The sequence below is a fragment of the Emys orbicularis genome, chromosome 2 (genome assembly GCF_028017835.1).
Source record: "Emys orbicularis isolate rEmyOrb1 chromosome 2, rEmyOrb1.hap1, whole genome shotgun sequence".
Taxonomy (NCBI): domain Eukaryota; kingdom Metazoa; phylum Chordata; order Testudines; family Emydidae; genus Emys; species Emys orbicularis.
The window spans coordinates 169,097,488-169,207,102 of record NC_088684.1 but is presented as its reverse complement, the minus strand read 5'-3'; the positions used below and the strand labels follow the sequence as shown (position 1 = coordinate 169,207,102).

At 43.8% G+C, this 109,615-nt stretch overlaps 1 protein-coding gene across 1 annotated transcript; it reads right to left on the bottom strand.

Annotated features, from left to right (window-relative positions):
• Positions 1-6,778: 6,778 nt before the first annotated feature.
• Positions 6,779-78,471, bottom strand: SLC6A19 (solute carrier family 6 member 19). Its single transcript, XM_065400050.1, has 13 exons — positions 78,270-78,471; positions 55,705-55,845; positions 46,346-46,483; positions 38,115-38,296; positions 36,967-37,077; positions 35,525-35,637; positions 31,075-31,203; positions 27,986-28,142; positions 26,087-26,291; positions 25,762-25,921; positions 14,635-14,797; positions 10,321-10,534; positions 6,779-6,846 (listed from the first exon to the last, which is right to left on the bottom strand). The coding sequence occupies exons 1-13, from the start codon at positions 78,469-78,471 to the stop codon at positions 6,779-6,781; spliced, it is 1,983 nt and encodes a 660-aa protein (XP_065256122.1).
• Between the last annotated feature and the right edge of the window lie 31,144 nt (positions 78,472-109,615).

Sequence of the window (109,615 nt, the reverse complement as noted above, 5' to 3'; positions counted from 1 at the left end):
GCCACCATGATGTCCTCGGCGCGGGGTCCCGTGCTTTGTGACAGGTCTGTGCCACTCTCAGACTTCAGGTCCTCACCGCGCTGCCGTAGCCTCCTCGCCCGATTTCTCAGCATCTGCCTCTGGGAAAGGTGGATGATAAGGTGCGAGGTGTTGACAACGGCCATAACTGCAGCGATGGTCGCAGCGGGCTCCATGCTCGCAGTGCTGTGGCGTCCGCGCTGTCACTGACCAGAAAAGTGCGCGAACTGATTTCCCGCCGGCGCTTTCAGGGAGGGAGGGCAGGAGTGACGGTTGGATGACGACAGTTACCTAAAAACACCCTCGACACATTTTTTTCCCCAGAAGGCATTGGGGGCTTGACCCAGAATTCCAATGGGCAGCGGGGACTGCGGGAACTGTGGTATAGCTGCCCACAGTGCACCGCTTCCAATGTCGACGCTTGCCCCATTAGTGTGGACTCACAAAGTCGAATTACTGTCCTTAGTGTGGACACACATGTTCGACTTTGTAATATCGATTCCACATATTCGATTTAAGTAAAATCGAACTACTCTCGTAGTGTAGACATACCCTTAAGAAGTAGGCTTTTTAAAGCTTTGGTCTTCCTGAGTAGCCTTGCCTCCTGGTTAAGAGCTGATGGGTGCTAAAGGGTTTAGGGATCAAAGCCTCATTAAGAAGCTCTCAGGACAACATTGCATATATAGGTTTATATATATATATATATATATATAATGCCTGTTGGTACTTGTGCACAACACCTTTTCTCATGAGCCCTTACTCTAACAAAATTGTCTTAGGTTCATGAAAACAAGATGTAAACAAATTAGAATACCTTAATTAAGTAAACTAATATGACGTTAATTATTTTCTAACTGCTATTTTTCTTTTTGCAAACTCTCCTGACACTTGCTTCTTTGCATGTGTAAATACAGTTTCTTTAATGATTTACATATTAGTAGCAATGTGCAGTAAATTAATATATTTTTAAGGCCAGACAGGATTATTATTATAACCAGCTCATCTTATAATGCATAATACAGGCCCAAAACACTCAGTATTTTCTGCATCAAGCACATACGTCTCTTTGAGCTTGGCATTTTTTTTTAAGCTATCTTGTCTTGATTTAAAGCCATTAACTGATGAGAATCTACCACATCCTTGGGTAAGTTGTTTCAATGGGCAATTCACTTGGGACCTGAAAAACCCCTCAGTGCCAATTGGTTAAGGGTTCAATGTTCTGTAACAGCAACTCCTATCTGGCCTTACAAACAAACACACTCTTTTCATAAAGGGTCCTGTGAGAATACTTATGAGGGCATTCTGCGCCAAAAAATTAATAATTCTGCACCAAAAAAATTAATAATTCCATGCACAGTATTTTAAAAATTTGCAAAATTCTGCAAATTTTATTTGTCAAATAAATGTGGAAGCTTTAGCATGATATTGGGGCGCACAGGCCTCTAGCTGCACAGAGGTGGGAGATCACTGTGCAGCTCTCCCTGGGACACGGACTCAGTGGTGAGGTTGCACCCAACCCTAATGCAGCGCAAGGACTGGGCCTGCCGCAGAAACACCCCATGTGCACCAGGTGTGGGCAGGCAGGCTCAGCAAGGCAGGCTCCAAGTTTGGAGGGGTTTAGTGTGGGGGGATCCAGGTGTAGATTGAGAGGGTTCTGTATGGGGCAATCTGGGTGCGGTGGGGATCTGGATGCACAGGGATTTATTGCGGGGGGGTCTCGGTGCAATGGTAATGGGAATCTGCAGGGGGGTCTAGGTGAAGGTGGTTGAGGCTCAGCGGGGGGGGCTAGGTGTGGGAGGGATAGAGCTCGGCGGAGGGGGGGTTCAGATGCTGGTGAGCTCAGTGGCGGGGTGTCCAGATGCTTGGGAGTGTGCTCAGTGGGGTGGGGATTCAGGTGCAGCTGGTTGGGTCTCGGTAGGGTGGGGATCTGGGTGCAGGTGGCTCATTGGGGTGGTTCAGGTGCAGGGGGAGTGGGGCTTATCGGGGGGGTTCTGGGTGTGTGGGGGGATGAGGCTCAGCAGGAGGGTCTGGGTATAAGAAGGTCTGGATGCATGGGTGTTGGGCGGATGGGGGAGCAGCTCTCTGTACAGTGATCCCTCCTTATGCAGCTGAGGAGTGATGGAGGAGGGGGCAGTTTTCAGAGCTTCCTACAACCAGGGAAGAAATCTGGAGGTGGGTCTGACACAGCCCCGGATGCTGTGCAGGGGAAGAGGAAGTCCTGTCCTCCCCAGCCTAGCTGGGACTAGCAGCTGAGCCTGGTGCAGGGTAGGATGCACCAGCCGGGTCTTTCCCAGTCCCGCCCTCCTTCCCCACAGTGATTTACCTCTCTACTGGCTGCCCTGGACACCTGAAACATACTGCTGGGGAGGGTCATATGACTGCTCTTGTGGCTTCCCTTTGCTTCCCCATCAGAAAGTCATTTTTCTGCAGGGAAGCAAAGAAATCTGTGGTGGACATAAATTCTGCGCATGCGCAGTGGTGCAGAATTCCCCCAGGAGTAAATGTCTAATGGAAGCTTATGTCATTTTGATTCATAATCGTTATGTGACGTATGTACAGGTGATATTTTAAAGGTTGTATATATGTATTGAAAATACATTTTAGGATCTGTGTCCCAGCCAGAGTTGACAAACAAGTTGTTCCTAGACAAAGGAATGTTGATTTACCTGTCTGCTTAGATTCATGTGTAAATTAAGCATTATAAGTCGATACAATGGAGGAAATCAACATTTGCAGAGGAAATCAACAGGGGGATGTGAATTCAACAGAGGAAAGCACACTGGAGTCTGAACCCCGGGGGGCGGGTCATCCTGACTCTGGAAACAAAGACAATGACCTCTAGGAAATATAAGGAGAAGCAAAAGGACATTTTCGTATCCGTTTTACTGAGGAACATCCTTGGCAAAGGAGAGTGATTCATGAACCTTTTTTGATCCTGGTTTGACTGAAAACCAGCAAGCTCTGCAGAAAAATTTAGGTGAGAGATTTTTTAGCCTGCTAAAGTTAAGTTTTAGTTTAGTAAAAGCATGTTATACTCTCGTTTTATTTGTAACCTGTTGTTCTTATTACCCGTGCTCACTTTCCCTTAAAATCTTTACCGTTGTTAACAGACTTACGTTGGTTTTCACCATAAATAGATTACAGCGCTGTGTTCTTATTGAAGCTGATACTCAGTTGAATCACACAAGTTGCTGTGCTACTATGCCTGTGGGAATAGCGAACCTGGTAACTATTGTGTGTGTCCAGCAACAGGGCTGGACACTTGGGGACTTGGGGGTGCGGGGGGAAACACTTCTGAGACATTCTGGACTGGGGTGCATTAAGTGTTTAACTGCAAGACAAAGTAGAAACTGGCAGAGCATAGAGGAGAGTGCTTTAATGGCTGAAGGGCTGGCAATATCAGGGAGCTGACATTCAGCCACCACAAGAAAGACTCCCTCTCACTGGAGGCAGGAAGGTAGCATGGTGACCCACGGTCCAGGACATCCTGAGAAAGTGTCACATCGCTGTAAAAACTTTGCACTTTATTTCTAGTCTGACTTTGTCTAGCTTCAGCTTCCATGCTCTGGATCTCATTTGTGCCCTTTCCTGCTATATTAAACAGCTGTGTACTATCAGAAATCTCTTCCTTATGTACAAGTATTGTAGTCTGTGATCAAGTCACCTGATGTTCTCCATGCTTATAGATTATAAAGCCAGAAGGGACTACTGTGATCTTCTCATCTGATGTCCTGTATAACACATACTTCCTTCAAATAATTCCTGTTTGAACTAAAAGCATATTTTTTAGAAAAACATTCATTCTTGATTTAAATTACCTTCACTATTAAAAAATTACACATTATTTCCAGTCTCAATTTGTCTAGGAGCTTAAATCACATTTTCAAAAGAAATTTATGTACTTTGTAGCCTAAGTCCAATTCATTTTCACTGAGACTTAGGTTCCTAAGTCACTTATGCCTTGCAATGCTGAGCTAAGCAACACTTAAATCCTTTAAAACTCTGGGCCATGGTGCAAGAACTCATCAAGTTTTATAGGCTCCAGAATTAATTCCCCCTGCTCATATTTTGTTTTAAAAGCTTTAGTCAAAACATTGCAGCAGCAGTAGCTTAAGATGAAGAGTCCTGGTCCACTACTGTAGACTAGTGTAGTGTTAATTAAACTACAACAACTCTTTTATTCCTCTACTGACTATGTAGGATACAGTCACTTCATCCTCTGACTGATCCAAAGAGTAGCTGCATTCACAGCCAACCACATTACAACTTCTGGGTCAGGAACTTTATCACTTTCTTTGGCATCTTCTATGTCATATCCTAATTTCTTCCAGTTTAGAGTGGGACATCTCTATCAGGTTAATTGGTTAAGATTCTCTTAACCAACATGTTCACAATGGCCTCTTCTGGCTGTGGACTATATGAAACTGAGGGGATCATTTCTATGCAGGAATGCCAACGGAAACAATCTGTTTTCCTTTAAACAAGAAAATTAACCCCCCTCATTTTAATGTCTATCTTACAAGTCCCTTTAGTGTCTATCTTACAAGTGAGGACTTGTGAGGATTTAGTAATTCAAGTAGTTACATTTCTCCACACACTAACTCACTTGGCTGCCTTAAAGCATAGCTATACTTTTTTGCAATGGGCTATCTTTGTTATGATGGAAAGTCAGGGGATGGGTCAGCTCAGACTTGATCTTTTCTTTAAAAAAATGTGCAAAGTGATACATGTGGAGAAAGGGGATAGCTGGATAAACAAGGCTTACAGTGTGAGCCCTGAGTGTTCTGGTGCTTAATACTTTAATGATTACTGTAGATGGCTGTAAAAGGGTTTGCGCCGGGGCTCGACCCTTCAGGACAGGAGGGGAGCCACACCGACTCCCTACTGCACGAATTAAACAGTCCGTTAGCTCAGGACTCAGCCCCTCTGGTCCAGGGGGCTGAGGAAACCACAGTCAAGAACCCAGGCCCTCTGGAACAGGGGCTGGGCAGGCAGGCAGTCACTAAGCTCAGGCCCCTGGATGCAGGGCTGAGCACAAACAGTCAATAAGCCCGGGCCCTTTGTAACTGGGGCTGGGCGAGCGAGTCTATAAGCTCAGGTCCTCGGGAGCAGGGGCTGAGCGCAAGTAGGCTATTAGCTCTGGCCTTGGGTCAGGGCTGAGCACAGACAGTCAATCTAGCTCAGGCCCTCGGTAGCAGGGGCGGAGCACACACAGTCTATAAGCTCTGGCCCTTGGAGGCAGGGCGGAGCACAAGCAGTCAATAAGCTCAGGCCCTTTTCAGCAGGGGCTGAGCACACACAGTCTATAAGCTCTGGCCCTTGGAGGCAGGGCGGAGCACAGATAGTCAATTTAGCTCAGGCCCTCTGGAGCAGGGGCTGAGCACAGATAGTCAATTTAGCTCAGGCCCTCTGGAGCAGGGGGCTGAGCACAAGCAGTCAATAAGCTCAGGCCCTTTCCAGCAGGGGCTGAGCACACACGCAGTTTAGGAGCTCTGGCCCTGGGTCAGGGCGGAGCACAATAGTTAATTTGGCTCAGGCCCTCTGCAGCAGGGGCTGAGCACAAGCAGTCAATAAGCTCAGGCCTCTGTAGCAGGGGCTGAGCACACAGGCAGTTTAGGAGCTCTGGCCCTGGGTCAGGGCGGAGCACAAGCAGGCAATTGGCCTAGGCAGGTAAGGGGCTCAGGTTCCTACCTGCGTTGGGTGAGGGGGAAGCCTGCCACCCGTGTGTAGGGGTGGCAGGGGGGGACACAGGCCCACCCACTCCACTGTGTCCCAGCCCGGGGCCCTAGCAGCGATTAGTGTCGCTGCCGGTCAGTGGGGTATCCTGACCGAAACACACTGCCATGGGCTCATAGGCCTCTGTAGCCTGACTGGGGTCGGCTACCCCCGGGCTACTTCCATTATCCCCCTCAGGGCCTACCTCGTCTGTGGCACCGGCTGCGGTCCAGTCCATCAGTGGGGCCTCCTCTCGGCCGGGGCTTGGCGGCAGGTCTGGTAGCTCTGTAGGGAAATCCGGCCACTGGTCCTCGGGCGGTTCCTCCGGATAACAACAGGGCGGGAAGGATTCTGGCGGAGCCTCTCCTTCAGGGTTGCTGTGGGGGAGTTCCACGGGCGCTTCCCAGCGACGGGAGCGGACGGGCTCTGGCGGCTCCTCCTCGTAATGAGCTCGGGGCAGCTCCGGCCAGCTACGGCATCCACCTCGGGCCTCCGAGGTATCCTGGCGGGGAGCTCCCGACCGCACGTCTGCTCCCTGCGGTGGCCGGCGCCTGACTGAGCTCTGGCTGCCGGCCTTTATACTTCCTGTCCCGCCCCTTGACTTCCGGGGGGCGGGGACAGGCGGCGGTGGCTCCGCCCACTTGGGTGTTTGCGCCGGGGCTCCCTCTTCAGGACAGGAGGGGAGCCACACCGACTCACTACATGGCACTTCCATCAATAAATGGTGCAGTATCTTTATCTTAGTGTTAAGTCTTGTATTGTTATGTTGTTGTATTTGACCTGGGGTGGTAGGGTAGGTAGCGGTTAGCAGGAAGCTGCGTCCTGACTCTGTGTGCTGGAATTGATGCTTGCTGTGTCCCAATACATCCCTGTGATTCTATAAGTGAGTATTACAACTAGTGGCAGCAACTTCAAAATGGCAAAAGGACTTTTGCCTGAGAAGTAGTTTATGGTCACGCTGATGAGATTGGAATCTGTGAGTAGCTGACAGACTGAGCTGTTGCTCTCTGTGAATGAGTTGGTAGATGAGAAAGTAGTACAATACCTAGTAGTGGTTTTGGATGGCGATTCCAAAGCCTTTTACTAGCAGCTTGCCAATGCGGATTGTGGTTCCTATAGAGAGTTATGCAAACATTTACACAATGAGGGGGGATTGGCCTTTTTGAAATAGGAGAAAGAGTGGCAAGTAGCCTGTCTTCTGAGAGTAGCCAATGTCAGGTGCTTCAGAGGGAATTAACAGAACAGGTAATCGTCTAGTGATCCATCCCCTGTTGCCCATTCCCAGAAGGACACCTGTAGAAATGGATTCACAAACTGTCGGCATGTACATTCACAATTCCCCATAAACCTAGAAAGCAAAATGTGTTGGGGATGCTCTCAGCTAAGTGAGGGGCTGTGAGACTAAATTCAGCCTGGTCTTGTGAGGACATCTGGCAAGAACAATCTAAGGACCCTAAGTTATGTTCGGTGCACCAACAGACCTATCAAAGGAGAGCAAGACTAGGGAAGTCCAACACAGTACCAGGAATGATTATCCTTTGATCTGGCTACCAAATTACTGGTGCATGAAGGTAAAAGAATTGTCTTGCCAGCCAGCTTACAGAGAACAGTACTAGAGTGCCTTCATGATCATGAAATGGAAGTCCACTTGGGGTATAACTGAGCAGGGTATTTTTGGCAGATTGTTTTGACTGGGCATGGCTGCAGATGTTAAGGACTTGGTACTTTCCTGTCTTGCCTGTCCAGAAAGGAAAGCTGCAGCAAGGAGAGGCAGGACTCCTTTAGGGGAAATGCCCGAAACTACGAAGCACTGGGAGTTCACACACACTGACCAATGCCAGAAACACCAGGTGGCGATCGATAGCTGTTGGTAATGTATGAGATGGTGCAGTCACTGAAAGATAGAAGGAATGATACAGTTACAAATGCATTAATGAACCATGTAGCTTAGCAGTTTGGCCCACCAACTTTTATCTACGGTGATCAGGGGAAGGAATTTGAATCACAGTTACTACATGAGGTTTACCAACAACTCCAGGTAACCATGTGAGGAACAGCGTTGCCCACCTGCAAGTAATGGGGAAGTGGAGAGAGTAAACTGCACCATTGGTTCCATTCTTTGAGTCCAACAAGACTGGGATACAGAGAAATGTTTTGTCGTCTTTGTATATAAAACTAGATAGCACTCAGCTAGTTATTACTCTCCCTATGAGATTATTCTTGGACTCTGCAAACCATGCTTCCCTGTGGCAATGTTCAGGCAACAGGGCCTTGCTTGTTCCTGCACCTAAACAGATGTGTGACATGGCAGATTCTTATATCAATGATCTAGGACAGCATTCCAGAAGGTAGCGGAACAAATGAGCCAGAGGTGAGCATGCCACACACAAGATGCCAGGAAAGAGGAACATTAAATTCCCATCCAGGAAGGCTCTGTGGTTATGCAACTGGAAAAGGCAGTCTGGAAAAAATCCCAGACTTACTCCTTTTTAGAGGAGTTACTTCTTTTTACAGTAATTAAGAAACTAAATAATGTATTCTTGCTGCTAGAAAAAGGAAGAGCTAGCCTTTCTGCAGAGGCAGATTAAGGGCCAGAGTAAGTGGAGGGACCCACCCCACCCCTTCTGCCTGTGGTTCTACCCCCGTTCCGCCCCTTCCACCTGTGGCCCAATCCACAACACCACCCCTTTCTGACCCTTCTCCCGTGGCCTCATCCTGTTCCACCCACAGTCCCGCCCCATTCTGCCCCCCCCCCCCACTGCAGCCCTGCAACCCGTTTGCTCCTTTCTGCCATCCCCCACTGCAGCCCCAAGACTGGAGCAGCTCTGTCCTCCTGCCATGGCCCTGGGGCCACAGCAGGGAGTGAGAGCTCCTGCAGTCCTGGGGCCAGAGCCGGGGTCAGGGCGCTGGGGCTTCCCCTGCCGCCTGGAACTTCTGAAGGGGACCAGGGTTGGGGTGCTGGCGGTTCTCCTGCTTCGCCCACCCGCGCAGCACTTGTGCCGGGGACCAGGGTCAGGGCACTGGAGCTTCCCCAGCCCCACCTGCCTGCCCGGAGCTTCTGCCAGAGACTGGGGTTGGGACACTGGGGCTTCCCCTGCCCTGCCCCACCCACAGCTTCTGCCAGGGCTCCAGGCTTCCACTGCCCCATGGCAGATTTCTTCTGGGGAGCCCATTTTTCTGGGGCCCTCCAATTGGCTGGGACCCCTGGGCATGGGCCCTATGGGCCCATTGGCAGATTTGCCACTGCCTTTCTGTAGTCCATTGAAACCTGATGAACAGATTTATTGAAAGAAAACGGAGAGTAAACACTGAGGATGCTCATCAACTGTCCCAGAGGGATGCAGAACAGGATTTGGAGGTACCCCAGCAGATTTCTGTTTCTTAGAGTGGGAGACAAGTTTGCAGGAAGAATTGCCAAAGTGTTTTTGGGACCTCAGCACACTGCAGTCTTCAATGCACAGTCTGTCCACAACAGCTATGCCTAACCTGGAGGATATAAACCCTCCAAATTGCTAACAATCTAGATCCAACTATGAGCAATAGCTCCATTGTTAAATATAAGACTCGAGCAGACTTACACTGAAGCTTGTGTGGATGGCAGACTACCTGGGTTCCTAGGAGTTACTGTTTTAAATCCTTATTTAACTGGAGGGGATAAGTTGTAATGATTAGTGCAGCCAGCACCTCCACCAATAGATGGTGCCATAACTTTAGCTTTAGTATTAAGTTGTGGTTTTGTTTATTGTAGCTGGCCTGGTAGGGGGTTAACAGGAAGTTCAGTGCTGGGAGCTGCGGAGTTGGGGGGGGGAGGGCAGGGGCAGCACACAGAACCCTCTATCTCCCCCCCGGGGCCATAGGGACATGCCAGCCGCTTTCGAGAGTGGTGTGGAGCCAGGACCTGCCTTAGCCCCACTGCGCCGCCGGACTTTTAGTGCCTATAATCTCCCAGTTTGGCTTTAGTAGCCTCTGGGAGCCTCCCGGCGAAACCGGGAGGGTTGGCAACCCTAACTTGTCCCCCGTCAGCTCCCCCTGCCACCAAGGAAGTCTTGGACAAGGGGTGTGTGTGAGACCACTTCTCCTTCCACTGTTTGTTAAACAGGAGCTAAAAAAGGTAGATTGTGTCATTCCCTGAGCTGCTGCTGCTACTCTCCTATGTTGTCAGCAGGGGAAAGAACTATCTGCTGGCAATTAGAAAATAAAGGGGAAGTTAGTGAAATATCCAGATGGTATAAATAAATCAAGAAATCTTTTTCATACTTAGAAATGTTTTAATAATTAAATATTTAAAACTTTCGCTTGAGGAAAAGTATTTGTGACTCTGTGCAACACAGTGATATATGTGCTTAAAAACAATTGAGTGTGCAAGACACAAGTCAGCATAAAATTAGTGTTCACATTATTTCTCCTGCCTGAACAGTCAGACACTGAAATCAGTTACTATAGGATTCACTTAGTTTCATTGTTCCCCTGGGAACTCACATCATTGCCCCTTTATGACAATGGAACTAACTATGGATTTCATTTAAATTTTTCGTTTGTTTTTCCTTCCATCACTAACAAGGTCTTTTTTCCATCTCTTTGAAATACGTTTTAATGCATGATTCTTCAGGTCTCCATTCACAGAGGGCTCAGAAACTGAGATGACAAGGCCCTGATGTCCATCTTGTTCTTGACAGCAATTTCTGATGACTTTGTAGATGGCAAAGACAGGGATGACCAAACAAGGCACTCCAGCCAAGATCACAATGATGGCATACACCCAGTCAGGATATCCAACTCTCTCTGATTTGGGGAACTGATCCTGTGAGAATAAACAATCAAGTTTCAAGGACTGGTGGTCAAAATATATAAGAACATTCAACACAGGAATATAGTCCTGGAAGGGACTCTCCTTGGTTACTGAGTCCAGTCCCCAGATAATGCAAACAACCCTGTTATATAATCCTGTTCATAAATGTATCAAGATCCATCCTAAAACTAGTTAGGTTGTTTGCCCCCATTATTAGATATATTAAACCCAGAGAAATCCCAGAACCATAACATTAATTCCTCCATAACAGTATTTTATCTCTGAAAGGATAAGGGAATATTTGTAGTTGATGCATTAAAAGATATAAAACAAGATTTTTAAAAAATAGTTTTTATAATTTAACTGAGTGCCACAATAATACTATTTAGCATTTAACGTCTTAAAAGCACTGAACACACATTGACTAAGTAATCCTCACAACATCACTGTAAAATAATGAAAATGAGAGATTGAGTGATTTGTCCAAATTCACAGATTAAGTCATTGTGGCATAGCTGGGGCTAGACCATAGGAGTTCACTGGTGGTGTCACCTGATCTTTGCACTAGACTACAGTGACTTCTTTGTTACTACAAATTCTATTTTGTACTGCAGTTTTCTGAGCCTAGAGGGTTTTGTGTATGTTCTGAGTTTAGCATTGTCAGGTTTCAAAAGTTTCATTGCCAAGGGTGGCAGCTCTGAATGGTGGCTCAGTTGGGTAGGAAGAAGCAAGGTGCTCAGGGGTGGAGTTTTATATTTGTTGGAGACCTGCCAACTCTAAAGGATTTCCCCAACAAGAGGCTTTTGTGCAAGGCTTCCCTCTTTCAGCTCCCTGACACTCCCAAATGTCTTCTGTAGCACTGCAAGCTCATGAGTCCCATGATATTAGGTATTTGTCTTAAAGCTTCAATTCCTGGATTCATGTGATTATGGAATATATGGAATTTTTTTCTTCTTTTCTTTTTTAAAAGTAACTTTCTAGCTAGAGAAAAGCTTGAAAATGTGTACCAAATGCATCCTGAAGGCTTAAAAATCAAAAGATAAATAAAAAGAACCCCAAACTTTAAAAAAAAAAACGTTTTTGGGACTAACACATGAATTTTGAATGCTGGAGAGTTTGTAATAAAATTTTTGCCCAGACTTTCCTCTGACATCCCCTCCCAAAGTGGCTTCTCCCCTAGGAGCTCACAAATAAGAGACTCTTTGGATAGGGCTCAAGGTAGACAAATTCCACCTGTGGCAGTGGAACTACTGGCTGCAATGCCATTCAGTCTTCCTGTAGGGCCAGGAGGCTGTGTCCTGTCCCTGAATATTTTGGTGCTCTTTGCACATGCAAGGAGGAGGAGGCTGTGGCCCCCTTTGGCAGACCCCTTGAAGACAAGATGGAGGGTAGCATTTCCCTAAGGAAAGCAAGAAGAGAGGTGATGGAGCTCCCCCAGAAGTCTGCTGAGGTAAAAGATGAGACCTGTGTCCCAGGGGCTAACTGTAGGGAGCTGGCATACACTGTGAAAGAGGGTAAAAGAAATGGAAAGACCCTGGGGATGATTCACTTAGGGGTGGGGGGTAGAGTTTCAGGGCATTATCAAGTTGTGCAAGACTCTTAAGTGGGGAGTTGGACCAGTATCTTCATCCTCTTCTTGGCCTGAGGGTGGTGAGGCAAGAAGAGCCAGAAACAGATGGGACTCTGCTGAGAAGGCAGGGAACAGCTGCTTATGTTGGCTCTGCAGCTCCTGCTCTTGCTTTTACCACTGGCCTCCTGAACTGGGAGGACACTAAGAAGAGACTCACATTGCTACCCCCTCTGAGGTTTCTAAAAGTAAAGTGGGAGGGAGAACAAAAAGCAATGCTTTGAGGGGATCTTAAAGTGAAATGCCCTCACATGAGAGAGTGTGTATTGGGGGGTAAGGTAAAATGCCCAGCGGTGGGAATGAGTGAAGGGGCAATTAAATGCCTGGGTGGGGGAGAAGGAAATGTAGTGGGAGGATGTTAAAATACCTTGGGAGGCACAGTTACAATTATTTTTAATTAATTGTCTCTCTTGGTCTTTCCTGTCATGTTGGTTGCACATGTACCTCAGCCAGTTCAACCAAAACTTGCATAACAAGTTGAAACTGCATTGCAAGACATTCGCTGAATCTGAGCTGAGGTTTTTTATATAAAATATAGTACAAAAATAGCACACATGTGGCATAAGGTGACTAGATTCCATATATTCTAAGCCTGATGAAGCTCAGGTAAAATTCATTTGTCCATATGCAGTATCTTGTAAACCTCTTCCTGGGAGAAAATATTTATGTATAATAAACACAAGACTGACCCAGAGACTACAGAGGTAGATTCTGATTCTAGTTACACAAGTGAAAATCCTAATAACCACTGTGGCACACTGTGCCTCAAAGCAGCACCCTGGGACCCTCATATTCACCCCTATCATATAGTTATGATATGTTTTGTACAAAGTATGCCTTATGAAGTATCATTTTAAAAGTCTTAATCTGTTGAACATTAAAATCCTGCTGTATGTGCTATCATTGTATGTGAAGTTGTAAAGGGGAGGGATAGCTCAGTGGTTTGAGCATTAGTCTGCTAAACCTGGGGTTGTGAGTTCAATCCTTGAGGGAGCCATTTAGGGATCTGGGGTAAAAACCTGTCTGGGGATTGATCCTGCTTTGAGCAGGGGATTAGACTAGATGACATCCTGAGGTCCCTTCCAAGCCTGATATTCTATGATAAAGTTCTACTCTGTGTGTGTGTGTTACTGAAATGTGTTGTGAGGTTGGGAACACCCACAACCAGCCTTTCAGGTACAATAATGGAGCAGCCAGATGCTCCTGATGGCCCATTAAAGCGAGTACACACTCACAACAACTATCCTAGGAACTGTATACAACGGAGACTTCTCAGAGAGAGCATGTAGACAATGGAGACTGCTTGACCCATGTCATAGCAAAGGCTCTTTCCAGCAAGCTGGAAGAAGCTATAAAAGAGAAGTGACATCATCACTGGGCCTCATTCCCCCCACAACTCCACATCTGGAGGACAAAAACTCTTGAACTGGGGAGGTGGTCCCAGGCTGAAGGAGAATTCTATCCTGTGTACTGAAGATCTGTAACCTGCTTGTATTATCTATCAGGGTGACATATTGCTTGATTCACATTCTCTTTAGTATAGAGAACTTAGATTGTGCGCTTATTTTTATTTTCTTTGGTAATCATCTCTGTCCTTTATGCCTACCACTTATCATCCCTTAAAACCTATCTTTCTCTAATTAATGAATCCGTTTTATATTTTACCTAAACAGTATGTTTTGGTTGAGGTGCTTGGGAAATATGCTCAGGAACAAAAGCTGGTGCATGTCCTCTCTACTTTGAGGGAGGGGCGGACTGAGTTATAAATTTACACTGGCCAGGCTTCTGACCAGGGCCAGACAGTACAGCTCAGCGGTGCAAGGCTGGGGAGCTGTGAGGAATTGGCTGGGGCCTCCCTATTGTTAGTTCATGAGTGGGTGGAAGAAGCATTCATGTAACTCAGCTGGGTGTGTCCCTACCCTTGGCTATCTGTATAAGTGCTGTACCTGGAGAGGTTTGCAGCTTGTCACAATATCACAGTGGGAGAGGGAGCCCAGGTTAGTAAGCCAGTTAGTAAGCTCAGCGGTACCCCAGTTCCAGGTTGCACCCTGGGAAAACCCGTCACAACCACATTGCAGCTCTTGTGGATTTTCATGGATATAAATGGGTTCAGAATCTGACCCACTAGTCTTTTGTTAACAGTGACAGCTCTCTACATTTCAAACTGTTATGCAATCCCTACTCTATAAAAGACTAAGTTCACAGCCTTCATCCTGTGATCCTGTCTCTCAGTAGGATCCTTACTAAGACATCATCATCTAGCAATTCCTATTCATTTGTGGCTGAATTTAGAATAGCAAGTTCATTTATCTAAGATCTAACATTTAATTTTTTATATTCCATTTTATGCATTGTAGTAGAATATTCATGAGAACACTGTTGAACAGGCAACGTGGGGAAGATGGATGTAATTAGTACAGGCACAGAAAAAAGGAGGAATACATAAAAAAAATTCAAGATATGTGTTTTGACATTATGTACTTACATAATTAGGATCCCAAATGATATAGAGCAGTTCTTCATTGACTTTCACCACAAAGTAAAAGAAGAAGATAACTAACATAATGAGAGGACTGACGACTCTCCATGTGGCCTGCCAGAAAATGTTGGGTTTGTGTCCAATCATGAACTCAATATCCTTGTTAAACCTAAAAGCAAAGGTAGCAAGTTCAGGAAATTCACTCCACTGCAGTGGTTTACAAAGCACTTTCAGAGACTGTCCAATCACACGCACAAATGACAAAGTAAAATGCCCTAATTGTACTTCTCAGAACTTTCCAATGCCACAGTAAAATATAAATTGGTAAAAACAAGATTTAGAAATATTTTTCTAATTCAGGCAAATATCAACATAATTATCCTATAAGTTTGAATCAAATTTCCCAAAAGCATGCCAGGAAAAATACTCTTAAAAACATGCATTGTTTCAATAATTGTGTGACTGCTTCTGATTTCACACTGCTTGTAATTATCAAGAAAAGCAAAAAAGATCAAAAAGATCAAGTTATGGCATGGTGCCTTCAAAAAGTAAGAACAGGTGTGAATTGATTTCATCCATAGATGACTGAGTGTAAGTTGAGTTTCCCTCTGATGTATTGTAAAACTTCTCAAGGTTTTTCTGTTTGCACCTCAGAACTGTTTCTTTTAAAGTGTAATATCATTTATTACTGAAAGGAGAGAAGGCAAATTGAAGGCATTTTTAAATGTGGCTTTTATGTATAAGGTTCACTTAGATAGTCATAGCAATTGTATTTCAGAGTGTTAAGTAGAGTACTTTGACTTGTCTTAACCACACACATGCTACTTAATTATAGCCATTTTTGAAAGTGTCCTTCAGTCCTCTTTTGTGACTGTCCAGTAGATCGCTTGGGGGTGGATCTGATTGAGCTATTGAGTTGCCTTAACAGCTGTGAATGGTGCACAGAATCAGGATTACAGGTGCCCACTTTCAGCTTTCCCAAGAGATGTTCCACCCCCACTCCACCCCTTCCCCCAAGGCCCCATTCTTGCTCTGCCTCTTCCCGCCCCCACTCTGTCCCCTCCTCAAAGCTCCGCCCCTGTCCCACCTCTTCCTGCCCCACTCCACCCCCTCCCCAAATGCACCCTGCCCTCACTCTTCTTCTTCCTGCCCCTGCTCCTCCGCCACCCCCCAGCGCCTCCTGCCCACTGCCCAGCAGCTGATCAGCAGCAGGCGGGAGGCACTAGGGGAAGGGGAGGAGCTGATCATCAAGGCCCACTAAACAGCTGATCGGCGGGGGGCTGGTGGGTGCTGAGCACCCACTATTTTTTCTGTGGATGCTCCAGCCTCAGAGTCAGCGCCTTTGATCAGGATGAAGATAAACTATCACATATATTTTATTTTCTCCTTTTATGTGAGTGGGACAGAGCCCCAGCTGCCATTGTAAAGCTGCTAAGGCTTAAAAACATGGTATCAAGGCAGGGGATGTGCCTAAATGGAAGTAAGGGTTTCTATTTGCAAACACTTTCAGTTTTGATGGGATATATTATTTTTTCTCTTAAAATCCATAATAATATTTGAGGCATTCTGGGACTCCTTAGGCCTGTTTTTTTTAGAGTGCTGAATACTTACAGCACACATTGAGTTCAACTGGATTTGTGTGGGTGATTAGCACTTCTGAAAATCCAGCCCAAAATCAGAAGCCACTTTTGAAAATGTTGGCCTTTACCTCTCTATGACCCAGTTTCCAAATCTGAAAAATGGGGATAATGATGTTTATCTTCCATTGTAAAGTGTTTTGAGATCTAAAAAGAAAAATTACTCAAAGTAGAGCTTCCTATTTCCAGGGAAAGGAAAAAAGAAGGCGATTCCATGAAGTTCACTAGGAACCACTGTATGCTATATTATGATAATTTACCTGGGGTAATTTACCTTAGATACTATTGTGAAACAACCCCCTAAGAAAAAGAGTATCTCCTCCGTCCCTTACTCCCCACTAGCACTAGAAGTGCATGGCAGTTGACCCAAATAAGTTAATACGAAGAATGCAGCTCACCCTTACAGGCTGGTGGATTATATTTTGGAAAGCAGTGATTCTGAAAGGGACTTAGGGTCCTGGTGGATAACCAACTGAACATGAGCTCCCACTGCTATGTGGTGGCAAAGATCAAATGCAATCCTTGGATGTATAAGTAGGACAATATCAAGTGGAAGTAGGGAATTGTTATTGCTACTTTATACAGCATTACTGACACCATTGCTGGAATACCATGACCAATTCTGATGTCAAAAGCAGTTGACAAATTGGAAAGTGTGCAGAAGAGTTACAGAAATGTTTTGAGGTTGGAAAACTTGCCTCACAGTGAGACATTAAAGAAACTAAGCTATTTAGTGTATCCAAGAGGCGGTTAAGAGATGACTTGATCACAGTCTAGACAAATTCAGCTAGACAAATTCAGATTGCAAATAAGGCATACATTTTTAATAGTGCGGATAATTAGTCATTGGAACAATTTACCAAGGTTCATGGTAGATTCACGATCACTGGCAGTTTTTAAATCAAGGGTGAATTTTTTTAAAAAGATATGCTCTGGTTCAAAAAGGAATAATTTGGGGAAGTTCTATGGTCTGTATTATACATGATTACAGTGGTCTCTTCTGGCCTTGGAAGTTATGCATCTATGAAAATCTTCTGACTGCTGACAGACAAAAGCACAAGATCCTATGGCTGGAAGTCAAAGCTAGATGAATTCAGATTAGAAATAAGGTACATATTTTTAAAAATGATGGCAATTAACAATTGGAACAACTTGTATTGGTATGTGGTGGATTCTTAGTTACTTGAAGTCTTTAAATCAAGACTGGATGTCTTCCTAAAAAACATGCTGTAGCTCAACCAGAAGTTATGGATTTGATGCAGAAATCACTTGGTGAAATTCCACTGCCTGTGTTATGTAGGAAGTCTGATTAGATGATCATAATAGTCCTTTGTGGCCTTAATCTAGTTACCTATCAAATGGGCTATTGAGGGGTTATATTACTGCCTTTTAGGATGAGAATTTTTATTATTGATTGACCATTTGGTAATCTGGATGGTCAACATGAAAGATAAAATGCCCAAATTACTAGATGGTGTTTAACACTCCACCCTTATGGGTACAAATTAATACACCAGCAACAGAAGTGAACATTAAAATGTGGACTTAATGTCTCTGTGTGGGATGGAAAAGGAACCTAAAACTTAGGCAACAGGTTCCTTCTTGATTGGGGAAGTATGTGAAGTGTGCCCTCTTTTCAGGCGTTAGAAAGAAAAAACTGGGGGAAAACACATCATAAACAGAAGCTATTAATGCTTATAGGATGGGAGAAGGGGAGATGCACCAAGCAGCAGCTAGTAGGAAAATGGCCACTTTTAGGCTCCATTTGCTTGGCTCTATCAAATTTAAAGGGCCAGCTCCAGAAAGACATTCTGGGGGAAATGTTCTGAAGAGAGTTAGTATTGAACAGGCAGTCAGCAAGGAAGGGATTCATAAAGAAAAGACTTGTGTAATGCAACTGTCTCACTAAGGCTGTGCATTGGAGAGTAGTCCAGCAGGGAGGTAGCTGTGCAGCCACATTATGGTGCTGGGAGATGCCGGGGAGCCACTGAGAATTAAGTGGTGTCACCAGCAGAATTAGTGGTGAGATATAGTGGCCTCCACAGTGGTCCAGGAAGCTGGGCCAGCAGTAGCTGAGAAAAAACAGGGAATAAGGGATGAAAGGACCCTGACACAAAGTTACTGGAAGGATTGCACAGTCTGTTGCCCACAAGAGTAGAAGCTTCCATATCACATTAAGCTTGTGCAGTTTGTTTTCAATATTTAGAACTGCCCAAATCAGTACAATGTCACTTAAGCACTGCACAGCAGGCACTGGCAGATTCTGCAAAACATGCAGGAATAAACTGTACACTGTTCAGGAATGGCTACTGTGTAGAAATCTTTTTTTAAAACCTAAAGATTCTACTACTGTCTTTCACAGTTAGGAACATAGAATTGCCACACTGGGTCAGACCTGAGGTCCATCTAGTCCAGTATCTTGTCTCCAGCCGTAGCCAGCACTTGATGCCTCAGAGGATGGTGTAAGAACCCTATAGTAGGTGGATGTGGGATAATCTACCCCAATATTAGGCCTCATCCTGGTCTTTAGTATTTAGAGAATGGCTTATGCCCTAAAGCATGACATTTTATATCCTTTCCAAAAATTTTATCATTAACTATAATTTTGCTTATTCTTGTTACTCATGTAAATGTCCAATCCCTTTTTGAATATTGCTAAATTCTTAGCCTGAATAACTTCCTGTGGCAATGAAGTCCACAGTCTAATTACACATCATGTGAAAAGTATTTCTTTAATCAGTTTTGAATTTGTCACCTTTAACTGTATCAAATGTTCCTTTGTCATGTGTTGTGAGAAAGGGAGAATAGAAGCTCTTGATCTCACTTCTCTATAACATTCATTATTTCATATACTTTTATCATGTCCCCACATCCTAATCCTAAATCCTTTATCTTTTTTAATAGCTCTTCACATGAGAATTTTTCTATGCTCCTGAATCATCCTTTTCACTCTTGCTTGAACTCTCTCTAATATCCTTTTTGAGGTGGTGTGACCAGTAGTTCCACACAATATTACAGATGAGGTAATACAATTCTTTCTGAGGAACTGTCCCTGATTGAGGTGTCATTGGAGGAGGTTTGGGAACAAATTGATAAACTAAACAGTAATATGTCACCAGGATCAGAGGGTATTTACCTAAGAGTTCTGAAGGAACTCAAATGTGAAATTGCAGAACTACTAACTGTAGTCTTTAACCTATCATTTAAATCAGCTTCTGTACCAAATGACTGGAGGATAGCTAATGTGAAGCCAATTTTTAAAAAGGGGCTCCAGAGGTGATCCTGGCAATTACAGGCCGGTAAGCCTGACTTCAGTACTGGACAAAGTGGTTGAAACTATAGTAAAGAACAAAATTGTCAGACATATAGATGAACATCATTTGTTGGGGAACAGTCAACGTGGTTTTTGGTGAGGCATGATTTCCCTTTACAATCTGCTAGAATTCTTTGAAGGGGTCAACAAGCATGTGGACAAGGGGGATCCAGTGGATATAGGGTGCTTAGATTTTCAGAAAGCCTTTGACAAGGTCCCTCACCAAAGACTCTTTAGCAAAGTAAGCTGTCATGGGATATGAGGGAAGGTCCTCTCCTGGATTGGTTAAAAGATAGGAAACAAAGGGTAGGAATAAATGGTCAGTTTTCAGAATGGCGAGAAGTAAATAGTGGTGTCCTCCAGGAATCTGTACTGGGGGGCCAGTCCTATTTAACATATTCATAAATGATCTGGAAAAAAAGGGTAAATAGTGAGGTGGCAAAATTTGCAGATGATACAAAACTACTCAAGATAGTTAAATCCCAGGCAGACTGCAAAGAGCTACAAAAGGTTTTCACAAAACTGGGTGACTGGGCAACAATATGGCAAATGAAATTCAATGTTGATAAATGCAAAGTAATGCTCATTGGAAAACATAATCTGAGCTATACCTATAAAATGATGGGGTCTAAATAAGCTGTTACCATTCAAGAAAGATATCTTGGAGTCATTGTGGATAGTTCTCTGAAAACATCCACTCAATGCGCAGCAGCAGTCAAAAAAGTGAACAGAATGTTGGGTATCATTAAGAAAGGGATAGATAATAAGACAAAATATCATATTGCCTCTATATAAATCCATGGTACGCCCACATCTTCAATACTCCGTGCAGATGTGGTCGCCCCATCTCAAAAAAGATATATTGGAATTGGAAAAGGTTCAGAAAAGGGCAACAAAAATGATTAGGGGTATGGAATGGCTTCCATATGAGGAGAGATTAATAAGACTGGGACTTTTCAGCTTGTAAAAGAGACGACTAAGGGGGATGTAATAGAGGTCTATAAAATCGTGACTGGTGTGGAGAAAGTAAATAAGGAAATGTTATTTACTCCTTCTCATAACACAAGAACTAGGGGTCACCAAATGAAATGAATAGGCAGCAGGTTTAAAACAAAAAAAGGAAGTATTTCTTCACACAACGCATAGTCAACCTGTGGAACTCTTTGCCAGAGGATGTTGTGAAGCCAAGACTATAACCGGGTTCAAAAAAGAATCAGATAAATTCATGGAGAATAGGTCCATCAATGGCTATTAGCCAGGATGGGCAGGGATGGTGTCCCTAGCCTCTGTTGCCAGAAGCTGGGAATGAGCAACAGGGAATGGATCACTTGATGATTACCTGTTTATTCCCTCTGGAGCATCTGGCATTGAAGACAGGATACTGGGCTAGATGGACCTTTGGTCTGACCCAGTATGGCCGTTCTTATGTTAAACAAACTAGGTGAATGATCAACATGATGGCAAATTAAATTCAGTGTCAACAAATGCAGATTGAGTTGTTTACATTTTCCCCTCCATACACCTTACAGGGTTCTAAACTAACTGTATGTACTCAGGAAAGGTACCCTGGCTACCCTGGCATTACTGTGGACAGCTCTGCTCATCAATGTGCAGCTGCAATCGAAAAAGCAAATAAGATTTTAAGATACATAAGGAGTGGGATGGGATAGACAATAAGACGGAGAATATTGTAATTAGGATGACCAGACAGCAAGTGTGAAAAATCGGGACAGGAGGTGGGGGGTAATAGGTGCCTATATAAGAAAAAGCCCCAAAATTCGGGACTGTTCCTATAAAATTGGGACATCTGGTCACCCTAATTGTACCGTCCCGATATTTAAGTGTTTGTCCCGATATTTCGCTCCGCCAGCAGCACTGGTGTTTGTTTTTGTTTTGTTTTTTTTGCTCCGCCGCCGGACCCCTCCTCCCACCAAGAATTCATTTACTTTCTTTGCAATGGCCTTATCTTCCTTGAGTGCTCCTTTAGCATCTTAATTATCCAGTGATTACCCTTAGTCTTTATGTGTTCATAGAGACTCTAACTCTGAAGCAAGTAGCAGAGGTGACTTTCACTCTGTTAAGCTTGAAACTGTATCTGCCAGAGCTGAACCCATGGTGGTGTAATACCACATTACAAAGTTCACTTTAAATAAAATAAAAGGCTACCTTTCCATGAACAAAAGATTTTAGGAGACTTCCTAAAGTCCTTAGTCCTGTCCAAGTAGAATGCTAGCATTTTTCTAACATCTAGCATATGCAGAATCGCTTCCCTGTTATCATGATGAGGTTTTGGGAAAAAACAGGAAGATGGATTTTTGATTCATATGAAAAACAGAAGCTACTTTTTAGGGAGAAACTTGTGATGCGGCGTAAATGTTACTTTTTCTTTAAAAAAGACTGTGAGTGGCCGGTGTGCCATCAGGGCTGCTATTTCTTCTATGCGCCTAGCTGAGGTGATGGCAACCAGAAATGCTGTCTTCATTCACAGGTGTGAAAGAGAGTAAGTCATCATGGGGTCAAAGGGAGGCTAGTCAAGGCTCTGAGAACTAGATTAAGATCCAAGGTTGGAGTCTCACCTGCAGGAACAGGTTTCCAATGCCCTTATGTGTCAGTGGGTGAGCGAACACTGAGTATCCATCTACTTGATAGTGGAAGGCCATTATGAGTGCTAGATGTACTTTAAGGGAGCTGAGAGAGAGTTCTGATTTTTTGAGGTCTAAAATGTAGTCTAAAATCAGAGGGAGGGAGGATGATGTCAGGTCTATGTACTTAGAATGACACCAAATTTGGAATTGTTTCCATTTTTGCAGGTAAGTATGCTGAGTGGTCGATTTTGGCTGTGTAGAAACACCTTGTCAGAGCATACTACCTCTAAGTATTGGAACCAAGAAGGATTCAATATTGGAACCAAGAAGGATTCAAGAGACGGAAGATCCACAAGTTGGGGTAAAGGATCAGTCTGTAGTTTTGAGAAAGTCATTTTGAAAATGGGCCAAAGACAGACCAGAGGACATACTGCCATCTATGCCAGGTAAGGGAACCAACCTTACCTTGGCCAGGAGGGGGCAATCAAAATAACTCTTGCTTTGTCTCATTGTATTGTCAACAGGACCTTGGATAGTAAAGAAAATGGGGGAAAGGTGTATAAAAGGTGGGGAATGGGAGAATGAGGGCATCACCCAGAGACTGTTTCCACAGGCCTGTCTTGGAGTTGTAGCGAGGACATTTCTTGTTCCAGTAAGTAGTGAAGAGCTCTATAGTCAGGGTTCCCCAAAAGGCAAATATGTCGTGAAGCACCTCTGAATTTAGTTCCCATTCGTGGTCATGTGAAAAGTTCTGACTGAGACTGTTGGCTGTCATGTTCTGTATGCCTGGTAGGTAGACGGCTTAGATGAGCATGTTGTGATGGTTGCACCAATTCCAAAGTTTGAGTGCTTCTGTACAGAGGGAGTGAGATCCGAAGCCTCCCTGGCAATTTATGTAAAACATACAGGTCATATTGTCTATCATGACCTTTGTATGGATGTTCTTGATGAATGGGAGAAAGTGTGCACAGGCATTCCTGACAACCCTTAATGCTCCCAGCCTATTAGGGAGGCATCCTTCATCAGAGTCGGTGATGGTTGTACGAACGGAACACCTGATCGGACATTGGATGGGTCTTTCCACTAGTCCAGGGAGTGCTTTACAGTGCAATGATAGTGGTTTGCTTAGTCTGTCCTTGTTTGGGGAATAGAGAGATCTGAGCCACATCTGCAGACACCTCATGAACAACCAAGCGTGTGGCGTGATGAAGGTGCATGCTGCCATATGACCAAGCAGCTGTAGACAATTCCTGGCCGATGTTTGTGGACTGGCCTGGACTGTCTCGATGAGACTTGTGAGGGTGGTGAACCTGTACAGCAGGAAGAATGCTCTCACTTGTACTGTGTCAAGTTCAGCACCAATAAACTCCAGTCGCTGTACTTGGGTGAGTGCTGATTTCTGGGTGTTGAGCTGTAGGCCCAGTTGCGAAAATGTGCGCATGGTCGTCTGAGTGGCTTGTATGGCATCCTTAAATGAGGGAGCCCTGAGGAGGCAGTCGTCAAGGTATGGGTATATAACAATGCCTAATGTTTGCAGGTGTGCTGCTATGACAGAGAGAACCTTGGGGAATACCCTGGGTGCAGATGAGAAGCCGAATGGGAGCACCCTGTATTAATAATGGTTCTGGCCAAAGGTGAACCGTAGGAACTTCCTGTGTGACAGTTGTATCGAGATGTGGAAGTAGGCATCTTATAGGTCCAAGGCTAGAAACCAATCTCTTTGCTCTATAGCTGTGCACATATCTGTTTAATGCCCTTAGATCTAGAATGGGCCTCCAACCTCTTCATCTTGGGGATCAGGAAATAATGTGAGTAAAACCCCTTGCCTCTGAGTTGCATCAGGACTGATTCTCTGGTCCCTAAACATAACATATGATCTGTTTTCTGGAAAAATAGGTTCTCATGAGAAGAGTCCCTAAAAAGGGACAGGGAAGGAGGGTGGCTATGGGGGAGGGATGCGAATTGAATGGCATAACAATTCAAAATAATCTTCAAGATCCATCTGTCGGAGGTGATATTCTGCCAACCGCTGAGAAAGATGGTCAGGTGACTTCCGAAGAGCCGTGACAGGTGCATAGATGGCAGTTGATGTTCCAAGGAACAGCTGTTTGAGACCGTGACAAACCCATCAAAGGTGCTTAGGGAAGGAGGGCTGGGAGGTCATGGACTGGGGGGCTAATTGCTTCCATTTTTGTACCCTAGATCTTTTACATTGTGGCTCGTAAGAGCGCTGTGATGGTGGGTACTGAGGTGGTCGTGAACTGTGCTGTGGTTGAGAGCCATATTTTCTCTTTTGTCCAGCAGTATAGATTCCCAGAGATCATAGCGTGGCCTGGGAATCCTTCAGAGTATGAAGAGAGGTGTCAGTCTTATCAGTGAAGAGCTTGGGGCCTTTGAACGGGAGGTTCTCAACCATTGGCTGTACTTTTTTGGGCAACTTGGAAAGCTGTAATCAGGATGCCCATCTCATTACCACTGCTGACTGAGTGGGCTGTTGTATCTGCTGCGTCCAATGCCATCTGTAGCGCAGTTCTGGCTACTAACTGGTCCTCTTTGGAAATGGCCTGAAACTCTTCTTTTTGCATCTCTGGTAGATGTTTATTTTTTGTAACTGAGAAAAACAGAAAGTCTAGACTACTATATGCCCCTGTGGGGGCAATCCCACCAGAAAGGGGAGGGGGACCTTTAAAAAAGTTCTTTTTAAAAAATCCCAACAGGGTAAACAGAAACGATTAAAGACAACAAAAAGACTAAAAATAACTACTACTTAAACTAATGATGCAGAGAAGGAAGAGTCAACTTCTCGCTCCGTTTGAGGCCAAAGGCGGTTGAGAAGGAACTGGGGACAATTCACATGCGCAGCACTAGATAGACTCAAGGCAAACAACGGGTGAGGGAGAGCGCATGTGCGGGCCGAATGGACACTGCTACCTAAAATCTCTGATTAGAGGCTCGGGGCACAGATACACCTACAGTGGAGCACCCATAGGGACACTACTCAAAGAAGAAGTCTTGAATATGCAGCTAGGCCTGGTGACTTACTGCTTTATAAATTATCAATTTGCTCCAGGACCATCATCTTCTGACACCTCAATCGCTGCTATCATCTCATCATTATTACCAGAAATAATTAACTAAATCAGAAAGTTAAGAAGTAAAGAAGTCTAAGTGTATTTACAATGAATCAATACTATAAAATACAGGTATATTTCCACTGACGGTTTAGCGGTTTACTCTGCTCTTGAACACTTGCTAAGTATATTATTCTCTTGCAACCCTTCTGAAAATTATTTAGTTTTTGTTTTAGGTGTGTAGTCAGTTATCAATTACGGATTACTATTACCTGTTGGCAGAAAAGCTGAGTACCTTTAATCTACAGTATAAATCAAGAACACTAAATCTTAACAGATATTTTTCTCTGTTCATTGAGAGAGTTTTTTTAAAAACATTATATTACAAAGGCTAAATTATGTTTGTGTAATTCCTGTGAATTCCATTAGAGAGCAGACATGCACTGGGGTATAGTAAGATGGCAGCTATGGTCTTCATTCATTCCTGCATAGTTTCTACAACACTTAAGCCTATGTTTATTTCATACCTGTCTATCCCATAAATGTAGACGACTGAAAACATCTCGCAAAAAGCAATTATCAGCAAGGGAATGGATCCGGCAAAACTGTCAAATAGTGCCAGCCAGTAGTTACCAGAATTCAGCACAAAAATAAAGGCAAGCAAATAAGACCCTGCACAAATCAAACCTGTAAATAAAGAGCAAAGTCAAATATTTTAGGCATAGAGTAAAGCATAAAAACTAGTAAGAAATGTCAGATACTTAACTGTTCACTTCTAACTAATTTTAAGACTGAAGACAATTCCAAATTTCTTTAAAGATAAGAGATACTGAAGAGCCATACAATACCTACCTGTAAGAAGTTCCTTAGGCCATTTTTTGGGTACGATATTAAGATCTTGCAAAGGTACAAGAACACCTTCCATGTTTCCAAACATAGATGACAAGCCTAAGCAGAACAGCATGATAAAGAAGAGAATGGACCACAAAGGTGAGACAGGCATTTTGGTGATGGCTTCAGTGAAGACTATAAAAGCCAAGCCAGTTCCTTCAACTCCCTGTAGAGAAATGACAGCAGACTCAAAACTTAGGAGCACTGACACTATTTAGCATTTAAAAATACTTCCATGTATACCGTAGATGGTAATGAATTATACTGTACTATAGTTATACTTTTCTATTTATTTTCATAAATCAACCCTAATTCTGCATTATATTTACTGTAACATATATAAAGTATATTACTGAGATAATGTTTCCAGAATGGACAATAACATAAAATATAATCAAACTATGTAACCAATTTTTTCCCTATAGTTTCCTCCTTATCACTGTCCCACAATTGTGCCATGAATAGAATGCTCACTGAAATCACTGGGAGTTGTGGTCGAAAAGGACTTCGGTAATAAGCCACTGTGCAGATGGAGGCATTATATCAGATTATAACAAGCCCAACAAGCTAATTTAGATGGAGGCAGTCTTTAGAGGTACTCTTTTTGTGAACTCACATTTTCATAGAACAACATCAATCCTAAACAGAGCATCACTATAACTAGAAGTGCAGTTTACACATTGCAATTCAGTAAGACAGTTTGAGTTATGCTCTGAAACCACTCCTATTTCATGGGCAATAAACCCAAATACAACCTTTTAAAAATATCCACAGTTTTTTAATATATGTTAAATGTTATTTAGTTTGCAAAGTCAAGCACTCAAAAGCTTGAAAATACCAGATTTACAAATGCAAGAGCAATCTTGATTTCCCCAATTTGTGCATCCATCCTGTGCACTGAATAAGGAAAATATAGTATGTGAAAATCCTGTCGAAAATATAGTATGTGATCATGTAATTAAAGACAGTATCCTAATGCATATACACAAAGGGTCTAAATTAGATGTCCAGGGAACTGTAAATCTGACATTCCCTAACTTTTGAGTGCTTGTCTTTTACAACCTAAATAGTTACCTCAAAGTAGTTTTTTTCATATGTATTTTCCTAACTTTTCTAAAAGAGAAAGGTAAAAATAAAATTCTGTTATATACAACTGTAACAACCCCTTCCCACCAACCAATCATCAGCAGGGTTTGAAACCTAAACCTTTAGCATGGCAGCACTGGCTGCAACTAACTGAATTACAGGGTTAGCTGGCAGCAAGAGAAGGTTGTTGTCCCGGAGAGGGGCTGGATGGGTCCAGGGTTGGCTGGGGTTGGTTAGAGTGGGGAACTTGGCCCAATTCTCTCTCCTCACCTGAGGGAAATCCTGCCCCACATTGTTCCCCAGAGGGAGACATGGGCCATGTTTTGGGTCCAGGCTGGGAATCCAGCCTTTCTTTCTTTTCTCCCACTATTGCTGCTCTGGCAGCTCCTAGGCTTTTCCAGTGTGGTGTTGTCTGCCACCACTTTGACAGTACAGTGAACCTGGGCTTAGAATATTTGTGGGTTTAGTTATTATTCTGGCTGGCTGCCAAAAGTTTCCTGAGGAATGAAAGTGAGAGGAGGGAAATGTCAATGTTTAACAGTTTATAGCTCAGCAAAAGCTGAATGGATTTTCATGGGCCAAAGGGCCCTAGTCCAAGGGCATTCCTTCTACCAAATATCAAAAGCATGCTGTAAATGGAGTAGATGTAAAAGCATCTCATAGAAAAGGTTGCAAGAATCCTTTATAATGGAAAGCGTTAAGAAACTTAAATAAGGGTTGTTACCAGCTCACCCTGTAGTAATTCTACAGATTCCATCTATAGTGTCAACTTACATCAGTTAAGAAACTTTCGAGGTTACAGGTCTCAAACTTAAGGCCTACAAAAGTCACTGGATCAGTCATGTTACACCACTTCTGCATCTGTTCAAAGTTTTCCTGGGTTACATTACCTTCTGGCAAATCGAAAGCATTTGTCAGGGTAAGAATATTTCTGTAGAAGTGAAATATAAATAATTGGAAATTAATGTTTGTATATAACCAACCTAAGATTTCATATTCATCATCAAATAAATTATCATTAATTCCATGTCTCATTGTCATAAAGAAGACACAATAAAGAAAGGTGTTGTATTTGTCTAGTTGTCTGCGTACAGGACTGAGAGCCAGGAAGCTCACTGAGTTTTGCAGGTACAAATTCCAGCTGACAGTGCTTCAAGGACATCACTGTCAGATCAGGATGAAACCAGGGGTAGAAAACGAACCCAGGAAGCTGGCAAGTGCACAGCTGCAGTCAGGCTGGAAGAGTAGTCCAGATTCAGTGAAGAAGCCCTGACCAGCACGATGACCATGTGAACAGACATACTGATCACCATCCTCTTTGTAAGATCCCTTAACATGTTGAAGACAGTTTTCAGGTATCCTCTCACTCTGCTTTTCTCAAGCCTAAACATGCTCAGTATTTTTGACTTTTCCTCATAGTTCAGGTTTTCTAAACCTTTATCATTTTTGTTGCTCTCCTCCAATTTGTCCACATCTTTCCTAAACTGTGGTGCTCAGAACTGGATGCAGTGCTCCAGCTGAGGCCTTACCAGTATTGAGTAGAGTGAGACAATTACCTCCAATGTCTTACACACAACATTCCTGTTAATATACTTCAAAATGATACTTCACAATTGCATCACACTATTGACTCTCATTCAGTCTGTGATCCACTATAACCCCCAGATTCTTTTCATATGTATGACTTCTCATAGGACAGAGGTGGGCAAACTACGGCCTGCAGGCCACATCCAGCCTGCGGGACCGTCCTGCCCAGCCCCCAAGCTCCTGGTCCGGGAGGCTCGCCCCTGGCCCCTCCCATGCTGTCCCCTCTCCCCCGCAGCCTCAGCTCGCTCACTCCGCCCCCAGCGCAATGCTCTGGGCGGCGGGGCTGTGAGCTCCTGGGGCAGCGCAGCTGCAGAGCCCAGCCTGACCCAGAGCTCTGAGCTGCGTGGTGGTGGCGGCGGCTCCAGGCAGCGTGGTAAGGGGGCAGGGAGCAGGGGGGATTGGATAGAGGGCAGGGGAGTTCGGGGCGGTGGTCAGGGGGCAGAGGTGTGGATAGGGGTCGGGCGGTCGGGGCAAGACAGGGGGTTGAATGGGGGCAGGGGTCCCGGTGGGGCAGTCAGGAAGGAGAGGGGGTTGGATGGGGCAGTGGGGGGCAGTCAGGGGCAGGCGTTCCGGGGGCAGCCAGGGGACAGGGAGAGGGGAGATGATTCTCACCATTTTCTACACACATCGCATCATTGCCCAGCTCAACTACTCAGTCTGGCTACTTGGCTGAGGATGTGCCCCAAAGTGCACATACAATTGTTTGCTCCTGCAAAGAACTCGTACTGGTATGTGCATACTCAAATCTGCACACAGACATCTGGAGACCTGGGGCTGAAAATCTGCCCCTAAATTATGATAAAGAAAAATTCTCTAAATCCTGCTCAAATAAACCAAACAAAAATTACTCACTTGTTCCCACTTGGGTCATGTAGAAGTGTATAATAGGGTATACCAGCTATTCTTGCATTTATTATGCAGACATTTTGGGTCAAATAAGAATTTTAATTACTCTTTTTAAATACTTACTGGTAATAGTGAATATAAAGATATTCAAAATTATGTTAACTTTTACAATTAAAGAAATTACTTTCATAAATAGATATCAGCAGAACTGGTTCCACAAAATAGTTGGGACATATTCATTGCTGGTGTGAGCTTTAGAGATAGTTGGATGTGGACTTAAAAAAAAAATTGTCTAAATCTTCCATGGAAAAGTTCAAATTTTCTTTCAAAAAATCAAAAACTGAAATTCTACAATTCAGAAATTATGCCAGGGCCTCATGAGAGTTGTAGTTATGGTTTCTCATGCTACCATTCGCCTTTATAGCCTGGGTTCTATGGATGGATTATATCTCCTGTGATGCACCATGGTCTCACCTCACAGTGAAGAGAAATGGTTGCATCATGGGAGTCCCCAGCTTTGGTGCATCATGGAAGATATAGTCCAGCTGAGGAGCCTAGTTTATACAGGAGAATGGGGACACGAGGAAACCAAACTACAACTCTCATGACAAACCATAGCAGGATATCTGAATCAAAATATCTTGGGTTTTGGCTAACTTATTTTTGGTTTTCAGGCATTTAGTTTTTTGACAAAAAACATAAATAAAAATTCAGTGGAAAATTCAGTGGAAAACAATTCCTTTTCACATACACACACACAAAAAAGGTTTGGTGGAAAACCCAATTTTCTGCAAAAATATTTTCACTGAAATATTTGATCAGCCCTAGTAAGCATACACAGTTCTGCTGAATTCAGTGGTTTATGCCTGATTATGCTAGTGGTAAATTGTCTCATTACATGTAAAACTATAGTTATTTCAGTATTCATGGGTAGTGGTGGATATTTTGCCAATTTGATCTACCTCTGTGCCAATGGAAATTGCCTCCTTAATAGCTATTTCTGAAAGAACTATATTGACAAAATGGAATATCAATGACTGAACGGTTTTAACTCTCTAAAACATCACTGTTCAGAACCTTCCAAGGATAGGGTGCCTATAGGTGGAAAAGGAGGACAGGTCAAACAACTGCCACTCATTATGGTACCATCATTTTGGTTTATTTACTTTTCATTTACAATTAAATAAACACATCTTAGAAAATCAGATGATCAAAAGTTATTGATCTTGCACATGATCATGATTTTTTTTTTAAGTTACAGTCAGCAATATGGGACCAGATCCTGTAACTGGTCCATAGGGCTCCTTGTGCAAGCAAGTGAATAACATGAATAACAGAATAATTCTAACTGAACTAATGGTGTGGAAAGTCAGGCTGCTTCCACTCATGCTAAACAAAAGTCTGTGTAATTAGGTTTTATTACAATTTACCTGCCGAAACAGTCATCATATCTCTCTGTTGCCCTGAACCCAATGATGGAGTATATGACAGTTGCTGCATAAATGGATGTGAAACCATTGATTATAGAGATAATCACAGCATCTTTCTCACAGTTGTTGCTGTAAAGCAAAAGACCGAAACATCAATGAATTTTCGCCAGTGTATATATATAATATTAAAAATTGGTTATTGGGATTATCATAGGATCAGGACACTAATTTATATGTATATAAAAAGTTTTCTGAGAGTTTAGAAACAAATCTGTTAACTAAGTTGAGATAAACTTAATTAAAAACTGTATCATTAAAAACTTTAACATTGCTCAGTCATTTTTGTCTTTAATTAGATTGAAGGAATAACACAGCTACATCAAATTTTCAATAGTTATAATTAATCAATCACGTGCAAAAGTTATACTTGAAGAAATAAAGTTGTAATTAAGCTAAATTATTAATGTGTTAGAGGATGAATTAGAATAAGAATATAAGAACGGCCATACTGGGTCAGACCAAAGCTCCACCTAGCCCAGTGTCCTGTCTTCCGATAGCGGCCAATGCCAGTTGCCCCAGAGGGAAAGAACAGAACAGATAATCATCAAGTGTCACCCGTTCCCAGCTTCTGGCAAACAGAGGCTAGGGACACCATCCTGGCAAATAGCCATCAATGGACCTATCCAACATGAACTTATCTAGTTCTTTTTTGAACCCTGTTACAGTCTTGGACTTCATAACATCCTCTGGCAAAGAGTTCCACAGGTTGCCTGTGCATTGTGTGAAGAAATACTTCCTTTTGTTTGTTTTAAACCTGTTTCCCATTAATTTCATTTGGTGACCCCTAGTTCTTGTGTTATGTTAATATAAGAATATAGAATGTAAGAGTATCACTTGCAAGATGGTTTTGTTGGGGGAAGGATAGGAATAATGTGACTTTTCCTAATCACTGTGACAGAGTGTCAGCCCTAGTGACCAGTTTATATTTTACCCCTTACAAATCATGAACTCTTGCATGGCTTATATTTGTTTTAAGGTTTTCTATACAATAAAAAAGGCTAGAAACTTTTTTAAAAAAAATTATCCTTGACTTGTATCTATCCCCCAAATTCATGGGGGCTCTGCACCTAGAGGCCCTGAGGGCCCCAAATGCCAGTTATCTGCGTGTGTAAATTAAAGCTATCTCTGGCACAAAGAGCACACCTACATTTTTGAGGTGTATTTCACCTGTATTTGAAAACTTCATCTTGGATGAGAGATACTCACAACGATCATGAAACAATGAGAAGTTCTGTGCATTCACATCCAGAATAGTGTGCTCAAATAAGGCAAGATGCATCATATACACTGTGACAGATATTGCAACCCTATGCAATATCTTTGGGGACCATATTGTATTAAGTTTACGTATCACGGTGGGCCATAAATTATATGCAACTCCAAGGAAGAGGGGTATCACAGCTCCTCCATGAACCAAAACAGTGGGGAGTGATTAAAGTGAATCACTTCGTAAACACCTCCAGAGAGGTATCAGTCCCTGGGAGGCTTGCATATTCTGGTTCAAACTCGGTTTCCCAGAGACCAAGAGACAAAGAAAGGGATTTTTAATATAAAAAGACTGTGTTTAAACTGACTCAGGAACTACTTTCTCATCCAGAAAACATAATAAGTTTAGTGTGTTTAAATCTGTTTATTGTTGTTGTTATATTTTCTCTGTATGCTTTTACTTTAAGAATAAATGTTCTTGCTGAGAAAAAGCTGTGAGGTAACCTGTAACTGCTGGCAGTACACAGTTCATAGCCCTTGGAGAGAAAGCAACATACAGGCACTGGTCGTTAGGAAGACTGGCTTGCTGGGGATATCATAGGGAGCTGAGCCACCTTAAAATGTCCTGATCAGAAGGGAGTGGGACAAGAATCCCTGACTAGAGACAGGTAACTGCTAGAGACCTGAGAACCTGACTAGGCACTCCTGGTGTGGACCATGGAGGGGTGGATACAGATGCAGTACCCTGAAACTGTGACACACACATTACATACATTCATAGAGTTTAAGGCCAGAAGAGACTATTAAGTTATCTAGTGTGAACTTCTATGTCTCACCTGCCACTAAATTTCATCCAGTTACCCCTATATTAAACACATTACATTTTGTATAATGAGAATCCCATAGCAAATGGGCACATCTGATATTTGGTTACAAAGTGCCTGTAACTTTCTGGTTAGCATAACTCAGACCCCAACTCCATCCATTTATGATAATTTCTATTGACTTCATAATATATTTTATCTCTCAGGGGATGTAATGTATTTCTTGAGACCAAATCCTGCAATCTTTAATTTGTCTATTCAGACAAAAAGCTTGGTGAAGTTAAAGGGAGTTTTGCTTGAATGAAGTGAAGGAAGAAATGCATTATCTGGACTCTGAAAAATCAAAGGACTACATTGTCCACTATGTATCAGAGGGGTAGCCGTGTTAGTCTGTATCCACAAAAACAATGAGGAGTCTGGTGGCACTTTAAAGACTAACAGATATTATTTGGGCATAAGCTTTTGTGGGTAAAAAACCCACTTCTTCAGTTGCATGGAGTGAAAAGTGCAGATACAGGCATAAATATATATTGGCACATGAAGAGAAGGGAGTTACCTTACAAGTGGAGAACCAGTGTTGAAGGCCAATTCAGTCAGGGTGGATGTGGTCCACTCCCAATAATTGATGAGGAGGTGTTGATCATTGATGATGCGCTGGAGAGGTTTTAGCCAGGAGCTGTACGTGATGGCCAGTGGGGTTCTGTTATTTTCCTTGTTCGGCCTGTTCTGTAGTAGGTGACTTCTGGGTACCCGTCTAACTCTGTCAAACTGTTTCCTCACTTCCCCAGGTGGGTATTGTAGTCACCTACTACAGGACAGGCCCAACAAGGAAAATACACCACTGGCCATCACGTACAGCCCTCGGCTAAAATCTCTCCAGCACATCATCAGTGATCTACAACCTATCATGGAAAACGATCCCCCACTCTCACAGGCCTTGGGAGGCAGGCCAATCCTTGCTTACAGACAGCCCCCGAACCTGAAGCAAATACTCACCAGCAACTACACACCACACCACAGAAACACTAACCCAGGAACCAATCCCTGTAACAAATCCCTGTAACAAACCCCATCTACTCTAGCGACACCATCATAGGACCCAACCACACCATCCACACCATCAGGGGCTCATTCACCTGTACATCTACTAATGTGAAAGATGCCATCATGTGCCAGCAATGTCCCTCTGCCATGTACATTTGGCCAAACCAGACAGTCTCTACGTAAAAGGATAAATGGACACAAATCGGACATCAAGAATGGTAACATACAAAAGCCAGTAGGAGAACACTTCAATCTCCCTGGACATTCAATAACAGATTTAAAAGTAGCCATTCTTCAACAAAAAAACAAACTTCAAAGAGAAACTGCAGAGCTACAATTCATTTGCAAACTTAACACCATTAATTTGGGCTTGAATAGGGACTGGGAGTGGCTGGCTCACTACAAAAGCAATTTTCCCTCTCTTGGTATTGACACCTCCTCATCAATTATTGGGAGTGGACCACATCCACCCTGACTGAATTGGCCTTCAACACTGGTTCTCCACTTGTAAGGTAACTCCTTTCTCTTCATGTGCCAATATATATTTATGCTTGTATCTGCAATTTTCACTCCATGCATCTGAAGAAGTATGTTTTTTACCCACAAAAGCTTATGCCCAAATATATCTGTTAGTCTTTAAGGTGCCACCGGACTCCTCGTTGTTATTGTCCACTATGTGTGGAGAAAACTCAGGCATAGTATGTGAAATGCCATGAACTGCCCAAAGATGGAATTTCTTTGGAATTATCCTATTTAGGGAGCAGGGATTACCCAGCTGCAGACTTGACTTGGATTCTGCTCCTTAAATTTACAGAGTTGTTGAGCCCTACAGAGGCTCTGGCTATCTATGCAGGAGCCTTGTGACTCTACACTGCTTCTGGACCCCATGGCATGATGAGTTCTGAAAAAACCAAGTTCCCACAGACTGGCCTATTTTGCCATTTCCTCCCCTGCTTTACAGCTTTGCTCCAAAGGGTGAGGGAGGGAAAAGGGGAGGAGACATTCAGTATGTAGTGACTCACATCATACAGCTTTATTATGCTGAATTCATTAGTATTATAGTGCATTGGTGTGCTCTGCTAGGATACGAGAAAAGAACAAGGACTTCCAAAGGATGCAGAGAAAAGGGGGTTGACGTTGTACTCTTTTATCCCTCCAAAGAAGATGTGCTGGGTCTGAGTCTTCTGAACTTTTTTAGCTGAGAACTATCCAGCCCTAAATAATTATGCAATTAAAGGGCAGAATCTAACTGCAACACTTTATCTCAAATAATGAAATACTGATATCAAATTGTATTTTTTGTGCTTGCTACTTACTGAATGGAATTGTAACTAGAGAAGGAGATGAGGCCTCCAAAGGCAAGGGAGAAAGAGTAGAACACCTGGGCTCCAGCATCCAGCCATGTGACTGGGTTAGCCAATTCAGTAACCTGAAGTATCAGACAAAAAGCTTCATGAATGTATAATATGACATCTTATGTTGTATAATATTACAGCTTATGCTGAATATCAGAAAGTCATACTAGTGACTGGAACAAGATCATTGGAGATGATGGTACATAGTTAATTCTCACTCTTAAAACATGGACAGCAAACAAAATGAGTGCTTTTATAAACTTCTTTTCTTTGTGTTTCTTATGTGTTAAAATTAAATATAAGTAGTTTTTTAAACAAATATATAAAAAGACAAGATTATGCAAATAATCGTCTTCCTGTAGGTGACAGTAGGTTCCTTATCTCTTTCCTCCAAAAAGTGTTTAAGTTGTACCACTTAATACTGATTGATCAACAGATAAACCCTGATATCTTGGCTTCCCATGGCAGCTGAACACTTCTTTTAGTGAGAAACTGCTCTGAAAATAAACTATTTTAATACAGATATCTGGACAGAAAATTCCAAGATAGGACTATAATCCCATCCTACGTCCACCATTTATGTTTCAAACTCAGGCTGAGTGCTTTCTACTGGTAGAGTATGGAAGCATTCTAGAAGCAGAATGTAGTCGGAGGTGAGAAAACAGTTCACATTGTTCTGGAATTATCCCTCTGGCCCATAAGAACATAAGAAAGGCCGTACCGGGTCAGACCAAAGGTCCATCTAGCCCAGTATCCTGTCTACCGACAGTGGCCAATGCCAGGTGCCCCAGAGGGAGTGAACCTAACAGGCAATGATCAAGTGATCTCTCTCCTGCCATCCATCTCCACCCTCTGACAGACAGAGGCTAGGCCCATTCAGGAGTTCAACAACATAATTTGAGGGGAGCATATATTCTTTCATGTCTGAAAGAATAATCAGCATGATATGGTGATAGGTTTGAGACCGTAATTACCACTACAACAGAAGACCCAAATGGCTAGCATGCAATTATTAAAAATTTCCTAATGTGTTCCACTGGAAGCTGCGGGAAATGGTGGCCTGGCCTGCGCCGCTTCCCGCAGCTCCCATTGGCCGGGAACGGTGAACTGCAGCCACTGGGAGCTGCAAGCAGCTGTACCTGCGGACGCTCAGATAAACAAAGGGTCTCGCAGCCTGCCAGGGGCTTATCTTGAACAAGCCGTGAACCAAGTTTGGGAACCATTGCTCTAATGCAAAGAAGGGCTCTACCATCCAACTCAAGCCTTAAGGAAATGGCTTTTAGGATGCCTGAAGGATAGTCAGAATACATACTGATGGAAGGGGTTTATTTTCTACTTGTCATTAATGATACAGATATCTACTTAATGGCCTCATTCACAGACAAAAGAATCCAATCACTTACATTGGGAGTGAAGAGATATACAATTCCATTGACTGACCCTTTCAATGTCAAGCCACGGATCAGGAAAATGGTAAGCACAACATAAGGAAGAGTTGATGTTACATACACTGCCTGGAGAAGGAACATATAAATATTTAAAAGTATGAGATAAATACTGTTTCATGAAAAATAAAGAAATGAGAGAAGAAAACAATGAAATGTGAAACAACAGATAAACAATAGAAAAGAGTGTCAAATTGGTCATGATTAACATACTGTTGGAACTCTTATGTTTGAGAAATGCAGTACACATATATATTTTGAGTTATTAATATATATATTTTGAGTCAGTGCTCAACTTAAGACAAGTTGTAACTCTTTAGCATTCAAGTCAGGTCATTCTGTCATGACCGCTAACTATGAAAAAAAAATCTACAACCTGATGTCTGATTATTTCTGTTGCTATTACAAAAATTTGGGAGCGGCTGAATGCTCAACATTTTTAAAAATCAGGGTACTTATTTAAGTGCTTAACTATGCACTTAGGAGCCTAACTTTATGTACCGGTACTCATTTTTGAAAACCTTGGATTTGGTATTTAGATAGTAAGTATTGAGGGATGAGCACAAACCCAAATAAGGATAGACACACATGATTTGAGAATGGTCATACCAAAAAGATCAGTCTATTGGATCTTTCATTAAGACATCTTAAAGGTAAATAAGATACAGAATGAGAGAAAGGTTTGTTGAGATCATGGAGCTGGATCCAACTGAATCCACACATAAATTGAATCCCCATTCATCCTGCTTCCCTGTTCAAAAGGATTGCTGAGATTGCTGGGGGGAGGGATAGCTCAGTGGTTTGAGCATTGGCCTGCTAAACCCAGCGTTGTGAGTTGTGAGGCGGGATCTGGGGCAAAAATCTGTCTGGGGATTGGTCCTGCTTTGAGCAGAGGGTTGGACCAGATGACCTCCTGAGGTCCCTTCCAACCCTGACATTCTATGATTCTATGATTTTTTAAAAAATTGATATTAGCAATAGGATTACTTTTGCTTATGAAATATGTAGCTTTTATAATATGACTAGTTTCACATGTCCTCCTGTATAAATAGGGAATCACAATAGAATTTGTATATCTCACGCTCATATAAAACAAAATGTAGTACCTTTCCTGTTGTTTCAATGCCTCTGATTGTGCACACATACAGTACTCCCCAGGCACATGTTAAACACAGTAAAAGCCACCACTGTATGGTGCCTGAATCATCAATGGAAGTGGAAATATTTAAAGTTTCTCTATACCAGAAATAATCTACGGGAGAACTCTTGGCACACTCTTCTACGTAACCTGTAACCATAAAAAGATGGTCATTCAGTAAATTTATTATAGATATGTAAAATAATTATACACCAATGGTCTAATTCTATCCTAAATTACAGAACTGTAATCCCACTGAAATTTGATTGATAAGTCTCAGAACCTCTTAGAACCTGGTTTCATGGGAAACTGATAGATTCTTACAGAAGGAGGCCAGCCTAATGGCAATTCTCATGGAAAATTTGTTGTTTTATTAAACCCACCCTATATATGAAATCTGGGAAGCTGAACAGGAGGAAGACTCTTGTATATGAGTTTCCTTTCCCACCTTTTATTGACTAGCTATGAGGGGGTTATGGTGGCTTGGGGAGAAAAAAGTGGGGAGGGAAGTTATGAAAACAGGTAAAATTTCTACAGTATGTATTTTGGCTTCTTTTTTTCCCAAATAAAAGAGATGTATGCGTGGGTGTTCTTCAGGGAGAGCTTCCTTCTCCAAACTCAATTAAAAAAAAAAATCTTTGGGCCTTCCATTGTTTTTATCTTGCAAGAGAGCTTGTCTGAGAATTCCCTTCTGGAATGTCCTTGAAGCAAGAGTCCCTATTGCCATTAATTGTCCTCTTTCTTATCAATATAAAGGGTACAATTCTAGAGTTGGAGCAATGTACAGGTGGATCTACTGATTGTTGATCTCTGCATGAACAGGTAAGTTTGGCTAAATGTTAATGTATATATTTAGGAACAAAGAAAATAATGATATGATAGGGGACTCTATCCTGGGAAGTAGTGACTCTGATAAAGATTTGGGGGTCATGGTGGATAATCAGCTGAACGTGAGCTCCCAGTGCAACACTGTGGCCAGAAAGATGAATTCAATCCTTGGATGCATACACAGGGGAATCTTGCGGAGGAGTAGAGAGGTTTGTATTTGTATTTGGCACTGGTGCATCAGCTGCTGGAATATTGTGTCCAGTTTTGGGGTCCACAGTTCAAGAAGGATGTTGAGAAAGGTTCAGGGAAGAGCCACAAGAATGATTAAAGGATTAGAAAATATGCTTTATAGTGATAGACTGAAGGAGCTCAAGATTTAGCTTAATAAAGAGAATAAAGGGTGACTTGATTACAGTCTATAAGTATCTACTTGGGGAAAAATATTTAATAATGGGCTCTTCCGTCTAGCAGAGAAAGGTATAATACGATCCAATAGCTGGAAATTGAAGCTAGACAAATTCAGACTGGAAATAAGGCATACATTTTTAATGGTTAGAGTAATTAATCATTGGAACAATTTAGCAATGGTTGTGGTGGATTCTCTCTCACAGAACATTTTAAAATCAAGATTAAATGTTTTTCTAAAACAGACGCTCTAGGAATTATTTTGGGGAATTTCTGGGACCTGTGTTATACAGAGTGCTTCCTGTCACAGGGCAGCTGGCACCAGTACTCAAGGTCAGGAAGACCTGACTCTAGAGGAGAAGCAATGCATTGGACTCACAGTCCAAGATATGCCAGGCTGATGGCCACCAGGCCACAATGGTGGAAAATGAACTAGGCAACAGGACAAGTTCCCAGGAGCTGAAACAGAGGGTGAACAAGTCCTGCGGTTCCTGACAGAGCACTCTGGAAAGCGCAGCCAGACATGATTAATGTAACAGACAATCAGGAAGTTACAGGAGGTGAAAGTCACTGTGGATGGACAACACATACTGGAGCAGAAAGGCAGCACTTTGCTTCCACTTCAGATTCAGCTGCCACTTCAAATCCTTCAGCAAACAGAAAAGCTGCAGGAGCAACTGCAGGAGATCTGGGCCAATAGCAACATCCCCACCAAGTCCAGCAACTGCTGTTGGAGGTTGAGTTAAAATGGGAGATGAAGAAAGAGGCTGCTTAAGAAGCAACTTGGGAGTCTGAAGACGGCGAAGCAACACAAGACCTCCCAGCTTCAGGAAGAGCTGAATAAGCTCACCAATAAACTGAAGCATAAGCATAAGCAGCTACAGTTGGAGAAGGAAGCTTTTTACAATGATAGCAGGACCAAAATCAATGAGCTTCAACAAAGGACAGATGATGAGCTGAAACCTCTGCAACTCCACAATCAGAAACTGCAACAGCTATACCATCTCTCTCTGGTGTGTGCAAAGCCAGCAGAAGCAGCATGAAGTGGCTCTGCAAGCCCTCCAGGACCAGATCTGGACATTGAAGATGCAGGAGATGAAGCTGCTAAGGGACCAGAACACAGTGCAAAGCCTAGAACTGCAATAGCGGCAGAATGAGGAGGCGATTGTGAGACAACACCTAACTGCAGGAATCCTCCTAAGTCAAGGGCCCCCTCCTGTAGCAAGTTAAGGAACTGAAAGGACTAAAATGGTGGTCCAGGAGAGAGAAGAGCTGTGTGAAGTGGGCATGAACATGGACATTGAGATGGAAAACATGGTAACTGTTTACTAAGGGGCTTGCATCCCCACATAGTGCAGGAACATGGATTCACCACTCAGCGAAGGACTTATAATCAATACCAGCCAATACAGAATTGACTATAGAAGCTGCAGTATTGGTGGTAGCCTCTACAGCTACCCAAGCAAACCCAACTCCTCATGAACAAGGTTAGAAGACAACCTTAGAAAACATGGTTGCTACAGCCCACTGGGCAAAGTAGAAATCATAGAAGAATCATAGAAGATTAGGGTTCGAAGAGACCTCAGGTGGTCATCTAGTCCAACCCCCTGCTCAAAGCAGGACTAACTCCAATTAAATCATCCCAGCCAGGGCTTTGTCAAGCCAGGCCTGAAAAACCTCTAAGGATGGAGATTCCACTACCTCCCAAGGTAACACATTCCAGTGCTTCACCACCCTCCTAGTGAAATAGTTTTTCCTAATATCCAACCTAGACCTCCCCCACTGCAACTTGAGACCATTGCTCCTTGTTCTGTCATCTGCCACCACTGAGAACATCTTAGCTCCATCCTTTTTGGAACCCCCCCTTCAGGTAGTTGAAGGCTGCTATCAAATCCCCCCTCACTCTTCTCTTCTGCAGACTAATAAGCCCAGTTCCCTCGGCCTCTCCTCATAAATCATGTGCCCCAGCCCCCTAATAATTTTTGTTGCCCTCCGCTGGACTCTCTCCAATTTGTCCACATCCTTTCTGTAGCGGGGGGCCCAAAACTGGACGCAATACTCCAGGTGTGGCCTCACCAGTGCTGAATAGAGGGGAATAATCACTTCCTTCAATCTGCTGGCAATGCTCCTACTAATGCAGCCCAATATGCCATCAGCCTTCTTGGCAACAAGGGCACACCCTTGACTCATATCTAGCTTCTCATCCACTGTAATCCCAAGGTCCTTTTCTGCAGAACGGAGGCTTAGCCAGTCGGTCCCCAGCCAGTAACAGTGAATGGGATTCTTCCGTCCTAAGTGCAGGACTCTGCACTTGTCCTTGTTGAGCCTCCTCATATTTCTTTTGGCCCAATCCTCCAATTTGTTTAGGTCACTCTGGACCCTATCCCTACCCTCCAGCGTATCTACCTCTCCCCCCATCTTAGTGTCATCCGCAAACTTACTGAGGGTGCAATCCATCCCGTCATCCAGATCATTACTGAAGATGTTGAACAAAACTGTTCCCAGGACCGACCCCTGGGGCATTCCACTTGATCCTGGCTGCCAACTAGACATCGAGCTGCTGATCACTACCCATTGAGCCCGACGATCTAGCCAGCTTTCTATCCACCTTATAATCCATTCATCCAATCCATAATTCTTTAACTTGCTGGCAAGACTACTATGGGAGACCGTTATCAAAAGCTTTGCAAAAGTCAAGGTATATAACATCCACCGCTTTTCCCATATCCACAAAGCCAGTTATCTCATCATAGAAGGCAATCAAGGTGGTCAGGCATGACTTGCCCTTGGTGAATCCATGTTGACTGTTCCTGATCATCTTCCTCTCCTCCAAGTGCTTCAAAATGGATTCCTCAAGGACCTGCTCCATGATTTTTCCAGGGACTGAGGTGAGGCTGACCAGATTCTCCTTCTTCCCTTTTTAAAAGATGGGCACTATATTTGACTTTTTCCAATCGTCCGGGACCTCCCCCGATTGCCATGAGTTTTCAAAGATAATGGCCAATGGCTCTGCAATCACATCAGCGAACTCCCTCGGCACCCTCAGATGCATTGCATCCAGCCCCATGGACTTGGGCATGTGCAGCTTTTCTAAATAGTCCTTAACCTGTTCTTTCACCACTGTTGGCTACTTACCTTCTCCCCATACTGTGCTGCCCAGTGCAGCAGTTTGGGAGCTGACCTTGTCTGTGAAGACTGAGGCAAAAAAAGCATTGAGTACTTCAGCTTTTTCCACATCATCTGTCACTAGGTTGCCTGCCCCATTCAATAAAGGTCCCACACTTTCCCTGAACTTCTTCTTGTTGCTACCATACCTATAGAAACCCTTCTTGTTACCCTTCACATGCCTTGCTAGCTGCAACTTAAATTGTGATTTGGCCTTCCTGATTACACCCCTGCATGCTCGAGCAATATTTTTATACTCATCCCTAGTCATCTGTCCAAGTTTCTACTTCTTGTAAGCTTCCTTTTTGTGTCTAAGCTCACCAAAGATTTCTCTGTTAAGCCAAGCTGGTCGCCTGTCATATTTGCTGTTCTTTCTGCACATTGGGATGGTTTGTTCCTGCGCCCTCAATAAGGCTTCTTTAAAATACAGCCAGCTCTCCTGAACTCCTTTCCCCCTCATATTAGCCTCCCAGGGGATCCTGCTTATCAGTTCCCTGAGGGAGTCAAAGTCTGCTTTTCTGAAGACCAAGGTCCGTATTCTGCTGCTCTCCTTTCTTCCTTGTGTCAGGATCCTGAATTCGACCATCTCATGATCACTGCTGCCCAGGTTGCCACCCACTTCTACTTCCCCTACCAATTCTTCCCGGTTTGTGAGCAGCAGGTCAAGAGGCGCACGGCCCCTAGTTGGTTCCTCCAGCACTTGTACCAGGAAGTTGTCCCCAACACTCTCCAAAAACTTCCTGCATTGTCTGTGCACTGCTGTATTACTCTTCCAGCAGATGTCAGTGTGATTGAAGTCCCCCATTAGAACCAGGGCCTGTGATCTGGAAACTTCAGTTAGTTGTCCGAAGAAAGCCTCGTCTACCTCATCCTTCTGATCTGGTGGTCTATAGCACACACCCACCACAACATCACCCTTGTTGCTCTTGTCGCTAAACTTAACCCAAAGACTCTCAACAGGCTTTTCTCCAGTTTTATACTGAAGCTCTGAGCAATCATACCACTCTCTTGCATACAGTGCAACTCCTCCACCTTTTCTCCCCTGCCTGTCCTTCCTGAACAGTTTATATCCATCCATGACAGTGCTCCAGTCATGTTAGTTACCCCACCAAGTCTCTGTTATTCCAATCACATCATAGTTCCTTGACTGTGCCAGGACTTCCAATTCTCTCTGTTTGATTCCCAGGCTTCTTGCGCTCATGTACAGGCACCTAAGATAACTAGCTGACTGCCCTACTTTCTCATTATGAATCAGGAGGCCTCCACTTCTGCACCCTCCACCTTGTGTTTCCTCCCAGTATCCCACTTCCTCACTTACCTCAGGTCTTAGCTCTCCATCCCCCAGTGAACCTAGTTTAAAGCCCTCCTCACTAGGTTAGCAAGCATGCCTGCAAAGATGCTCTTCCCTCTCTTTGTTTGGTGGATCCCATCTCTTCCTAGCAATCCTTCTTCCTGGAACAACATCCTATGGTCGAAGAATCCAAAGCCCTCTCTCCAACACCACCTGCATAACCACACATTTACTTCCACAATTCAGTGGTCCTACCTGAGCCTTTCCCTTCAACAGGGAGGATGGACGCGAACACGACTTGTGCCTCAAACTCCTTTATCCTTCTTCCTAGAACCACATAGTTTGCAGTGACCCGTTCAAGGTAATTCTTGGCAGTATCATTGGTGCTCACGTGGAGAAGTAGGAAGGGGTAGTTGGCCAAGGGATTGATAAGTATCGGCAGACACTCCGTCACATCCTGAATTCTAGCTCCAGGGAAGCAGCACACGTCTCAAGTCTGGATGGCAGATGGATGAGTCTAAGGGAGTCCCCGACCACTAGACTCATCCATCTCCTCCTCTTGGGAGTGGTGGTCGTGGAACCCTTCATCCCTAGGACAATGTATCACATGCCTTTCGGTCAGTGGGGTCTCCTTCTGATCATGGCACAATTCAGAGCACTACAGGACCAAAATGTGGGTAGCCTTGAAGGAACTAAAGAAAATACACTCCTCAAGAGACTGTACCCTGGCTCAAGCCATGAAACAAAAGCAAGAGTTAGCCAGCCTGATGATAAAAGCAAATGACAGTTGCTGTTATTGAAGAATCTGAGGGAGCCCCATGAAAAATCCTTCAACAGTCCCATGGTATCAAGACCCAAGGTAAGAGAATTGAACTCCTAGAGGGTGAGAAGGCAGCCCTCAAGAGGGGATTGAGTCCCAGGAAATGTCAGACAACACAGGACAGATGGGGTGAGGCAGTGCCTCAAACCCCTGAAAGGGAAAGCTGCCAGGCTGGTGAGGAAGAAAGTCATCCCCAGAAAGGAGCTGAAGTAAAAAAGGAAGGACTGAGACAGAGATTTTGGAAACAGCAGAGGTGGAGAGTTCCCAGTGGAGCAGCTGACTGAAGCTTTCATTTATGTTTTCCTTTTTCTGTTACAATAAATGAGACCATCAGAAGAGGTTTCTCCTTAATACTAGAAAGGCCTGCTTGGTCTTATACCCAGATGTGGAGAAACTGAGGCAGAGTCTCACCTGCGACACCATGCCTGACTGCAAAGGGGAGTGCTTCCACCTCTGTACTACTTCATACATTCATGGTCAGTGTTCATCAGCCATTAGTCTTTCCATGTAGTGGGGCAATATTTCAGCATTTGTTGTTGATTCAAGGCAATCTGTTCTGAGATCAACACCCAGAATTCGATCTTTCATAATTGTCTAACCTAAATATCATTCTGGTCTGAACTACCAGAATATGCAGCTCTTTTATATTTGTGCCACATAAATTTGTCATTAGTGGTTACTATTTTCTGAAATAGTGCAGTTGAAAAGTTATATCTAACATGTCTCACCTCACTGAGATGTATTTATATGTCACAAAATGTTACAGCCTCCTCTCATATTTTAGATAAATAATTTCCAACCTGTTCTCTTCTCTGACACAGCTGCCTAAAGGTTTTAGATGGTCATTTCCCATTTGAAAGCTCCTAGATACTTTTGAAAATCTCAGACATGGTGTTAAAAGTTGTTAAAAGAAAACTATCAATTTCACTTGTGATAGAAATCTTCAGTTTCAAAGATGATGCTTAATTAATTTTCATCTGTTTCTGAGTCTGTTTATACTGAGTGGGGCTCTTTATAACTTTAAAATTTGATTGTGCTAGTGTGAGGAAAATGGGTACACTCTATCTTTACAGACCATGAAACATACAGAAGCATTATTGAACTGTATCTTTTTTAACTTACCAAGATTTTTTTTATGGTGCCAATAATCTACAAAGTGCTCCTGAATGCTAATGTTTGCACTGGATCTTGTACTTTTACAAATATGTGTATTTTCCTATATATACGGTATCAACTCTCTCTTAGTGGCTCCAGTTCTAAAGAGGTTACAATGTGTCAGTTATTTCATCTAAAGGCTGGAATAATAACTCCAGAACACAGATTTCACATAAGATGTCAAAGTGTATAGTGAATACTCTTCTGCAAAACTGAAATATTAAAATATCAAAATGTTCCCTGATAAAGTTAGAGAGACAAGGTGGGTGAGTTAGTATCTTTTATTGGAGCAACTTCTGTTGGTGAGAGAGACAAGCTTGTCCCTCTCACCAACAGAAGTTGGTCCAATAAAAGACATTACCTCACACCCACCTTGTCTCTCTAACATCCTGGGACTGACATGGCTGCAACTACACTGCATACAACCCTGATAAAGCTGGTATGATAGGTTATTTTTATACAAAAAAGTTCTTATTGAATTAATTGCTAATGACAAAGTGTTTTGCAAATTAAAATACTATTTCATAATCCGTACCAGTTCTGTTAGCATTGAGTGGGCAGTCACTCCAAGGCAACGGCTCCTGGAAGGAGTTGAAGAAATACCACATCACCCAGGCAATGATAGTGTTATAGTATAAACCCACCAGGAAGGATACAAGCATTGCTGCTATACCTGAAGAAAAAGGAAAAAGATTATAATATGCAGCTTTTAGTTGTTTTTAAAGGAATGTTAAAATATATCAACAAAAATATAAGACGTTATAAAGCTAAGCCACCAGACTGATCTCAGTCAACTATATGAATGCTGTGGAAATTTGTATCTTAACAATGTAAATTAATAGGTTTTTTAATGGCTATAGATGAGCACAACAATTCTTGTATTCTAGACACAAAGTAACACATATTATACAAACAACCTCTCCATATAAACAACATTAGGGTTACAAAGGCAACTGTAAATTTGGCATTCCCTAACTTTTGTATGCTTGACTTTATAACCTTAACATTCTTTTAACATAAATTTAGGGTTTTCTAAATGTAATTTTCTAACAAGCAAACAAAAACCAAATTCCATTATTTTTTTAATCATATTGATCCCACATGGGTAATCAGCAGGTTTGGGACATTTAGATGGACAGCACAGTCTTCTACCACTCAACCTAATGAAGAACTTTTAGCAGAAGTAGGCCATTATCCTCTATGTGGCCAGCTAGTAGGGGAGAGGTGAGATACTCATTTAGGTTTATAGGTATTTGCTAGACAGCAGAAGAATGTTGAGACTTGGGTATCCTGGGTTTAATTACATGTTCTGGAGGAGCATGTGCTCCAATGGTTATAAATCTTCTGTCCCTATCCCCAAGATCCTTCCTACCTCCCTCTGCTGTTATACCATTCCCAACCTAGTCTATTTGCTTATGTCCCTATCTTCCCCTCTGCTCCTCATCCCCTCTTTGAGTCCAAGAACATACTTCTCCTCCTTCATGGTGCCTGGCATCAGCAGGGAGAGCACTGAGATCAAAGGAAGAGTGAACGTAAGAATGGTCATACTGGGTCAGACCAAAGGTCCATCAAGCCCAGTATCCTGTCCTCTGACAGTGGCCAATGGCAGGTGCCCCAAAGGGAATAAACAGACAGGTTATCATCAAGTGATCCATGCCCTGTCACCCAATCCCAGCTTCTGGCAAACAGAGGCTAGGGATACCATTCCTGCCCATCCTGGCTAATAGGTCCATCAATGGCTATCTTCCATGAATCTATCTAGCTCCCTTTTGAACCCAGTTATAGTATTGGCCTTCACAACACCCTCTGGCAAGGAGTTCCAGAGGTTGACAGTGCGTTGCGTGAAAAAATACTTTCTTGTGTTTGTTTTAAATCTGCTACCTATTAATTTCATTTGGTGGCCCCTTGTTCTTGTATTATGAGAAGGAGTAAATAACACTTCCTTATTTACTTTCTCTATACCACTCATGATTTTATAGACCTCCCTTAGTCGCCTCTTTTCCAAGCTGAAAAGTCCCAGTCTTATTAATCTCTCCTCATACAGAAGCCGTTCTATACCCCTAATCATTTTTGTTGCCCTTTTCTGAACCTTTTCCAATTCCAATATATCTTTTTTGAGATGGGGCGACTGCACGCAGTATTCAAGGTGTGGGCATACCATGGATTTATATAGAGGCAATATGATATTTTCTGTCTTATTATCTATCCCTTTCTTGATGATTCCCAACATTCTGTTCGCTTTTTTGACTGCTGCACCTGCATCATTGAGTGGATGATTTCGCAGAACTATCCACAATGACTCCAAGATCTCTTTCTTGAGTGGTAACAGCTAATTTAGACCCCCATCATTGTATATGTATAGTTAGAATTATGTTTTCCAATGTGCATTACTTTGCATTTATCAACATTAAATTTCATCTGCCATTTTGTTGCCAAGTCACCCAGTTTTGTGAGATCCTTCTGTAGCTCTTCGCAGTCTGCCTGGGATTTAACTATCTTGAGTAGTTTTGTATAATCTGCAAATTTTGCCACCTCCCTGTTTACCCCTTTTCCAGATGGTTTATGAGTATGTTAAATGTGAGTCTCCCTGATCTCAGTTCTGGTTGTTGATGCCACATTGGCTCTGGGCAGCTGAGAGGAGCATTTCCAGGTAAAATCACGGGGATAGTAGGGCTTCTTAAAATCATTTCATTTTGATTTCTGAGATCAAAATTACATCTTTTCCCCTACACTCATTCTGTGAGAGAGCTGAAACTTTCAAAAAAAATTCAGTCTGAGGCAGACACCTGGCATGAAAGCTACCAACTCTGCATGTAACAACAAACACTAGAAAATGGCTGCATTGTATGTTGCATTTTCACCAAACACTTGTTTAACCCTCTTTATCACCCAAAGATAATTGAGTAGATTGTGATTCAGACTATATACCCATTCAGGGGAGTAACCCCCAGCTCACACTCGGGCCATCTGGACCTTGGGTATAGGTGAGTAGTAGTAGCAAAGTTATTTCCTTGTTTATTCTCTGCCGTAGAGTAGGTGAGCAGTGGCTGGGTGGGAAATGGACAGAGTGGTTGGAGCCTGGGATCTGACCCCCCACCTTGCTGGTAAGAGTAGCTGAGCCAATGCAGATGTGGTTAGATGTTGATAGATGTTTGGCTGCGTGTATGTGTTCCCTCTGTGTGCTGCCCCAACCCTGCGCAGACAGCTAGCACAGCAGACCTCGAGCGAACCACCCAATGACTACAAAATATGGTAAGGGACGAAGGCAGCCAGCCAGGTTTATTGTCAACGAAGCATGGTACTAGTATCCTTCAGACTCTACTGGACCACTAATAAATTTATGCCTGTAACAATGGACCAGTTCAGTGAATGGCGGGACTTTCCATTCCTCCCTAGGCCAGACAAAGATACTCCCTGTGAAATACATGTTTATACCCTGATACAAACAAGTTATGTACTGCCTCTGACATAGTTAGTTATTGCTCCATGATGTGGCTAGTTATCACAATTACCTTGTACATGTTGGTTCGATCAAAACATCTCTATTACGTATTGTCATCCTGACTTTATCTTTTAGGAGGGTTCAGTGTGTCCCTGTTATCCTTGGGAATGTGTATTTCTGCAATATTAGCCCTGTTCTTGCCAGATTCTGTGAGCAGGTCCTGCCTCATACCAGGCCTCTAATACAAGGGTTTATGTCTCAGACTCTCTTCCTACTACAGCAGAATGGGGTAGAAATTTAATGATGGTATGCAGGCTAGCAATATTTTTTCTACACCCCCCTGGGAGCAAGAAGGAAGCAGGAGAGAAAAATTCCAAGGTATGTCTCTGAGTCACAATACTTCCTGAAGGCAGTTTATGCACCACCACTGGTTTAGAACTAAAGATTTTGCCTGAAGACAAAAATCTAGCTCTAAACGTTGAAAACATAGGGCCAGATTCTGATAATCTTATTCATATTGACTAATACCTTACTCCACAAGTGGGCTCACTGACTTCAAACTAAAGTAAGAGAACCATTTGGCATTAAGGAAATTATACAAATTTTTAAAATAAAATCATAACTTTTAATAGGATTTGAACTCAGTACTTTGTATATAAAACAAATATTTTAAGTAACTAAACTGAACTGATTTTTGTTAATATGCATTAGAATGTCAAGATCCAGTGTTTAACGCATGCTGGGCATATGCAGCTTTAGAATACATTCTTCCCTTGGTGAGCATGCAACTCCCATTAGCAGAGATGTATCTTGCAATAGTTTAGAAGGAAAATTTTGTACTCCATTGAGCTGTACTGACAGCAGGAAGAAATGAGTTTTTACAAAAATTAAAGATATGATATTGTAGTGACTTTAGCTGTGTCCCATGCTGATAGCCCTGAGAACTAAAAGCCTCTTCCTGGAGAACAGGTACAGCATGGATAACAGCAGTAGTACAAGCTTCCTCACCAATGTGCCTTATCAACATTTTTGACAGTTTCTGGGCTGAACAAATAATTCTAACTCCATGAATTCAATCTTTGGCTTCTGGTGAGACTACCAGCATGGGTGCAGAATAGTCCAACTATGAGAGTATTTTTTGTGGGTCCACTAGTATCCACATTGACACCACAGAATTACTAGGTCATCAGATAGCTGCCAAATAGTAATTAGTGACTCTGGATCACTACTGACCTGGGCTAGATTCAAACCAGTTACCTACAGATAAAAGGCTTCTCTGTATTTATTACCCAGCCTTGAAGCTGGGAATATCATTACAAAGTTATTCATTATGTAAAAAGTCACCATCTATAAAGTGTGAAGATTTACCTGTGGATTGTATCTCACTGTAAACACACACTACTAGTGAGAAATTAGCATACTAATGCATTCATAAAAAGTAACATATGTCGCTAAATCTTCAAATTGTTGTAGAAGGTTTGCATTTGCAGTCATTTTGTCCATGGCAGGTTTTGAGCGAGACTATTTAGCCACAGTCCTGAGCAATGGGTGGTGCATAAGCTACACCATCCAAGGAGTCACTGTGCATAACAGATACCTTTCTGGGACGTAGAAATTTGCTGACAGTATAGGCTAACAGCAAATTATGATAGCCCTGCACTGGCTCAGATGAGAAGCAGGAGGGCAAAACTCTTGTACACCCAGACCCAACTGCCCGGTAGCATGCACAGAGATCTTACCATCCCTGTGCATGGTCCAAGTCACAATGTAGCCTTTTATTTAAAGAAGTCGGGAACTCTCTGAAGACATCCAGAATATTTCTCAATGAGAATTAGGCCCTATATTTTTAATGCTCTTTGACTGCACTGTTTAGAGGATATCTCTTGCAGGAAGTTTACCAAGATATATCTGTTGAAAGCAGATTGCTTTCCTTTTCATTAGTTCCAATGAACAAGAAAATGTTGAAATCGTAGACCCAGCACCTAACATGACTTCTTGTTTTAAATTTGTGACCAGCTAGGGAGTTTGTCCTGCTAGGGTGTTAGCTTGGCTTTCAATGAAAGTTTTCTGGGTCATTAGGGCAAGTGTGGGATGGCTGTAGGATTGAGATTCCTGGGACTGACATTTGTGTTGTTGTGACTGCTGGAGGATGTTGACATTCTCACTGATTATGAAATGGGAAATGTACAGAATAATAAAAATATGCACTTCTAGGAAGATTTGGAAAATATTAATTGCAGCTCTTTACCACCTCTGCAGTTCTGCCTGTTTACCACCAATAGGGACTGCTATTGGGGGGCTTTGACTTTAAACAGGGAGTCTCCTCAGCCACTTTGCCCCTGCAACTGGACCTGAAGCTGGCACCACTACTTACAATCATACTCATGGAAACTCTGCCTTTAACCAGGGTCAGCTGGGCCTCAGCACCTGGGCTGAGATCATACCTTCACACTTCTGAGTTCGTTTGCTCAATATTGTCATGTTTGTGTTTTAATGGGATGAGTGTAAAGTGGTGCTGATAGTGGATTAATGGTGTTGAGAGATTTAGACAGGGAGAAGGAGTAAGTTATGGTTAAAATGGTTTCTCTTTTTGTGGTGAGAGGCCAGCAAAGGAAAAATCATTTAAAGAATCCCCTGGTGAGTGTGTGCCTATGGGCTAGTCTCTGTGGCAGGCAGACTGATTATAGATAACAGTAGGATTAGAAATGTGAGCAGTTTGTGGGTGAGAGTCTGACAGTTGATAGATGGTGGATTGAACGGGTTTGTACCATTGTGTGACCACCCCTTGGGGTTAGAGGACAGTCTTGAATTCTTCTCTCTGCCACTTCCAGGACAGTGGAACTGATAAGGATGCAGAGACTATGGGAGTTGGTGGAACTTTGATTTCCTTCTTCATCTAGCCACAGTAGAAGGGTGGCTAATGAGAGAAGAAAGACATAATTGGTACAGAAAAGTGGGGAATCTTGTTTTGAGAGGAACAGAACCCTAGGGTGTGGGAGGCCCTGAGGTGTGAGACAGCTAGTTGGTGTGAATCAGTGGGTGAGTGTTTTAGAAAGAGTTTGATTATGGCTTTGCAGCTAGCTTTAGGGATCACTTTTTGGGAACTCAGCTACATCCTTTCAATGGTCACTATTAAGTTGCCAAGAGTTATTAAGTTGCTATTAGTGTTGCCATATGCAGGGAATATGGAGTCCCAAGGAGGTGGGAAAAAGAGGAGAAGGTGTTATGGCTGTGAGGGCTTCGGCTCTTTGATCCCTGAGGTGACTGACAAGGCTTTAAAAATAAGACATTTGCAAGAAGGAGGGGTAAACCAGGAATGAGATGTTTAATCTTAGCAGTGGGTGAAACCAACAGAACTATTTATCAGGCAATTGAGTTTTCATGAGACAAGGATCATAATTATTAACACAGAGACTTGAGGGAACAAGGGCCTCATCACCTTTACTAAAGTTTTAGCCATTAGTATTTATTGAGGTACTGGAAGCGGTGAGAAAACTTTGTGCCACCACCTGTGCTTTGGACTTTTGCCCTTCCGAGATGTTGAAGGTCAGGGGGAAGTACTGGGTCATTTTCTGGTGGAGACTAAAGACAGTAGCCTGCCTATTGCTTTGAAGGAGGTCAGCACTTGTTCATGACAATCAGTCCACTTCTTCCATTTCTCAGTAAGATTCTGCATAAGGCTATAGTAAGATCGCTCCTCACAGTATCTGGGTGTACTGGATCTCCTTACTCCTTGTCAATCAGGGTATAGACCAGGTTTTGACACAGACTATATGGGTCATGCTGGTCAGTGAGCTTTTCCTGGTGATGGATGATGGATGAAGCTCAGATGACCATGCTGGTATTATTAGATCTCTTCAGTGTCTTCAATACCATTGATCACAAGGTATTGTTCACTTGTCTACAGACCTTTTCAAAAGTGAACAGGACTGCTCTTCAGGGGGTTCATTCTTTTCTCAGACATCTCACTGGGTAGTTGTGGGCAATTGCTCTTCTTCCTGAAGAGCTCTCAAATATGGGGTGCCACAGGAAGCCCCTCTGCCTCCCCTCCTGTTCAATGTGTATACAAGGCTGCATGGAGGGGTAATAAGGAGGCATAAGGTCCAGTGATTTCATTATGCTGACCACATCCAATTGTATGTCTCTATCTCATCCAACACACAAGAAGCCATTCAGTGTCTCAGACAGTATTTAGCTGAGACTGGGGTATGGATGAGATCGAGCTGTCTGAAACTCAACACAGATAAGACTGAGGTAAGGAGGGGATTTGGGAGAAGCAGTTAGAAGAGATGGGAGAGGTAATATCAGACCCTCTGACAGAGAGCGTGTGTCCACCTTTAGTTATCATAGGTCACAGCTGAAAGGTAATTTTGGACACCCCCCCCCCAGCTGCTGTTAGGGGATTACCCTGGGTCTGTGTTGGAGCAGACAGGCGTGTCTGGCTCAGCAAGACAGGGTGCTGGGGTCCCGAGCTGGCAGGGAAAGCAGGGGTAGAAGTAGTCTTGGCACATCAGGTGGCAGCTCCCAAGAGGGTTTCTGTGATCCAACCCGTCACAAGGTCAATAGGGATTTTTTTCCCTTTGTGATTAAAGAGAGGAGGCTGCCAGCAGGACATTAATTGTGAGTGGCTTTGGGACACTAGAATTTACCCCTCCCCCTTTTTTTGTTGGTCCAACATAACCCAAATTTGGTGGGGGGGGGTTCCTGGGCACAAAGCAAAAGCCATTTATTTCCTAGGGTTTTGAAGAAGGTTAAGCGGTCGTTTCCAGAGACAATGGAGGGAACTTTTTTATAGCTTATAATTGGCTGGGTGAGCTGAATTAATTTGTTCCTTTTTTAATTGAAATGGGAGGTTGTTTGTTTTTTAATGCTCCTGGGTGTATTATATTGTTGTGTAAAAAGATTATCAGGGAACCTAGAGCTCTTGTGCAGGCATTTTTTAATTTGGACTTCAGTCTCCCTGGCTGTTAATCTAGTGCTTTTCACAAGTAATAAGAGAGAGAAAAAATGTGTATACTTATTAATTAGGGCTGTCAAGCGATTAAACAAATTAATCAATTATACAATAATAGAATACCATTTATTTAAATATTTTTGGATGTTTTCTATATTTTCAAATATTTATTTCAATTACAACACAGAATACAAAGTATACAGTGCTCACTTTATTTTTGATTACAAGTATTTGCACTGTTAAAAAACAAAAGAAATAGTATTTTTCAATTCACCTAATACAAGTGCAATATCTTTATCATGAAAGTTGAACTTACAAATGTAGAATTAGGTACAAAAAAAACTGCATTCAAAAATAACACAATGCAAAATTTTAGAGCCTGCAAGTCCACTCAGTCCCACTTCAGCCAATCGCTCAGACAAACAAGTTTGGTTACAATTTGCAGGAGATAATGTTGCCCACTTCTTGTTTACAGTGTCACCTGAAAGTGAGAACAGGCGTTCACAGGGCACTGTTGTAGCCGGCATTGCAAAGTATTTACCTGACAGATATGCTAAACATTCATATGCCGCTTAATGCTTCAACCACCATTCCAGAGGACACGTATATATACTTTGTATTCTGTGTTGTAATTGAAATCAATATATTTGAAAATGTAGAAAACATACACAAATATTTAATACATTTCAATTGATATTCTATTGTTTAACAGTGCGATTAATCATGATTAATTTTTTTAATTGTGATTAATTTTTTTGAGTTAATCGTGTGAGTTAACTGCGACTAATTGACAGCCCTATTATTAATGTATACAATGTTGTATACCAATCACTACTTATGACTGACAGATATGGAGACTGAACTCCTCCATCTATACCAGGGGTTCTAAAATGGGGGTTGGCACCCCTTAGGGGGTCGTGAGGTTATTACATGGGGGGTCACGAGCTGTAAGCCTCCACCCCAAACCCCGCTTTGCCTCCAGTATTTATAATGGTGTTAAATATATAAAAAAGTGTTTTTAATTTATAAGGGGGGGGGTCACACTCAGAGGCTTGCTATTTGAAAGGGGTCACCAGTACAAAAGTTTAAGAACCACTGATCTATACTCAAAATAACTACAACACAGGTTGTTGGCACACTAAAAAAGTTAATTCCAATTCTAGAGAGCAATTGTTCTAGCCATATTCCTCATTTTCAGAGATATTCCCTGTCACCTGTAATCTCTCTAAAACCAGGGTGCAGTTTTTAAGTGTGCCCACTGTTCCTGTGCACTGGGAATGGGACATCAAATAGTTATCAGATGGTAATAGCTTTTGATCACTACTAACCTGGGCTGCATTCAGGTGGACAATGTAGAAGTTAGTCTCTGAACTCATAATTCATCCCCTGAGACATTCATTCTGCTCCAAAGTAAAACAATAAAACCTAAATGGCAAAATTAATAATGTGGGCTTTTGTGCATTCTGTCTGGTTTAGTTGTAAGCTTCCTGAGACTTACCTACTCCCTTCAGGGTAGGATGGATAGAACTCCAGACTCCCACACTACCTTTTCTCAGTCTTTGACCAATGGCAAACTCAAGATGAAGCAGTGGGATACCTTCCAGGACAAGCAAAATGAGAAAAGGGATCATAAAGGCTCCTGAAATAAAAATAAAAATATTTCATACATGTGAAATATGAAGAAGCAGGAATTTCAGTTTTACACAGGAATGATGAAGCTATATGGAAATTATACAGAAGGAAAATAAGATGTAAAAGTCTTTGTAGAGAACATTTTTCTCTGAACAGTGTTTTTGACTAATCTTATTTTTGATAACTGATACCATGAGACCAACCAATTTGGCCTGGCTGCCAGTCCTGTCCAACATCACACCCCTTTTGACATCAGGCAATAGGTCACTTTGTCGAATCTGCTCCTTGATGTGCAAAACATGCCACATCTACCCCATTTAAAGATGTGCTTAATCCACTCATCCACTGTTTTAGCTCCAGGAATCCCTGTAAGACATTTCTTCTAAAAAATCTGTCTGAGGATTGGTCCTGCTTTGAGCAGGGGGTTGGACTAGATGACCTCCTGAGGTCCCTTCTAACCCTGATATTCTATTCTATGAAGCTTTCAAGCCACAGAGAGCTCTTCTTCAGGTCTGGGAAAGGTACTCCCAGCATCAGCAAAATGCACTAAAGAAGAGCACTCTGTGGCTTGGAAGCTTGTCTCTCTCATCAACAGAAGTTGGTCCAATAAAATATATTACCTCAGCCACCTTGTCTATCCTGGAACCGAAACAGGTACAACTACACTGCATGATTTAAGCATAATCACTATCCTGATATTTATTATATAGATTCTGGATTGGAAATAAGAGACGCATGGTAGATAAAAATGTGTAAATACAAACTGATATGTGCTCAGAGCTATGGGTGAAACTCTGACCATATTACTCAAAAAACACTGATATGTGAACTCCATTATAAATCCCTGACTATCAAAGGGCAGATTACAGTATAAATTCTTGTGCCCATGTGTCACCTACATTCTTTCATTTTAGACAGTTTTTTCTTCAAAAGTGAAGAATTTCACTGTAGCACCTTCTCTGTCTGGAAAGAAATGTTAGAGACAAATGTTAGAGACAACAAGAAGGGGTTTTATAAATATGTCAGACAAAAAAATCAGGGATGGTGTGGGGAAGGTGAGCTGACAATAGAAGATAAGAAGGCGGAGTTGTTCAAGGCCTACTTTGCTTCAGTCTTCATACAGAAAATAACATGTGACTGGACGACTAGTAAAATTATCATAGACAATAAAGGGGAAGGAATGCAGATCAGGATAAGTAAAGAACATGTCAGAGATCTTCTGGCTAATCTGAATGAATTCAAATCAGCAGGGCCTGAGGCTATTCACCCCCAGGGTGCTGAACGAATTAGCTGAAGAAATCTCTGAGCCACTGACAATATTTGTATACTCGTGGAGGACAGGTGAGGTCCTGGAAGACTGGGGAAGGGCTAATGTAGTGCCCATCTTTAAAAGGGGGAAAAGGAGGAATTAGGGAACTATAGAACAATCAGCTTGTCCTTGATACCCAGGAAACTACTCGAGCAATGTATGAAAGTAACATTCAGTTTGCAAATACGTGGAGGATGAAGGGGTGATCACTAGCAGCCAGCATGGATTTACCAAGAAAAAATCATGACAAACCAGCTTGATTTCCTTCTTTGACAAGGTAACTGGTTTGGTGGATAGGGGGAATGTGGACATAATATACTTGAACTTTAGCAAGGCTTTTGACAGTCTCCACATGAAATTCTCATAAGTAAGCTGGAGAAATGTGGGCTCAGTAGAATAATAGAATCATAGACTTTAAGGTCAGAAGGGACCATTATGATCGTTATGGCACAACGCAGGCCACAGAATCTCACCCATCCACTCCTGTAACAAACCCCTAACCTATATCTGAGCTATTGAAGTCCTCAAATCATGGTTTAAAGACTTCAGGGTGCAGAGAATCCTCCAGCAAGTGACCCGTTCCCCACACTGCAGAGGAAGGTGTAAACCCCCCAGGGTCTCTGCCAATCTGTCCTGGAGGAAAATTCCTTCCTGACCCCAAATATGGCACTCAGCTAAACCCTGAGCATGTGGGCAAAACTCACCAGCCAGACACAGGAAAGAATTCTCTGTAGTAACTCAGATCCCACCCCATCTAACATTCCATCACAGGCCATTGGGCATATTTACCACTAATAGTCAAAGAGCCTAATTTTGGCAATTAATTGATATCCCATTATACCATCCCCTCCATAAACTTATCAAGCTTAGTCTTGAAGCCAGATATGTCTTTTGTCCCAACTGCTCCCCTTGGAAGGCTGTTCCAGGACTTCACTCCTCTGATGGTTAGAAACCTTCATCTAATTTCAAGTCTAAACTTCCTGATGGCCAGTTTATATCCATTTGTTCTTGTGTCCACATTGGTACTGAGCTTAAATAATTCCTCTCCCTCCCTGGTATAAATATATCAGAGGGATAAATACAGAGCTATCATATCTCCCCTCAGCCTTCTTTTGGTTAGGCTAAACAAGCCAAACTCTTTGAGTCTCCTTTCATAAGACAGGTTTTCCATTCCTCGGATCATCCTAGTAGCCCTTCTCTGTACCTGTTCCAGTTTAAATTCATCCTTCTTAAACATGGGAGACCAGAACTGCACACAATATTCCACAGGAGGTCTCACCAGTGCCTTGTATTACAGTACTAACACCTTCTTATCTCTACTGGAAATACCTCACCTGATTAATCCCAAGACCGCATTATATACCAGCTCAGAATTGCCTGCTGATTGGCAATCCTGAGCTGTAGCCCCCCCCCCCCCCCGTACACCTTACGTCCAAACAAGTCCAGTTTTTTGGCGTCCTTGGACTTAGGCACTGGGGCTTGTTGCCCCTGGCTCTCCTCATTTACTGCTACAACCACCAATGAACAAGGTTGCAGGTGCGTAAGAGGTATTCATACCCCTTTCATGGAACAAAGTATTTCCTCTCAACTCCCTTGGCAGTGGGAGGGATGGAGGTCGGGGTCTGCCAGATGGTCTTAGCATTGGCCTATATGGTTTTGATGAAGGGCAGAGCCACCCTCGAAGGACCTTCTGGGGCCAAAATGTCAACCACCGGGTCCTCTGACTCCACCACCTCCTTGGCCTGCAGACCCATGTTGCGCGCCACCCTGCAAAGGAGGTCCTGGTGGGCATGGCTGTCTATGGGGGGCGGTCCAGAGATAGAAGTGCCCGCAACAGCATCATCTGGGGGGGAGGATGAGGAAGCTAAAGGGGGAACAGGGTCCTCCTGTCCCTCCTGCTCATCAGGAACCTCTCATCCTGTCTCGCTGGCTGGACCAGGTAGACAAGGGTCCTGCTCAGGAACCGGAGTTGGAGTTGGTTCCATGGGGGGGCAGGGGCACAGCGCCTCCTTGGCATCCCTAGGGGTGGGGCGACTGGCGGAGGCCTCCAGCACCCACGGTTCAGAGGTGGCCAATCGGGAGCCTTTAGACTGGGCGCCCTGCTCCTGGTGGTATGCCAACAGGGTCCAAAATGGCCACTGTGCTGGTCCCTGCCACTGCGCAGGCCACGGCCCTGCCCCCACCTCAGAGCGTCCATGGCTTGACTCCATGGTCAGCCCCACTCTGAGTATCTAGATCCCGCCTCCGAGTCCGAAGACCGGGATCGGGACTGCGAAGGCCAGGGTGGTGCTGAGCGGAGCTGATCCAGAGAGCGGTGCTGCGCTGGGGAGCAATGTCTTGACGCCGGAGAGTGGTGCCATGAGGCTGGAGCGGTACCATGATCTGGAGCTGCGTGGGGTCACTGAGCAGCATCGGGACCAGTGCCAGAACCAAGACCTGCTGCGCGATGGAGATCAACGCGTGGATCAGCGTTGCGAGCGGAAGCACTGGCATGACCTGGAGCAGCGCCACGAGTCTGAGCGGCGCCGCAATTCTATCAGCGATGCCACGATTCTATCAGTGGTGCCGAGGGATGGAGCATTTCTGGTTTGCCTTGAGATGGTGCCATACGATGTGGTATTGGAGGCTTGGCGCAAAGAGTGGGTGACCTCAGCGCTGTCATGGCGATGAGGTCACTCGCAGTCTCAAAGGTATCTGGGGTGGATGGCAGCTCCACCTCCTCGATGACCTGGGCTGGGGAGTTTCTGCCAGAGTCCGTCCGCAGTGCTGCTTCCACCACTGTTGCCAGGGAGCTATGCACTGATGAACTCGGCGCCAGGTCTTGCCACGCTGGCAGAGGCTGAGGTCTAAGTGCCACCTCCATAAGGAGCTGCTTGAGGCAAAAGTCTCACTCCTTTTTGGTTCTGGGGCGAAACCCCTTACAAATCCTGCACCGATCAGCTTGGTGAGCCTCCCCCAGACACTTTAGACAAGCATTGTGGGGGGTCATCCGTTGGCATAGGCTTGCTGCAGGACTTGCAGGGCTTGAACCCCTGGGACTTGGGCATGAAAGGCCTCCCAAGAAAAAGCAGTCAGGACAGAGGGTAAACCCCCCAGCCCAACTGCTAACTACTAATACTAACTAACAATTAAACTAACTAATACGTATAGAGAACAACAAACAAACGAAGATAGGGAAACATGGTAGAACTTGCTGAGCAGGACGCCACAGTTCCAACCACCATCACTGGCGGTAAGAAGGAACTGAGGAGGCGCCAGGTCAGCAGGGTCATATATTGAGCGCCATGAAGGCGTCACTCCAGGGGGCTCCACAGCTGACCCAACGGGTGCTGCTAGGGGAAAAACTTTCCGATGATTGTATAAGTGGTGCGCGCACACCTAATTGGAATCGATATGAGCAATCACTAGAAGAAGAACCAAAATTATGTGAGCTAATTGGGTGCAATGAGAATGACTTGTGTTTTGTCATGACAAATCTTTTGTAGAATCTCTGGTAGCAGTGGGATGGGAGTAAAGGTGTTCCTCAGGTGGTCTGTCCAGAATAGAATCATAGATTATCAGGGTTGGAAGGGACCTCAGGAGGTCATCTAGTCCAACCCCCTGCTCAAAGCAGGCCCTAATCCCCAACTAAATCAGCAGAAGGGCATCATCCATGGAGTCCCAACCTAGTGCTGCTCTGTTGCAGTATAGATCGAACTTCTTGTTCGTCTGTCTGAAGAGCAGGGCCCAGGAAGGCATTCCTCACTGAATAAAGTGTATCTGCCACTTGTGGTATGTGGAGAAGTGCCTGCTGAGATTGTCTGCAGAGAGTTTTGCACACTTGGGAAGTACATTGCTGGGAGTGTGATGTAGTTCTGTGTTTACCAGTTCCATAAATTGACCACTTCTATTCAGAGAATTGCTCCTTCTTGTTTGTTTATATAGAACATAGTGATCATGTTCTCGAGTGTTATCTGGATATGTTGGGATTGTATGAGTGGGAGGAATGCCTTGCAGGCCAGTCGGACTGCCCTTAATTCCAGGAAACTGATGTGCATCCTGGCCTCCCAAGGAGACTACACGCCATGTTCCATGTGATTGCCCCATGGGCTCCTAAGCCTATGAGAGATACATCTGTGATTATGGTCACATTGGGTGTGAGTGTAGTGAAAGGGATTCCAGCTCTTAGGACATAAATAGGGACCAACACTCTAAGAGGAAACCCACATATTGTATCCCAATTTTATAGATATTACATTATTTACATTAGAAAGATAATAGGATTACAAATGGAATTCTCTTGTGTAATAGTTCTTAAATGCAAAATTGTAAATCTTCCAAACTAAATGTATAGACACTGGTTTAAAAAAATGGAGTATAAAGTTTGCTGTATCAGTCTTTGAGAATAAATAACTCTAAATATATTTAGCTATATGAATATTAATGTAATTATATTTTAAAAGCAACGTAGTAATTGGCCATTTCCAGTCCTGGCAATAATTGCTTTTTTTTTGTTGAACTAGGATTCAGTCTTGAAGTTCAAATTCAGGCAAAACCCTATTCCTGTTTCTCTCCTTTCCTCTCTCTGCAACCGTTCTGGGAAATTTTGTAGTTGGGAGTATGGGGACTATGCTGCGCATAGCTTCTGTGTGGGAGGTAAAACGGGAATAATTTAAATCCTCTCCCTTTTACAGATGTGCACAGGAGCCAAATAACCTGGTTATTTATTTATTTATATAAGTGTGTGCATATATATATCCATGATAAGTAGATTGGATTTGCACTTTGAAATCTTTACAACATAAAGTCCTTTTATGGTTCCAGCGGAGGAACTGCAGTGTATTGACTGTTGACATGGTATCATCTCTGACAAAACCACAGTCAATCTGATAACAGTGGCACAACAATCAACAAGTTCTGTACCACAGAGTAGCAAGGTTTGCTGTAGATTTATGGTAATTGTGTATTTAGGACATTTTACTAGGGTTGTCAGCTTAAACATTACATCCTGTTTTTCACAGTGCTCTGTCATGGATGAAACACAAATGTTTAACACAGTCAATTAAATGGCATATTTCCCAATAAAGATTAACCTTAAACAAGGTCTAATGTCAGAAATATCTACCAAATGAAAGTAAATATCATTCTAATTATGCTAGCTGAACTGCCAGTGTAAATTTCCTAACCATTACATTGTGCTCATATTGACATTGTGTATATTTGGTAGTCACGTTAGAATTTTTAATATTTTTTTAAAAGGATACAACATGTTAAACAATATCATTCCACTGTGCCACAGTAAATATTCCACTTTCAAAAAAGAAACTACAAACAAGGCCAATGAAAAAGAAAAAGTTACCACTAATTTCTATTTTAGGTTTGGCCCTTAAAAAGGGTCAGACATGGCATTGTGTGTAGGAAACAGAAACCCTCAAACAAGTCTAAATTTAAGTTTTATCCTAGTCAAATATCTGGAAGATAAAAGTTCTCCGTCAGCTTCAAATATTGATTCTTATTTCAAGTTAATATAATGAATTTAGATTTTAAGAGTCCCTGTTTCATCACAATCCAAAAATCATACTCTACTCCAGTCCCTTTATATTGCTCAGGTAGCACAAAACAAACAGGGTCTGTCAAAACTCCTAGCTAGGCATAGCCCTAGTTTGAGAGAATCCCTTGCCAGAATGAAGCAGGTACAGCTGCCATCTACACTTCCCTCCCCATATTCTCTAATGCAGGTGACATGTTGAGGATGAAGAGGGGTGAGCAGAGGCAGCATCCAGAGAGCAGTATGTTCTGGCAATACCCAGCTGCTATATGGTCCCATAGGAACTACAGATAGCAGGTGCATATTAGAACAGCCTAGGTTCTGCTCTGTCTGGGACAGAGAACCATAATTGGTCCTAGCAGAGCTGGATGCCGCAAAAACGTGATCCCACATTTTTTGATCCATGTATAACAGAGTTGAATGGAATAAACATAATTTATTGATAGGATTTTTAAAAGTGCTCAGCATTGGCCTAGCTCTGGTCACATTGAAATCAATGGTAAATCTTGACTTATGAAAATCCCACTTTATATGTATAATTATATATAAAAAAGTTAAGACATTAAAGTTGCAAAGTCAAGCACTCAAAAGTTAGGAAATGTTAAACAAATAATTAAGATTACCCATGTAACCTTGATTCTGCCTCTTTGTGTATATGAATTATGATACAATTTTTAATAATGTGATTTTTCATGGGATTCCTGTCTCATTCAGTGCATTGAGTGGACTGCATGGTTAGCTATACAATTTTTTTTAACCTCATTGTTCAATGTGTGACCCTTATTTATCACACCCCAACCAAACCCTGCACTGAATACAGAATTATTCATTTTTCTCATGTCTTTATGGTACCTTACTGCTTTACAAACATAAAAACAAAAGAATTGTCATACTGGGACAGACCAATATTCCATCTAGCCATGTATCCTGTCTTCTGACTTTGGCCAATGTTAGATACATCAGAGGGAATAAACAGAACAGGGCAATTTTGAGTGATCCATCCCCTGTCATCCGGTCCCTGCTTCTGTCAGTTACACGTTTAGGGACGCTCTAAATGGGTTTGTGTTCCTGACCCTCTTAGCTAAGAGCCATTGTAGCGGGGTGGTCACCCGCTCCTGCTCTGAGGGGTTTAAAAACAGCCCTTGGAAAGGATGGGGGGGTGAGAGAGAACACCCTGGGCTGATTGGGGGAAGTAGATGCAGCTGGGCCACGCCCCAATCAGAGCCCAGCAGAGTACCTGGGTGGAGCAGGGCTGGGGAAAGGCTGAGGAGCTGGGGAGCTCCAGCCTGGAAAGCCCCAGGCTGCGGCCTAGTGTTAGGCCAGGAGGTACTAGGGGTTGCAGAGGGCAGCCTGAAGATAGGCCAAGGCAGCAGGCCCAAACCCAGCCTTGCCTGTGATGAGTGGCTGATACTGCAGTCTGCCCCTGGGTGTGGGGCTAGATGGTGACTGACAGTAGCTGGATACTGAGGTGAGGTAGGGTTAGTGGGTGGGGGTTCCCCTGGGAGGGGAGACCTAGCGTGTGGGTACTGCCAGGGTGCAGCACCCTGAGCAAGGGGCACTGGGGTCCTGGGAGGGACACGGGGTCCAGAAGTAGAGAGCAAGGCAGATCACCGGCCTGCAGAGGGCGCTCCAGAGGCTGGGTCGAGCTAATTCCCTGAGAGACCAGCAGGAGGCGCTGCAGGGGTGAGTCTGCGCCTGTTACAGCCATTGATGGACCTATCCTCCATTAACTTATCTAGTTCTTTTTTGAACCCAGTTATACTTTTGGCCTGGCAATGAGTTCCACAGATTGACTGTGTGTTGGGTGAAGTAGTACTTTCTTTTGTTTTAAACCTGCTGCCTTTTATCAGGTGACCCCTAGTGTTAGGTGAAGGGGTAAATAACACTTCCTTATTCACTTTCTCCACACCATGTGTCATGTATAGACCTCTATCTATCACCCCTTAGTTTTATCTTTTCTAAGCTGAACAGTCTCAGTTTTCTTAATCTTGCCTTGTATGGAAGTTGTTCCATACCCATAATAATTTTTGTTGCCCTTCTCTGTACTTTTTCAAATTCTAAAATATCTTTTTTGAGATGAGGTGACCAGCACTGCACACAGTATTCAAGGTGAGGGTGTGCATGGATTTATACAGTGGCATTATGATATTTTCTGTCTTATTATCTAACATTCTGTTTGCTTTTTTGACTGCTGCTCCACATTGAGTGGATGTTTTCAGAGGACTATGCAGGTTGACTCCTTTCTTGAGTGGTAACAGCTAGCTAACAGACAAACTCACCCCAAGGATCACATACTCTCCTCCTTCACCAAGAGAACTGCTTTGCATAACTCCCGTTTGCCACTCCTGTTTGCTAGCTCCTCTGGTCACTTAGGAACTAACTGGCTTTCTAAATCCATGTTTTCCCTGAGTTAGCCTCTCTTCCTTGTCAAGGGATCCTAAAGTGGTTAAGGATTAAGAGAGAGCTTACTAACAAGGCTGTAGTCTGCTCTCAGCCTTGCCTAGCAGGCTGCTTGGCTCAGCACACAGCCCCCAAAACAGACCACACTATAATCTTCAATCAAACAAGCACATAGTAAGCAAACAAACTCAGACAAGGATCACATAGTCTCTCCTCCTTCACCTGGAGAACTCCCTCACAAAACTACTGTTTGCTGGTCCTGTTAATGAATTTATCTTCACAACACCCCATTGGGGCAGAACGTTGGTATTATCTCCATTTTACAGATAAGAAAAAGAGGCACAGAGATTAAGATCAAAATTGCCATGTGCCCACAAATTTTGGATGCCCAAATTGAGATGCCTCGAGCATATTTTAACAGCATTTATGTAGCTTGATTTCAATTAGTTAGGCACATTGGGATTTTCAAAAGTGCTTATCTTTATCTTCAGATGCCTAAATACCTTTAAAAAATCTGGACCCTAAAAAATCTGCAGATTTTTCAGCATACTTAGCATTTTTATGATATTTTATATGTTCAAAGCACAGTTCCAGTTGACTTAGTTGCAATTGAGAATGCTCAGCCGCTCTGCAAATCAGGTGCCAGGCGCCTCATGTCATACACTCAGAAAGTGAGTCAATGGCCATCTGTGAAAATCTTGTTTCATGTGACTTGACCAGTATCACGTTGGAACTCTGTGGCAGAGGCAGGGCTAGAATCTAGTTCTTCAAGACAGCAGTCAAATGCCTTAACCATGACCCCATCCTTTCTCTTCCTGCAATCTCCAGCCTCATTTACTACACACCTTCCAACATCTGCAATAACCGCCTTGTTCACTACACAACCCTGATTCATTCTGAGAACACAGTATATCCTGTGCACTGAAGGAGTTAGGAGTCCTGTGGGAAAAATATGTGATCATGTAACTGAAGATGATATACACCCCTCTGCTGACTTAAAGCAGCAAAGTATTTCCTAATTCTTGACCTTGTAACCTTAACTTCTTTTAATGCATTTTCTTTTTAATTTAATTTCCTATGATTTTTGAAAAGCCTACTGAAAAAATATATTCCATCACACTGAACCATATTGTCCCCATAGGTTATAAAGAGATTAGGCACCTTTAGAGCTACAGATTTCTATTACTTGAGCTAATGGAGCAACTGATTGCAATAATAAGCTGTTATCTTTTATGTGGATCAGCCACTAGAGGGAGAGGAAAGACCCATTTTACCAGTGGGTGTCACAGCTATTTGCTGACAGCAGAGAAATATTGAAGCTTGGGAATTCTAGGTTATGGAGAGGAGTCTGCTCCAATGGACACAGATCCTTCTTTCCCTATTCCTCATTCCCCTTCTGTCCCTGTCTCCTAGCATGTACTTGACACTGCCTGTGTCCCTACCTCTCCACCCTCATAGCTCATCTGCAGGGGTGGCTCTATGTATTTTGCCGCCCCGAGCACGACAGTCAGGCGGCTTTCGGCGGCATGCCTGCGCGAGGTCCGCTGGTCCCGTGCCTTCAGCGTACCCGCCGCTGAATTGCCGCCGAAACCGCGGGACCGGTGGACCTCCCGCAGGCGTGCCGCTGAAGGCAGCCTGACTGCCGCCCTCACGGCGACCGGTAGGCCGCCCCAGGCACGCGTTTGGTGCACTGGTGCCTGGAGCCGCCCCTGCTCATCTGCCCCATTTCTCCCTTGAAGCCTGTTTCTGCTTCTCTCTTCCCCTCTTGAGTCAGGTGCTTCCCTCTTCTTTCTTGTCTGGACACCAGTGGAGGAAGCATTGAGACCACAGGAGAGACAATCTCCATTCTCTAAGTTCTGGTGCCAAGAGGAGCAATTGCAGGCAAATTCCTGCACAGCCTCTGCAGTCCTGGGCTGCAACATGCTCAATTGCTCTGTGGGAATGGTTTATGCTCAATCTGATGACAGGTAGGAGCTATGTGGGGATGGAGAATGCTCAGTGGAGCTGGAATCTTTGGAGAATAATGTTTCCAGCCTCTAACAAACTTCTTTTGAGCCTGTCAGCAGTGAGATTTTTTTAAAAAAACTCATAACTCAGTCAAATTTAGGTGGATTTTCCCAGGGACAGCATTCCTGAATTCCTGATTTTAAACATACATGCACATAAAAATGGCATTCAGGGATGTATTAATAGTAACTTAACAGGAAAGACAAGGGATGTAACTGTCCCACTCTATTCAGCACTGGTGAAGCCTCAACTGGAGTACTAAGAAAGATGTGGACAAATTGGAGAGACTCCAGAGGAGAGCAACAAAAATTATAAAACATTTAGAAAACCTCCCTATGAAGAGAAGTTGAAAAAATTGGGCATGTTTAGTCTAGGGCAGTAGTTCTCAACCAGAGGTCCAGGGCCCCCTGGAGGGCCATGAGCAGGTTTCAGGGGATCCTCCAAGCAGGGCCAGTGTTAGACTCACTGGAGCCCAAGGCAGAAAGCCAAAGCCCCGCTGTGCAGAGCTGAAGCCTGGGGCGCTGAGCCCTGCCACTTGGGGCTGAAGTTGAAGCCTGAGCAACTTAGCTTTGCAGGGCCCACTGTGGAGTGGGGCCCCAGGCAATTGGCCTGCTTGCTACCCCCTAATTCCGGACCTGGCTTTTATATGCAGAAAACCAGTTGTGGTGGCACAGTTGGTCCATGGAGTTTTCATAGCATATTAGGAGGGCCTCAGAAAGAAAAAGGTTGAGGACCCCTGGTCTAGGACATTGGTTTTCAAACTGTGGGCAGGACCCCGGGAAGGGAGTGCAATGACATCAGAGGGTTAGTGAGCAGCATGGAGTAAGCTGCATCCTGTGGGCCCTGCCTGGTGATGCTGTTAGGAAGCTGCTGCTTTTGCCTGACTGGAAATTTTGCCCTGGCTTGTGTCTGGGGGGCGGGGGGTGGTGGTGCTTAAATTCAGATTAGGCAGGCAGCATGCACACTGCACAGGTATCACATTTGGTGGGAGGGATAGGGGTCGCTGTAGCCTCAGGCTATCAGAAAGCAGCAGTATAGAGGAAGTGGAGCGTCCCATCCAGCTGCAAGTGGTTTTGCTCCACTTAGCAGCAGGTGGAGGCAGCTGAGCAGCTGGTACCTGCTCCAGAGGGGTGTGCACAGGGAGGCAGTCCGTGAATCAGAGATGCCCCTGTCTCCCCACCTTTCACAGGCACCCAGCATCAACCCCGTACCTTCCTCAGGCACCCACTACTCCCTGCATCCTCCCAGGCACCCACAAACCACTATCCCCTGTCTCCTGTTCTCCCAGGTATTGCCATTTTAGCTGGCTGGGCTATGTCTCTTCAGTTTCCCATATTGGTGGGACAGGAGGGGTGCACGTGGAATATAAATCTCCTCCAGGGGTGGGGAGGCACACAGCAAAAAAAAGTTTTGGAATCTCTGGTTTAGAGGGGAGCCATGATAAATCTTCAAATATGTACAAAGTTGTTATAAAGAGGCTGGTCATCAGTTGTTCACCAAACGTATAGAACAAAGGTAATTTGCTTAGTTTGCAGCAAAGATTATTTAGATTATATTAGGAAAATCTTTCCATCTGTAAGGACAGTTAAGCACTAGAACAGATTACCTGGAGAGGTTGTGGAATCCCCATCACTGGAGGTTTTTAAGAACAGGTTAGACAAACTCCTCTCAGGGATGGTCTAATATTTCTGCCTTCACAGACTAGATGACCTCTTGAGGTCCATTCCAGTATCCTATTTCTATGATTCTAGGCTTGCAGGATCAGGGTTGAAATAAGACCCCAGACATGTCTCTTTCTGCATGGAAGAGCATTGCAAGTATGAAACTGCTTAGTAGGAAAAAAAAATCTTTCTCAGACAAAAGCATAAAAGGATCTAATAGTTGAAAATTGAAGGCTGACAAATTCTAGTCGAATATGGGGTGCAAATTTTAACAGGGTAATTTGTTTACCAAGGTACGTGCTGGATTCTCAATCATATGTACTCTAAATCAAGATTTGATGTTTTTCTACAAGATGTAGGCTCTAGCTCAACCGGAAATTATGGACTCATTGCATGAATTACTGGGTAAAATTTTATGACCTAGTTTTTGCTGTGGCTGCTCTTTCAATTTCTTAATTAAAGAGTGGTGATCATAGTTTCTAGTAACCAAATACATGTCTTAAAACTAGCATAAAATATAATCAAAAATAGGATCTGCTCTTACTATCCAACTGTTTGGCTGATTATATTTAGATTTTTTTCCTAATCTTCTTTTTACCTGCTCTCCAACTTCTGCTATATAAACATTAGGCTTCTATAAAACATTAGATTTTGTGCAAGAATCTGAAAACAAAAAAAATCAGAACTCTTCTGCTCTCCTCTGGCCTGTTGTTCCACAGCCCAAGATTCTGTATCCAACATTCCTTGCCTCTGGATCCTGAACTTTCCACCCTTGGCACAGATAGTTTCTGTGCTCAGTTCTTGGCTTCTGATCCAGCTGCTTTGTGCTGTTTAGACACCACAGAGCAACTAGAAATCTGTTTTAAAGGAACAGAGAGAAACTGGATGAGGTAATATCTTTTACTTAACAAATTACTGTTGGTGAGAGAAACAAGCTTTCAAGCGACACACAGCTCTTCTTCAGGGGCAGCTCAGAAATTTCTTTGACAGAGCGGAATACTCGGCTGGCATAAAACTAGCATAGATTGTTCTATGCCATGCACTCTCCCCACCCATAGTGGGTGAGGAGGGTCAGGCCCAAACAGAGAGTGAGGCAGAGCACATAATTCTCCTCCCGATCCTCAGCAGCACAGGATTCCTAGAGCAGCTGTTAGACTGGCCTAAATTATACTGGGCTCATGCTTTCCTCTCCACTCCTCTCAGCAATACTGAATGTACACTTGGTTAAATCAAGGATTGAGCACTCTGAGTTTTCTGTGAGGTTCATGAAGGGAGAGGCAGTCTTTCAGGTAGCCTGTTCACTGGCTGCTACAGACCTTAAAGATCAGGACCTTGAATTGGATCCAGTACTGAATACACTCCAATCTGAGCATGGTGTGCTTTGCACATGCACCAAGTGTGCCTGTTCTCATCCCGGTATCATCATTGGTTGCTTGATACATAGACTAAATATGCCTGTTCTGGGCTCTCCACCCTGGTCTTGGCACTGTGTGCCTATGCCAAGCCCTGCCCATGCCTGATCCAGACCCAGTCTGTGAGGCCTATTGTCTATCCCAGCAAATAACTAATTTGGCCTGACTGGGACTCTTGAGCTGGCCTCTCTGGTACCATTTTTAATGTGACAAATAGCCCCTCCATGTCATTCCAGTCTAACACAGTTATACGTGGCTTCATATCCCAGACACACTGCAGCCCATCCAAATTGTCATAGGGTGGGACTTGAATAGATATATAGACGGCTTTGGAGATACATCCATGGGTTGCTGAACTTCCTCAAAATTGCACACACTACTCACACTGCCACACTGTGGCCCCAGATGCCAAGCAAAAGTTGGGTTAAAAGTACTAATGTACACAGGATGGAAAACTCCAGAGAAAAGGATTTGAACTCTGTCTTAGCATACAATAAGCCTCTAATCCACTGCATTGTTCAGAGAGTAGTGCTCACTAAGGAGTTTCTGAGGAAGCAATAACTCTCACAGATGTAAACTGTATGTAAGCAAAGGTTCTAAAGCTTTTAGTGTGCAATAATTTTTGAAATAGTTCTAGATTGGTTCTTGGTAGCATTCAATAGCTAATGTCAGGGGTAGTCCATTCTATAAATGGGTCAGACCCTTAGATTTTCTATAGCTTTGCATCTAAAATGTTATAAGCATCTCATTTTAGGGAGGGCTGTGTCTCAGGAATCCCCTAACCAAATGATCCCACATTTGCACCACAAACTCTATTCCAGTCCCTGTTGTGGCATACCAAATTGCAAGACAACCTGCATATGCATATACATTTTAGAATAATTTGAATATTCAAAGCAGCTCTTGATGCGGGGGCATTACCTGAAGAATTCCTGGATCAAAGGACTACAAACTTGAACCATACTCTGACCTGGCCTAACAATTTTCAAAACATATCAGTATGTATAATTATATTAGACTGCTTTGAAATACTGACACTTTTATCCAGAAACTTTGGTTTTGGAGCAACAGTTTTAAAGGGAGCCTATTTACACAGCCCCTACCTCTCTGGAGCAGAACACAGGAAGAGTAGTAGTTAACATACATTCTCAGAAAGCTACTGAGGGCAGGACTTAGGCCTGGTCTACACTACGAGTTTAGGTCAACTTTAACCGCGTTAAATCGAATTAAGCCTGGACACGTTCACACGACGAAGCCCTTTCTTTCGACTTAATGGGCCCTTTAAACCGGTTTCTGTACTCCACCTCCGACGAGGGGATTAGCGATAAAATCGGCCTTAGGGGGTCGGAATTGGGGTAGTGTGGACGGAATTCGACGTTATTGGCCTCCGGGAGCTATCCCACAGTGCTTCATTGTGACCTCTCTGGACAGCACTCTCAACTCAGATGCACTGGCCAGGTAGACAGGAAAAGCCCCGCGAACGTTTGAATTTCATTTCCTGTTTGCTCAGCGTGGAGAGCACAGGTGACCACGCAGAGCTCATCAGCACAGGTAACCGTGATGGAGTCCCAGGATCGCAAAAGAGCTCCAGCATGGACAGAACGGGAGGTACGGGATCTGCTCGCCATATGGGGAGATGAATCAGTGCTGGCCGAACTCCCAAGCAGTAAACGAAATGGCAAAATATTAGAAAAGGTCTCCAAGGCCATGAAGGAAAGAGGCCATAACAGGGACGCACAGCAGTGCCGCGTGAAAATTAAGGAGCTAAGGCAAGCCTACCACAAAGCCAGAGAAGCAAACGGAAGGTCCGGGGCTGAGCCGCAAACATGCCGCTTCTACGCGGAGCTGCATGCCATTCTAGGGGGTGCAGCCACCACTACCCCAACCGTGTGCTATGACTCCCTCACTGGAGAAACACACAGGGAAGAGGGTTCGGAAGAGGAGGACGGAGGAGATAGCTCACAGCCGCAAGGAAGCGGAGAAACCTGTTTCCCCAACAGCCAGGATATGTTTGTCACCCTGGACCTGGAACCAGTAACCCCCGAACTCACCGAAGACCCTGAGGGCACACAGGGGACCTCTGGTGAGTGTACCTTTGTAAATATTACACATGGTTTAAAAGCAAGCGTGTTTAATGATTAATGATTAATTTGCCCTGGCAATCGCGGCCAGTACAGCTACTGGAAAAGTCTGTTAACGGGTATGGGGATGGAGCGGAAATCCTCCAGGGACATCTCCAGAAAGCTCTCCTTCATGTACTCCCAAAGCCTTTGCAAAAGGTTTCTAGGGAGGGCTGCCTTATCCCGTCCGCCATGGTAGGACACTTTACCACGCCAGGCCAGTAGCACGTAGTCTGGAATCATTGCATAACAAAGCATGGCAGCGTATGGTCCTGGTGTTTGCTGGCATGCAGACAACATCCATTCCTGATCGCTCTTTGTTATCCTCAGGAGAGTGATATCCTTCACGTTCACCTGGTTGAAATGGGGCAATTTTATTAAGGGGACATTCAGAGGTGCCCGTTCCTGCTCTGCTGAACAGAAATATTCCCCGCTGTTAGCCACGCGGTGGGGGGAGGGGTGAAGTGATCATCCCAGAGAATTGGGTGTAGGGGAGGGGAATTAGTTGGGTTTGTGCTGCATGTTAACCCTGAAACCGCAGCCCCTCCTTTTACATTGCAAACCCATTTTAAATGGCCAACCGAACGGGTGCTTGGTATGGGAAATGAGAGCACTACTGTTTGAAACCATTCCCACATGTTAAGAAGGTTAAAAAAGCCAAAAGACTGTGTCTTACCATGGCTGCCTGCAAGCTGAAATCTGTGGCCTGGCACTGCGTGAGTGATCTCTCACACCAAACCGGCAGGCCCTCAATATAAGAGGAAAAATGCGACCTTGTAACAAAAGCACATGTGCTGTGTAATGTGAACAGCAAAATTTAACGTGAAAGAGTGTACCTATTCTCGAAAATGTGTTTTTTTTTTAACCACCTCTCCCTTCTCCTCCACCAGCTGCAAATGTTTCTCCTTCACAGAGGCTAGTGAAGATTAGAAGGAGAAAGCGAAGGACACGTGATGACATGTTTACAGAACTACAGATGTCCTCCCACGCTGACAGAGCACAGCAGAATGCGTGGAGGCAGTCAATGACTGATTATAGAAAAGCCCAATATGAACGAGAGGAGAGGTGGCGTGCTGAATCGCGGGATGAACAGAGCAAGTTGCGGGCTGAAGATGATAGGTGGCGTCAGCTTGCAGACAGAAGGCAAGAGTCGATGCTCCGGCTGCTGGAGCATCAAACTGATATGCTCCAGCGTATGGTTGAGCTGCAGGAAAGGCAGCAGGAGCAGAGACCGCTGCTACAGCCCCTGTGTAACCAACAGCCCTCCACCCCAAGTTCCATAGCCTCCTCACCCAGACGCCCAAGAACACGGTGGGGGGGCCTCTGGCCACCCAGTCACTCCACCCCAGATGATTGCCCTAGCATCAGAAGGCTTGCCTTCAATAAGAGTTAAAGTTTTAAACTGCAGTGTGTCCTTTTCCTTCCCTCCTCCCCCACCCATCCCGGGCTACCTTTGCAATTATCCCCCTAGTTGTGTGATGAATTAATAAAGAATGCATGAATGTGAAGTAACAATGACTTTATTGCCTCTGCAAGTGGTGCTCGAAGGGGGGAGGGTAGGGGAGGGTGGGGTGGTTGGTTTACAGGGAAGTAGATTTAACCGGGTGGGGGGGAGGGGCGGAGGGTTCTTCAAGGAGAAACAAACAGAAGTTTCACACCGTAGCCTGGCCAGTCACAAAACTCGTTTTCAAAGCTTCTCTGATGCGCACCGCGCCATGCTGTGCTCCTCTAACCACCCTGGTGTCTGGCTGCGCGTAATCAGCGGCCAGGCAATTTGCCTCAACCTCCCACCCCGCCATAAATGTCTCCCCCTTACTCTCACAGATATTGTGGAGCGCACAGCAAGCAGCAATAACAATGGGGATATTCTTTTCGCTAAGGTCTGAGCGAGTCAGTAAGCTGCGCCAGCGCGCTTTTAAACGCCCAAATGCACATTCCACCACCATTCGGCACTTGCTCAGCCTGTAGTTGAACAGGTCCTGACTACTGTCCAGGCTGCCTGTGTACGGCTTCATGAGCCATGGCATTAAGGGGTAGGCTGGGTCCCCAAGGATCACGATAGGCATTTCAACATCCCCAACGGTTATTTTCTGGTCCGAGAAGAAAGTCCCTTCCTCCAGCTTTCGAAACAGAGCAGAGTGCCTGAAGACGCGAGCATCATGTACCCTTCCCGGCCAGCCCACGTTGATGTTGGTGAAACGTCCCTTGTGATCCACCAGGGCTTGCAGCAGCATTGAAAAGTACCCCTTGCAGTTTATGTACTCGGTGGCTTGGTGCTCCGGATATGGGTTCCGTCTATGGCCCCACCACAGTTTGGGAATCCCATTGCAGCAAAGCCATCCACTATGGCCTGCACATTTCCCAGAGTCACTACCCTTGATATCACCAGGTCTCTCATTGCCCTGGCAACTTGGATCACAGCAGCCCCCACAGTAGATTTGCCCACTCCAAATTGATTCCCGACTGACCGGTAGCTGTCTGGCGTTGCAAGCTTCCACAGGGCTATCGCCACTCGCTTCTCAACTGTGAGGGCTGCAGCACGATGCGGTCCCACCAGTCTGTGCTTGTTTCCCGGGCCCAGAATCGGCGTTCCACGGCATCAACCTGCCCCAGGAACACCATGATTTCCAAATTGCTGGGGCCTGTGCCTTGTGAGAGGTCTATGTCCATGTCCATTTCCTCATCACTCTCGTGGCCGCGCTGCAATCGCCTCCTCGGCTGGTCCTGGTTTTGCTTTGGCATGTCCTGGCTCTGCATATACTCCAGGACAATGCGCGTGGTGTTCATAGTGCTCATAATTGCCGCGGTGATCTGAGCGGGCTCCATGATCCCAGTGCTAGCTGTGGCGTCTGGTCTGAAAAAAGGCGCGAAACTAGTATCTGACGGACCAGGGGAAGGAGGGAGGGAGGGAGGGGCGAGTGACGACATGGCGTACAGGTACAGGGAATTAAAATCAACAAAGGTGGCTGTGCATCAGGGAGAAACACAAACAACTGTCACACAGAATGCCCCCCCCCCCCAAGATTGAACTCAAAAGCCTGGGTTTAGCAGGCCGTTGATTTCACGGAGGGAGGGGGGAAGCAAATGAATACAGAACAAATCTATTTTTTACATCTTAAGACGACGGTGCAGCATGACTGATAGCCCTCGGCATCTTCTGGGTGCTTGGCAGCAAATACTGGGCGCTTGGCAGTTATGATGACGATGGCCTTCAGGCCTATTGCATGATCTGCTGCTCAGGGAAGACTCTGCTAATGTGCAATGATCCAACAGGGCGCTTGGCAGAAAATGGCATACTACGACTGATAGCCATCATCGTCATTGTGAAGGCAGCAGAATATGACTGGGGGGATGGGGGACTGGGAGACATACGGAGTTCCAGCCACTGCTGTACGACGAGGACGGTTACCAGTCGTAATAAACCATCTACTGCCAAAAGGCAAAAGGCAAGGGCTGGTGCAATGCAGCCCTACGGCTGCCAGCCCCACAGCTGCCAGCACCCAGATCGCCGATGAAGGCTACCAGTCATGCTGCACCGTCTACCGCCAAAAGGCAGTTAGCTGCTGCTGCTGTGTAGCAATGCAGTCCCACGTCTGCCGGCACCCAGATGACATATGGTGACGGTGAGCTGAGCGGGTTCCATGCTTGCCGTGGTATGTTGTCTGCACAGGTAACCCAGGTAAAAAGGCACGAATCTATTGTCTGCCGTTGCTCTGACGGAGGGGGAGGGGCCTGACGACATGTACCCAGAACCCCCCGCGACACTATTTTGCATCATTCCGGCATTGGGATCTCAACCCAGAATTCCAATGGGCGGCGGAGACTGCGGGAACTGTGGGATAGCTACCCATAGTGCAATGCTCTGGAAGTCGACGCTAGCCTCGGTACTGTGGACGCGGTCCGCCGACTAGAGCACTTAGAGCATTTTATGTGGACACACACACAATCGGCTGTATACAACCGATTTCTATAAAACCGGCTTCTATTAATTCGACCTAATTTCGTAGTGTAGACATACCCTTAATCTTCCAGTACATGGGTGTGGCTCAAGTTCAATGGCCACAGTAGGTCACCTTGAACCAACCAGTAACTCTGATAGCATGCTGTCTGCAAGCACTCTGGCTTGCTACAGGGTCTCAGTCCAGACGCTCTGGCACAGTGTCAAAGCGTGATCCACACTGTAGGTCCAATCTTTTCCCTGTAAAACTTTTAAAATATTTTTTCCTTAAAAGGGCTGTGGGTGCCAGCTACTAACTGAAATCAAATCCAACTAGATATTATTGGTGTGAGGAAAAATCAGAGCCATGGTTAGAGCTCCAGATTTGTGCAAAAAAGTGATAATTGTAAAAAATTGATGTTAATGATGGTGATATAGCATTCAGGCCTGTATATTTGCCTGAGATGGAATTTGGGGTTTTGTTTACCCATTTGACTTTTGATATTCTTATATCCTTACTGATGTGTGAACAAAGAACAAAGACCGGGTGTGTTGCTTCTGCCTAGCCAAATGTGGTTTTTAGGATAATGAGAAAAAATGAGGACTAGAGTCAAAGTGTTGCTGGATATGGTGGGACTTTGATATATGAATGTACAACTCCTTTCCCGAGATAAGGTCAAGCAACCAGTTGGGAAGGGTGAGGGGGATGGGGGTGGGAGGAGAAACACTAAAAAACAAGAAAAAGGTGGCCTTGGCCAGGACACAACCTCGCTCCCTAATCCTCCCATGGGGTACAAAAGAGGTGGTACCAAAGCCCCCAGACTCACGACCACCCAAAACAGAACATGACTATAAATTTTAAGGGGTGGTGCCAAGGACATGCACTCAAGGTATAATTGAGCCTGCTAAGAAAGAGGAGGGGAAATGGGAGACAGCTCTGCTGGTGTACAGAACAGTGGATATGCTTACTTGGTAACCCAATAAACATCATATTGCCTTCGGACTCTGGTCTTTTGCTTTCTGTCTGCATAACAAGAACCAAGGGAGGGCTAGTGGGAGTCCTAACAATTGATATCATATTTTCTGGGGGCTGTATCTCAGGAACCTCTTGTTCAAATGACCTCACATTTGGACCACTATCCTGAAATCAAGGAGATATAGTAAATTACAAGGCAATCTGAGTATGCATGTGGATTTTGGAGCACTTAGAAAAATTGGCTGTTAAACAGTAAACTATTCTCAACTTTAACTCTAGAGGTGCTACATACACCCCACTATCATAATTTGTATTTATTCTGACATCATAGATATACCGCAAACCAGTCCAAAGCTAATGAAGACCTCTAAGCTGTAAACCCCTGAAGATGTGTTATATATTGGCAACAGTAGTTTTCCCTCTGCCACTCTCAGAATCATGCCCTTGAAGTGCAGTTTGTTGGATCACTTTGTGTTCAAAAATAAATATATTTTCATATGTAGTATGTAACAATTAATGTGAAATTAAACTATGTTTATAGTATTTTAGTAACAATGAAATCTGTCTGTCCCCTTACTAGATAACTTATTATCTTAAGAGACTGCCTCAAAATATCTGAGTACATATTGGCATCACTTTTATTTGAAAACCACCTCCATCAAGCAAGTGATTTTTATCAGTCTCTTGAGTGTTTGCTTAATACAGGTTACTGTGTATATGTTACTGCAAGATGTGTGTTAAGTAAGAAATTGCATTTATATTATTTCTAATATACCATGTATTTTAATATGAAAAACAGAAAATTTTTGTACTGTTATCTATAAGCAATATATCTGATCAAGCATGGGTTCCAAAAGACAAAATATTTGTCTTGATATTACCAATATACCCAAAATAGATATACTTAGAAAGCTAAATGAAATGGTCATTTCACAAGCTATGAACATGGAAATGAACACAGAATTTGTGTAGAAATTGACAATATTACTGCAATATGGACTGTAATATTCAGTATACACAAGCTTCACCAGATGATAACAGAGGCTGACTTCTGTTCCCCAAATAAATAATTAAAAACATACCTCCTCCATGGCTCTGGCAGAGATAAGGAAATCGCCATACATTTCCTAATCCCACACAAAACCCTATACAGGTTAGCATGTACTGAGCCTTGTTATCCCATTTTGGTCTCGTATCAGCCTCTTCTTTCTCAATGGTTTCAAGTTCTGAGTGGGAAGGTATCCTATTGTCCAGGCCTGGGTTGGGCAGCTGAAGCTTCACCATTTTGGCTGAAATTACTGCCCTAGAAAAGATTTAAGGGAACAAGTAGCTGGTTATAGGGTTTGGACAAAATGGGAGTGTTTAATGATAGCTTCGGCTATATATAGTGAACCTTTGGCACTAAACTTGAAAGTGCAGACGAGTGACAAAAAGAAGCGTCAGCAAATCATTTCATTAACCAAGTCAGCTCTGGTACTTATTAATGCCTTATCTGCCAAGGCTCCATTGAACACTTTGTTCTGTTAGTACAAAACATCATTACCAGTTACTGCCATTCAAGGGGTAATTTGCCCTAAAAATTCTAATCACCTAACAGATTGTGAAATACTCCTTGCCACTCCTCCTATGTAAACTCAGTTGTAATATAAATTTAGCACTATCAGTTATAGAGTAAAATGATTCCAGCAGATTCAGAGCTAATAAGCGGGTTCCAGACTTCTTCCAGAAGAATAAATTTTATGGAAGTCTGTGTCATGCATAAGTTCCTATAGAACATTTATAAAACCTTATTTTTACCTCTAAATCCCAGTAAGGGGGATTTTTACTGATACATTTACCTCTTATTTGGCTGGATAATATCACTGAACAATGTGACCAGAAAGGAAGGAGCTGCACAGTGATTTTAAAACCCATAGCCTTCAGGTTCATAAGTGTTTACATCTAATCATCACAAGATAAAGTCTCAAGAAAGGAGATGCCTTTTTATTAATAGGCTTAAAGTCAATAATGATTCCTTAGCCTTATTTATGATTCTATAGTAGACTGTTCAACATTAAAAAAGAAAGACTTGCCAACAAGTATGGCAGTTGCCACTGTTTTTTCTTATTCTCTTTATGAGTGAAACTGTGGTATCCCAGTTACTATTGTGGGTAACTGTTTTCAAATGCTGTTTCTAATGACAAACACTATTGTATACTAATATAAAGTTAACACACTGTACATATATGTTAAGTAAATTTTGCATTTTATCTTGTACTAAGGTCCACAGATTCGTTATGATAGCTTTTCAGGCTATCAGTCAATTGCGAGAAGGAAGTGATATGCCCCAGCCCTTAAGAACCCAGCTAGTTTTCATTCAGCTCCCCCCTTCCTGCTGGTCCTTGGAGGGGCGATGTTACTTGTTCTCCCCTAATGCCTGGGCTTCGGGAGCTGCCAATCTAGCCCTACTCTTCTCACTGCCTTGGCTCACCTCTCAGTGCCAGCCTCTCACATTCTCCCTCTTTACTCCACCAGAAGTTCCTGTCTCCCACCTACCCTCTGCACTCACCCATGCTCCCTTCCCCTGGACAGTCCTATTCCTTCTCCCTTGCCTCTCTCAGCTCCCCTTCTGCACCCACATTCTCTTTCATTCTCCTCTGTCTCATCCCACACCCAAGTTCCCCAATCTCCCCTTTATTTATCAGCTTTCCTCCACATTCCTCAGCACACCCCTCAGTCTTCCTCCTGCCCTGCAGAACCCCTATGACTGTGCTACTTCTTCATATTCTCCAATTCCCTCTTTGATAACCTTTTCCTGCCTGGCCCCTCCATCCACTGCACATCCTCCTTTCTCCCTTCTGAACCCTCATATGATATCATGTTTTATACGTCTGTATTTTTGGTTACATAATGTGATATTATTAAAATGTAAGTAACAAGAGACATTTGCAGTATATTAAGTGTAGCACATTTTTTCCATTGCTATGTACAGGAATGATAAGCAAAGTCTGGCTGTAATTAGTTTCCTAAGCTGCTACTCGGTTCAATAGATGGTGGTGAAAAGGACTTTTGATGGGATACAAGTAACAGAATCAAAATAATAATAACATGTAATCTCTTTAAAAGGAATGTGAAACTTTAAGGGCATGCGTGGAGTCTTTGTATTAATGCATTTTGATACATCTGTGTTTTTAATGAGGCATGGGGGGCCCAAATGTTCTTGGTGTCCAGGTTCCCAATAAATCTTAATCTGCCTCTGGACAGAGGTCTACCCCAACTCCTCTCCATTCCTCAAAGTATATGGACAAAGATTTTTGTATCTGTGGATCTTTTAAGACAAGGTTTGTCCATAGGTGGATGGGGAGGTGGTATGGGAGGGCATTGCCCCCCAAACTGCAAGCATTACGCAGTCAGCCCGAGCATGCAATGTAATGAGTTCTGCAGAGGAGACAGGAGACTGCTGCTCCCAGCTTGCGCCCCTGAGGCAGGGAGTCAGAATTTTGTTTATAAACAGATGATTAGCAGGTGATTAAGATAAGAAAGGGCTGTTGGGATGTTTCCTAAAGTTAAATGATCTGTTCCAAACATGGTGAACTGCAAAAAGTAAGTAGCCTAAATGGTAGAAAGTAATTGTAGATTACTTAACATTTTATTACTGACCTTGGCATAAAAAGTGGGAGTGTGCTAATAAAATTTGCAGATGACACAAAGTTGGGAGGTATTGCCAATATGGAGGAGGACCAGAATATCATACAAGATGATCTGGATGACCTTGTAAACTGGAGTAATAGAAATGGGATGAAATTTAATAGGGCAAAGTGCAAGGTTTATGTCAAAAGTGTTAGGGATTAACAACAAGAATTTTTGCTATAAATTGGGGACTTATCAGTTGGAAATGACAGAGGAGGAGAAAGACATGGGTGTATTGGTTGATCACAGGATGACTATGATGCGACCATGAAAAAGGCTAACACAGTCCTGGGGTGCATTAGGTGAGGTATTTCCAGTAGAGACAAGGAAGTGTTAGTACAAGGCACTGGTGAGACCTCATTTGGAGTACTGAGTGCAATTCTGTTGTCCCATGTTTTGAAAGATGAATTCAAACTGGAACAGATGCACAGAAAGGCTACTAGGATGATCTGAGGCATGGAAAACCTACCTTATGAGAGGATACTCAAAGAGCTTGGCTTGTTTAGCCTAACCAAAAGAAGGCTGAGGAGAGAATCATAGAAGATTAGGGTTGGAAGAGACCTCAGGTGGTCATCTAGTTAACCCCTGCTCAAAGCAGGACCAACCCCAATTAAATCATCCCAGCCAGGGCTTTGTCAAGCCAGGCCTTAAAAATCTCTAAGGATGGAGATTCCACCATCTCCCTAGATAACCCCTTCCAGTGCTTCACCACCCTCCTAGTGAAATAGTGTTTCCTAATATCCTCCTCCACTGCAACTTGAGACATTGCCCCTTGTTCTGTCATCTGCCACCACTGAGAACAGCCTAGCTCCATCCTCTTTGGAACCCCCCTTCAGGTAGTTGAAGGCTGCTATCAAATCCCCCCTCACTCTTCTCTTTTGCCCAGTTCCCCCAGCCTCTCCTCATAAGTCATGTGCCCCAGCCCCCTTATCATTTTCGTTGCCCTCCGCTGGACTCTCTCCAATTTGTCCACATCCTTTCTGTAGTGGGGGGCCCAAAACTGGACGCAATACTCCAGATGTGGCCTAACCAGTGCTGAATAGAGGAGAATAATACTTCCCTCAATCTGCTGGCAATGCTCCTACTAATGCAGCCCAATATGCCATTAGCCTTCTTGGCAAAAAGGGCACACTCTTGACTCATATCCAGCTTCTTGTCCACTATAATCCCCAGGTCCTTTTCTGCAGAACTGCCACTTAGCCAGTCGGTTCCCAGCCTGTAGCAGTGCATGGGATTCTTCCATCCTAAATGCAAGACTCTGCACTTGTCCTTGTTGAACCTCATCAGATTTCATATGGCCCAATCCTCCAATTTATCTAGGTCACCCTGGACCCTATCCCTACTCTCCAGCATTTCTACCTCTCCCCCCAGTTTAGTGTAATCCGCGGATTTAGGGTGCAATCCATCCCATTATCCAGATTATTAATGAAGATGTGGAACAAAAATGGCCCCAGGACCGACTCCTGGGGTACTCCACTTGATCCCGGCTGCCAATTAGACATCGAGCCATTGATCACTACCCATTGAGCCTGACAATCTAGCCAGCTTTCTATCCACCTTATAGTCCATTCATCCAATCCATACATCTTTAACTTGCTCGCAATAATACTGTGGGAGACTGTATCAAAAGCTTTGCTAAAGTCAAGGCATATCATGTCCACCGCTTTCCCCATATCCACAGAGCCAGTTATCTCATCATAGGGTGCTTTGCTGCAAAGGAAACCCAAGAAAGGAGGACCATGAGGAGCCTAAGGGCTAAACACACTAAAGAAGTGGAAAGTAAGTCACAGAGACTGTCTGAGTTGGAGATTGAGCTGTCTGATTGCACTGTCCTGACTGTCCATGATCCATGATTTCAAAAGGGCAAACTTTAAAATAATAAGGAAATTAATTAGGAAAGTGGACTGGACTGAAGAACTCAAGGATTTGAACGTGGAGGAGGCTTAGAATTAGTTTAAGTCAAAGTTGCAGAAACTATCTGAAGCCTGCATCTCAAGGGGAAAAATCATAGGGAAGGGTTGCAGACCACGCTGGATGAGCAAGCATCTCAAACAGGTTATTAAGAGAAAGCAGAAAACCCTACAGGGAATGGAAGATTGAATGGATCTGAAAGGAAAGCTACCTATTGGAGGTCAGAAAATGTAGGGGGAAAGTGAGAACTGCTAAAAGCCAAGCAGAGTTGGACCCTGGGAAGGAAATTAAAACCAATAGTAAAAGCCATATACATTTATTTATAGCCATATAAATAAAAAGAAAACAAGGACATAACAAGTGAGACTGCTAAACTAGGCATGGCCCAAAGAAATACTTTGCCTCAATTTTTAATAAGTGTATTGAGGAGCTTAGGGGTAGTTGCAGGGTAGCTAATGGAAATGAGGATATGGAAGTAGAAATTACCACATAGGAGGTGGAAGTGAAACTCAAACAGCTTAATGGGACCAAATTGTGGGGCCTGGATAATCTCTATCCATGAATATTAAAGGACCTGGCACATGAGATTGCAAGACCAATAGCAAGGATTTCTAGTTAATCTATAAACTCAGGGTTCATACCCTATGACTGGAGAATTGTTAATATAGTTACTATTTTTAAGAAAGGGGAAAAATGTGATTTGAGAAACTAGAGGCCCTTTAGTTTGAACTCAGTTGTATGCAAAGTCTTGGAACAAATTTTGAAAGAGAAAGTAGTCCAGGACATAGACATAAATGGTAATTGAGATAAAATACAACATGGTTTTACAAAAGGTACATTGTGCCAGGCCAACCTGATCTCCTTCTTTTAGAAGATAACTGTTTTTTTAGACAAAGCAAATGTAGTAGATATAATCTACCTCGATTTCAGTTCGGCATTTGATACAGTTCCACATGGGAAATTATTAATTAATTTGGAGAAACTCGGGGTTAATATGAGAATTGAAAGGTGGATAAGGAACTGGTTTAAGGGGAGACTACTGAAAGGTGAACTGTCAGGCTGAAGGGAGGTTACTAGTGGAGTTCCTGAGGGATCAGTCTTGGAACCAATCTTATTTAACATTTTTATTGGCACAAAAGGTGCCATAAAAGTGGCCCAAAAAGTGAGTGTGATAATAAAATTTGCAGATGACAAAAAGTTAGGAGGTACTGCCAATACTAAGGAGGACTGGAAAATCATACAAGAAGATCTGGATGACCTTGAAAACTGGAGTAGTAGAAATGGGATGAAATTTAACAGTGCAAAGTTCAAGGTGTGGAAGCAGAGAAAGAACTGACAAGAAGGAACTGCAATGCATGACAGTTTGTTAGCAAGAGTCAGGCTAACTGTAACCCTAATAACGCGAGATTTGTAGAAGCGAGGATTGTGTGAGGCGAGTGGGAAAGAACTGTGTGAGAAGTTGTTGCGACCTTGTGTAGATAATGTGTAGAAAATATTGTATGTAGGCTAGAGTCAAAACAAGTGAGAAAAATAAGATATCAAGATGGCCTATGTATAAACAAAATGCAGCTGTTGCTTATTATTGTCTGTAATGAAAGGTATAAAGGTTTGCTGTAATTGTTTACCTGTAGAGAGACCTGCTTAGCTCTCTCCCTCTGCGCAGTTGTGAGAGAAAATAATGTATCTGACTTGCTGTACCCAAACAAAAAGTGAGAACTCTGTTATTCTCCGACAAAGGTCATGTACTTAGGGACTAACAACAAGAATTTTTGCTATAAACTGGCGATTTATCAGTTGGAAGTGACAGAGGAGGAGAAAGACTGGGGTGTCTTGGTTGATCACAGGATGACTCTGAGCCGCCAATGCGATGCAGCCATGAAAAAGGCTAATGCAGTTTTCGGATGCATCAGGCAAGGCATTTCCAGTAGAGATAGGAAAGTGTTAGTACCATTATACAAGGCACTAGTGAAACCTCATCTGAACTACTGTGCACAAATCTGGTTTCCCATGTTTTAGAAAGATGAATTCAAATGGGACAAGTGCAGAGAAGGGCTACTAGGATGGTCAGAGGAGTGGAAAACCTACCTTATGAGCAGAGACTAACCAAGAGAAGGCTGAGGGGAGATGTGATTGCTATCTATAAATACATCAGAGAGGTAAATACCAGGGAGGGAGAGGAGATATTTAAGTTAAGTGCCAATGTGGACATAAGAACAAATGGATATAAACGGGCCATCAGCAAGTTTAGGCTTGAAATTAGACAAAGGTTTGTAACCATCAGAGGAGTGAAGCTCTGAAACAGCCTTCCAAGGGGAGCAGTGGGGGCAAATCCTAACTGGCTTCAAGACTGAGCTTGATAAGTTTATGGAGAGGATGGTATGATGAGATGGCCTATAATGGCATGTAGCCAATCTGTACTGCTAGCAGCAAATATGGTTTTGGAACACTAGATGGGGCGGATTCTGAGTTACTACAGAGAATTCTTTCCAAGGTGTCTGGCTGGTGGGTCTTACCCACATGCTCAGGGTCCAACTGACATTTGGCATTGGGAAGGAATTTTCACCAGCGCCAGATTGACAGAAACCCTGGAGTTTTCCACTTTCCTCTGCAGCATGGGAAACAGGTCACCTGCAGGTTTAAACTAGAGTAAATGGTGGATTCTCTGTAACTTGGAGTCTTTAAATCATTATTTGAGGACTTCCGTGACTTAGCCAGAGGTTATGGGTCTATTACAGGAGTGGGTGGGTGAAGTTGTGGCCTGCAATGTGCAGGAGGTCAGACTAGATGATCCTGATGGTCCCTTCTGCCCTTAATGTCTATGGGGGGTGGGGAGGGGAGAAACAGGTTGCACTATCCCAAGTTGGAGATTAGGAAGTGATTCTGTATTCTGAGGCACAATCAACCCCCAAGTTTCTTCTGGGCAAAACATCTTTCTATTTGTGCAGCATCCCCAATGTGGTGCCTGAGTTTGAAAAAGCACCTGAGTTTGAAAACTTCTCTCTCCTGCCTGCTCCACTTACTCTTATACCTACCCACAACTTCTTTTCATGTACTCTGTCCTCTCTGTATTTCCTCCATATCTTCATTGTTCCCTACATGGTTCCCTGCCCCTCCATATCCACATCATGAAGCAGGACTCTCTCTCCCTCTCTTCCCATCTTTCTCCATCTCACTAATTCTGTTTCTTTCATCTTTTTTCACTGTCTGCCTCTTTGCTCCCCTTCCCACCATGTATATTTTCCCCAATACATTTGTCTCTCTAGTCACTAACTTTTTCTTTCCCCTCCCACCATGACCCTCACCCTCTGCTCTTCACAAAGCTTACCTCTGTCCCCTCCCTTCCTTACACCACAAAACCATATCTGTTTTATCTTCTTCCCCTGTCCCAACCACCCCACCATATGTCCTTTCTATACACACTCTGCCAAAGTTCCCCCATTAAGAACTGGTGTAAAGAGCTGCACTAAGCAAGTTATTTGCAGTAGACAACAATGAACTTTTTATTGGTAATAACAAATCTATAAACAATACTACATATTACTGGCACATTTCATATTAGTTATTTATATACAAACAGTGCACTCTTTTAACATGGCTCTTTCTGTAATGGAGAGGGAGTAATTTTAATTAACTATATAGCCTTTAAAATTAGGCAACTCACTACTTTTCCATTTCATATTGTTTTATGTTGTATTTTCCCTCTGGAGGCTTCTATATGGCTAAATTTTGTGGCTTTGACTCTTCCAATTCATGAAGGTCATTAGTAGGTGAACTCCCCACAAAGTCGTTGTTTTCCCAGGGCTTGCTCCACAAAGGGGTCTTAAGTAGTAAAGACCTCTATGGCATTCATCACCATATAAGTTTTGACATGTTTCCACCCTCCCCCCCTTCTTGATGTATATCCCATCCTCTGTTCTCATTTTTGGATGTATACACTTTTGGTGCAGTGGCCATTCTGAAATTATTTTATTTATTTTTATTGGGTGCATTAGGACAGTTTTGTGTGTGTGTTTTCACATTTTTAGAGCCATTTTAAAGTTAGAAGACAATTTTTTCAGAAGAAAAGAGGCTTTTTAAATAAAGTTTAGTAAACAGAGGAATAAAGTGTTAACACATTTGTTTTAACAGGCCTTTCGAGAAAAAAATATTTTATTCATTTTTTAAAATAAAGGCATTAAATATTAGTAACAGAATATGTATTTTTAAAGAAAACTGAAGTGTGGTTGAGTTAAACAAGACACAAAGTGAAAGAAGCTGTAGAAGAGCTAAGAAAAGCAAAAGCCTTTCAGCTTGTTACAGAAAGAGAGAGAAAATAAATTCAGAGAGGCTGCAGAGAAAGATTTAAACTAACAGGAAAGGACAAAAGCCTGTGTCACTGACCAAGTAGCAGAGTGAAGAGAAAAGCCGCTACTAGTCAAATGCCAGTAATTCCAGGCAGGGCTGGCCTTAGGGAAAATGGCACCCTGGGCAAACTTTCTTTGTCACCCTTTAAGTACTACTCCCTGAGCAGCGGGCAGCCACTGAACAGGCAGAGTGGCACTGCAGGTGTCATGCTGCTGGGAGGGTGGAAAGGGGATGCATGAGAGTGCCTGGTTCTTGCCTCACAGCCCCCTTTATCCCCTCCCCCGAAGTGAACACAGCCCTTCTGCAGCCTACATTGCCCACCTGTAAGGCTGGCCCTGATTCCAAGACAGTCAAGTAGCACGGCTTGTCTAAAGAATAGCTTCTGATTGAACATGTCACATAATTGCATTTTCCTGAACTATTTTCCTGAACCAATCATAATATGCCAAGGGGTGTTGGCCTGTTTAAAAACACATCTCTTTAAACAAATAAATGGAAAGACAAGCACTGTACATATACACAAGTATTTGGAGAAATACATCAGCCTTTTAAAAATAGTGATATCTTGCTTTTTAAAGTATTGCCTAAACTTTGGAAAACTGCCCTGCAAATGTATTGCTTGTAAACTCTTAAAAAAAAAAAAAAAAACTTGAGATTTACACATTTTATACAAAATATACACACAGGCTAACTTAAATGAAAAGCTAGCTCTTGTAAAACAGTTGATAGTTTCTTATCTTTGGTAAAACATGTTATTTCTCCCCTACACTCTTTTCTTTCCTAACTTTTTAAAAAACTAAATGCTACTAAATCAAATAAAGTTTTAATAAATACACTAGCCTATTAAAAATAGTGTTAGCTTGCTTTTTCAAGTTTTGCCTAAAGGAAAACTGCTCTGAAAACTTATTATGTGTAAGCTGTGAAGAAAGCTTTAGATTTATACACTTTATACAAAACTCGAAAGAAAAACTAGATTACATAAAACAATTAATACTTTTTCACCAGAGATAAGGCAGCCATTTCTCGCCCCCCTCTCTTTCTTTCCTTCCTAACTTAAAAAAAAAATCTAAATTCTGGTACATGAAGTAAAGTTTTAGCAAATAAACGTTTAAAAGTTTAACATGAAAAAACAATTGGTCACTTTTGACTGAGATGAAAAACCCGTAACATAACAAAAAGACCTGTCTTTACAATCTAAGAGATGTTTTGAAGAGATTCAGTTAAATGAAAATGTTTAAAATACAATTCTCTATTATAAATAACCCATATTTACAGATGTGTTTCAATAACAAATTAGAGTTTAAAAAGACAAAAGCTGTGTGTCAGCACAGAGGATTGAGTAACTTTTGTAAGGAGAAAGAGAGATGAGCATATTGCATATTTTTTATTAGAAATAAAGCTATAGTTTTAAACACAACACTACGAAATCAGTATTTTGCAATAACGAGGCACCCCTTTGTCATGAGGAGTGCCTCATTATTGTCTGATGAGGTTCAACAAGGACAAGTGCAGAGTCCTGCACTTAGGACGGAAGAATCCCATGCACTGTTACAGACTAGGGACCAAATGGCTAGGCAGCAGTTCTGCAGAAAAGGACCTAGGGGTTACAGTGGATGAGAAGCTGGATATGAGTCAACAGTGTGCCCTTGTTGCCAAGAAGGCTAACGGCATTTTGGGTTGTATAAGTAGGGGCACTGCCAGCAGATTGAGGGATGTGATCATTCCCCTCTATTCGGCATTGGTGAGGCCTCATCTGGAGTACTGTGTCCAGTTTTGGGCCCCACACTACAAGAAGGATGTGGAAAAATTGGGAAGAGTCCAGCGGAGGGCAACAAAAATGATTTGGGGGCTGGGGCACATGACTTATGAGGAGAGGCTGAGGGAACTGGGATTGTTTAGTCTGCAGAAGAGAAGAATGAGGGGGGATTTGACCGCTGCTTTCAACTACCTGAAAGGGGGTTCCAAAGAGGATGGAGCTCGGCTGTTCTCAGTGATGGCAGATGACAGAACAAGGAGTAATGGTCTCAAGTTGCAGTGGGGGAGGTTTAGGTTGGATATTAGGAAAAACTTTTTCACTAGGAGGGTGGTGAAGCACTGGAATGGGTTACCTAGGGAGGTGGTAGCATAAATTACCATAAAGGGTGTCTAGAAGAAGAGGTCTGTGTACAAAGGCAGGTCGCTGTTCTCACAGATCTTAGCCAGCAGCATGAGAGACACCTTCCATGATGCACATGGCTTGGTGCTATGTTACTAAGTATCGGTAACCATGGCAATGGAGTTGCCTATAAAATCCCAGTAACAGTACACACAGATTTGTTAAATTATGGGGTTATTAAAGAGATTGCAATAACAGGCTATTTTAAACTAAAAAAAAAGTTTTCTGGGACCCTCCTATAGATCAATTTTTAACATTTTTGAGAGGTTTAGTTCGTTCCCCTTTTAGCGCTATAAATTATGAGAGAGAGAAAACTGAATGCAGAGTTGAAAAATCATTGTTGATGTACTCCTATGTAAAATGTCTGACTCTATAGGGGACAATGAAATTGTAAGACAAAATACTATTTTGTGTGTGACATGTGTTTTATACAAGTGTTTAAAAAAAAATCAATAATTTCTTTCAAAACAAGACGAACTTTGAATTTTCACAAGACTCACTAAGAGGATCTGCAAATTTTGGTAAGATGCTTAATCTTTTACAGAATTATGATTTATTTTTAAGATAAATGTTTTTAAAGATTTGTTTTTTTTGTAATTTAGATCAAGATAGCAGTCAAATGCAACAGATAGTTATTCCTGACCATTCAGAAGATGGTACTGGCTGTTTTGTTTTGTTTTGATGAGTTTGCAACTTTGAAATAACTGTTTTAAAATTAATGCTTTTCTTTTTTAATGGAGTTAGAGCAAGATGATATGCAAATTCAAAACAACTAATGTATTTCCTGTAATACTCAAGGCTATGTGTTATTGCTATTAGTTTTTATTTGTGCAATAGCAGAATATTAAACATCAAACACAGATTGAAATTACCAGAACTTTGCATGTATTAGGGGGTTGGTAAAGAGTTTTTGGTTTTGTGACAGCATGAATGTTGACTGGTTTTTGAAATAACTGTTTTCACGTTTGTTTTAAATTGAAAAAAATATGTGGAAGGCTTAAATGGAGTTAAAACGATTGCTATTACTAACAATAGGAAGTTTTGTATAATGTAAAGGACATGAATTGAGCACGCTGCTTTCTGTAGAGATAAAAGAAAGTTTTGCCTTCTTTCTCCCGCCCTCCCCCTTTTCAGTTTGGTTTTGCTTCTCTTAAAATTAATTTGAAATAAACATGTTTAAAAATTTTAAATTATAATTCGTAAAAAGAATGTGGCCTATGAGTTTACATCAATGCAGGAATTTGGTAGGAATAAAAGTGGGAGAGATCTAAAAGACTGAGAAGGAGATTAGCAAAGAGACTTAAAAAAGCCAGAATACTTTTGAGAAAAAGGAGATACTCACAAAATTTGCCCAGTCTAGAAAGGGAAATAGACCCATTTAATACAGAACTTCAAGAATTGGCCATAGACACCCACTTCTGAAGGAGCAGAATATTCCATTCCTGATGCATCTGAGGCATTTCCTCAGGTGTATTTGAAATGCGAGAGACACTGGATAAGACCCCCAAAGAGTATTTAATACTTGAGTATTTTCAAGAATTTAATTTTGCTAATTTGGACAATCGTGGTCATTCACAGCACTATTCAAAATTTGTTACATGATTTTAATCCCCAAATGGGCCTGAAGTTTTTGTACAGCTTCACATAGATGCTCTGGGGCTAAACCACCCTCTCTTTACTATAGGTGGTGCATGACTCTTGCATTTGGCATGGGTCCCACCCCCACTTAGCCTCCTCCTCCCAAGGCCCCACCTGCACTCCACCCCGAGGCCCCACCCGTGCTTGATCTCTCCCCCCAAAACCCTGCCCCGACTCTTCCCGCCCCCACTCCCCCCCGCCCCAAGGCCGACCAGCCCACCACTCATGCCTCTCTGGGGGAGAGGGCACAGAGGCATGAGCAGCAGGCAGGGGTGCCCTCAGGGAAAGAGATGGAGCAGGGGTGGGAAGAGGTAGAGCAGGAGTGCGGCCTCATGGTGGAGCATGGGTTGGCCATGGTCCAGGCACCAATGGTCCCCCCACTTCTCGGGAGCTTCCAGCGGCAGCGCTCCAAAGGTGTGACTATTAAAGTAATGTATCATGAAAGAGGGGATTGGCAATTTTTTTACAACAGTGGACAGAATCATGGTGGTTTTTTTTACATGACAAACATTATTACAGTATCCTAAATATCAAAGCCTTCATAGGAGCACAATATTTGTCCTGCCATGCCATGTACAGCCACAAACACCAGCATGCCTGTAAAGACCACTACTATACATGTATTAGCACAGAATGCCTTGAGTGTATGGGAAAATATGAAATATCCCAGCTGTAAACTATTTTGCAGATCCAAGGCTGTTTAGAAAGACACAGAACTCAGGCAGCAGACAGTAGAGTTCACTGTAAAACTAGAAGTCTTTGCAATAAGTCTGGCTTCTACAATCATCATCGGAGTAAAAGCAAGAAGTGCCCCAAGTGTTATCAGAAGACGGGCAGCATAGATGGTCACAAGTATATATGCATAATATTTACTCTCTAGAAGAGGAGGATTATGTCTTTTATGACTTTGAATGCATGCAAGAAACAAAGGTACATGTACTAAATTATATCTATGCCATGCATTTAGATAAAGAAACCAGCTGGGAATTTAATGGGAAAGAACGTGTCAGCGAGTTTGTTCAAACTTTGTAGACAAGTGATTCACTTTTATTGCTCATAATGCTAAAGGTTACAACAGTTATTTCATCCTTAGACAATTGATTTTAAAAATTGTCATCAGTACTGTGACGCAGGTGGAAAACTAATGCACATGACAGTGGGGGACTTAGAAATCAAATTTACAGATTCTTTAAATTTTCTGCTCATGAAACTCAGCAAGTTACCAAAGGCTCTGTGTTTTGAAGAAGTCAAGGGGTATTCCACCACCACCCCCTTTTAAAAAAAAAAACACCACTGAAAACCATAAATATGTGGGCCCTATGCCTGAGTAGAACACATGATGCCAGGGGAAAAAAAGGAATTTCTAACTGGTACCAATACAATTACAAGAATGAATTTGATCTTCAGAAAAAAACTGCACTATTACCACCAGAAAGATGTTGAAATTTTGTGAGAGCCTTGTGACTGGTTCAGAAAAGGAGTCATGAAAATGACCAAGAAGCAGGTTGTTAAAAATCCAGGGCAGGATAGTGAGGCAGTGGTGACGAAGTGTATGGACTCCTTTCCTTTCAATATACTACATTAACGTCAATATACATGGCCATGTACCAGTTGAATTTTTTAAAACCACAAACCAAAGCACTTTTGCCATTAGACAATTACCATAAGAGCAATACAGCAGTGCACTGACAATCAAGGAAGTTTTTGGAGAGTGTTGGGAACAACTTCCTGGTACAAGTGCTGGAGGAACCAACTAGGGGCCATGCCCCTCTTGACCTGCTGCTCACAAACAGGGAAGAATTGGTAGGGGAAGTAGAAGTGGGTGGCAACCTGGGCAGCAGTGACCATGAGATGATTGAGTTCAGGATCCTAACAAAAGATAGAAAGAAGAGCAGCAGAATATGGACCCTGGACTTCAGAAAAGCAGCTGAAGCAGGTCCTTTTGACCCCCTCAGCGAACTAATGGGCAGCATCCCCTGGGAGGCTAATATGAGGGGGAAAGGAGTCCAGGAGAGCTGGCTGTATTTTAAAGAAGCCTTATTGAGAGCACAGGAACAAACCATCCCTATGAGCAGAAAGAATAGCAAATATAGCAGGCGACCAGCTCGGCTTAACAGAGAAATCTTCGGTGAGCTTAAGCACAAAAAGGAAGCTTACAAGAAGTGGAAACTTGGACAGATGACTAGGGAGGAGTATAAAAATATTGCTCGAGCTTGCAGGGGTGTAATCAGGAAGGCCAAAGCACAAACAGGAGTTGCAGCTAGCAAGGGATGTAAAGGGAAACAAGAAGGGTTTCTACAGATCTGGTAGCAACAAGAAGGTGGTCATGGAAAGTGTGGGACCCTCAGTGAATGGAGGAGGCAACCTAGTGACAGATGATGTGGAAAAAGCTGAAGTACTCAATGCTTGTTTTGCCTCCATCTTCACAGACAAGGTTAGCTCCCAGACTGCTGCATTGGCCAGCACAGTATGGGGAGGAGGTGAGTAGCCCTCAGTGGTGAAAGAGCAGATTAAGGACTATTAGAAAAGCTGGACATACACAAGCAATGCATCCGAGGGTCCTGAGGGAGTTGGCAGATGTGATTGCAGAGCCATTCGCCATTATCTTTGAAAACTTGTGGCGATTGGGGGAGGTCCCGGTCCTGGAATCTCCATCCTTAGAGGTTTTTAAGGCCTGGCTTGACAAAGCCCTTGCTGGGATGATTTAATTGGGGTTGGCCGTGCTTTGAGCAGGGGGTTGGACTAGATGACCTCCTGAGATCTCTTCCAACCCTAATCGTCTATGATTCTATGAAACTACCTGTATGAAAGTAAAAGGAATCATGCTCAACTTGTGGCAGAGTGAGAAAATTTTAATTCTGAGATTTTAAAAGTTCTCATCCACAACTACTGTTTGAACCCAAAAGGTGAGGACCTAAAAGCGTTTGTGGTACAGCAGCCTAGGATCATGAGGGTGAAGAAGTATTGGCTGACGGAGACAAGAACTCTTGAAAACAAAAAGTCATTTATGACAAAAGAACCCTCGAGGAAGCTTTTAAAACCTTGCCATACAGGTATTAATTATTATGCTGAACCATATCCAGCTTGTTCATCCCTTCTCCTGTTTGCATTGTGGCCCTTTAAATTCAGGAAAATCTATTTTTTATAAAACAATTGTTAGAAAATAGTAATAGACTTATTGTGCATGACTGAAAATATTGTGTGGTATTTTACTTGTTGACAACTGTTGTATAAAGAGTTGTTACGTAAACCTTCCAAAAATGTGATACATGGAAATGTATCACATACTTTTGATTATGAAGCTTACTGCCTAATCATAAAATGACTATGGTGACTATAGATGACTTGATAGAGTCTGCTTCCAAATGTGGTGAAATCGAGAAAGCCTTTACAAAATATGTACACCACAGGAACCTAAGTACATTGTGCAAAATGTGTTTTGCCAGGGAAAAAAGAGCTGTACAATTAATTTAAATTAAAAGTACACATTTTTCTTTAAAAACCTGTGCGATAAACAGCAAAGTGCTACCCTTGCAGTTTGTACCCTAATAAGACAATTCTTTTTGGAGGCTTTTGCGGATGCTACAAAAAAACAAACCAAAAAAACAAAAAACCCCTGTTGGTACCAGTTGATGGATTCAAATGCATCAACACACGAATCCTATGAGCTGAAAACAGGCCTTTTCCCCCCAGAATGGCTCTGTGTATAATTTTTTTTTAAAAAGCCCATAAAAGTTGTAATTTTTACCAAGCCCCACCATTTTAAGAAAGGTGTTCCACCTGACAAGTATTTCTAGTCATGTACAGAGAAACCTGTCTCTTTAAAACTGCTTATTAAAGCCAGACAACATCAGAGAAAGGCTATTTTGTGCTCTACCTCTAATGACCATCTCAGTGGCCATCTCAGAAATAGTGCTCAACACTTTAAAAGGAAATGACACACAAACAAGCACTAAAAAGAAAACAAAGGTTTATTAAAAAACTGGGCAATTTTTTTTAAAAGGCTGATTGTAAGACAGTCTAGGAGCTTTTATTGGCCCCTTGTTTATCTTGGCTCTCCCCCTACTATCAGGGCTTTTAAATAACTCATAATGGAATATGTTGGAAAAATAAATGTATCTGGTTCCAAGTCATCAACTAGAACAAATGGGAGGAGTCTCTAGTGGCAAAGAAAGTATCCAAACCACAACAACTCACCAGTTGGATTCTGAGATGAAAGACATTCCACTAAGATCTGATTTATGAAAAGACTAAACTTTACGACAGGGTCCTGCAAAAATAGGTGGTATTTGCCAAGCAAGGTTAAGCAGAAAAGATTAAAATAAGTTTCTTCCTCCTCAAGCAGGGCCGGCTCCAGGTTTTTTGCCGCCCCAAGCCACACACACACAAAAAAAAACCCAGAATGCCGCCCCTTGAAAAGTGCCACCCCAAGCACATGTTTGGGACTCTGGTGCCTAGAGCTGGCCCTGTCCTCAAGTAAGGGCAAAATCAGCCTTCTGAAGTTGAGCAGGGGGACGGGGGGCAGTTAGGCTTTGGGCTTTGTCATTTAGGACATATTGGAGGTGGGAAATGCCCGCTATAAGAAAAACGCTGAAATAAACAGCCCATTTATTTTTTGGTGGACTTTTTTTGGTGGTATGGAGATTGTGGAATCTAACATGCTTGATATAGTTAGGGGGGTTACCAGCACTCATTCTCTCTCTAACAAGAGGCAGCCTAAAGGGAGGGTTGTTTTTATGAAAGCCAGGGCAAAGCTGAATGTGCCTACTTCCCTTGTGGGTTACAGCAGCAACAGAGAGAATGTAGAATGGCTAAACAGAAGTGTAGAATCTACCAGGGGCAGATAAGCACAGATCATGCCTTTCAGAAACATTTAAAAGGCCCAACTGACTACTTGAACAGAAACCCATGTGTGTTTTATTTGTTTTTAAGAGGGTGTACAATACATGTTTAAACTCAAAACAAGAAAGACAGCTCTGGACATGTTGAAATGTGTTTGGGGCATGTCTGCACATGCCTGACTTCTTTCTTTTACAAGCAGCACCACCATGTGGTCATTTTCTGGTAAATCATCTGTATACATTTTAAAATCTGATAAACCCCTTACTATGTTTCTTTAAAACAATATTATACAATGATATCCACAGGTTACTGCAAGGGGGTCTTGTAGCGGTCTCTGGTGAAACACAGAGTTACAGTTTAAGAAAGTCATGAGAGCTTTAGGAAAGAAGTTACTCTCTGGGGGAAATTCATAGAAGTCAGAAAACTCTCCTGGCCCATGTTTTGGTAGGTAGCAGGCCAGCCAGTGTTCCCCAGGTAAGTTGTGTGTGGAGCTGTTAACAATCAGCCCCAGGGGTCTTCTGAACACAGAACCCTTTGGGAGCTAGGAAAAACATCTAAAATGAATCATCCTTTGATAAAATGTGTTAACTGTACAGTGTTCAGAATCCCATATAGTCAAAACTTCTGTGCTTAACCTTGAGTACATTATCTACAATCCCTTACACTATCATATTGACTGTAGAGGGCAGCGCCATGGCAAAACGAATCTCTCTTCTCAGATTTCCAATTTTAATCAGAGAATAATGATTGGCACATTCTTGGTCCAGGGTTAAGTTGAAGGCATACAGCATATAAGCCTGGGAAACTTCACCACAATCAATTAAGAGCACTCGGTGTTTTATATATTTCCCAGCTGCCTGTATGAGATTCATGTACTCCCTCACAAAGTTCCCATTCTCAAAATTTACTAACAGAGGTTTCACAGCCTCTGGTTCTGTGCATCTTGGAGGCCACCACAATGCCTGTGGGCCCCACCACCCTCACCAACGCCCGCACGTAGATCTCAACATGGGGCGAGGTGGGCACCAGGAGGCAATGGACACTGGGCTTCCTGGTCAGAGTGGGAAAGGGGCCCCAGCCACCAGAGATGGAACAAGAGGAGGTGGCGGGGGAAGATGTTAAGGCAATGGGGCTGCAGCCACCTGGGCGTACGCTCTGGGTGCTGAGAGATGGGCACCCCCAGAGCTGGTGGAAGGAATGGCAGGGAGAGGGGGTGCCACGGCTGATGGTGGGGCCACGGCAGGAGGAGTGGTCCCCGCCAGGGGAGGTTTTGCCTTCCAGGTGGGGCTCTTGCCCTTCTTCTTCCCCTGGCCTTCTTGCTGGCTGAGGAAGCACACCAGAGGGGTGGGGGCAGAATTCATGGCTGTAGAGGAGTCCCTACCCAAGCCCACCGCAGCCAGTTCCCCAGTGGAGGCAGAAGCAATGGATGTGGCAGTGGTAGTTGTGGGGGTGGATGGGGGAGCAAGCTAGGGGACATCAGTATCAATTGGGGGCCCCCTCCTGAGGTCTCCCCCACCATCCAGGAAAAGGGAATGGGAGCAGGAGTGAACACTGGAGGGGGGCAGGGGAAGGGGGAAATGGCTAATCACTCCTTCCTGCTAGGCTGCAGGCAGGGGAGGAGGGTGCCAACCAAGGCAGGGGGAGAAGGGCACAATCACTAGCATGGGGCAGGGGTGCACTAGGTTGGAAAGGGATTAGCATGGGGGGTGCAGTGAATGGGGGGTCAACAGAAAAGGGGGGTCACAAGCACAGGGGGGCATGGGTGCACAAGGTGAGCAAGATGGGGCAGGGGTTAAGCAACAATGGATGGGGGGAAGGAGCAGGCTAAGTAAGGACATTTAAGGTTTAAATGTCAGGGAACAGAAAACCACTCATCCAGTGATCAGTATATTTGTCCTCTACCAGACTCCTGTACCCCACTGGTCTGGGTCTGTCACACTAGCTATTAGGCAATCAAACATTTCACCTTCTTAACTGGTCTCTTTTCCATAATATTACATAGAACACACATACATACCTACTAACTTTTCTCTTTCTAATCAGGTTAAGGACAGACAGGTCTCTAATGCCTGATCAGCTCCAACCCTAGCTTGACTCTGACCCTGATGCTTGCTTATTGAACCAGGCTCCAGCGATTTACCCAGCCCCCCGCTCATGGACTAATATCTTGTGCTCTCCATCACATGTGGACATCAGTCCAACTATGACTGTTAGGCCAGACAACTTTTAGCCCACAGCACAGGCATTCACTTGGGATGTGGGAGACCCAGGTTCAATTCCCTCTCTTCTTGAGGGTGGAGAGGATTTGAACAAGGCAGCCCCTATCTTCAGAGGAGAGCATGAGCAGGTTAGGCATGTTTGTAAACTTGGCCCCAACGGGTCTCCTGCCTCTCAAGAGAGTACTCTAACCACTGGTCTATGGGATATCCTGATGTGAGTCTCTCTCAATCTCTGTTTAAGTATTTATTTACAGTGGAACAATCATTGGGCCAGAGAGCAAGAGCAAGAGAGAATGACTCTGTAGTCCAGTGATCAGGGAGCTGAAAGACCCTGGGTCCAATCCCCCTGTTCCAATCACTCTTTCATTATGTATTCACAGTGGAACAGCTTCAACAGGAGAGACCACTGTTGACCACAAACCTGAGGTACTTCCTGAGGGGCTGAGTAATTACGATATGAAAATACGCATCCTTCAAGTCGAGGGCGGCATACCAGTCTGCTGGATCTAGTGAGGGGATGATGGAGGCCAAAGAGACCACGCGGAACCTGAGTTTCTTCATGAACTTGTTGAGTTCTCGCAGGTCCAGGATAGGCCTGAGGCCACCTTTGGCTTTTGGTATTAGGAAATACCGGGAATAAAAGCCCTCGCCTCTGTGTTCCTGAGGCACCTCCTCCACTGCCCATAGCGATGGGAGCAACTGCACCTCCTGGATAAGGAGCTGCTCGTGAGAAGGGTCCCTGAAGAGGGATGGGGAAGGAGGGTGGAAGGGCGGGAGGGCACAGAATTGGATGGAGTATCCCCTCTCTACCATGCAGAGCACCCAGTAGTCCGAAGTGATATGGGACCATGCATGGTAGAAAGGGGAAGGTCGGGAGGACAGGGTAGATCCAGTCTCTGATCTGATGCGCCATCCTCGACCACACCGTCAAAAGGCCTGTTTGGGGCCAGAATGTGGTTTGGGTTGGCCAGAGCCCTGGCCTGAAGATGGGTGTTGTCTCCTCCTGCCACTCCTGTTCCTCCTCCAACGACCGTCCTGGTGGTTCTGCTGATGGAATCTCAGAGGAGGTTGCGGCCTGAAGTGTCTCCGCTGTGTGGCAGGAGTGTGCAGGCCCAAACACTTGAGGATGGCTCGTGACTTTTTCAGGTTATGTAGCCTCTTGTCTGTCTTTTCAGAGAAAAGAGTCACACCCTCAAATGGGAGGTCCTGAATAGTCTGCTGGACCTCATAAGGGAGCCCTGAGACTTGGATCCAGGAGCCCCTTCTCATGGCCACCCCAGTAGCCATGACCCTAGTGGCGGCATCAGCACCGTCCAACACGGCCTGGAGGGAAGCCCAGGAGACTAGCTTCCCCTCCTCCACCAAGGCCGAGAATTTGGCTCGGGAGTCTGAGGGAGGAGCTCCGTAAATTTGGCCATTGCTGCACAGGTGTTATAAGAGTACCTGCTGACGATGGCCCTCAGGTTCGAAATACAGAGCTGCAGACTTCCTGTAGAATAGACCTTTCTCCTGACAAGGTCTAGTCACTTAGCCTCCCTGTTTTTTGGGGAGGGGCCTTGGAAACCCAGCCTCTCACGCTGATTAGCAGCATCCACAACAAGAGAGTCAGGAGGTGGGTGTGAGTACAAATGTTCGCACCCTTTGGAAGGCACAAAATAACGCCTCTCGTTGCGCTTGGCAGTGGGCGGCAAGCTGGGGTCTGCTACAGGGTTTTGGTGGTGTCCACAATAGTCTTAATAGGGCAATACAAGAAGGTCCTGAGGGGGCGAGGATGTCCACCTTGGGATCAGGCTCCTCGACTACCTCCTCAGCCTTAATGCCCAGACCCTGAGCAGCAACTGCTGTAGCACCCTATTGTCCTCAAGCACCGGAGCTACGTCTGTGCCCGCCAATGCCTCATTTGGCGACGATGAGGAGGAAGCCCCTATAAGAAGTGGATGCTCCCTGCCATCCGCTCCCAAGGGGTCCCGCGAGTCTCAGGGCAATGTCAGTGCCGATGGAGCACATGCCTGTGCCAGGGCTGTCAACACCGAACCCGGTGTTGGTACAGCCATCGGCAACACTGGTGAAACCGCCTATGGAGCTGGTGCCAAACACCCTGCCTGTGCCGATGAAGGTGGTGGGACCGTTGTTGGTATCAGTGCCGGGGTCGTCGGTGCCTGGGCCGTAGTCAGTGTTGAGATCGGTGCTGACGCTGAAGTTGGATAAGTCACCGGTGCCGAGGCTGGTGCCAGCGACAGCGCCGTAGCCAAAGGCGTTGGTGTGTGAGTAGGCACCGAGGCAAGCTGCATGGTTGATGGCGGGACAAATGTGGCTGAGGCCACAGAAGACGCAGCGGAGTGGTGCCCTTGAATCCCTCCCTGGCCTTGGTAAAAGGCCCAGGTGGTCCAGAATGGTCACTGTGGTGGATTCTGCCAGTACGGTGTCACGCCTGGGGCTCTCTCCCATCTCTCCCTGACTTTGATCATCGGCTCCTACTCCTCCTAGATTGGTAGCAGTCAGACTCTGACTCCGAGGTCTCTGAGACTGAAGACCAAGGAGGAGCCGAGCTTCGGTGCCTCAAGCGTCGAGAGTTTGGGGGAGAGAGTAGGTTCTCTGTCTGAGTGGGCTGGTGCCGAAGGACATAGAGAGGAGGACTGCCTGGACATCATCACCTTCCCTCTTGACTGCACTTGGGGGTGGGACTGCTAGCGCTGAAGGTTCCTCCCTCCTAGGGGGCGAGAGCAGTGCCATAAGATGTAGCAGGTCCCGAGCAGCTTTGAAAGCTTCTGGCATTGAAGGGAGCTGTAGCTGCTGGCCCATAGGGACTGGTGACTGTGGGGGGGCCAGGACTCAACTGCCTCACCTGGGCAGGAGTCGACACGGCCCCAACAGGGGATCCGGAGCTGTGGCCCACCTGGGGTCTCACTTCTCTAGATTTAGCTGGAGGTGACCGACTGTCCGGCTTCTTTTTCTTTTGAGGCACTGGCGAGTGGGATTGGTGCCTGCTCTCCCCTGGGCCTCGGGAGGTGCCGTGCTAGTGCCGAGCCTCTCAGGATGAGTCTTTTCTCAGCACCAAGCCTGACGACGGCGCTGAGGTGCTCCGCATCAATGAGGACGTGTTAGGAGCCAGGTCCCTTGAGCCTGGTTCCGAATGGGGGCATAGAGCTGCCTCTATGAGGATCACTTTAAGCCACTGTTCCCTTTCTTTAAGAGTTCTAGGGCAGAACTCGCGGCAGAGCTTACAGCAATCCTTTTGGTGACCATCCCCTAGGCACCGTAAGCACGAGGAGTGTGGATCACTCTTTGGCATGCACTTCACGCAGACCACACAGTTTTTAATTCCCAGGGACCGCAGCATACCACAGCTCTGGGGAGCCAAAATGGGTGGGGGACCCCCAACAACTCTAATTACTAACAACTAAGTTAACTATATACAAAGAACTGTTAAACACGCTTGCTAAGCAAGGGCTACAGGAAGTTCCAGTCTACCGTCACTGGTGGGTGGGCAGGGCTCTATATTGAGCGCCATGACGGCGCGACTCCAGGGGGTGCCCCCCAGACCGACCTGACAGATGCTGTTATGGGGAAAATCTTCCAGCTACCATGCACGTGTGCGTGCACACACCTGATTGAAATGGACATGAACAAGCACTCAAAGAAGAATGACTGTACCCAATCAGGTGAGGAATCTGGGCAAAGCCATGCAGAAACAGCTCAGATGTTTGTATGCCTATGCAATGAGCCTGGGTAATGAAATGGAAGAACTAGAACTACTGGTGCAAGAAGTGAAATGAGATATAGTGATAACAGAAACATGGTGGAATAGTAGTCATGACTGGAGTACATGAAGGGTATGTGCTGTTGAGGAAAGACAGAAATAAAGGAAAAGATGATGGAGTAGCATTGTATGTTAATGATGAGGTAGACTGTAAAGAGATTAGAAGAGATGGAATGGATAAAACAGAGTCTGTTTGGGTAAAAATTACTTTGGGGAAGAAAACTAACAGAGGCTCCCCTGGGATAGTGCTTGGGGTATGTTACAGACCTCCAAGATCCAATCTGGATATGGGAAATGACCTCCTTAATATTTTTAATTAAATAAATACTACTGGGAATTGTGATTATGGGAGACTTTAACTTCCTAGATATAGATGCTAGATACAGGAAGTTAAAGTTGGACAAGTTCTACTAATAACAGTAGGGCCCAGATTTTCCTGGATGTGGTAGCGGACAGATTTCCCCACCAAATAGTCGCTGAAACAACAAGATGTGATGCCATTTTAGATTTGTTATTGGTGAGTAGTGAGGACCTCATAGAAGAGCTGGTTGTAGGAGACAACCTTGGTTTGAGTGATCATGTGCTAATTCGGTTTAAAGTAAATGGAAGCATAAACAAAAACAGATCTGCAACTAGGGTCCTTGATTTCAAAAGGACAAAGTTTAAAATATTAAGGGAATTAGTTAGGGAAGTGGACTGGACTGAAGAACTCAAGGATCTGAATGTGAAGGAGGCTTGGAATTACTTTAAGTCAAAGTTGCAGAAACTATTTTGGTTTGATGGGATAACGTGATTTTAGTCAATTAGGCAATAACGTGCCATCGCCGGTAAAATGAGGTTCCGGCTGGAGATTCTTGCCTGTATGCTCGGGGTTCTACTGATCGCCATATTTGGGGTCGGGAAGGAATTTTCCTCCAGGGTAGATTGGCAGAGGCCCTGGAGGTTTTTCGCCTTCCTCCGCAGCATAGGGCAGGGGTCGCAAGCTGGAGGATTCTCTGTGACTTGAAGTCTTTAAATCACGATCTGGAGACTTCAACAGCTGAGTTAAGGGAAAGTGGGTGGGTCAGCTTTTGTGGCCTGCATCATGCGGGAGGTCAGACTAGATGACCACAATGGTCCCTTCTGACCTTAAAGTCTATGAGTCTATTTGAAGTCTGCATCACAAGCAAGAGGAAAAAATTAATAGGGAATAGTTGTAGACCAAGCTGGATGAGCAAGCATCTCAGAGAGGTTGTTAGGAAATAGCACAAAGCTTTCCTTGCTGATCAATCTCTTGTAGGCTATCTCTTGGAGGTCATAAAATGTAGGGGAAAAGTGAGAACTGCCAAAAGCCAAGCAGAGTTGGACCTTGCAAAGGAGGATTAAAACCAATGGTAATAGGTTCTATAGCCATGTAAATATAAAGAAAACAAGGAAAGACGAAATGGGACTGCTAAACACAGAGCATGGGATGAAGATTAAAGATAATCTAGGCATGGCCCAACACCTGAACAAATGCTTTGCCTCAGTTTCTAATAAGGGAAATGAGGAATTTAGGGATAGTGGTAGGGTGGCTAATGGAACTGAGGATATGGAAGTAAAAATTAGGACATCTGAAGTCGAAGTCAAACAGTTTACTGGGACTAAATCAGGGCCCCCGGATAACCTCTATCCAAAAATATTAGAGGAACTGGCACATGAGGTTGCAAGACCAATAGCAAGGATTTTTAGTTAATCTATAAACTCAGGAGTTGTACACTATGACAGGAGAATATAGTACCTATTGTTAAGAAAGGGGGAAAAGTGACCTGGGAAACTATAGGCCTCTTAATTTGACATCAATTGAATGCAAGGTCTTGAAACATATTTTGAAAGAGTTAAGGACATAGAGGTAAATGGTAATTGGGATAAAATACAACACATTTTTATAGCAGGTAGATCGTGCCAGCCAATCTGATCTCCTTCTTCGGTCTTTTTTTAGACTAAGGAAATGTGGTAGATATAATCTACCTGGATTTCAATAAGGCTTTTGATATAGTTCCACTTGAGAAATTGTTAGTTAAAGTGGAGAAGATGGGGATTAATATGACAGTTGAAAGGTGGATAAGAAACTGGTTAAAGGAGAGACTACAATGGGTCATACTGAAAGGTGAACTGCCAGACTGGAGGGAGGTTACCAGTGAAGTTCCTGAGGAATCGGTCTTGGGGCCTATCTTATTTAACATTTTTATTAATGACCTTAGCACAAAAAGTGGAAGTGTGCTAATAAAGTTTCTGGATGACACAAAGCTGGGAGGTATTGCCAATACAGAGAAGGACCGGGATATCATACAGGAAGATCTGGATGACCTTGTAAACTGGAGTAATAGTAACAGGATGAAATTTAATAGTGAAAAGTGCAGGGTCATGCATTTAGGGATTAATAACAAGAATTTTTGTTATAAGATGGGGACTCATCAGTTGGAAGTAACAGAGGAGGAGAAGGACCTCGGAGTATTGGTTGATCACAGGATGACTATGAGCCGGCAATGTGATATGGCCGTGAAAAAAGCTAATGCGGTCTTGGGATGCATCAGGCGAGGTATTTCCAGTAGAGATAAGGAGGTGTTAGTACCATTATACAAGGCACTGGTGAAACCTCATCTGGAATACTGTGTGCAATTCTGGTCTCCCATGTTTAAGAAAGATGAATTCACACTGGAACAGGTGCAAAGAAGGGCTACTAGTTTGGTCGGAGGAGTGGAAAACCTACCTTATGAGAGGAGACTCAAAGAATTTGACTTGTTTAACCTAACGAAAAGAAGTCTGAGGGGCAATATGATACAAATACATCAGAGGGATAAATACTAGGGAGGGAGAAGAGTTATTTAAGTTAAGCGCCAATGTTGACACAAGAACAAATGGATATAAGCTGGCCATCAATACATTTACGCTTGAAATTAGATGAAGGTTTCTAACCATCAGAGGAATGAAGTTCTGGAACAAGCTTCCAAGGGGAGTAGTGGAGGGTAAAAAACCTAACTGGCTTCGAGACTGAGCTTGATAAGTTTATGGAGGGTATGGTATGATGAGATTGCCTGCAATGGTATGTAGCTGATCTGCAACTACTAATAACAAATATCTCCAATGGCCAGTGATGGGACACTAGATGGGAAGAGCTCTGAGTTACTACAGAGAATTCTTTCCCAGGTGTCTGGCTGATGGGTCTTGCCACATGCTCAGGGTCTAACTGATGGCCATATTAGGGGTCAGGAAGGATTTTTTCCCTGGGTCTGATTGGCAGAAATCCTGTGGGGGTTTCACCTTCCTCTACAGCATGGAGCACAGACCACTTGCAGGTTTAAATTTGTGTAATTGCTAGATTCTCTGTAACTTGAAGACTTTAAATCATGATTTGAGGACTTCAGTAACTCAGCCAGAGGTTAGGGCTCTATTGCCAGAGTGGGTGGGTGAGGTTCTATGACCTGCAATGAGTAGATGATCATGATGGCCCCTTCTGGCCTTAAAGTCTATGAGAATATCCCATAGCTCAATAGTGAGACCACTTGCCTCAGAGGTAGGACACCCCATGGGACCAGATGTGCAAAGATGCCTCGCCTGCTCATTCACTTGAAATTCCTAGTAGGCATCTATAGCATCTAAGTAGCTTTTAAAATCTGGCTTTTGGGAACCACAGTGACTTGGGCACTTTTGAAATTTGTGCTCCTACTCTGACCCTCTTGCATAGCTCAGGCCCCATATAAGTTCACTTAATAATTCCTGCTTCAAGCCCAATAACTTCTGAAGAAGGAGGCATAAATGTGCCTGATTCTCCACTGCCACATAAATGCTAGAAATCAGAATAGTAGTGTTTTATATCTACCATGCAGAGGTTTAAATAATTATGCAAGAGGCAACGCAGTGGGGAAAAAATCACATCTAAAATGTTTTATTCATCTCTATTCTCTCTGATTCTATGTAGCAAGAAATAGGAATTTATCTAATATTACAAATGTTTACTTTATCCCAGTAAAAGTAATTGATACTTCCTCATTAATAAGATGTTTTTATTAGGACCACATAATTTGAAGAGTTTTTTAAAATTCAAGTTTCATGTTTGTCCCATTTTAAAAAATACTAGTCATTTATTCATATATTTATTTTTAAAGCAAAAAATAACTAACATTGTACATATAGCATATTTTAAAAAGTCATAAACAGCTTAAGTAATTGCATTTACTAATTCGGACACAAACAATTTTAAAAGCTGAACTCGGGGGGAGTGGTGAAACCTTCTGAAGTTTAAGCTACAAGTCCACCTTTCCACAAGCTCAAGAAGTCAGCTGCTTCCACCAAAAATGCGCTGTAGTGGAGGAAAGAGTGTGCTGGAGGGGGGAAAAGAGACATTGTACTTTAAATACTTATCTGCAGTGTAAAATCACCAACAAGATCTGTCTGAGGAGACAAATCTCATTATGCTTTGTGTTATGAACATAGGAATTGCTAGACTGGATTACTCATGGTCCATCTAGTCAACTATCCTCTTTCCAACAGTGGTCACAACCAGATGCTTCAGAGAAAGGTGCAAGGAACCCACAGTAAACTGATGGGGCATAATCAGTCCCATCAAGGTCTCATTCTAATTCCTAAGAATTAGAGATTGACTAATCCCTTCCAAAAGAAATGGTTACTTATTTTACAGTAACTGATTCTTCTAGATGTATTGTCCACATACATTCCATTCTTGGTGACTCACAAGCAGTAACCTGATGAGTTTACTTAAACAAAGACTGCACAACAGCTCTGCCAAAAGAAGCACCAGATCTCTATGCTCCAATCAGAGTCATATTTTGTAGTTATGGACTGAATCCCAAGTAGTGCTCTGCATATCTCTGAGATGGGTACATTCTGAGATGGGTACAGTGGAAGCTGTCTGAGTATTAGTGGAGCAAGTCCTAATATGGATTGTGGGATCTAAGTTGGCTAGCTCATAACGGATTCTAATACAACTAGACACTCATTTCAATAGTCTCTAGTTGAATTAGCTTGGTCTTTTAACGTGTCTACAAATGCTATAAAGAGTCTCTGAGAGACCCTAAATGGTCTAGTCCTATGTAGATAGAACATCTAGGGACATCTAAAGTATGTAACACTGACTAGAATGCCATTTAGGAAAGAAAACATGAAAATGGATTATTTGATTCAAATGAAAATTGGTGACTACCCTAGGAAAGAATCTGGGATGGGGCCTAAGGGTATTCTTATGGGATATCATATAAAGAGGGTCTGCCATAAGTGCCTGTATCTCTGCAATTTTTCTGTCCTCCCTCTTGGGGTCAGGTAACCCCCTCTTGGCAGCACCGGGGAGTTGGTATGTCCATTGGCCATTCTACCTTGTGACCGCACAATTGCCCAGATATAAGTTCAGGTCTCCAAAAAGGAGGAATCAACATACCACCAGTCATCTGGTAGCCCAAGCCTCCTGTCTGGGGTGCACTGCTGAGTCCAGGTCTCTGGACCACTGGACATGGGCGAAGTCTGGCTGAGGCATGTAGCAATAGGCTAGGACTCTGGCCTGCTTGACGTGGGCGGAGCAATTAAACAGTCTATAGCCCTCCGCCTCCTGGCTGGGGCAAACAACAATGATTAAACAGTCTATAGCCTTCTGCCTCCTGGCTGGGGCAAATAGGAATACTTAAACAGTCTATAGCCCTCATTCAGTCTGCTGGCTGAGGCAAAGGGCAACATTTAAACAGCAACAGAGAGTCCTGTGGCACCTTTAAGACTAACAGATGTATTGGAGCATAAGCTTTCGTGGGTGAATACCCACTTCGTCAGACGTATTCACCCACAAAAGCTTATGCTCCAATACATCTGTTAGTCTTAAAGGTGCCACAGGACTCTCTGTTGCTTTTTACAGATCCAGACTAACACGGCTACCCCTCTGATACTTAACATTTAAACAGTCTATGTCACCAACCTTCTGGCCTAAAGATTAATGCATTGCCAGCCCCGTGCATGGGGCCAGAATTAGAGGGTAGGGGGACTTGGGCCCACCCTGCTCCACTGGGTCCTAGCCCAGGGCCCTATCAGATGCAACCACTGGGTTGGCAGGGAAACGTGTGGTCACTGCCTCATGTCCCAGCAACACAGCTGGACCAAATCTTGTTTCCCTAGGCTACTTCCTATCGATTCCTGCTGTTGCTGCTCCATCACCACTGGGACCAGGCTCTCAGTCTCATGGTCAGACAACCCTTCCTCCCATCTCTACCTGGGGTCTTCTGTCTCCTGAGGCAGTGGGTTGCCTTTTCTCCCCGCCGCCAGTCGTGGGCTCCACTGAAGTCTCAGTTCCATGGGAGGGATGTCAGCCTCCTTCTCTGGTCCAGCCACATGTGAGCTGCAGGACCCTATTCTAATAGTTTCTGTCTCGCCCCCACAATTCCTGCGAGGGCATGGGGCGGAGTTAGCAGTGCCCACCAGGGGGCAGTAACCCCCTCTGTATTGGAGGGAGGCCACTCTGCCTCAGTACAGGTATAACTTCTACTAAAAATGCCATCTTTATGGATAAATCGTAACAAAGAGCAAGTTACCAAGGACTCAAATGGGTCACATTGCAGTCCTGGGGAAGAGGAAGCTCCCTAACTGGGGGAAAATCCTGTGAAAGGCCCTTCAGGAACCTAGCCATAGTCTGGTGGGAGAAAATTCGGTAGTCCTGGATGGGAAAGTGATATGCTAATATGGATGTTAAATGTACTTGAGTAGAGCTAATAAACAGTCCTGAGTTCTTTAACATCAGCAAGTAATCCAGGAAAGCTGAAATTTGGTTGCCCATATGAGACAAATGACATTGTACTCCATATTGTGAAACAGTTCCACTTAGCAGTAAATGTAAGTCTGGTGGAATCCTTTCTACTTTGACTTAAGATGTTATGGATGTCCAAAAAGAAGGATCTCTCCTTCTCTGTCATCCAGCCAGCATCCAATTTCACAGGTGGAAAAAGGTTGGATTCAGATGCAGTATGTTTCCATTGTCCTAAGAGATTAAGTCCAACAGGAGAGGTAAAGGTTTTGCAGGGCAAGTTGCCAAGACCATCTGATCTGAGTACCAAAACTATCTTGGTCAAGTAGGCACTATCATGATGACTTTGGACGAGTCCTTCCTGATCTTCAGTATCGTCAAAATCAGAAGGATGGGAGGGTACGCGTACATCATACCTGATAATTAGGGCCCCACCAAATCCATGGCTATGAAGAACGCATCACAGACCATGAAATCGGGTCTTTTGTGTATTTTTACCCTATGTTATACAGATTTCACGGGGGAGACCAGCATTTCTCAAACTGGGGAGTTGTGCGGGGGGGGGGGGGTTGCAAGGTTATTGGAGAGGGGGTCATGATATTGCCACCTTTACTTCTGCACTGCCTTCAGAGCAGGAGCGTGGCAGATGCTGGCTGGCTGCCCAGCTTTGAAGGGAGCACCACAGCCAGCAGCAGTGCAGAAGTAAAGGTGGCAATACATTCTTTTAAATGGAGATATCCTATCTCCTAGAACTGGAAGGGACCTTGAAAGGACATCAAGTCCAGCCCCCTGCCTTCACTAGCAGGACCAAGTACTGATTTTGCCCCATATCCTTAAGTGGCCCCCTTAAGGATTGAACTCACAACCCTGGGTTTAGCAGGCCAATGCTCAAACCACTGAGCTATCCCTCCCACCTTCAGAGCTAGGCTCCTGGTCAGGAGCCACAGAGCTTCCTGCTAACGGGGGAGGTTCCTAGAGGTGGGTCAGACCTGGACCGGGAGCGGCCTCTGCAGGGAAAAAAAAGTCCCATGCCTCACCAGCCCAGCCAGGACCAGCATCTGGAGACCGGCGTATGGTAGGAGCTCCTTGGCCAGGGTACCCCCAGCCCTGCCCCTCCCCGGCTCTGGGCCTAG

Bases quoted from the DNA above. Each gene is read 5' to 3' on its own strand.
- SLC6A19 (XM_065400050.1), bottom strand. From the start codon at position 78,471: ATGGTGAAGCTTCAGCTGCCCAACCCAGGCCTGGACAATAGGATACCT. The intron at 25,922-26,086 runs GTAGGTATTGTA...CTTTATTTACAG, and splicing joins GCCTAAGGAACTTCTTACAG to GTTTGATTTGTGCAGGGTCT. The intron at 10,535-14,634 runs GTAAGTACATAA...TTATTCTCACAG, and splicing joins TCATTTGGGATCCTAATTAT to GATCAGTTCCCCAAATCAGA.